The 144,179-nt window shown below is 31.8% G+C and overlaps 4 protein-coding genes and 1 pseudogene across 5 annotated transcripts; 3 read left to right on the top strand and 2 right to left on the bottom strand.

Annotated features, from left to right (window-relative positions):
- Positions 1-3,466: 3,466 nt before the first annotated feature.
- LOC129316504 (zinc finger BED domain-containing protein RICESLEEPER 2-like) lies at positions 3,467-5,107 on the top strand. Its single transcript, XM_054960925.1, has 2 exons — positions 3,467-4,436; positions 4,761-5,107. The coding sequence occupies exons 1-2, from the start codon at positions 3,467-3,469 to the stop codon at positions 5,105-5,107; spliced, it is 1,317 nt and encodes a 438-aa protein (XP_054816900.1).
- Positions 5,108-34,799: 29,692 nt separating this feature from the next.
- LOC129316502 (uncharacterized) lies at positions 34,800-36,175 on the top strand (annotated as a pseudogene).
- A 2,227-nt stretch (positions 36,176-38,402) lies between these two features.
- Positions 38,403-73,371, top strand: LOC129316501 (ribonuclease MRP protein subunit POP4-like). Its single transcript, XM_054960924.1, has 14 exons — positions 38,403-38,712; positions 39,071-39,208; positions 44,360-44,466; positions 46,441-46,461; positions 64,758-64,996; positions 65,758-65,793; positions 66,171-66,247; positions 66,902-67,176; positions 67,634-67,702; positions 67,805-67,863; positions 68,089-68,095; positions 68,583-68,746; positions 71,032-71,143; positions 73,164-73,371. Exons 3-13 carry the CDS (start codon positions 44,450-44,452, stop codon positions 71,127-71,129), a joined length of 1,062 nt encoding a protein of 353 aa, XP_054816899.1. The 5' UTR covers positions 38,403-38,712; positions 39,071-39,208; positions 44,360-44,449; the 3' UTR covers positions 71,130-71,143; positions 73,164-73,371.
- A 2,219-nt stretch (positions 73,372-75,590) lies between these two features.
- LOC129315725 (putative pentatricopeptide repeat-containing protein At1g56570) lies at positions 75,591-82,587 on the bottom strand. 2 transcript variants are annotated; one of them, XM_054959705.1, is made up of 5 exons: positions 82,077-82,587; positions 79,256-81,133; positions 78,854-78,894; positions 78,256-78,300; positions 75,591-78,016 (listed from the first exon to the last, which is right to left on the bottom strand). In XM_054959705.1, exons 2-5 carry the CDS (start codon positions 79,447-79,449, stop codon positions 75,831-75,833), a joined length of 2,466 nt encoding a protein of 821 aa, XP_054815680.1. In that variant the 5' UTR covers positions 79,450-81,133; positions 82,077-82,587; the 3' UTR covers positions 75,591-75,830. The 2 variants fall into 2 exon arrangements, with proteins under 2 accessions (XP_054815680.1, XP_054815679.1); XM_054959704.1 differs by having other exon boundaries at positions 79,256-79,516.
- Positions 82,588-94,927: 12,340 nt separating this feature from the next.
- Positions 94,928-99,562, bottom strand: LOC129314868 (60S ribosomal protein L7-1). Its single transcript, XM_054958354.1, has 6 exons — positions 99,387-99,562; positions 97,575-97,762; positions 96,870-96,979; positions 96,566-96,703; positions 95,452-95,554; positions 94,928-95,361 (listed from the first exon to the last, which is right to left on the bottom strand). Exons 1-6 carry the CDS (start codon positions 99,529-99,531, stop codon positions 95,146-95,148), a joined length of 900 nt encoding a protein of 299 aa, XP_054814329.1. The 5' UTR covers positions 99,532-99,562; the 3' UTR covers positions 94,928-95,145.
- Positions 99,563-144,179: the final 44,617 nt, after the last annotated feature.

Below are 144,179 nucleotides of genomic sequence, written 5' to 3'. Positions count from 1 at the left end.
CACGTACAAGATAGAGCTGGAAAGCATAAAAGATGAGTTGGAAAACAAAAGAAAATCGACAAAACGTATAGGATTAAAAAAAGCTAAAAATGAAGTAAAGAATTAAAAAAAAGTAAAAGAAAACAAAGCTTTGTCACTTTCAAATTTCAATAAACGACTAAATATCAAACTCATTTTGAAAAAAAAATGGTGCTTCCAAAAAATGAAATGTTAGCATGCAATAAAATATAACGGTAAGAAAAGTTGGAGCAATTGAAAACTCTAAAGGCATATCATCTTGTAAAAGTTTCATCTATGATTTTTGTATTGACTTTTGAATAAAAGCAGCTATTGAAAAGCTATAAAATCAGTATTGTGAAATAAATTGTTTTAACAACAATGGAGTTGAAGTGAGTTCTTGTAAAATCATTTAAACCATTGTCATATTTAATAAATAAAAATAGGACCTAATAAGAAGCAGTTAGGAATCATAGTTGTGACAAAACTTCATCTCTATAATTCTTTATTTTTAAGATGAAAGTGGCGGAAGAAAATATGGAAAGAAAAATTAACCAATAACATACAAAATAGAGATGGAAATAATAAAAGTTGAGCTGCAAAAACAAAGAAAAATGGGGGAAACGTATAGGATTAAATAAAAGCTGACAATGGAGTAAAGAATTTGAAAAAAAAAGTAAATGTCAACAAATCTTTTTCACTTTCAAATTTCAATAAAGGAATAAATTTCAAGCTCATTTTGACATAAATTTGGAGTTTCTACAAAAAAAAAAATTAGCTAGAGAAAACATATCCGTGAAAAAAAAAAAAGATGTGCAATTTAAAACTCTACAGGCATAATATCTCGAAAATGTTTCATTTGAGATTTTATTTATTAACTCTTGAATAAAACAAGCCATTGAAAGAAAATGAGGAGCAATTGAGAAGTCTAAAGAAATACCATCTTGAAAAGCTTTCATCTGGGAATTTTTTGACTTACCTTTGAATAAAACTAGCTATTGAAAAAGGAGGAACAATTGAGAAGTCTAAAGAAATACCAGCTTGAAAAGTTTCGTCTGAGTTTTATTTTTACTTAATTTTGAATAAAATCAGCTATTGAAAGACTATGAAATTAGTATTGTGAATTAAAAAAACTTAATGGCAACAATGGGGTTGAAGTGAGTTCTTGCAAAATCATTTAAACCATTGTCATGTATAACAAATAAAAATAAAAGACAAATTTAAAAAAAGTCAGGAATCGTGGTTGTGACAAAACTTCATCTCTATAATTTTTATTTTCAAGATGGAAATGGCGAAAGAAAATTTAACCTTGAACGTACAAGATAGAGATGGAAAGAATAAAAGCTGAGTTGAAAGAACAAAAGAAAATAGGGGAAACATATAGGATTAAAACAAAAAAGTAAACCAAGCTTTGTCACTCTCAAATATCAACAAAGGACTATATTTCAAACTCATTTTGACAAAAATTTGGTGTTACCACAAAATGAAATATTAGCATGAGAAAACATAACTATAAAAAAGGGAGGTGGAATTCAAAATTCTACTGAAGTACCATCTCGAAAAGTTTCATTTGAGATTTTCTTTATTGACTCTTGAATAAAACAAGCTATCGAAAAAAGGAGGAGCCATTGAGAACTCTAAAGACATACATATGTCTTTTTTCTTTTTTTAATTAAAAAAACTTAGAATATGAAAGTCAGTATTCATCAGATTCTAGTATTGGTAATGATATTTTACTACATGGTTTAGGCCTAAATCACTATGGATGTGCGAGGGGATTGGGATTGGGTCCAATACCGATACAGGTATTCAGACGTTCTCGTTCAAGTCAAAGTATATCAAGCGCCTCTGCAAAAAATGAATTTGATCAAATGAGAGTAAGGATATCACAAGTTGAGGAGCAAAACAAAAAATTGCAAGAAGAGTTAGCTTTAGAAAGAGAAAGGATGGCTGTGAAAAGGAAAAGGAAAAAGGAAAGGGAAAGAGAATGGGAAAGAGTAGGAGTGTTCAAGATGTACTCGGCCCGACTGACCCATACCGGCCCATGCTCGTCTCGATCATATTGGGACGGGTCTATCCTGGCCCAAAAAAATTTAGGACGGAACTTTTATGGGACAAAGCCAAAATAGAGACGGGACGGGACTCGGCCCATCCATCGGGACGTCCCGTCCCGTCCCATTTATATTCAGTATATATATACATATTTTTTTAAAAAAAATTAACTATTATTTATTTATTTTAATTAAACTAATTTTTAATGTTATTTTTAGCTTTTTCGAAACAGACACGCGGCAGAGAGACCATTTTGAAGTTCATTTTTCCCTTTCCACTTTCTAGATCCAGACTTCGGTACTCGGTAGTTCGGTTTCCATCTTTCCCTTCCATTCCAAAGCCCTAACTCCAACTCCAATTCCAAAGATCCCTCTGCTACAGATCAGTCATCCAGCCACAGAGACAGAGCAGACCTTCGGTCCTTCGAAAGGACTCCTTCACCTAGGCAGTGAATCTCCTTTCTGAATCAGTGAATCTATTATTATTCCCTTCGTCATGACTCACGAAGTCTTTCTTTGTTCACGTCTTCCATATCTTTAGCGGCAAGCTTCCACATCTTTCTATGTCTAAGTTCCGAAGCACAAAGACGAGAGCTGACGCCTTTGCCTTCATGACCTAGATCACGCCTCTGTCTCCACCTCCACACCTCCATCTCGAGCTACAGTGCAAGGTATTTGTTGCCTCAACCCAGATCTCCACCCAAACCTCTGTCCCAGGCTCCCAGCATTGCCTCATATTTCTATAGCTATTATTCTCTTCAACCCAGATCTGGTGCTACCTCAAATCCATTGTTTTCCTCATCGTCCTCAAATCTGGTTCGTTTCATTATTGATTTGTTGTCTTGTTGAATGCTGAGAAATAAATTAATAGGGATGATTGAGCTTGTGCTTGGCATTTCGTGTTGATAAAGTAATACCCATGTATATCGTCTTCTGTGCTAATGCCTTTATCTAGTCCATAAAAAATATATATGCCTATGTATATCCTTTTCTGTGTGTGAGATTTTATAGTTTCATTGCTAAAGGCAAATACTATTTATATTTGAAATGTGGTGAATTGTAGATTGACAAAAGTAGATACTTCATTACAAATGTAGTATCTATATCCATGTTTTAATTAAGTTGATTATATTAATTTCCATGTTGGAATTCTATTTAACAAGAACAAGAAGTGGTGGTGCTTCTAACTGAACCTGTTACATACACAATTTTATTTGCCTCCTCTGGATTAAGTAAAGCAAATATGGATCATATAAATTATTTAAGTATGTGGTTACATGATTTAGATTATTTACATGTGTGGAAATTTAATGCCCTTGATTTTTATGCATGCCTATTTGAATATTTAATATGAGGTTTTAATCAGTTAAGGGTTGTTGTTGTTGCTACTGTTGGCCAAATCTACATTGTGAAGAAAAATGGCCACTACACCCACCCTTCAAGAAAATGTTGAAACAATAGAAAGAGATCCTGAAAGTGCTTTATCACCTGATACTGAAGAGGAAAATGAGGGAAATGAGTCAAAGAATGAAGGAGAAAGTGGAAGAAAGAGACGTAAATCAGTTGTTTGGGCACATTTTAAAAGGTTGCTATTGGACAAAACTAATGGAGAACCCTGTGCTAAGTGCAAGTATTGCCCAACAATAATTGGTTGTGACTCTACAAGACATGGGACAAATGGAATGAGAAAACATGTAAAAAAATGTCCCAAAAATCCGAACAAAGCAAACAAGTTGGCACAATCTTTGCTATTGGGCTCTCGATTAGGGTCATCTAAAACTTTGAGTCATCATCTATTTAATCAACTCGATTGTAGACAAGCCATTGCTATCTTTGTGATATTGGATGAGATGCCTTTTAATGTTATGGAAGGTGATGGTTTTAAAGAGATGATGAGAAGGTTAGAACCTCGCTTTAAAGTCCCTTCAAGAGCGACAGTTACTAGAGATTGCTACAAGCTGTACCTTGAAGAAGCTAGAAAGTTGAAAAGGTATTTTAAAAAATCTCAAATTCGTGTTTCACTCACTACTAATACTTGGACTTCCAATCAAAATGCCAATTATATGTGCTTAATTGCTCACTGGGTTGATGAGCATTGGACATATCAAAATCGAATCTTGAATTTTTGTGTAGTTGAAATTCATAAAGGAGAAACAATTACTCAAGAAATTGAGAAATGCTTGCTAATTGGGAGTATTGATAAGGTGTTTACAATCACAGTTGATAATGCTTATTCTAATGACATTGCTTTGGCATCTTTAAAGGGAGTCTTGAGGCATTGGAATGGTTTAGTTTGTGATGGGGAGTTCTTGCACTTGCGTTGTTGTACGCATATCTTAAATTTGATTGTTTCTAATCGTGTGAAGGATATGCACAAATGTATTGAAGGCATTCAAAATGCCATTAAATATGTGAGATCTTCTCCATCAAGGTTTCATAAATTCAAGGAGCTTGTGGAAAAAATGAAAATTGATTTAAAGAGGCTACTAAGCATAGATTGTCCAACTAGATAGAATTCAACTTACATCATGTTAGAGAGTACAATTAAATTTTGCAGTGTTTTTAAGAGGATGGAGCAGCAAGATAATGATTATAGAAACTTTTTCTTAGATAAAAATTTGATTGGTCCCCTTAATGATAATGATTGGAAGGATGCAAAAGATTTTGTGATCTTTTTGAAAGTGTTATATGATATTATTTTGTAATTTTCAGGATCACTTTATGTGACCTTAAATGTTTGCTTTCAACAGATAGTTGATGTCTTTGCAATTTTATATAAAAGTGAAAACAATCATGATTCCTTGCTTTGTGATATGGCTAAAAGCATGTTGACCAAGTATAATAAGTATTGGGGGAACTTAGAGAAACTTAATCTTTTGCTCGTGGTAGCAGTAGTACTTGACCCAAGGTATAAAATGAAATATTTGCAGTTTGCTTTTGAGGATATGTTTCCTGAGACTACACAACGTGAAGCTATGACAAAAAAGGTCTCAGATGTCTTGTATCGTTTATATAATCATTATTCAAGTGGGGTTGACACATCTCAAACTCAAAGCTAGAGTCAGAGTCAGACACAAGAAGTAAGTGAAAGTAGTTTGACTCAATCACTTGGATTAGAAAAGGCCTTTAACTTTCTTAAGTTCTAGGTCTAGGGCTTCATTTTAAAGGTTTCTTGCCCAAAAAGAGATTGAGGTTCAAGCAGATAAGTATGCAGATGTGGACAAGTATTTGCACGATGAGTTAGCTAAAGTACTTGATCCAAATTTTAACATTTTAACATGGTAAAAATTGAATTCGGCTAAATATAAAGTCCATTGATTGCATGTGATGTATTAGCCATGCCCGTTTCTACTGTGTCTTCAGAATCTGCATTTAGCACAAGAGGTCGTGTAATTGATGATTTTAAGAGCTCCCTATCTCTAAAGATGGTTGAGGCACTAATTTGTGCCCAAAAATGGCTATCTCCATCAACTGCGAAACTAAAAGGTGTTGATATTGATAATTTTAACGATACAGAGCAAGCTGTGGAAGGTAATATCATTTTTTATATTTGATTATTTATTTTAATATGATTTAACTTTTTGTTTATTTATATTTAATAATTTTTGTTTATATTGTGCTTATTGTTTTATTTTCAGAAGAATCATTAGCTTCAAATATCTTAGTTGAAGAGGAAGAGCAATGAGTTGAAGTTGTGCTTGGGGCTTAAATTGTTGATTCTTGACTTGTTGTTGCACTTATTACTTAGAAGTTACTTGTCTTTGTTAAGCTATATTTGTTAAATTGTTGTTGTTATTTGTCTTTTGAATGTTACTGCTGCCTGCTGAAATGTTCTTTGTAGACTTGATTTAATTTGATTTTCTGTTATTTCTTTTTTTCCTTTAGTGGGAAATCTTAGTATTTCTAAAAGCATTCTTTTTTTTTTAATTTTTTTCTACATGACTAAGCATATTCTTATGGGAAAAATGGTGGCATTGCTGGTTGAGACTACATTGTATGAAGAAGGTCGAGAAAAAGTGGCAGGTTTAATACCTTGACATAGTATAGCTTTGCTTACAAAGCATGCAGTCAATTTGTGTCCTCTAATTTGTTTCTTTCTTTGCCATAGCAATTTCTTTGCCATAGCAGTCAATTAGTACTATAAAAATTAGCATAACAAAATATATTTAATTATATAATGATTATGTTATTAGAGTAATTTATTCACAATCATTGTTGTTGTACAGTGTAAAATTAAATGATTTTTTAATTATTAAGACTAATTAATTTGTTAGAAATTAATTAATGAGTTAAAATTAATATTATAAACTTTATTAACTTAAAGTTACAATTAAACTACATAACAATAGTTAATAATGTAATAAATTTTTTGTTAGAACGATTAATTACTTTTAATTATTAATAAAAATATTTGATTTTGTTAGTGTAAAATAAAAAATAAAAAAATGAAATTAAATCATTTTTTAAAATTAATAAGCGGGGCAGCCACATCTTCGACGTGGGTGAAAAACGTGGCTTTGCTTAGCAAGCCACATTTTCTTACCCATGAAGCCATGTTTTTTTAAAAAACGTGGCTTTATCTGTTTTTTATATATACCTTCCTTTTGTCTTCATTTGTTGCTCGCTATATCTATCTTCTCAAAGTTATGATCCCCTCTGACTCTCATTTCTTTTCTTTATGTAAGTTATTCATGATTTCATTAATATTTTTCTTCATTTTGTTTCTTATTTTGTAAGTAAATTTCTTATTTTATCTGTATTTTTCTTACTATATCTGTCTTTTGTATTTTTTTAAATTTTCCAATTTTATTTTTTTTGTTTTATAAATTGGGAAATCTTGTATATTAATAAGATATTTAAAATATTGATTAAAAATATTTTATAAGTAAAAGCAGAAATATATACATCAACCAGTAACAAAAATAATTTAAATAATTTGTATTAATAATTTGATTAGAAAATAATTAAAATTTAATTATCAAAAACAATTTTAAAATTAAGTTGTGCGAAATAGTTTTTCCAAAATACTACAAAAAAATAATAATATAATATAATAATTTGTAGTATTTAAATAGCTCAAAAGCTTGTGGAAAGATTTAAATTTCCAAAAAAAAAAATATCAGGTCAGTAGCCACATTTTTTGAAAAACATGGCTTTAATATAATAATATGTAATATTTAAATTATTAGAAAACTTTTAAAATATATAAATTGCTGCAAAAAATGTTACTAATTTTTTTAAAATAAACTTAAGTGGCCACGTTTTTTCAAAAAATGTAACTGAAGTCTGACAAAATCCCAAGTTAGCAATAGCAACGTTTTTTTTTAGAAAGCATGGCTTTTGGCCATGTTTTTTTAAAACCGTGGCTAGATTCTTGTCACGATTAAAATGGCCACTTTTTTTTTAACCGTTGGTATGAAGCTTTGCCATGTTTATCATGGCTAAATATTGACTTAGTTGTAGTATACCATCTTGAAAAAGTTTCATTTGAGATTTTTTTTGACTGACTTTTGAATAAAATCAAGTATTGAAAGACTATGAAATCAGTATCATGACATAAAGTTTTTTAATAGCAACAACAGATTTAAAGTGAGTTCTTGAAAAATCATTGCCATATTTAATAAATAAAAATAAAATGATGGGGAAATTGTAATTTTCCTTATTGATTGATTGTGGAACAAAGGGCTTACAAGAATAAACAAAGGAAGGTAGGTGAGAATCAAGCCACCGTTTAGCCTCTAGATTATAATCCTAGATGTAATTGAATAATAACTAAGATAATGATAGCTGTAAAAATATCCCTTAATACTAGAAAAAGACGACAAACCTAGAGACTAGGTGAAATGGAAACAAGAGCTATGGAAATGGAAACATGAATGCTGCATTCACGTCTTAGAAATGTCCTAAGTTAATAACATTTTAAAATCAATTTGTAATGTGTGTGACCTTCATTTTAATCCTTTTATTTTCGTTCGCCCATGGCAGTATAAATAGGGCACAGGTTTCAATATAATAGAAGCTAATTTTTAGTGAATAAATAAAAGTTTCTTTTTCCATTCGGTTTCGAAACCATTTTGATATCAGAGCTAGTCTAAAGAACGAAAGAATGAGGTAGAGTTGATGAACTACATCAAAGAGGAAAGAAACTCAGAGGAAGAGTCCCTGACTTGCTCGAACCCTACATTCGAGCTGTTTCTTTAGAAACTAACATTACCATCATGCTTAAGAGGTCCAAAAATGTGGAACAGGATGTTCACTGTTGTTGTAAGACGCCGCACGCATCCTCACACACCACCACCAGAGACACAGGGGCCCTCAACATCATCCCACGTGCCGCACGCACCTGCTAGAGGTTGAAGATAATAACATCATTTGCCATGTCATCTGACACATCACACTTCTAATCATTTAAAGATAGGTCAGCCTAGTCAGGATCTGCCACTTGTCAACACAGCTATGTCATCCTGCACAGTCAGCCCTATTTTCCAAAATTATAGTTTAACCCCAAATCTTTTGATATTTCCAATTTGACCCTTAAACTTTATAAAATTCCATTTTAACCCTGAAGTTCTCAAAATTCCATTTTGGCTCCAAATCTTTTTAAAAATTACAATTTGACCCCTTAACTTTACATAAATTCCATTTTGACCTGATTTTTTAAAATTACATTTTGACCCCTATACTTTCCAAAATTTCCATTTTACCCTATACTTTTTGAAATCCCCGTTTTTCCCCTATACTTTCTAAAATTCTCATTTTGCCCCTATATTCTTTCAACATTTTCATTTTAATCCTAAATCTTTCCAATATTCCTATTTGCCCTCAAATTCATCAAAATTCTCATTTACCCTAATTTTTGTCAAAAATTCCTTATCCTAGCCTTAACTCCTAGCAAAATGTCTTCAAAACGTAGGAATGTGCATGAGGTTGAGATGAAAAAAATGAGACGTAGGATATGAGAGTTGAAAGTGTAACATCTCAATTTAATTTTAATAGTCTTTTTGAGCTAATTGAAACTTTGAAGAGATATTTAGAGGCAAGTAAATTAGTTAGAAAATGATTATTGAATTTAATTTAGGATATAATTTTGAATTAAGATTTTTAAAAAATAAATATATAATAAAATAAATAAATATCAATAAGGGTGAGAGAGTGACAAATGAATGTATATCATAAAAAATAGAGAAACAGGAGCCACAGTTTCGGGAAAGGTGTGGGAAGATATTAACACACACACACACATTAATTAAGGAGGTGAAGGGAGTGGGACCCACATGAATATTTTACTCCCACGTGGCCACACAAAATGTAATTTGACCCTCTACCCCTCTGGGAAGAGGGTCTCTCCACTTTTTTTTCCTCCACTTCCCTTCACTTCTCCCATCTCCACCACTCATTAATGTTATCATTTAAAAAATTTATTTAATAAAATAATTTGAATGGTGGGGATGGAGGAAGTGGAGGGAAAAAAATGGAGAGACCCATCTCCCCTCCCCCCCTCCTAGTTCGTTCCATTTCTTCCGCGTCGCTCAGAGTCGTGAATCACACAGGGAAGAGACTGGGTGTGAGAGAGAGCTTCATATTGGATATTTTAAGTGAGATTTCAAGTATTTTAAAATTAGATAAATATTTTAAACATTTTTTTCAATCATATTTTTTCATGAGTTTCAGATTTTTGGATTTTAAAAAATTTAGGATTTAAAAGAGGGATGAATTTTTGATGAATAAATTTAATTATTAAAGTTTTTGGTAGTATAATAAATATTTTAGAATATTATTTTGCTAATAGAATTTGAATTTAAGGCTTATGGGTTAAACCCTAAACCTTTTTGGGTAAATTTTTGGTTAAATCTAAAAATATAAATTAATTTGTTGATATTTAGATGATTATTTGGGATAAGAATAGATTATTATGGCTATAGAATGATGATTCTAGGCTTGAAACTAAATTTGCAATTTTTTGATATTTTTAGGTGCGATTTTTTTGAAATAAAAAGGAAAATTTTGATATAAGAAAAGTATTTGAAGGATGATTTTAGTCAAACTTAAATAAAACTATTGTGAAAGAAGCTATTGAACTAAGTGGATTAGTTCAAATATATGAAATTGAATTTTAGAACTCAAGAGGCTAAGACTAAGGTCTTTAAAGAAATGAAATGAAATAAAATAAATACCTAAGTGTTAGAATATGAGTGAAAATTATGTTAATAATATTATTGACACATTGGGATATGATTAATTGTAGATTAACTATTATTTGGCACCAATCAAGCTTTGAAAAGCTTTGAAAGTATTGTAATTTGAGCGGTAACCTTTGACCTCTCAAAGGTTAAGGTAACTGGTGAAAATTTATTTTATACATTTGTGTGTTAATTAATTATTTATATTTGTGAAACAAATGAATATATATATATATATATATATTCAAATCTTGAAATTGTTGTTCGTAATGCATATGAGGTTTTGTTGAGATTCTATAATTTGTGACCAAGTTAATTGTGACATAATTTGAGTAATGTGATGAGGGTTGATAATGATGTGCATACTTTTGATTATAAATTGTGGATTATGCATGGAGATGAATTGTAAATGAGCATATTGACTTTTTATGTGATGCTAATGTGATTTATGTGGTAATATAAAAATTGATGTATGAGGCATGATTGAAATATGATGATTCTTGATGTTTGTTAAGCAAGAAAGTTGATGAGCATGTGGGATAATTGTGAATTACATATATGAGAGTTATTGAAATGCATTTTTTTATGAGCATGATCATATGGTTGGAGTTCACCACAGTGAAGGAGCTAGCGGTTATGTAAAATTCACATGGTACTTGGCTATTAATTAATAATCCTAGGGGTTATAGCCACTACTTACCTTGTAGGGTACTGTAGCATTGTTTCTATTAAGGAACTTTACCTTACTAGCCTATTTGGAGTTTTTGATAGAGCTAGTCTTGGGTATGACACCTCATAGTGTGTGATTTGGAGAAACTGTGTTCATAAGTAAGGTAACCCTAGCCCGATAGCCCTTCATGATATGTTAAGGCCTTGGGTAGTCTCACTGCATGGACGATCCCTTCCAGTTATTAGTCCACGGATTTCATGTCAGAGAAAATAAAGGGTGATAGAAGGAAGAGATTGATCATGTATTTTATTATTATTATTATGCCATTTGAGTAATTGATGGCTATATTTGAAACTATGATTGTAATTGTGAAAATGAGAACACGTGGTAAATATGTGAATAATGTATATATGGCCACTTGTGCCAATTTTGTATGAATATTCAGTACTTGTAGGCAATCGTGCCAATTTTGTACTTGACTATATTTTTGAGATTATTCACATGAGTTAGATGTTAATGTGATTAGCATGATCTTGATATGATTGTTTACATGGTTATCTTGATGAATATATTAGACACTTGCATTCATAATTAATTATCATGTATTTGTATAACTTAGAGGTACATTGGTCATTGAGTGGTTGTATCCATCCCTCTCTTTTAACATATTATAGGAGCTAGCTCATCTGGGGAGAACAAAGCAAAGGAGCATTAGGCCAAGTGATAATAATCACTTTTATAGGCCTTTCTCTTTTTATTTTGATATGTGTATTTATTTTATGATATTGCCAACCAGGATAATATATTCTTAATCTACTTGTATTATGGGTTTTTTGTTGGGTGAAAATGTATTTTGGGCCCTTAAGAATGTGATTTGGTGCTTATGTTTATATTAGTGGCTAAAATATTTGTGTAAGTGAAAATAGTTATTATATGCATGATTTGCAAAATAACATATTGTTATGGTCTCCCCTTGTGTTTTGTTGTCCAAGGGTGAGTAATTGATATTAATCATATATGAATGAAAAGGGAAATTCATGCATTTGATGAACTATTGATGAATAGATGATATATAAAGTATGATGACTAGTTGATAATCATTGCAATAAATGTGATTGAGACCTTAGCCCCCTTCTACCAGTTATGAAAGGGTTTGAGTAACCAAGTATTATGTTAGTAAATATACATATATTATGTGGAGTAGGGCATAGAGAGAAAATAAGGGAGGAGTTTTTCTCCCATCTTGAGAAGTATGTCTTAACCATACTTCTGCACATGTTTAATTGAAAGATATCTTGAAATATTTTAAATACTTAGGATCCTTTTGTTTTATATAGTTTGTTAAAATACATGTTAAGGATTTCTTTAGGTTAATCCCTTATAAGACAATCATTTTGGATTAGTCATTGATTAACCATAGTTAGTGTGATAATCTGGGTCCTAATTTAGGGCACCTTTTACAGGAAGCTACTACGAAAATGAAATGAACTTTGTTAGACAATAATAGAGAAAAACCAAAAGGAGATTTAGGAAGCAACAGTTTATCATCCACTGACGACCACCACCATCCTCGATAATAACAATTCCGTCCTAATGACATTAAGGTAGACATTTCTGAATTTGAGGGAAGACTCCAGCCAGATGAGTTTGTAAACTGGCTTCAAACTATTGAACGAGTATTTGAATATAAGGAAGTTCCAAATGCATAAAAAGTCAAGATTGTTGCCCTCAAACTTAATAAACATGCTTTCATTTGGTGGGAAAACCTCAGACAGAAAGCAAGAACACGAGGGGAAGTGCAAGATTGAGACCTATGAAAAAATGAGATGCCAGCTCACCAGGAAATTTCTACTAGACCATTACTACTAGGATGACTTTCTCCAGCTGTAAAATCTTTGACAAAGGTCCTTGTCTATAGAAAAGTATACCAGAGAATTTGAACAACTCATGATAAAATGTGACATTCAAGATAAGGAGAAGTAGACAATAGCCCGAAACCTTACAAGCTTAAACACTGACATCAGCTGTCTAGTCTAACTTTAGTAGTATTGGACTTTGGATGATGTAATTTGTCTAGCCATGCAAGTTGAGAAGCAGATGCCCAAGAGAATATCTTTCCAGTCTTTTTCCTCTAGGGGTTATTCAGATGCCCACAAGATAGAGTTTCAGCAAATAAGCCCCTCAAGCAAGCCATAATCTAGAGCTATGTGCAAGCCACCACTAAATACCGCTAAAGAATCTAGCTCTAAAGCAATCAATTAATGCTATAAATGTTAAGGATTTGGCCATATTACTGCGGATTGTCCTACTAGTAGGGTTGTCACTATAAGGAAAGGGCATGTATTTGAAGCACCTGAAAAAGATAAGAAAGAGATCAAGTCTTATAAAAATGATCTAATATATGATGAAGAGGTCACACCTGCAGATCAAGGTGAAGCATTAGTGATTAGACAAAGTCTACATATAATGGTAGTTAAGGGAGCACCTTGGCTATGAAGCAATATTTTTCACACCCCTTGCATGGCTCAAGGAAAAGTTTGTAATGTCATTATTGATAATGGAAGTTGTGATAATGTAGTGTCAGGCTATATGGTAGAGAAATTGAAATTACCACTGCACAACCATCTGCATCCTTACAAGCTTCACTAGCTTAATAAGGGGAATGAGGTAAAAGTTTCTAAACAATGCCTTATGATTTTTTTCTATTGGGAATAGGCATTGTGATAAAGTTTTGTATGATGTTGTTCCCATGGATACATGCCACCTTGTTTTGGGGAGACCATGGCAATATGATCGACATGTTATGCATAATGGGCATACAAACGCCTATTCTTTTACAAAAGATGGTGTCAAGTTCATATTAGTACCTCTACTGCCCAGCAAGATCAGCCAATCTTTGAGGGAATCTAAACCATTGGTGTCTTTGATAACCAAGGAGGAATTTAAGGTGATAAAGTTTGAAACCCAAATGATAAGTTTCATTCTGGTGCTTGAGGTGAACTATGAGTCTACCAATCCACCAGGAGTCATGCCTTTACTATCTAAATTTTTAGATGTGATATTCGATGAGATACCACCAGGGTTACCACCCACAAACATACAGCATACCATTGACTTTATTCTAAGAGTAATCATTCTGAATAAGCTTGCTTACAGGATTAATCCCTAAGAACATGCTAAAGTCCAATGACAAGTTAAAGAGTTGTTAAAGAAAGGGTTGGTTCAACAAAGTGTTAGCCCTTGTGCTGTACCTGTTCTTCTAGTACCTAAGAAAGATGAGAGTTGGAGAATGGGTATTGATTGCCAAGCTATCAACAAGATCACTATCAAGTATCAATTTCTAATACCTCGGCTTGATGATATGCTAAACCAGTTGCATGGTGCAACTACCTTCTCCAAAATTAACCTTCATAGTGGATACCACCAAATTAGAATTTGGCTAAGAGATGAGTGAAAGACCACTTTCAAGACTAGAGATGGCTTGTATGAGTGAAATGTGATGCCTTTTAGGTTGATAAATGCCTCTAGCATGTTTATGCTCCTGATGAATCCGGTATTAAGACCTTATATTGGAAAATTTATTGTTTGTACTTTGATGACATTCTTATTTACAGCAAGAGTCAAGAAGAACATTTAGATCACTTACAACAAGTTTTGCAAGCCTTATGAGACTAGAAGCTTTATGCCAACCTTAAGAAATGTACCTTCCTCACCAATGAAGTTGTGTTCTTGGGTTACATCATTACTATAGAGGTGTTCGAGTTGATCAAAGTAAAGTTATAGCCATTGACAGTTGGCCAATTCTAAGATCTATTTAGGAAGTTTAAAGCTTCCACAAATTAGCTTTTTTCTTCAAGAGGTTCATCTGTAATTTTAGCTCTAGTGTTACACCACTTACAGATTTCACCAAAGAAGATAAATTTCAATGGATAGAGTAAGTTTAAAAAAAGTTTTAAGGAGCTTAAGAAGAAGTTGACCAAAGCTCCAATCCTAACTCTTTCCAATCTTAACTAAGTGTTTAAAGTTAGCTATGATGCTTGCAATATCGGCATTGGTGCTGTCTTAAGCTAGGAGGGCTATCCCATTGCCTTTTCTAATGAGAAGCTTAATGATGCTAAGCTTAGGTATTCTACCTATGACAAAAAATTTTATACCATTATTTGAGCTCTCCCACATTAGAGTCACTATCTCCTAAACAAGAGTTCATAGTCTTTTTTGATCATGAGGCTCTCAAGTATTTGAATTCTCAGCAGAAGATCAGCCACAAGTATGCCTATTGGAGTAAACTCTTACATTCTTATCCATTCCTTATTAAGCACAAGGCTGAGACTTTGAACTCCATAGGTGATGTGCTTAGCAGTAGACATGTGTTGCTCACAACAATGCAAGCTAAAGTTGTTGGGTTTGAACTTGTCAAAAAGCTGTACTAGAATAATCCTGATTTTTAAGGAGTGTGGAAAGAAACTACAAATCAATCTTTCCACTAATTTTATAAACATGACGAGTTTTTATTCTGAGGTAAAACCCTATGCATTCCACAGGGTTCCTTAAGAGAAGCCATTATTTTGGAAGGTCACAACGGAGGACTAGCTAGTCACTTCAGTAGAGACAAAACAATTGATCTGGTTAAAGAGAATTTCTATTGGCTGAGGCTTAAATGAGATGTCAATCAACATACACAGAGATGCAGAATATGTCATTTAGCTAAGGCTAAGAGTCAAAACACAGGATTATACATGTTGCTACCAGTTTCAAAAGTACTATGGGAAGATGTGAGTATAGATTTTGTTCTTAGTTTATCACGGACTCAAAGAAATAAAGATTTTGTTATGGTAGTCATGGATCAATTCTTAAAGATAGCCCATTTCATTCCATGCCAAAAGACTAATAATGCTGTTCAAGTAGCATATTTATATTCTAAAGAGATTGTTCGTCTTCATGGCATTCCCAAGACTATCACTTATGATCGTGATGTGAAGTTTCTTAGCCATTTTTAGTTAACAATATGGAAGAAGATGGAAACTAAGCTCCAATTTAGCTGTGTTAGTCATCTCCAGATAGATGGTCAAATTAAAGCTGTAAACAAGATCCTTGGTAATCTTCTTCGTAGTTTCGTGGGCAAGAATTTAAAGCAGTGGTATTCTTGCTCAAGTTGAATTTGCCTACAATAACTCTGTCAACCAAAAAATTAGAAAGTGTCCGTTTGGAGTTGTTTACAGCACTTGTACCCTTAGTCCGCTAGGCTTGACCCCTTCACTTAATAAGTAACAATATAGTTCTGATATTGACCAAAAGGTGAAGGAAATCAAGAAGTTGTATGAACAAATTCGTACATAAATATAGAAGCAGAACTTGAGATATAAGACTTAACGTGACAAGCATCGAAAGTATCAAACTTTTAAGGTGAAAGACTTGGTTTAGATACATCTATGAAAAGAAAGATTTCCTAAACAATCAAATGCTAAGCTATCCCTAAAAACTGATGGTCCATTCAAGATTGTGCAAAAGATCAACAACAATGCTTATAAGGTGGAATTACCTAGTTCTTATGGAGTGTTTGCTACCTTTAATGTTGCTGATCTATCCCCATACATTAACGATAATGCTGAATTTGACTTGAGGGAAAGTTCCATTAAACTCAGGGAGGATGAAATGAAAACAAGAATTGCAAAAATGAAAACATGAATGCTGTATTCACGTCTTAAAAATGTCCCAAGTTAATAACATTTTAAAATCCATTTATAACGTGTGTAACCTTTGTTTTAATCCTTCTATTTTCATTTGCCCATGGTAGTATAAATAAGGCATAGTTTTTAGTGTAATAGCAACTAATTTTCAGTGAATAAATAAAATTACCTTTTTTTCATTCGATTTCTGAACCACTAGGGTTTAACAAGCTATAATACATAATAATAGGGCAACTATGATAGGTCTAGACCCTTTCTTCAACACTTCCCCTCAAGCTGATAAATATATATTAAGCATTCCCAGCTTGCAAGTTAATTCATCAAATCTAATTCTTCCAAGAGATTTTGTAAGAATGTCAGCAACTTGAGCTTTAGAGTTGATAAAATTCATGTCAGTGAAGCCTTCTTCAATTTTTCCCTTATGAAGTGTCTTTCTATTTCCACATGTTTTGTTCTACCATGATGGACGGGGTTACTCACCATTTGCATTGCTGACTTGCTATCGCACCATAATTGAGTAGCTGGTAAGTGATAACCAACTTTCAATTCTTTAAGCACCCTCATTAGCCATATTCCTTCACATAATCCATTTGCTAATACTCTAGCTTCAACTTCTACACTACTTTGAGAAATATAATTTTTTTTTGCTAATGTGAGTTGCTCATCTTCCCCTAAACAGATTGATTAATATCATCTGTACCTACTAAATCATCTTCATTGTGATCATTATCTAGGGGTGCAACATCTAGGGTGTTTTGAAAGTGGTTTCTTGGTTCTTGTACAGCCATAGTGTTTTGTAAGGGTATTGTTATAGTTTTTGGTTCTGGCATAGAAGGATAAATAAAGGACCCAAGTGACATGAGTATTGTATTTTCAATATTTTCAATAACATTTTGACCTGTATCATAATCTAAAACATTCAATTCCCTATAAGTCTCCCCTTTGATTGAAGTTTTAGGGTAAAAGGAGATATTTTCAATAAAAGTAACATCCATAGACATAAACATTTTCTTTAAACTAGGAGAGTAGCACTTATACCCTTTCTGATTTGGTGAGTAGCCAAGAACAATGCATTTCAAAGATCTAGGATCACATTTACTACTATGGTAATTGTGAACATAAGCTACACATCTAAATACTTTCTAAGATATAGAGGAAACGAGCTGATGGTTAGGATAACATTAAGATAGTGCTTGCAATGGATTCTAGAAGTTTAAGATTTTTTATGGTAATTGTTGCTCTTGCACGGGCCTAACAAGTAATATAAAGTGAGTAGAGTATCATTCTCATAGAAATTTGTTTGAAAACAGTGATAAAGCAAAAGATTAAATAAATTCAATTAAGTTGAGCTAAATACAATTATAGGAGAAAGTTGATTTAGCAAACTAAATTAAAACTAGAAAATAAAGAAAAGAGAATGATTCACAAACTTCAAACACAAATTGAGACTTAGAATTATTTATCTCCATTGCATTTTTCTTAACTTTAAAATTACCTCCTCTCATAAATGCTCTTAATGAAAATAAGTGCTAACCTAGGATTCTAAAAATACTTGCACAAGCCTTCTCAAGTCATGAGCAAGTGTTTAGTTAAATTAATTGTCCAATCTCTTATTACAATTGATAAAACCCAATTTAAACTCCAACCTTAATATGGCTATGCAAGGCTAGCAAATATATTTCTATCTTACTAGCAAAATCATCTATTTAACATACAACTATCACGTTCTTACACTATTTTACCCAAGTTTCACACTTAACCTAGCCCTTTCAAGTATCAATTAAGTGAACCTAATATTTAAATGGTGCCCAAACACTTAGAAGCCTTAAGAAAAGAGTAAAATAAACACATATATTTCATTAATCATAAAAAGAGAGAAGGAACTTTGTGTTAATCCATATAAGGGTTTTAAATAATCTTAAAACAAAGAGTTTAGCTGCTCATAATCATCCACAAGCTACAAATACACAAAATACTTCGATCCATTTCAAATTACAAGAGAAAAAAGACAAGAGGAATAGAAAAATCAAAGAAAAGGAGCTCTAAATATCTTCAAAACTCTAATCCCTTGCTCCAAGCTCTTCAAATGCCCAAATCCTAGCACAATCAACATCATGTGTCTCAAAGTGAGTGGAATGCATTCTAGGTCAAGCTCTCAGGATATAAGTGTCCTACCCAACTAATTTTTGATAATAAAATATAGCATTTTTCTGACAGCGATAAAAGTCTCAAACAACGTCGTGACTTTGGGATGACTTTTAGCAGTTTTGCACTGTTTTCATAATTAGCAAAATTTATCCTTTTTGCACATGATTTCTTCTTCCAAAAGCATCACCAAATGTCCAGAAATATTTTCCACCAGACCTTAAACTAAAATAACACAAATTAAGCCCGAAAATATCAAAATAAAGCTAAGTATGCAAACCCAAAGCAAGATGCAAATTTTCCTAATTTGGACAATCAAAATATATATAATTTAGATAAAATATATCAAAATCTAAGGAAAATGAGATGAAATGATATAAAATTTTAGAGGTTAACAGTAACTTATTGGTGAGATAGGTAGCAGTTAAAACAGCTTCTCCATTATGGGTGAACAAAAGAGCTCTAGCTATTTCAAGAAACTGCCTATTTTTTCTTTCAGCTATCCCATTTTGTTAGGGGTATTGACACAACTTGTTTGATAAAGAATTCCATTTTCATTTAAATATTGGGTAAACGTAGAATTGAGGTACTCTCTCCCATTATCACTCCTAAGAATCTTTATGGATGTTTGGAATTGATTTTCTATCATTTGATGATAAGTTTTAAAAATTTCAACAGATCAAATTTATTTTTTATAAAAAACACCCATGTCAGCCGAATGTGACATCAATAAAGGTTACATACTAATGGGTTTTAGATAGAGTTGGGATTTTTGATGTTTCCCATATATCACTGTGGATTAGGTTGAAAGGACGAGAGGATTTATAAGTTAAAGGAGGATAAGAATTTCTAGTATGCTTGGCTAAATGACACACATCACAATGAAAAGAAACATCCCTTTTATTCATGTTGGAAACATTTTCAACATCTAACTGACATTAGGATGACCTAATCTATAATGCAGCAACATCCACTCATTATTAGAAATACTTGCAGTAAACACCTTGGTTCTTGACTTCTTGTTGCAATCCAAATAATATAGAACCTCGAATTCCTTAGCATTGCCAATCGTCCTCTGAAAATACAGTAAGTAGCAAACATATTAATGCTACACTTTCGTGTTTTGGTAATCTTAATCACAAACAACAAATTACATTTTAAACCTGGGGCATACAAAACATCAACTAAGACAATCTCATCTATAACATGTACAGTGCCAATGCCAATAACTCTAGTATAAGTACCATCTGCCGCTTTTATGTTTATCCTACTACAATCTCACTAAACAAGGCCAAATTATCTGTCATATGGTCAGTGGCACCTGAATCCACAATCTATGAGTTCTTTTTCATACTCAAAACCTTAAGAGCTTGAACATAGTTACCTCTTTGAGCAGCATTACCCATAGTTACAGTGCGTTTTCGCATGGGATTGCTGTGACTATGTTTTTCCAGCAACTTTCTTAAGCTTTCAATTTCTGCTGCGGTTAAATTCCCAGCACCAAAGTTATGTGGTTCTTCATTGCTCATAGAGTACCCTCAAGGCTCTAACCTTGGCTTAGTTTTGTGATTATTGGGTGGTCTTCCATGTATTTTCCAGCAGTTCTCTCGAGTATGTCCAGTTCTTTTACAGTGGTCACACTATCCTTTTCCTTAGATTTTACCTCCAGTATCAGATGGAGCTCCTCTTACAGTAAGTGCAGATGATTCAAGGTTTACTGGGAAGAGGTCTGGTTTCCATTATTTAGCCTCGAACATCTTCAAACTTTGAGTGTAAAGAGACATCCAAAGAAATGATGCCACAACATCACTGTCTGTAGCAGTAAGAAATGAAGGTTGGCCCGCCAAAAGGCAAAGGGTTAGGCAACAAATGCTGAAATTGTAATTCTCGAAATTCTTTTGGCCTTTCATTCTGTTATTAATTTTCTAAAAGCTACTTACTTGGATTAGTCCTCTAAGGCTTCAATGAATGGGGCCACTATTTCGGTCGGTATAGGGACACCCACCATGTATAAACCTGCAGTACATTTTGTTGGACCATTTTTTTTAATAAAATTTTTTTATAAAAAATTGTTTTATATTAATTAAAAAATGACAAAAATATCCTAAAATATGAAAATAATTATTAGATATGACATGTGCTAATTATTTTTTAATCACTGGAAACTTGCTTGACATTTTCATGCTTTTGTGAAATGACATATTTGCCTCTATTTTAAAATTTAAAATAAAGTAGTAACTAAAAAAATAAGGTATTAATTTCTTTTGAAAAATGATTATTTTTTCTAAAAAATATTGATTAGAACGGAATAACAAATTATAAGTTTCTTTGTGCAATATTTTTTCCAAAAGGTTTAAAAAGGTCTTTTCAAATTAAAAACTAATTGATAAAGAAGTTTCCAAAAATTAGAAAATAATTATCATATTTCACAATACCTAATTACCATTTACGTATTCTCGGGTATTTTTCTGTCATTTTCCCCTAAAAATTTAAATTGCTTAATAATCATAACTAGTAATCACATCATTTAAATTATTACATGATCTTTCAAACATCTGAAGAGGGGTTGTTTTATTAATTTTTTAAAAAAAGTAATAATAAATTTACAATATATTAATAGTATTTTGTGTCTACCATTTTTGAAAAATTCTAACTCAAAAGATATATAACTATGAATAATATAAATTATGGGTTTTTTAATGCCATGTCATTTGTCAGTATTGAACATAACTAATATTAATATAAAATTTGTTTAAATCACATCATTTATATCTTATATTATACAAAATATAATTATTCTTATGCATGCATGACCAAAAAAGACTTGCGAAGAAAGGAAAGGATCTCGATTACCTAGAGGAACAGTTGACTCCATTAGAGGAACCGTAAGCAAGGCTTTCCTCCCATACATGTTCAACAAGTTTCCTATTGACGGGGTCATCACCACGGCTCCAACTCTAGTCACCTTCCCCCACTTATTCATGAATTTATGGGAAGTTTTTTTAGTATATTGCATTTTTTATTTTTTATAAAATGTAAAATTTTCTCTTTCACAAAAAAAAAATCACATAAATTTACATATCCCAATTTTAGAATATTTAAGTCTTTAATTGTAGGGAGAATGACACATAGGTTTCAAGAGGACAAATTGATTCACTTTAGGTCCCAAGTGCCAAAACTCCAAGAATTTACAAGTTTCGCTAGCAATTTTGCAACTTCATAATGATGAATTTGTAACTTGTTTTCTAAATTTCAATATGGTTGAAGAATAAAAAAATTTATTTTCTCTATTAAAATTTGAAATACAAGTTGCAAATTCATAAAGTTGCAAAATTGAGAGTCGAACTTGTAAATTCATTCCTAGAGTTTGACATTTTGGATCTAAGTTGAATTAATTAGTTCTTTTGGGACTATCTGTCATTCTTACTTAATTGTAAACTCCAAAAAATTCAAACTGGCAAAATATATACGAAATATATCTTTTAAGATAATACTATTTTCACTTTTATTTTAATCTACACTAATTTTGAAGTTCAAAATAATACTAATTATGCATAGTCATAAAAAAGAGACAATATTAATTATTAAAATAAATTAAGCACATATCAAAAATTTTATTTAAAGACATATGCACGAGATGCACGAGAACCTTAAAGACATATGCATTGAAATCTTAACGGTCTAGATTTAATATTTTTTATTTTTTTTAATTTATATATTTAAAATAAAAATTATATAAATTTTAATAAATCTGTTTACTAGTATGGCTAATCTAGATTTAATATGAATAGTCCATATTTAATTCATAAAAATTATAAAAAATTTAATATTGAACCTATATTGTTCAAAATATATCTGAAAATTTAATTTATAAAATATTTGATATTAAATATAGATCATTTATATATTGTACAGATAGGTGAAAAAAGTTATTAAAATTTTTTATATTAAATATATCTAGAAAGTTAATTTATAAAATATTTGATATTAAATATGAATTATTTATATTAAATTTAGACTGTACAGACAAGTAATCAAATTTATTAAAATTTTTCAAAATTTATATAATTTTTTATTCAAAAAAATTTAAAATAAAAAATATTAAATTTGGACCGTACAGTAATCTAAATGGTCTAGATTCCGCACCTCTTCAGCGAAGGTGTGGAGGAGGGCTTCTTTAGAGGAGGGAAACCAACTCACGTAAAAGAAGGTAGTTTGCATGGACGTGAACTTATAATATATGCCACTTTCATTCTCATCACATAATAATAAATGATGTGGCTATCCAGCGATTTGATAGCATGGAATTGAGATCAGAGAAGTAAAAGTAGAATTGAAAATAGATTGTTTAGTATGATGAATCTCATTTCTCCACAGAATTTTATTCCATCAAAATTGGTAATGGAACTCACTTCCACTTTCATACCTAAAAATCCCGTTTCCTCTCTCACTTCATTAAAAAAACAAAAAAAAAATATTCACATAGGGGTGAAAATAAGGGATCAAGGGAGTCATAGCCCCCTAACTTTTTAATTTTCTCTTATTAAAATATAAGGGTTATATATTGTTGGCCTTCTAAGTAGGAACATATTATAGAAGCCTTGAGAAATTATATAAATTCTCACTTCAATTATATATGTAATCTTTTACACATATATAATGCAAATATTTTAGTGACTTAAAGATATACAATTATCATAGAATTTACTTATTTTTAACAAGATATTGCTATGCATGCTCTTAAAACATTAATGTTATTTAATTTTGTTTTTCATTTTATGTTTGATAAAAGAAATTATGAGAGCTATTACTAACAAACTTTATCAAGCATTGCAATAAAAAAATATAATTGAATGGATATTTTGTGACAATTGAGTATCATTATCATGTTAATATATTTATTTTCCATGATTATTAATTGAAAGAATTAAATAGCATATTCATCAAGCAAATAATAGAGCTTCTTAAATTGATGAAGAGAACTTTAGATTTCAATTATGCATTTAAATTATTTAATACTTATATGGAAGATGAAATTTTCATGAATTTAATAGTAATTTATATTAAGAAGGAAATTGTTAAGAAGTTATGGTAGATATGATAATTAATGATTTTTATGTCATAAAAAATATAGATGAGTAAAACTTAAAAAATGAAAGTATATATTTATTTTGATTATATATTTATAAAATTAAATATAAATATACACGTTAAATTTTATGTTATATCAGTGATATGTATAGATTTAACTTTTCTTTGATTATCGTATATGTTTTGTCATCTCAATCCCTCTAAAATAATTTTCTTGCTCAGTCCACAGCCACATCCATGTTTAAATTAAGATGATTATATTTTAAAACTTCATCAAAAACTCTTTCATGGTCCACCAAATCGTGAATTTGTCAACAGAAACAGTAATATCACTTAGGGAGAATTTCAATAAAGATTCGTTAATCACACTTATTTAAATTCAAAGTTTTTATATTTTTAAAATTTCACTGTAGTTTAGGCGTACTAATTTGATATTATACGTATGAGAGAAATGATAAAATTACCCCTTATTTAAATCAATATCATAACTTTTCTATTTCACTTATTTATTGTCCTACTTCACATGTTAATTTACTTATTGAATGTTGTTAGTTTCTCTATTTTACATGTTTATTGCTAGAATTTCACTTGATTTCATTCTAGGAAAATGAATAGATGAAGTAGGGCAATAAACAACATTCTATAAGTAAATAAACAAATGAAATAGGGCAATTAACAAGTAAAATAGGGCATTTCTAATATTAATTTAAATGAAGCATAATTTTATCATTTTTTTTTCAGAAATTTAATATCAAATCTTGAATTGCAGTAAAATTTCAAAAATTTAAGAATTTTGAATTTAAATAAATGTGGTTAAGAGATCTTTACTGAAATTCTCCCTATTAATTAAGTAAATGAATACCGTGAGGGTTTCTAGGCAAGTAGTGGTAAGAGGCTGGAGATTATGCATGCATATATATTGAATTTGTTATAAAACTGACGAGAGATTCATTGAGGAACAAACACATACATATGTGCATGTAAGGAAGAATAACAATTGGGTTTTGAAGTTTAGGTTTGGGATATATTCTGGGCAGACGAACTTCATTTAATTCCCAACTGAATCGTCAACCCTTCGCTCAAAAATATCATCAGTTTGAACATATTCAGATGGATGATTAATACAGAGAGAACATATGGTAATGGAATAGTGCCAAAAGACAGAATAGAACGCCATCGAGGGACTATAGTATACTTACGGCTTGCTGGAAACCGGAGAGCAAAATGGCGAGAGAGCAGTCAGGTTTGGAAAGGGCAGAGGGCGGAGATGGTGACGTCGGTGATTGCCGGAATGGCTACAAAACCGGCAAGCCCGGTGAAGAACACCGTCACTAAAAGATGACTCAACTCCTGCTGCTTTCTGTTGTCGCCATTGTTCACTTAGTGCACTGCATATATAACAAGCTAGTCTACTTGTGTGTAAGAGTGACGAGTGACACAAGAAACAAGATTCCATTCCATGTGTCTTTTCCGAGTTATTATCCTAAACTTAACAGGGAGAATGATAAATAAAGACCCTTGAGAAATATCAAGAGCCTTTAATAACTGAAACATTAGGAATTTATAATTGAAATTTTAAGAATTTACAATTCAAAAGTTTTTATTTTACATTAATTTTCTCTCGAAGTTTTCAATTGTCATTCTCCCAACATATAATATCAAACACCGAAAACAAATGAACCAGCTAGCCAGCACATAGAGAAGTTTTTTATAAGTTGCTCTTTATTTTAATCACTTTAAGTCCATAGACTTAAAAAAGGGAGTACGGATTGCTTATATTAAAGCCATATAAGATATGTATGAGGGGGGTAAAAACTAGTATAAGAACGCCTAGTGGTCAAATAAAGAATTTTTCTATAAAGATTGGACTACATTAGGGATTATCTCTGAGTTCTTATTTATTTAACTTGATCTTAAATGTTTTGACAAAACATATTCAAGGGGAAATTCCAAAATGTATGCTCTTCGCGGATGATATAATTCTTATAGTAGAGACAAGAGAAGAGGTTAATTGCAAACTTGAGTTATGGAGGAGGACATTGGAGTCGAAAGGTTTTCGTCTGAGTAGAAGTAAGACGGAATATTTATATTGTAAATTTGGTAAAGGACTATTCGACAATAATTTAGAAATGAAATTGGGAGACCAAATTATACCTCAAGTAGAAAAGTTTAGATATTTGGGAGCCATTATTCAAAATGATGGCGAAATCAGTGGAGATATTTCACATAGAATTCAAACTGGGTGGTTTAATTGGAGAAAAGCTAAAGGAGTTATTTGTGACCGTAAGGTGCCTAATAAACTTAAAGGAAAGTTTTATCGCACTGCTATCAGACCAGCAATGTTATATAGTAGTGAATGCTGGGCTCTAACGGGACAGCAAGAGCATAAAGTTGGAGTAGCAGAGATGAGAATGTTATGATGGATGTGCGGACATACACGTAAAGATAAAATTCGAAATGAGCACATACGCGAAAAAGTGAGGGTGGCACCTATTGAGAAAAAAATGGTAGAAAATCGATTGAGATGGTTTAGGCATGTACAAAGAAGACCAAGGGAGGCACTAGTGAGAAGAGTGGAACATATAACTTTGAGTCCGATTAAGAGAGGTAGAGGAAGGCCTAAGAGAACACTCTTGGAAGTTATTGAACACGATCTCTTAATTAATAATATTCCTAAAAGCTTGACAAACGATAGAGCACAATGGCGTCTTGCAATTCATATAGCCAACCCCACCTATTGGAATAAAGGCTTGTTGTTGTTTGTTTGTTTAAGTCCATAGACTCCCAAAATTGTATCATACGCGAAATCCTTTGTCAAATTATTATTTCATTTCCTTAGTTATTATTTACTTAAACTCAAATTATTATTTAATATATATCACTTGAGGCCACGGACTGTCGTATGCCTCGAGTCACTTCTGTTTAATTTGAATTATCCTGTCCTAGGGTCAGCATAAGACTTTTTTTGCAGAGCTTTTTCCAGACAAAGATGAGGCTGAGGAAGAGAGGAACACCTCCAAGACCCAAAACACAAGCGATGAAAAGAAAGTTATAACAACTATACAGCATACATGAATAGGAGTCGAATGTGGATTTGGATCCTCTCCATACTTTTTCAATAATACATCTTTCTATATCCATTCCCAACCATTCATTTAATTATTGTTTTGGTTTAATGGTATGAGATTTGCTAATTATGGTATTAAAATATTATTTACTATCATCACTTACATGCTTTTGAAAAATGATCAAAATGCTTATTAATGATAACCATTAAATGAATATTATATTTATTTTAATATCATAATTAGCAGTCTTACATCATTAAATCAAAACAATAGTTAATTGAATGGTTGAAATTGAGTATAGAGAAATGTAACGAAAGAGTGTATAGAGAGGATCCAAATTCGTTGAAATGTCATCCAGTTCTGCAATTTGAAAGAAAAGGTATATGACTTTGATTGCTTATTTTAGTTTTGTTTTTCACGTTGTAATGTTGCCTTAAGTTATTATATTTTAGTTGTAGATTTGTTGTTTTTTTGATATAATGTTTTATTGTAGATTTGTTGAACGGGGTCAAGATGAGGAAAATGGGGAAGATATCCATAATCACGTTGATGGATTTCCTCCTTTGTAAAAGAGAGGAGAGAAGAGACTACTATAAATCTAGACTTAAATTAAATTTAATAATTTTTTAAAATATATATTTAATTTAAACAATTTAGATTTGTAATGAAAAGGCAGTCAAGAGAAAAAGTAAAAGAGGGGAACCTGCCATTGCCCCTTTTATGTGATTTTGTTTTTTCCCCTCACGTGCCTCACCCTTCTTGTGAATCTAACTCACGCCGCTACCCTGCTGCCAAGACAACATCTCGGCCAATCTTGAGGAAGGGCATAAGGCTGATAGAGAATTTGTGGACAGTAAATTCAAAGAAACTATGAGTGTCATTCATCGGATAAAAAAAAATGTTAAAAATGTGGAAGGTCTGGCTGGGAATCCTAAAGGGCAAGGTAGGGATAAATTGAAGGGATTAATATAATGGAAAATGTTTCAATCCATAAACAGCCAAGGATTCCACCCACAGGTTCCATTGGAAATCATCAGTTTTTTGTAGGTCCTAGAGATAGGAATGCCAGAGTACTTCCTTGTAGACCAGTTCTAAAGTTGGAATTTTTAGAAGACCTTTGGGATGATCACGATTCAGTTTGACACCACCATAGGCAGTTTGAGAGAGCCCTTGGGAATGTTCAGGAGAAATGGGTTTAGATGTGACTACAATGACTCAAGTTACATCACTAAGATCATAAATTAGTTTGCATGGAGGATTATTTTTAGTGGTCTGACATGGGTGACATCTAATGTGTCCACTTTGCTAAAATGTAAAAATGAAGCTTGTCGCGTTTGCCATAAAATATTGGCGAATTATTCATTTACTTTTAGCACATCTTGCCTTGGACTTTTGAGAACATGTTCCTTTGGTCATTATTTCTTCCTATTGCATTAAGGCATTTGCTATTTAAAACATAAGCCTGAATGTAAGGAAGCCTGAACGTAACTCCTCATTGATAACCTTGAATGCCATAATTCTTTGTAACTCTCAAGCTAATAAACACTCATATAATAGCTGAATAAACAGTCATGTAATAGCTGAAACTCCTTCTTCAGCATTTAAGTCTTTGGGTCTAAGGTTTAGTATAAATAGCTATGTCATTTTCTTTGTAAAGGTATCAAATTAGAGAATAAACAGAGAACTTTGTTCAGAGAGTGGTTTTTGTGCCATTTTGGTATCAAAGTTGGTTCAGAGAGTGAAAGAGTGAGGTAGAGTTGAGGAACTACATCGGACGGGAGAGCAGCTCGAAGGAAGAGTCCTTGACTTGTTTGAATCCTACATTTTGGATGTTTTCTCCAGAAACTAACGTCACCATCGCGCTCAAGAGTTCTGAAAATGTGGAATAGGAGGTTCCCCATCACTGGTAACGTCTTCACGCACCGTTGCCTGAAGCCCACACGCCATCGCTGTATTCCCATGCGCTGCACACTCCAACCAAAGGTAGACGACGATGACGTCATCTGCCACATCATTGATCTGACCAATCAACGACAGTCAGTCCAATCATTGCGTGACACGTGTCGCGGTAGCCACGTCACCCTACCCAATTAGCCATATTTCTCAAAATTACATTTGTGCCCTAAATCTTTCCATAATTCCATATTGAACCCTTAAGTTTATGAAATTTCATATTGACCCCAAAAGTTTTCAAAATTCCATGTTGACCCCTAAACTTTCTTGAAATTACATTTTCCCCTTAATTTTACCTAAATTCCATTTTGACCCTTATATGTTCCATAAATTACAGTTTGACCCCATACTTCTAGAATCCCCATTTTTACCCCTAGACTGTCCAAAATTCCCATTTTGCCCCTATACTTTCCAAAAGTTTCATTCTACCCTTATATCCTTTCAATGTTTCCATTTTGCACCTTAATCCTTCTAATATCCCTAGCCTTGACACCTATCAAAATGCCTCCAAGATGCCGGCATGTGCACAAGGTTGAGATGGAAGAGATGAGACGTAGGATACGAGAGTTGGAAGCCACTGTGGAATTGTAGCAAACTCTGTTAAACAACAATAGAGAAAACTTAGATGGAGATTCGGGAATCAGCAGTTCGTCATCCATTGACAACCGCTGCCATCCACGACAACAACAGTTCTACCCTAATGACATCAAGGTAGACATTCCTAAATTCGAGGGAAGACTCCGGCTAGACGAGTTCGTAGATTGGCTGCAAACTGTTGAACGAGTATTTGAATATAAGGAGATTCCATATGCGTAGAAAGTCAAAATTGTCGCCCTCAAACTCAAGAAACATGCTTCTATTTAGTGGGAAAACCTCAGATGGAAGCGGGAATGTAAGGGAAAGTGCAAGATTGAGACCTGGAAGAAAATGAAATGCCAGCTCACCAGGAAATTTCTGCCAGATCATGACCACCAGGATAATTTTATCTAGCTGTAAAATCTTTGACAGAGATCTTTATCTGTAGAAGAATATACTAGAGAATTTGAGTGGCTCATGATGAAGTGTGACATTTAAGAGAAGGAGGAACAAATAATAGCTCGGTACCTTGTAGGCTTAAACACAAATATCAGTCATCCAGTCTAACTTTAATAGTATTAGACCCTAGATGATGTCATCCGACTAGCCATACTTGTTGAGAAGCAGATGCCCATGAGATCCACTTTCCAGCCTTCATCCTCTAGGGGTTATCCAGAAGGCCGTAAGGTAGAATTTCAGTAGACCAACTCCTCAAGCAAGCAGTAATCTACTGCTGTGCGCAAACCACCATCTAATGCTACCAAGGAATCTGGCTTTAAAGCAATTAAATGCTTTAAATACCAAGAATTTGGCCACATTGCTATGGACTGTCCTACTTGAAGGGTTGTCACCATTAGGGAAGGACCAGAGTATGAAGCACTTAAAGAAGATAAGGAGGACGCTGAGTTTTACAGCACTGATCTAGTATATGATGAGGAGGTCACACCTGCTAATCAAGGAGAAGCATTGGTGCTTAGACGAAGTCTGCATTCAACTGTAGTCAAAGAAGAACCTTAGCTACAATGCAACATTTTTCACACTCGTTGCACGGCCCAAGGAAAAGTATGTAATGTCATTATTGATAGTGGAAGCTGTGAAAATGTAGTATCTGACTATATAGTGGAGAAACTGAAGTTGCCAACACAAGATCATCCACAACCATACAAGCTTCACTGGCTCAATAAAGGGAATGAGGTAAAAGTTTCTAAACAATGCCTTGTAACCTTTTTTATTGGGAATCAATATTGTGATGAAGTTTTATGTGATGTTGTTCCCATGGATGCATGCCACCTTCTCTTGGGGAGACCATAGCAATATGACCAACGTGTTATGCACAATGAGCGAGTAAACACCTATTCTTTTATGAAAGATGGTGTCAAGTTCACACTAGCGCCTTTACTGCCTAGCGAGATTAGCCAATCTTCAAGGGAATCTAGTGCCTTTAAGCCATTAGTGTCTTTGATGACTAAGGAGGAATTTAAGGTGTCAAAGTCTGAAGCCCAAATGATGAGCTTTATTTTGGTGCTTGAGGTGAACAATAAGTTGGCCAATCCATCAGGAATCATTCCATTATTGTCAAAATTTTCAGATGTAATATCTAATAAGATACCACTAGGGTTGCCTCTTATATGAGACATACAGTATGCCATTGACTTTATTCTAGGAGCAGTCATTCCTAATAAGCCTGCTTACAGGATGAGTCCCTAGGAACATGCCGAAGTCTAATGGCAAGTTGAAGAGTTGTTGAAGAAAGGGTTGGTTTGAGAAAGTATCAGCCCTTGTGTTATACCTGTTCTTCTAGTACCTAAGAAGGATGGGAGTTGGAGAATGTACATTGATTGTCGAGCCATAAACAAGATCACTATTAAGTATCGATTTTTAATACCTCGACTTGATGATATGCTAGACCAGTTGCATGGCTACTACTTTCTCTAAAATTGACCTTCGTAGTGGGTACCATCAAATTAGAATTCAGCCAGGAGATGAGTAAAAGATCGCTTTCAAGACCAGAGATGACTTATATGAGTGGAATGTGATGCCTTTTGGGTTAACAAATGCCCCTAGCACATTTATGCACCTGATGAATTAGGTACTGAGACCCTTCATTGGCAAATTTATTATTGTGTACTTTGACGATATTCTTGTTTAAGTAAGAATCAACAAGAATATTTAGATCACTTGCGGCAAGTTTTGCAAGCCTTGCGTGAATATAAACTTTAAGAAAATCTTAAGAAGTGCACCTTCCTCACCAGTGAAGTTGTGTTCTTGGGTTACATCATTACAGCAAAGGGTGTTTACGTTGATCCAAGTAAAGTTGTAGCCATTAACAGCTGGCCAATTCCAAAATCTATCCAGGAGGTTCAAAGTTTTCATAGATTAGCTTCTTTCTACAGGAGGTTCATTCGTAATTTTAGCTCTATTGCTGTACCACTTACAGATTTCATAAAAAGAGAGAAATTTCAATGGACAGAGCAAGCTCAGAAAAGCTTTGAGGAGTTTAAGAAGAAGTTGACCGAAGCTCCAGTCCTAGCTCTTCCTAATTTTGACTAAGTATTTGAAGTTAGTTGTAATGCTTCTAAGGCCAGCATTGGTGCTGTCTTAAGCCAAGAGGGCCATCCCATTATCTTTTTTAGTGAGAAGCTCAATGATGCCAAGCTTAGATATTCTACCTATGACAAGGAATTCTATGCCATTGTTCAAGCTCTCCAACATTAGAGTCATTATCTCCTGAATAAAGAGTTCATAACTTTTTCTGATCATGAGGCTCTCAAGTATTTGAATTCCCAGCAGAAGATCAGCTGTAGACATGCTCGTTGGAATGAACTCTTATAGTTTTATCCATTCCTTATCAAACATAAGGTTGGAACTTTAAACTCTGTAGCTGATGCCCTTAGTCATCGCCATGTGCTACTTACAATACTGCAAAGCCCAAGTTGTTGGGTTTGACTATGTCAAAGAGTTGTATCAGGATGATCCTGATTTCTGAAGAGTGTGGGAAGCAACTGTAAATCAACCTTTTCACCAGTTCTAAAGACACAATAGTTTTTAATTTCGAGACAAAACCCTATGGATTCCATAAGGTTCCTTGAGAGAATCTATAATTTGGGAAGCATATGATGGTGGATTAGTTGGACATCTCGGATGAGATAAAATAGTTGACCTAGTGAAGGAGAACTTTTACTGGCCTCGACTTGAATGAGATGTCAACAGGCATATATAGAGATGCAAAATTTATCACTTAGCCAAATTCAAGGGTTAGAATACTAGATTATACATGCCTTTGTCAATTCTAAAAGCACCTTAGGAAGATGTAACTATGGATTTTGTTTTGGGTTTACCACGAACTCAAAGGCAAGAAGATTTTATCATGGTTGTTGTGGATCATTTCTCAAAAATGGCCTATTTCGTTCCATGCTAGAAGACTAATGATGCTGTTCAAGTAGCAAACTTATACTCTAAAGAGATTGTGCGTCTTCATGGCATTCCCAAGACTATCACTTCTGACCGTGATGTGAAGTTTCTCAGCCATTTTTGGCGGACACTATGGAAGAAGATGGGAACTAAGCTTCAGTTTAGCAGCGCCAGTCATCCCCAAACAGACGGTCAAACTGAAGCTATAAATAGGATTCTTGGTAATCTTCTTCGCAATATCATAGGGAAGAATTTAAATCAGGGGGATCTCATTCTTGCTCAAGTTGAATTTTCTTATAATAATTCTGTCAACCAAGCAATTGGAAAGTGTCCGTTTGAAGTTGTTTATGGCACTTGTCCCCTTAGTCCATTAGACTTGACCCCTTCACTTGATAAGCAACAATATAGCTCTGATGCTGACTAAAGGGCTAAGGAAATTAAGAAGTTGCATGAGCTAGTCCGCAAGCGAATCCAAAAGCAAACTTTGAGATACAAGGCTCAATTTGACAAGCATCAAAGATAACAGATTTTTAAGATAGGAGACTTGGTTTGGATACATCTACAAAAGGAACAATTTCCTAAACAGCCAAACGCCAAGTTGTCCCCAAGAGCTGATAGTTCGTTCAAGATAATGCAAAGGATCAACAACAATGCTTACAAGGTGGAATTACTTGGTTCTTATGATGTATCTACCACCTTCAATGTTGCTGATCTATCCCCTTACATTGACGATAATGCCGAATTTGACTTGAGGGCAAGTTCTGTCGAACACGGGGAAGATGAAACATAAGCCTGAATGTAAGGAAGCTTGAACATAACTCCTCATTGATAACCTTGAATGCCATAATTTTCTATAACTCTCCTAGGCTAATAAACACTCATGTAACAGCTGAAACTCCCTCTTCAGCATTTAAGTCTTTGGGTCTAAGGTTTAGTATAAATAGTTGTGTCATTTCCTTTGTAAAGGTATCAAATTAGAGAATAAACAGAGAACTTTGTTTAGAGAGTGGTTTTTGTGCCACTATTGCTTCATTTTGCTTTTCTAAATTGCATATGTTCAGTTCACAATGGAAGTTAATATTTAATGGTCAATACCTTAAGCAAGTTATTTTTTGTAAGCTTGCAAAGAGAGAAGGAAAAAAATCCAATCTTGTTTTTAATTATTTGTTTTCTCTTCGTCGTCAAGTTCTAAAATCTTCAAGTCCGACCAATGCATTAGATGCATGTTGCAAATCTAAAGTGTAAACTTTTAGTGAAATTGTATCCGCTATATTAGAGAACATTACGCATCTTGTTGTTAAAATTTCATCATGAAGTGCTTGCTTTGAAACTCAAATGCATTGGATGTATTTTGTTAGATTGGAATGACAAATCTGAATTTCACTGGACTTGTTTTATGCTATTTTTTCTGTTTTTCAGTCTCAAGTAATAAATAATGGGAATAATCTAGACTAGAGGAAAATGATTAAAAATTTAAAACCCAGATGCATTAATGTATCTATCAATTGTGGAGTTTATCAGAATTCAGACATAAATTGGTAATTGGATTATTTCCTGAGTTTGATGATAGCTTTAGCATAAGGCAAGCATTAGTTAATAATTTTAGTCTGATGAAATATTTGACTATTCCTCATGCACCATATTAGAAGGATATCGTTCCATATTCTCTTATTTTATGACATTTTGCCAGAGTAAAGCACAATCTTCTATGAACCGTACTGGTTCCATATAATAGTCTTTTGTTTCTTCGGCCCTCTATTTTATTTTTTTACTACTAAAAGTTCTTCCTTCTATTGCTTAATTTCAAAATATTTCTAGGTTTTGATTTACAAGTCCAAGTTTTGTAATTATTTCTCAATTCTCATAGTGACTTACAGACACAGAAAGGCAGAGCAATCCGAACAAATCAAAGTATTTGGAGAGTTAAAAGAAGCTTGAGGGTTGCAAACATTTTTTATTGCAGCTCGTCCATGGAGTTGGAGCAACCCAAGCAAGCTTGCCATCCATCTCAAGAACCTAATCCTAGTAGGCCAAAGCCTACACCAAAGCGTTTTATTAAAACCCAAATCCCAGCTTCGATTTTAATGACTCAGCTCTCAATGCTGCCATATCACTTCTCCCCTCAAACTACAATTTTGAGGTGCACAAATGTGTTTGGCATGTGAAGTCAACTGGAGCCAGGCAAATTGCCCGACAATTTCCTGAGGGCCTTCTCATGTACTCCCTTGTCCTATCTGATATCTTTACTACTTTTGCTAGTGCCTCTCAATGCTTTATTCTTGGCGATGTCACCTATGTAGCTTGTTGTGTAGATTACTTGTCTGCTAAAGCACTTAGTGCTGATCTCTTGATACATTATGGTCACAGCTGCCTTGTACCCATTGATTCCACTACAATTCCCTGCCTATACGTCTTAGTTGATATTAAAATCAATGTTGATCACATGATTGATACTATCAGACTAAATCTTCAATCTAGTGTCAAAATCCTCGTCCGTGCTTGTACAATACAGTTGGCCTCCGCAATCCGGGCAGCAAAACCTGAGTTAGGGAAATATGGGTTCAAGGTTTTGATTCCACAGTCCAAGCCACTGTCAACTGGCGAGGTTCATGGCTGCACAGCGCCCAAGGTTTCATCAAACTCATTCGGTGGCGAGAGTGAATCTGTGGGAGTGTTCGTAGCTGATGGAAGATTTCACCTCCAGGCATTTATGATAGCAAATCCCAGAATTAAGACTTTCAGATATGACCCATATTTTGGGAAATTGTTTCTAGAGGAATATGATCACTTGGGCATGAAACAATCAAGGAAGAGTGCAATTGCACAATCAAGGCAGGCTCAGAATTGGGGTGTAGTTCTGGGAACTTTAGGTCGACAATGGAATCCAAAGATTTTGGAGAGATTGGAAAAGAAGTTGAAGGAGAAGGGCTTCAATTATACAGTAATTTTAATGTCAGAGTTGAGTCCAGCTAGAATCTCTTTGTTTGAAGACTCTATAGATGCATGGATTCAAATCGCTTGTCCTCGATTATCGATCGAGTGGGGAGATGCTTTTGTGAAACCAGTTTTGACTCCTTTTGAGGCAGAAATTGCGCTAGGAATTATACCAGGTTGGTGGGAGAAAACTGTGGCGAAAAATCATGGTTGTGAAAATGATTCATCATGCAGTGACTGTAACTGTGTAGATGCAAATGAAGATTTTGGTGGAGATTATCCAATGGATTATTATGCTCAAGATGGTGGGGAATGGAATTCCTCTTATTTGAAAAAGTCCCCTCATCCTGCAAGAAGAATTATTTCTGTTAGGTCTAATTCTTGACAGTCTCTAATTTGCTAAATTCCACTGATTTTGTTTCTACTTGGCAGTGTTATTTGCTTATTAATTTGCTATCAAATTTGCCTAAGTTAGTTGTATGTTTATAAGAAAGCTATGCGTATGTAAAGAGAAGCTTTTACAGAACGTTGTTCACTATTTCGATGGATATAAACGTGATGAAATTGATTTAAGACAAGGAGGACCTATAGACTTAAAGTTTGAAAATATATTCGGGAAAAAAAAAATCATGTGAAAATGTACTGGTCCTTGGAAACAGACAAGCATAAGTTTGGTTTTAGGCCTATGCAAATAATTTGATTTCTTAATTAGATTGGTTTTAGGCCTATGCAAATAATTTGATTTCTTAATTAGATTGGTTTTAGGCCTATACAAATAACTAAGGCTTAGTTTGATTCACTGAAAGCATTTTGATAGAAAAGGAAACGGAAAGGGATTTGGAAAAGGAAAAGGAAATAGAAATAGGGTTAAAATAACATTTGGTATGATAGAAAAAGAAATAGGTAGAATTTAAAATGTAATTTTTGCTTGGTATACATGAATTAAGCCTAGAAAAGAAAAAAAAAACAGTAGGAGTTCCATTATGTCCCTCATATGTTCTTCTTTCATTCTTTAAACTTCATCTTCTGCTCTTCATAGGAGAATCCAGAAATCAATATGAACTCAAAAATCTAAAAATCAATCAAACAAAAATTGTGGAAGACAAATATAGAATTTGGTACACAAAAAAAAAAAAATAGAGCAACAATGTCATGGTAAATGTGTCAGAAAGTACTGCTTCTACTTTCTTGTGTTTTGTTTTCCCTATGTCCTTCTATGCTCCATATATTTCAACATGCTTTTAATTTCAACTCAAACTATCATTTTGAAGAGTTTTTAAAATCTCAAATGTTTTTAAGACTTTAGAAGTTCATAGCCCTTCTTGATTAAGGTAATTTATGAGGAATTTAATGATTCCTATTTACCATGATGTGTTTTGTTTTCTTGTAATTATTAATAATGTCAAAGTGAATATTACATAAACCATCATTAAGATGACAATGCAAGTTAATACTCATATGAAAACAGCAATCATATCAAATTAGAAAAACAAAGGGGCATGATGCATAATACCATATAAACACAAGACAATAAAGTAATGAGAACACAAATTTTCCTTAAACCAACGTTGTCTAGCCAAATAAGAGAGGAGAACTAAAATTAACCTAAAGTGCATCAACTGAAAGAAAGCAAACTTACTAACAAGATTGAAAATCCATCAGATTTGTATAGTATAGTTGATAATATTATCGTTAATAAGTAATTGATTGATAGTTGATAATTGATAACTAATGCCAATGATAATCAAAATTAAATATTTTTAACTAAACGCCACAAGCTGATTATAAAAAAAAAAATGTCTGTTTTAATAAACAATTAGTGAACAACCTACTCATATTTATATGTTACATTTTTTTATTCACGTGTTAAAGGACCTATGCTTCATGTACAAGTTAAAATATATTTAAAAAAGATTTTAACTTTGAATTAAAGAATAGAATTAATTGCAATAAAATTATTATCAAATCTGGTATCTATTAAAAATTAACCAATTAATTAATATTAATAATTAACATTAATTAATAATCAACCATCACGGTGAGTTTAATCACAGCATTTTATAAAGTAAATTTAAAAAAAAAAAAAGGCTCTCCCAGAATTTCAAATTTCAATTAACGTGGCTTAACACGCAACCTTGGAGGGTAAGCCGTTACTCGAATTAATGCAAGTAGGTCACAACCTCCGAAGAGACTTGGCAAGGAATCCATTCTCGCGAACAAACATAACATTCTAACCCTGTACAATGGGGACCACCTCAGCTCCTTCCTTGCAAACGCAGACGCCGCCTCAGTTCCCATTGAGATACCCGTTCGTTTTCGTTGTCAACCTCCATGAGTCCCTCCACCAACAAAGAAGTGCCTTCACTCAATCTCCTTTGATGCAAATCCCGCTGTTGTTCAAGAGCCATAGCCTTCACTCAAGCTCGAACATGTCCTTCCGTCGACCTTTATCAGTTGTCTCCGTCGATTCCCTCCGCCGTCGTTATCAAAGACCCATGTAGTCTATTTTCTCGCGGTTCACCTAAATGCCTTCCTTCCTTCTCAGTTTGACTCTCGCTCAGAAACCCACCTATCACAAACCCCATTCCTCCTCTGTTCCATTTGTCACTCAGAATATCTGTTCAACCTCACTTAATCTCTACAACTCATTCACCCTCTCATTCCCTCCACGAGTCCTTTAATGGCATTCGTCTCTTCCCCTCAGCGAGACTGCTGTCCTCGCCTTACAAATTTGACGTGGGTTCGATGTGGGTTCAGTCATTTGCAAATCCGGCTCTCTTAGCAGTGGCCAAGGACTTGGGTAACGATATCGGATTTGTGGCCGGCAAACTCAGTCAGATTGCGCCCATCTCTCAAGTTCTGATCGTCGGGGCTCTTCAGAATTTTGCTGGTTACTTCCTGCTCTGGCTTGACATCACTCGAAACATCCCTTCTCGGCCCTTCTGGGCGGTAAGTCACTTCACTTTCAAACTCTCTAGCTCGTTTCCTGCTATTGGGTATCTTTCCCATAACATTACAACCTGCAAAACCCAGGATCTGTACTCGTTTCTACTTTGCTCTCTCATTCCTTCTCTTCTGTGTTTTTAGAGTATTCGGTGGAAAATTCCCCCACTTTATGTAATGCTTCCTCGTTTGTGGAGGTTAAGATGACTGAATCTTTCCTGTGTGTTTTGCAGCACTCCTTTTGTCCTCCATTAATAATGGACAATATGATATATTAGCCTTTAATTGCTTTTTCAAAAGAAAAAATCTCGCTTATCATGCCTTGGCGTGTTTCCCTTTAATTACTTTTTAATTCCAATGACAGGACAGGACACTTCAAAAATCCAAGAGCACGCAAGATCTTTTCTTACGTAATAATCTTGAAAAATGCCAACGGACAGCTTGACTTGGCTTCAAGCGAATGAAAGCAAGCTTCTTCGCATGAATCGCCTTCACTCTCCAGGTTTGTTGATTTACTCTAACTTTATTGTGGGCTAAGACTTGACGGAAAAGAGAGAATCAAAAAGATATGTTTCAATTCCTGAATTTGTTTGTAGCATCAAAATTTCTTTATCAGTTTATCTGTGCTAATTTTTTGCATGTTTTCTAGTAGCCATTACAACAAATCTTGTGGGTTTGAACTTTGAACATACGCATTGAACTTGTGGTTAACATTGATCTTCTTTATCTTTAAAGCTGACATTTAACAGAAAACTAAAAAAAGAATGCATCTCTTTTTTACCTTGTGGTCGTCTTTGCAAAACTCTTCTCTCTAGGGTTGATACACATTGGACTTCCTATGTAAATGTCTGCAGTGCTAAAGCTCAAATGACATTGAAAGTACAGATTGGATAAATGAACCTTTTGCTTTTGAATATTTGATTTAATTTGATTGAAATATTTTTAATGTCTTAAAATCAATTTTTAATTGTTAAATTAAGCTAAATTAACATAAGTCATTTCAACACAGGCAAAGGAAAAAAATGCAAACAAGTATACATCTAGAAGACGTATTTTATTAGAAGGATATATATATTATATCTCAAAAGTTAGCATAATTATATTTTTTTTCTTTTAGATAAATTTTAGTACGTTATTATGAATTCAATTGTTGAAATAGTTGGGTGAAAAATAATGATTGTGGTAATAATCAGTATACATGAGTCTTTCCAATATTATTTCTTTTATCATCTGTTAATTTGTGTCATGCATATCAAGATAACTTTTTGCTCTTAGGATAATACACATTAGAGACTTTATCAAATATTTCAGTACGTTGCTACTATTTTTTGCTTGAAAATGAGACTTTGGTTAAGAATTTGCTCGCTAGTTTTGAGGTTGCTGGTTGAATATTCTGTAGTCAAAGAATAACTTCTCTGACTATGAAGTGACATCCCTTTGTTGGATATTATGGGTAATTTGGAAGCAGCGCAATGATATCAATTTTAACCATGCAGTACTGAATCCAAGTATGTCTCACTTTAATATGTTAAAATCATGAAGGAAAATCTGGATATGTTTTGGAGAGCATGTGGTTTTTTTCAAGTATTCTGCTATAGTTTTTCTTGAAAATGAGACTGTTAATATTGAAATTTTATGTTGTGATTTAATGGATGCTTTGGTTTAGAAGGAGTTAATATAGGTCAAGGTATTAACGTTCAAGAGTTGTTCTAGTTTTAAGTATTTTCTGTTCAATTATATTGTAATGACCCAAATATTTAAATTAAATGAATTTTTCTTTTCTATTGATATTTTATTTAATTATTTTAGTTATAGCACATGAGGAGTAAAGGTCTAATAGAATTTATATTAGTTACTTATATGGAGGTCTAGAATTTGAATCTTACTTAAGCCAAATATTAATTTTATTTTTATATGAAAATTATTAAAGTTTTCTTATATCTTTTATTATTAACAATATTATGATGAAAAAAATCTGTGGGGTATCGTTTTGAATTTTTTCCAAACAACATTAGGTCTTGTTTTGTGTTTTTCCCATGGTTCTTTGTCCAGAATTTTCTTTCCCTTTCAGTCATATATTACGCACAGAGAGGGATATAGAATTCATTTTCATTCCTTCGGCTCCTCTCCTTCTTCCGTCAAGTCTCTTTTCTTCTCGCCATCCACTTGTTCTTCTTCACACCGTGGGTCTGTTTCCAACCTTCACTAATCCATTGCTGTCGCTAGTTCGTTTTTGTTGCTGGTTCGTTTCCGTCGCTGGAAATTTTCCTCTACTGCTTCTCTGTTCTGCGCTGATGCTGGTGGGTGTAAGTTGACGTGCGCGAGCTAAATCATTTGAGTGGAGGTGCTGCACGTGGTTCCTTCTGCTTCTTGGTGTTGTTTTGTTCTTCTGCTATTGTTGTGTCGTGCCAAAAACTCTTCCCCTGTTCAGCCATAAACATCAACTTCTCCTTCTCTTATCTTCATCATTTGTGCCTTAAGGTGAGGAAGCTTCAAGCCTCTTCCCTCTTGCTCAGCATGTATGGTGTGAATGTTTAAATTATTTGTAATTTAATCTCCCTTGTGGTACTGTGCTTGTACAGGCAATGAAGAGAAATTTGGTTCTGATTGATATTTTAGTATTGTATGTTTGTTGAAGGTGGATAAATTCAATATTCCTTGAGTTTAAAATTTCGTATGTTGAATGCTTGTAATTGGAAGGTTGGATTACTTCAATATAGATTTTAGAAAAGTGTGGGAAAATAAAATTTGAAGAAAATATGTTTGATCAAAGCTTGAGAATTACTGCACGAAAGGTGTTTGACAAAACATTTGTTAGAAGAAATTGAACTTGATTTTTTTTTTTTAGAATTCATTGAATTCTTGACTGTGGATGAAATATAGTTATTCAAATATTGGTATTTGATATTATTGGGTAATTATTTGTGGCTGAAAGTAAACAGAGACACTTTGAGATATATAAATGGTAATGATTTTGGAAAAAGTTTATTTAAGGCTATGGGAAGTTTATTGAAATTTTATTATATTTGATAGGATCATTACAAGAAGAGAAAACTTAATTGAAACTATAAAGAGAGAATTTTGGAACTGGAAGATAAGCCAGATAAGTAAATAACATTTATCAATAAACAAAAGTAATGGTCTCTTTATTTATTTTATTTTATTTTATTTTATTTTATTTTTCTTCTATTCTAAACAAATTTTCTTAATGTACCTCATTGATTAAGTTGACATAATGTATATAGATATCTTATTCATTCTTTGAATTGGTTTATGTAGTTATTTTCATGGTATTTTATTTTCCTGTGGATTGGATGAATTACTAATGAAAGGATTATTTGTACTTTACAAATTAAAATACAATTTGAACTATAAGGATTTTTAGATTCCATGCATGTCGGAAATGTTTTATAAGACCAAATACAAAATGTTGGTTGCTAATGATAGTTTTGTTAGCCCTCGGTGCGTCATGACACACCCAACCAGCAAGGTATATTAGAGGTGCTAGCCCCGTGTGTCGGCCACCACATGTGGAAGGGAGGATGGAATTTTGTGAATTTAATCCACTCTTGTTATTCGTGAACTTTATGCTTGCACCTGTTTTTCATGATTTCTAGCCACGCCGGATGTTACTTACCTTCATGGACTGTGTGTCCACACCTGTTATTCGTTCTATTCAGTCTTAATAGAAAACAAGTTTTTTTTTCAAGTTATTTTTCACTCTTAAGAACTATATTTTTATGATTTGTTTTATACAAAAGATATATTTTTAATTTATTGTTTATGACTACCATTATTTATTTACTTATTATTTGGGGATGTTATTTACTAAAAAAAAATTTATATTTAGATAGTAGATGTGAACCTGCATTTTAGTAAATCTCGTGGGACTCCTTGAGACAAGAAGTATTGTGTTGCTTCAATTATAATGGATTAATGTAAATATTTAAACATTCTATTTTTGTTTTAGAATCACTCCACAAATCATATAGGCAGGATCTTCAGTTAAATTATTTTGGTTTGTATATATTGTATTGGAGTAGAATTCTGAATGTGCTTGGATGTGCCTTTTGGCAGGTTGTAGAGATTTCGAGAAGTCCAACTTACAGCAGAGACTCTACTGAAATTTCTATAGCTAGCTTAAGTATTTTGTTCCCATTAATAATTGCTTAATATAGATGATGACTGTATGAAAAAATTTAAATTAATATGTTAGACTTGTTAAGGTTTTAGACTTATGGAATATGAGCTTTCTTATATTCCAGCCGATCACACTTTAAAAATTCGGGAAGTGACATACTATGGTAGGAACTTTTAAGACCATTTGTTGTAGAAAATTATTGTACATTGAGGTATAGGTGTAGACATGATCATGCTATTTGAATCTCTTCTTTTACTATAAAGTATGTTATATTTTTAACATAAACTAAATTTCAACGCCCAAACATTGTGGAATTGATTCTGCTGCTGGAATTAAAATGGATTAAAAAAAAAGGTAAGATCATTATTATGAAAGTATTTGGATTGTGAAATGTGTATGTTCTTGTTTTTTTTTTATGGCATTTAGGAGTAAATGGCCTCAAATTAGTACAAACTAGAACAAAAAGGGCACGATATTTGTTGAAAAGTGGGATGTTGAAGATGATTCATAGCTCAAAGTGTATGTTGGAATGTTGTCATGTTTAAAGCCATCCTTGATCTATTCTTATCTTTTGGATGCTAAGATTTTTGTTTTTATTAATCATGTGGCACTCAAGTGCTTGATGAGGAAGTCGGTGTCTTAATTGAGGCCACGTGTGTGTGCTTGTGTCAAGTATAAAGATGATTGAGGCCTTTCCTTTATGTTCTAGTGAAGCCAATAGTTGTGCTAGTAATTTATTTCTTTTAAGGTTTCTTTCATTTTTCATCTCTTCTTTCTTTTCTACTCCTAAGCCAGGCCAGCCTTTTCTTCCGTTTATTCTTTATTCAATTTGTATCAGTTTGTTTTTTATTATGTTATTGACTAATAAATGTTATTGGCTACTCTTCACTTCATGGTATTTATGCTGCATTTATTAAAGCTTGCAGGTAATAGTGTTTCAATTGTCTCATGTCGCATTTTGTCATCTATTTAATATGTTCTTCTAAGTATAGATTATTTTGATTGCTCCGTATAAATGTCTACTTTATAGTAATTTGCTTACTTGGTTGAATGTTTGTGGTTGTAAGGTGCAATTCTCCATTGCATGAAGATGATATGGAGTCTTCTCTCTTCTTCTCTAAACTTGAGTAGGCTAGCGTGTGTTTTAAAACACCTCTTTTATTTCTTTTACTTAATTAATTTTTAGGATTAATTTGCTTGTTTGTTAGTTATTTAGACAATTATTTATTTGTATATTTATTGATTTATTCCATTTTCTTGCATTTACTTATGATTGTGCTCTTGTTAACTGAACCTTTAGATGAAGCTGCGTTACATCTTTTGATCCATGAATCCTAGCCACAATTTTTTTTATTGTGAAAAAGTGACCTACTATTTGAGAGAATATTATTATTATTATTATTATTATTATTATTATTATTTTCTTTGATCTAGATGTTAGTTATATATCAATTATTTATTTTTTTAATTTGCTAATTAGTTGCATCTGTTATTATTATTATTTGTTTTGAGACACATAACCTCTTCTTGGAGCTTCTACATGTGCCATACAATCAACATTTGAAGTTGCCAACATTATTTCTCCACCTCAGCCTCTCCTTGATGATCCTCCATGATAGGTTTATCTCTTCCATTTCTTACTTTTCATGCCTTTCCATTATGCTTGTTGATTGATATTGATTAGTGGATAGAGTTGATTGCAAGTATGAGGGAGATTTTCTAGTAGAAAAAGTTATATTTTCATGTTTTAGTTTTTGTTCTATTTTGAGAAAAACAAATTTTTTTCTAGAATTGTTTTTCATAATTTTTCAGATTTTTTAAAAACTTCTTTTCCTCTCACTTTCTCATTGGTACTTTCATGATTTCCTTGGATTTTTCCTTAGTTTGGGTTTGCATTGAGGACAATGCAATATTTATGTGTGGGGAAGGTACTGATAAGAGTTTTGATTTGTGTTGGTTCTTTGAAAAATGTTTTGGAACATAAAAAAATTTTGTTTTGTTTTCTTTTTAGTTTGAAGTTGCATTACTTGGATTGACCTTGACCTAGACTCTTGATTCTTGAAAAGAGATTACCACTTTGCATTGTGTTTAAGGAAGTGATCTATTTTTTAGCTTGAAGTAAATTGAATGGGATAGCATTGCCTATGTTGGAAGTATACTTTGAGCCTCTATAATTCCTTTCTAGTGTGCAATTGTCCACTTATTCTAACTCATCCTCTAGAACTTGTCTATATTCTTTTTCAAGACTACATTTGCTTTTGCATTGTGAGGATGATTAAGGCATTCACATAAAATAACTAGCTTAGCCAAAAGGCCAACCTTAATGATGATTGAATCCCTTGCTAGCCCTTTTGAGCCTACTAGTCTATATTTTTTCTTTCATCATACATGATACCCTTAATTTCTCTAAGAAGGCATGATGTCTCGTATTGTATTGCTTGGGATCCATTGGCATATCTAGGATTCAAGTTGTGAAATTCTTGTTATATGTTTATGGATGTGGTAAAGGTGCAAGTGTGAAGGCAAAGAGTTGTATGCAACAACAATGCAAAAGAAAACCAAAAGAGAAAAAAGAAAAAAAAACAACAAAGCAAAAGAAGTACAAAAGAAAAGAAAAGAAATCCAAATTGAGGGAAAGAAAAACAAGAAGGGAGAAAACATGCAATGTGAAAAAGAAAGAAAGAAAAAAAGGAAGAAAGAAAATTGAAGTCAATAAAAAATAGAATAAAAAAAAGTTGTTGCTTGAGTATTAAAATCACCTTGCTACCATGTGTTATTGTATTGTATGAGTTCACTCCTTGAGACTTGCTTATGCCTTTGGAATCCATTTGTCTTGATTGGTATAAATATATTTCCCATTCCTTTCTACATGCATTCTTACTCCCTCTTTCATACCTACATTACAACCTTGGAAAAGACCTTTTGATTCACATGTGCATTTGCTACTAGATAGTGGAGATTTAGAACATTGACAAGCCTATAGAGTGATTAGATAAGTGGACTTGAGTGAAATGATCCTATACACTTGTGAGATGAGTGTAAACACTATCCCTTGTGTGGCTATTTGGTTTGATTCATTCTTGCTAAAGGCTTGCATCATGGACTTAACCTCTTTGCTTCTTGGTAATCAAATGGATAGTTGATTGATGAAAGGTCCACGTCATTTGAGCTTGCAACTTCTACTACTTTGTTTTCTAATTGTCATTCTTTCCTTTGTCTTTTGATTCTATTTTTGAAATGATTTTGATCGAAGTGTAAAAGTAGAAGTGTGGGGGGAATTAATAAGAGTCATATTTTATCTCCAAAAGATTTTTCTTGGTGTGCAAATATATATATATATTCTGATGCAAATATTTTTCTTTGTATTAACTTTCATATTTAAATGAGTAGTTATTTTAATTCAATATTTTACTAATTTTATTTAATTAGAATTATTATCCAATTTTTGAATAAAATTATTATTGTTCAGCTTCAGGAATATTCCATTCTACCTATTTGATTGACTATCTGTTATTTTAACTCTTGTTTTTTTTTTCTTTTTGGGCTCATTCTCACTCATACTGATTTGTAAAAGCTTGAATTTGATAATGCAGATTGAAACACGAAACACCTCTGTAAGTTACTTGTGTAAGTTATGTAACATTCATTTACATATTATGCAATATGTTGTCATTTCATATGCCATTTCTTTTTATTTGTGTAATTATTGATTATTCACTAATTTCATGTAGCTTTCATATGCAATGTCTTGTCAGTAATTTGCATGTTAGTTATGTAAACAATTTCATTTTGAATGTTTAATTCAATTTTTATCTTCAATTCCTTAGTGGTAACACTATTTCTTCTATTTAAATCTTGATTTATTTTATAAAAGTTGATTGATTTAATTAACTTGTTTTAATTTTTTTGGCTGATTTTGAAATTTATTTTATTATTTTTCTCCTCCTCCTTTATTTTCATCTAATACTTTTGCCCTGTTTTATTTTGGTGCTTCTCCTTTGCCATTTACTAAATATATTTTTCTAAAAAATTAATTATTTTATTTTTTATTATCCTACCTTATTGATGAAAAAATTTGAATATTTTTTTTTGCCAACATCTTTTTATTTATGTAATTATTGATTATTGATCATCGAATCTCATTTATTTATTTTCATGTTAATTATTTAATAAATTTGCAATCATCCTGCAACTTATGCTTGTCATAGGAAGCGCGCTTTTTGGAGTGGGTTTTGGAAATATGACTCTGTTTACTTTCTTTTCTAACCGCTGTTGCAGGATGGCCAATGGTTAATTTTTCTGCGGCTTGTTTGTTATGTTTGCTGGTTTTTTTTTTTTTTTGTTTGGTATGTTTTCTGTTGTTTTGTTTCCCAGATATAGGCTGCTTTGTTTTCAGTTAATAGAACTATTTGTTTTCAACCAATAAAAAAAGTTAAGAAGGTGCTCATTTCGACCCTGAGTTAATTTTTAATAGTTGTTTTGGTTTTTAGCAGTTTGATGTGTCCAATTATGTTTTGTGACTGTTATGGAGATTTCTTAGCAAACTACGGGTGAAATTCTATGTTGGTTGGAGTCTCTTTTGCTATAGATAAGTCTTGATCATTTTGGCTGGCTTGGATTGAATTTTATTATTTTGGTCCTTTTATTTTGCTAGAAAGTGCGCCTTATTCTTGTTTATATCACCTTTGAGAGATCTTTACTTCTCCGATTGCGTTGCATGGCCTAAACAGATATTTGTAACAAATGAAGTGGTCTAATTCATGAAGGAAGAGACATATTGATGCAATACTTTTTTCATAATTGCTGTAGATAATCTTTCTGTGTTATTTGGGCATTGTTTGTTCTGGTTTGTGAAACAAGAAATTAAGATTAACCTTTTAAATTGGTATAAACTTGTGTTGTTCTATGTTAAAATCTCATTAATATATTTTCAAATATAAAAATCATGACGGTTGCTATTCTTCCATCAAAAAGAGGATTTGACAGTTGGAGGGTGGGGTATAGGAAATTCATTCCTGGGAACTATTTTGAATGCAGCCTTTTCAACTTTTTTTTTTTAGAATTTCAACTATGTGTTTCTTTTTAATATAAAAATAATTAAAGGGCCATTGAGATCCTTAGAGCATAATTAAATAATTTTTCATAATTAAATTTTATCATTTGAAATCCAAACACACTCATGAAGGAAAATATGGATATGTTTTGGAGAGCATGTGGTTTTTTCAAGTATGCTGCTATGTTTTTCTTGAAAATAAAACTATTAACAAAATTAAAAATTTATGTTGCAATTTAATGGATGCTTTGGTTTAGAAGGAGTTAATATAGATCAAGGTATTAACGTGATGTTTAAAAGTTGTTCTAGTTTTAGGCTATATGATGTTCAGTTATGTACTATGGTAGGAACTTTTAAGACTATTTGCTGTAGAAAACTTTTAACACTATATAGGTGCAGACATGATCATGCTGTTTGTCTTTCATTAGAAAGTATGTTATATTTTTGACATAAACTAAATTTTGATGCCCTGGCATTGTGAAATTGATTCTGCTAGAATTCAAATTGATCATTATTATGGAAGTACTTTGTGAAATGCGTGTACTTTTGTTTTTTAATATTTTGATGGCATTTAGGAGTAAATGGCCTCAAATTAGTAAAAAAAGAGCATGATATTCATTGAAAAATAGGATGTTGAAGATGATTTATAGCTCAAAGTGTATGTTGAAATGTTGTATTCATTCTTCCTATTTTGTTTTCATTAAACATGGTACTCAAGTAATGAGGAAGCTGGTGTCTTAATTGAGGCTGCATGTATGCTTGTGTCAAGTATAAAGATGATTTAGACATTCGATTTCATTTATGTTCTACTGAAGGCAATAATAGTGCTAGTAATTTATTTCTTTTAAAGTTTCTTTCAATTTTTCTTTTCTCCTTTCTTTTCTACTCCTAAGCCAGGCTTCCCTTTCCTTCCGTTTATTTTTTATTCAATTTTTTTTAATTATGTGAGTGACTAGTATACTTTATTGGCTACTCTTCACTTCATGATATTTATGTTGCATTTATAAAAGCCTACAAGTAATAGTGTTCCAATTGTCTCATGTTGCATTTTGTCATAAAAGTATAGATTATTGTGATGGGGATTATTTTGATTGCTCAGCATATATGTCTACTTTATAGTAATTTGCTTACTTGGTTGAATGTTTGTGGTTGTAGGGTGCAATTCTCCATTGTATGAAGGTGATATTGAGTCTTCTCTGTTCTCCTCTAAACTTGAGTAGGCTAGCTTGTGTTTTAAGCGCCTCTTTTATTTTTTCATCTTTTTGCTAACATTATTTTACTTATGATTTGATTGTCTTGTTTATTTATTTGCATGTTAATTATTTAATGGTATGTTTTTATTTTCCCTCCTCCTTTATCGTTTTAATAAATTTATTATTTACATAATTAATTATTATGGTTTTTATCGTTTCATCTTTATGCATTAAAGTTCGACTATATTTTGCTAACATCCTTTTATTTAAGTAATTATTTATTATTGACTGTCTTATTTATTTATTTTCATGTTGTATTAATTGTTTGATTCAATTTGTTATTTATTTTTCTTAGTGATAGATAACTATATTTTTTTTTATCTTTATATTATTTATTTATTTATTTTATAATAATTGGTTAATTAAATGTCTTATTTGTGACTCGATTTCTTCTTTTTTTTTCTTGGTTTGTTTATTTTATAATTCTTACTTGATTAAATTAATTGTAGTTTTTTCTTTCCTATCCAAATTTCTCTTGCGATTCTTGCTTCTCTTTCATGTTATTAAAATGATGTAAATGATTTTTAATATTTATTTAGAATTTTCTTCCTCCTTGGGTAAAAGCTTGGCTTTGATTTGCAACTGAGACAGATTGTTTTAATGGGAAAAATGACAGTTAAACTTAAAACAGTAAATTAATATTAGTGAAGTCCCGACAATTTTTGAAAATAAGTTGAAAATATTAATTTAAATAAATTATGAATCCAGGAATTTTAATTATAGATAAGTATTAATTTTCTTTTCCTCTCATCGAACAAATTCTCATGGTGATATTTTTATTTCCCGCTCCTCCTTTGCCATTTTATTATTTACATAATTAATTATTTTGTGTTTTTTTTGTTGTTTCTTTTGAATATTTATTTTGCTAACATCATTTTATTTATGTAGTTAATGATTATTGATTGTCTTGTTTATTTGCATGTTAATTATTTAAAAAAATTTTGGTATGTTTTCCCACTCCTCGTTATTATTTACATAATTAATTATGGTTTTTGTTGTTTCATCTGTATGCATTAATTGAATATTTATTTTGCGAACATGCTTTTATTTAAGTAATTATTTATTATTGAATGTCTTATTATATATTTTCCTGTTATAGTTATTTATTTTTCTTAATGCTAACTATATTTTTTCTATCTTTGTATTTATTTATTTAGGTTTCTATTATTTTTATCTTGGTTTGTTTATTTTATAATACTTAATTGATTAGTTTTTTGTGTAGTTGTTTTTTTCTATCCAAGTTTCTCTCATAAATTTACAATACTTAAATTTCAGTAAATCAAAAGGATAGTTGTAATTAGTTGTTTATTATTAATAAATCGCTAATGGAAGGGGATTTTCCTCTAGAAAATGAATGGTCTAGGAGATAATGTCCACTTACTAATACATGGTGCCTATACTCCTTTAAGGATAAAAATGCATTTTAACTCTAAAAAATAATTGGCATGTCCTCTTACATTAATTAACACATTAATTTTCATCTAACAAACCCTCTTGTTGATTGTTTTATTTCTTGCTCCTCCTTTTCCATTCTTTTTTCCTATTTTGTTGACTATCTATCATTTTTTGGGGTTTTCTTTGGATTACCGTGTAACTTCATCCAACACAATCAAAGAAACATATCCTCGGGATGATTTTTTTTTTTTCCCCACTCCTCCTTTTTCCATTTTGTGAAATTATTATTTACATAATTAATTATTATAGTTTTTGTTGTTCCATCTAAAAAAATTATTTCGCTAACATCCTTTTACTTATGTAATTATTAATTATCGAATGTCTTATTTATTTATTTGCATGTTTATTATTTCAAAATTTTAGAGCTGATTGTTTAATTCACCTTTATCCGGTTACTCTATTTTAATTTATCTTCATTTATGATAATTGAAATAATTGGTTTATTAAATTAAATTAATTTTATGATAATTGATCATAAAATTAGACCGGCGGGACCATATGTGTCTCATTTTTTCTTTGCTGATGATCTAATCCTATTTGGTGAAGCTTTAAATGACCAGATTGAGGAGATGCGACAAATTATACTACAATTTTGCAATTTCTCTAGTCACAAACAAAGAATATTCATTTTAACAGGGCAATGGAAATGAGTGTAAAATTGGGCATTGGAATTATCGCAAGTCTAGGAAAGTACTTGGATGTGCCACTCATCCACTCTAGTACTATCTTTCAACCTAATGGTTCAAAGAATCAAGAAGAGATTGTCATCCTGAAAGGGTAAATTCCTTAGTAAAGGAAGTAGAATGGTTCTCATTAAATCTGTGTTGTTTGCTCTACCAGCCTATCAAATGCAGTCAACTCTTCTTCCTAACTAGAGCAATAGTAGGCACTTCTTTTGGAGTCAGGATGAGTTTTAATAACATGCATTTCATAGCAATAAAAATAAAATGCTATTAACTAAATATATATTTTTCTAATAAATATGATAATCATTTTTTTAATTTATATTGTACACCACCTCTCTACATTTATATAGTAATATGTAAATATTATTTATATATTTAAATATAATTTTTACTAATATTTAGTATCTATTTTGTTATAATTATTTACTGATATAAGTAATTATTAGTAACAATACCTGTAATAATCAATATTTTTTATTACTTGAATTTTTAATTTTTAATAATTATTTTTTTAATTTTTATTCAGAAAGGTGGCGTACTCTCTACATCATTTATTAAAAAATAATATATTATATAGTAATATGTAAATATTATTTATATATTTAATTAATTTTTACTAATATTTAGTATATGTTTTGTTATAATTATTAAGTGATATAGGTAATTATTAGTAGCAATACCTGTAATAATATTTTATAAGACTTTTTAAATATTTTGAAATTTGTGGTGTCCCTAACTTTAACTTATACTGAATCAGCTTTATTCTCCATTTTTACATCGTGATCTTCAGCTTGTGTGGTCCCAACATTGTTTCCTTAACACTGACAGATTGATCTTCGTAGTTTCTTCAGCTCCCTGGTACGCTTTGCATTTTTGAAAAAAAAAATTGTTTTAGTTATATCATTAGATATGGATTAATTTAAGATAAATTTTAAAATATTATATTTGTTATCCTGAAATTTTCAGTTTTCTCCTAAATGATAAAGAAAAAAAATAATTTTTACAGTAAGCAAAAAAATATTTAATTTATATTTTAATTAGCTGTGAGTTAAAATTATATTTGCATTTATTGATTTATTTTTATTTGATTATTAATTTGGTTATTGGTTAGAATATGTTGAATTAATTATTTTAGATATTTGTAAGTGTTGAATAGAGGGTTTAATACCCAGAAAATTTTTAATTTTAAGCTGTTATATTGTTGAAATTTTTTAAATTATTGAATTAATATAAAATTTGTCAAACTTTTATTTTTAAATCGTTATGTTATTGATATAAACAATATATTAAAAAAGAAATTATTAGTAGAGTATGCATGTGTGACACAAATGCCACCAAGTCATACCTGACACTTTCCTATAATAGGTAGTGAGTATGGATCGAAAGTGGATATTTGCTAATCGATTGTCAAGAGAATATAGGGACGGTGTGAAAGAGTTTAAACAAAATTTTATGTCATTGCTTAGCTTGTTGCTATGGAAAGAGAATTACTCCAACTGAATTGTTAGATCATTTAATATATCATGGAATTGATCAAAGTTATACACGCTGGACAAGGCATGCGGAGAGGAATGATTTATTTAGTGAATAGGGTGATAACACTAGGTCTTTTGAGAGATAAGATGCGTGTCATGATGTTGGTAGCAATGCGTGTGAGACTGATTGTCTTAATGAAATGCTAAACGCAATAGAGGATGATTTTCGTGATTTTCCTAAAATGTTTGAAAAGTTAATTGGTGATTCAAATCCTGGTTGTACTAAATACACCAGATTATCAACAGTTCTAGTATTGTACAATTTGAAAGCTGCATGTGGATGGACTGATAAGATTTTCACTCTGCTGCTTGATGCTTTGAAAGATATGTTTCTCGCTGATAATGAACTTCCTACTAAGACATATGAGGCTAAACAAATGCTCTGTTCAATTGGTTTAGGCTATGAAAAAATACATGCATGTCCTAACAATTGCATCTTATTTCGCAATAAGTATGCCTCGTTAGAGAAGTGCCCTAAATGTGAAGAATCATGATATGAAAAGAAATCAAGTCCTACAAAGGTACTATGGTATTTTTCCCATTATACCAAGATTTAGGCGCATGTATGGAAATGCAAAATTTGCCAACATGTTAACGTGGCATAAGAATGAAAGGATTAAAGATGGCAAGCTCAGGCATCCTGCAGATTCCCCTTAATGGAAAAAAAAATTTGATTTTGAGTACCTTCGTTTTGGAGAGAAAGAAAGGAATCTTCATCTTGCACTGTCAATTAATGAAATCAATCCACATAGTGTTCAGAGTAGCACTCACAGCACATGGCCAGTGATATTAATAATTTATAACTTACCTCTATGGTTATGCATGAAACGTAAATTTATGTTATCATCTATGTTAATTTCTAGGCCTAAACAACCAAAAAATGATATAGATATATATTTGGCCCATTTAATAGAGGATTTGAAATTAATATGGGACACCGGCGTGGAGGTTTAAATCTATGTTATTTGGCACAATTAATGACTTCCCTGTTTATGGGAATTTGTCAGGATACAGTATCGAAGGGCATGGTGCGTGTCCTATATGTGAAGAAGACACTTATTCAATATGGTTGAATCACTGTAGAAAAATGTTTACATGGGACACTGTAGATTCTTGCCTTCGACACATCATTGGAGAAAGTGGAGAAAAGCTTTCAATGGTGAATTCAAAGAAGAGAAATTGCCTAGGCTAAAGACAGGCGTGAATGTGTTTGAAAAGGTGAAAAATCTTGACAATCATTTTGGTAAACCCTTTGCAATAAATGTTGCAACAAGTGGATAGAAGAAATAATCTTTTTTTATCTACCATATTTGAAGTCCTTACATATAAGACACTTTCTTGATGTGATGCATATTAAAAAAAAAGTGTATGATAGTGTGATTGGAACATTGCTCCAGTTGCCAAGAAAAAGCAAGGATAGTTTCAAATAAAGGTTGGATTTAGTTTATATGGGAATAAGGGAAGAGTTGGCTCCAGTGGAGAAAGGAAATTGCACATATCTACCACCAGCAGCTTACACCTTGTTAAACAAAGAGAAAAAATGTTTTCTTGAATTCCTTCATACTGTTAAAGTGTTAGAGGGATACTCTTCAAATGTAAATAATCTTGTGTCAATGAAAGACTTGAAGTTACAAGGGCTTAAATCTCATGATTCTCATGTACTCCTTTAAAATTTCTTACCAATTGGCATTAGATCTATTTTGCCAAAAAAAGTGCGACGCATCATCGCTAATTTATACTTATTTTTCAAGATGATTTGTAATAAAGTGGTTGACCCTGCAAATTTGCCAACCCTACAAAGGCAAATCGTTTTGACCTTATGTGAACTTGAAATGTATTTCCTGCCTTCATTCTTTAATATCATGGTTCATTTGACTATCCACTTAGTCAAAGAAGTTCAAATGTGCAGGCTAGCATATTTAAGATAGATGTACCTGATTGAGCGTTGCATGAAAATATTAAAAGGCTATGTAAAGAATAAATATCGACCCGAGGGGTGTATTGTTGAACGGTACATAGTTGAAGAAGTAGTTGAATTATGTATAAATTATCTATCCAACATTGATGTTATAGGGATTTCAAAGTCTCGTCATGATGGACAAAGATCAGGAAAAAGAATAATTGGAAATAGAGTTGTTAGCATCTCAGCAGTTGAATGTGAACAAGCTCATCTATATGTTCTGCACAACAATGAAGAAGTTAAGCCGTTTGTGGAAGAATACAAGGATATTCTTAGAGACATGTTTGGTTTTAAAAATGAGAATCTTACAACGAAAGAACACAATCGACGATTTATGAAGTGGTTTAGAAGTTGCATTCTTGAGGAGTTGGAGAGAGATCCTAATAATGTTTCTGAAAAATTGAGATGGCTGGCCAAAGGGCCGAGTTTACAAGTTTTATCTTACACTGGTTATGTAATCAATGTTATACTTTCTATACCAAAGAACAAGATGATCAAAGTATAATGTAGAATAGTGGAGTAATGCTTATTGCTAGTGGTCTACACGTATCCAATTCAAAAGATACCAACCTTGTCTATGTAGAAATGTCATACTTTGGTGTCATTGAACGTTTATAGGAGTTGGATTACTCTATGTTTAGGGTGCCAGTCTTTGGATGTAGGTGGGTTAACAATTATAGTGGATTCTGAATTGATGATTTTAGATTTATTCAAGTAGATCTCTCTAAGATTTTGTATAGAGATGACCCTTTTATTTTAGCTTTGCAAGCTCAACAAGTGTTTTTCGTTCCTAATCCTATAAAAAAGAATTGGTCTATTATACTTTTGTCAAACAAAAAACATGACGATGATGATGAAGCTCATGGTAATGAAGATATGAATATTGAAGATGATCCTTTCTATGGGACAATTCAATCTTTTGACAATGATTTAATTGAATATGAGTACTTGTACATGAGAAATGATCATAGAGATGGGATATGGGTTGACCTGTCAAGTCTAAATCAAATAAAGAAAAAATGAAAAAGTAATCTTATTTTTCATTTTTACTTCTTTCAAAATTAATTTACCTTGTTTGTTCTACTTATGCATATGTTAATGTATCGTTTTTAACTTGAAGGATAATGAGTTCTCATAACGATAACGAACCTCATACCAATTCAAATGATGAAGATCCTCAAGTAGCAAAGAAGAAAATGTTTCAAGATGTTCATCGTGGTATAACTATGATGGCCAAGTTGATCAGAAATAGAAGCATGGGAATAAAGCTATAAGTTGGTTGAAATATCAAGGGTCAACCAATAAAACAAATAAAGAAAAATTAGTCAGTTATATTGGAGCTGTAGCTCGAGACCATGTGCCTATTACATTTACTGATTGGAAAAAAGTTCTGAATAAGTACAAGAGATTCATATGGGAACAAGTTGAGGTAAAAAAAAGAAGTCATTTAAATTTTATCTTTTTTGATTATTTTTTCCTACACATTTAGTGATCTAAATTATTTTTAATCTTTCTTTCAGTCTTGTTTTGAGCTTGATAAGATTCATATAACATATGTCCTCAAAAAAGATGGGGTTCTTTTTAGGAAATTTCATGCAAATATTTGCAAGTGGTATTTAATAGATAATAATCAAAATATCATTGAACATCCAGTAAAATTTTATGATGGAATCATATCTCAAGAAGATTGGGATGAATTTGTTCTAATGCACACAATAGAAAAATTTAAGGTAATTAATGCTAGATTTGGCCAATTAAATATAGTTTTGTTTATATAAAATTAACATGAATTCAATTTTCATTTCAACAGTTGAAAAGAGAGCGATACCGTCAATTAGCAGAAAGCCAAAAATATCACTTTAGAAGGGGATGAAAAGGATACGCATTCATTGAACAAGATAAAGTATATATCTTATATTTAATACTTATTACATGCATCTATTTTATATGTTTGAGTTATTTATGAATTTAGTTAATTATTTTAATATGTAGATAAAAAAAGACAATTTAAATTGTGAACAACTTTCAAGACATGAAGTGTTGGTTGAAGGACAACTAAATTCAAAAGATGAAATTGAAGATGACAATGTGAGGCAAGTTTGGCAGACTTGTGTAAGTATTAATATTTAATTCTTGTTTAAATATAATATTTTATGTCGGAAACTAAATCTCATTTTTTATATAATAGCAAAATTTGTCACAAGAAAGGTCAGAAGAAGCACAATAATTTAGTCATGACGATACCCTTAGCAAGGCATTAAATGTTTCAGAAGTCTTGGGTCGTGTCAAAGGGGTTGGTTTTGGTGTTAATCAAACCACTTATTTTGGTGGCAGGAGATGCTCAAACAAGAGTGTAATTGCTGAGTTGAAAGAAAAAATGAATGCATTTTGACAACAAATGCTGGAACAAAATATGCGCGAGTAGCATTATGAAGAACATTCTTAATTTTATAATATAAATTATTAAAAAAGATTTGTTCCTAAAGGGAATCAAAATGAAAATTGTACCCAGAAATTCTCTTTAAAAATGCAGTTGCTGTGGGTACTATTTATAATTTTGCTGAAGACACTTTACATATAATACTATTATACCCTGGCACATTACGAGTTTCTATAGATATTTTCACTAATGATGATGCCAAGTTACCAATAACTCTTAATGAAGATATTGTATTGGTTAAAGATGCAGGGGGGATCGTTATTGTGTGGCCTCTATATCTCATTGAATCATTTGACAAGCTAATTATATAATTCAGACTTCTTTATAATTTGCTACATATACTTATAATTTGATGACTTAGTTTTTTTATATTATTTTTATAGACTCAATCAAAATTAAAGTAAGAAAATAATTGAATCGCATGGTAATATATCTAAGGAATCAAATACCATGCATAAGCAAAAAAGTGTATCTTATGGATCTTAAAAAATGAAAAGGGCTAATAATTGTCGTGAAGCTCTTCGGTCTCTTTTGTCAAAGCTTACTGCTAATGGCCACACAATTTAAATAAGATTTGAGGAAGAAATCTATTGTAAAGATAGTTGGGAATATCTTGATAGAAATACTATCATGGAAATACTTAATCGAGAATGGACGATTGCTTCTGCTATCAACTTGGATAAGGTACTTGTTTTTTAATATCCTTTGATATTGATGTTTTTATCATTTGTTATGATTGGTTTTAATACAAATTTTTGGTATTTATTAAGGTATTTGTACATTTCTTTTCTGAAAGACATGGAGAAAATGAATAGATTTGCATTTATTAGTCCTCATGATATTAGTCATGGGTCGACATTAGGTCCATTTAAGCAAGTAAATCTTGTAAAAGAAATGTTCACAGAGAAGGCAGAAGTTGAAAAACATATGTTATTTTTAATTCCTTACAATATAGGGTAAGTAATTTTTTGATTATCTTTTTCTTTTGTGTATGATACCTCAATTTTATTAAGACTAACAAAAGTTTAAAATTTTCAAGAAACATTGGATTTTAATTTTTATCAATCCTGTGGCTGTTTCTTTGCCTTTAATTTATTATTTGGATCCTCTATCTAAAGGTATGCCAATGGATCGGCCTCATATGTTGAGGTTATTCAATAAGTAAGTATTTATACTTATAAGAATTATTTTACACATTTTTATATATATTTGCATCAATTAGTATTGATTAATTTTTTTTATTTTGTTAGAGCATTGAACAGTTTTCGAGATCACAAAGAGCTCCCCTTTTCCAGAAATAAAGAATTCCCTAAAAGTTATCAATGGATAAAAATCATGGTATAGATTATACTTTAGAGAATTATTAAATTATTGACTATATTTATTTTGTTCATAAATTTACATTATATTTTGGTGAATTTTTTAGTGCCGTTTTCAACCAAATAACAATAATTGTGGTTATTATATTATGAAATTCATGAAAGATGTCATCACTCATGATTAAACTTCTATCCCATTTGAGGTATGAAATTTAACTCAATTTGAATTTTATCATTTTTAGTTGCTTATGAAATTATTTTTAATATATTTTGTAGTACTATGAGGATACAAGGTGCTTGGAATATAGTGATGGGCAAATTTATGATCAAATTGAAAAATGGTCATCTTTTGTTTTAACTTTAGGACGCCAGAACATAGGTAACTGTTAAATTGTTTATTAATGTAGAAACTTTTGGATATTTTCATTATATGTTTTCAACCTCTTAGAGAACTTAGTTATATTAATGTAGTTATAGACTTCTTGTTGGTATCAAAAAGCTGTTTCTTTTTATTGTAAAATTGAACTATTTGTAAATTGTTAGACTAGTTGATATATATTATTTAATTTTTTATATTGATTCAAAAGTTGAGTTAATTAATTTATGAAATTTTATTTTAAAAAAACAACATTAGGTGGTGTTTCTTCCATGAAGAAACGCCACCTAATGTAATTTAAAAAAAAAAACCAACGAGGTGGTGTTTCTTCCTTGAAGAAACCTCACCTTTGTAGTCAAATAGGTGACATTTCTACCCACTAGAAACGCCATCTATTTGACTTTAAATTTTTTTTAAATATCTAGAGTTATTAGCCATAAAAAAATTCACAATTGTGTTATGAAAAAAAAGTAATATAACAAATAGGTGGCATTTTTTTAAAGAAGAAATGCCACCTTTGTTAATTCGATGTATGAGAGAGGTGGCATTTGTTTTAGAAAGAAACGCCACCTCTGTTGAGCTGAGTTTAAGAAAGATAGCTTTTTTTCTCGAACAAACGTCACCTTTGTTAATTTGAGGTATGAGAGAGGTGGCATTTGTTCTAAGAAGAAATGCCACCTCTCTAATTTTAAAAAACAAATTTGATAGAGATGGCATTTGGAAAATTGAACATCCTCGCTCTCACGTCAGTCTTGTGGCGTTTTATTAATTAATGAAATGCCACAAAATACCTATTATAACTTTAAAATTTACAGCGTTTATTAAATACCACAAAATTAAAATTTGAAACATCACAAAAGCCTATTTTTGTAATAATGCTTGGATTATGGGTTTTAAGAAAAACTTGGGATGCCTAGGTTCTACTGTAGCTGAGCTTTTAGCTGTTAAAACTAGATTGGAATTAAGCAAAATGCTAGGACTATCCAAGATTCAACTCCACACATATTCACTCAATATGGTCAACCTCTTACTAAGGGATAGCTCTCCTGACCATCCATTTAGGGAAGAGGAGAGGTTCTTTATGACCAATGGGAAGCTAGGATTGTTTTTTCACCTAGAATAGCAATTCGGTGTGCTGATTATCTAGCTTGTGAAGTAGCTTACGCCATCAATTTTGATATGGAGTTGGTGAAGGTGGTATCACTGAGATGTGTTCATATTTTTTAAGAAAACAGGCAACACTTGCCACTTTTTTTTTTTAAAGTTCATTTGATTTAAGAGAAGAAAAAAGGAGGAGAGAGGAGGGGGAGGGTCCCTCCCCTTGTTTGGTTAGGTGGAGGGGGAGGAGAAATTTTAAAATTTTTCCTTCCCTTCCTTCCAACCCGACAATGCCTATAGTTTAAGAGTTGTACTAGTTTATATTTCAGTGTTATTTTTCTCAGGCTAATCTTGCCTTTTAATTGCAAAAAAAAAAAATGTAATTTTAATTTTTTAGATTTTTTTATTTTTTCCTTTCACTTCTTTTTCTTTATGAATATTATATTTTATCTGAACATTTTTAAATATAATAATAATAAATTTTATCAAAAAATAAAAGTTTAATAATATAAATAAAATGAAAAGATTAAAAAATTTTAAATAGAAATTGACTTTATTTTAACTTAAATAATCGGTCAGGATTTCTTTTAGTTGGTTGAAACCAAAAAATATAAAATATAACAAATGAAATATTAATGCCTTTTAAGAATTATATTTCGAAAGAATAAATAAATAACTATAAAAAAAATAAAAATTGAGTAATTTCCCAAACCTGAATACTGATGCTATCGCCTGATCCCCTCTCAGCCTCTCGCGCTCGCAGTCTCACTCTCTCTTGCTCTTGCCGTCTTGCGACTTCCGGCAGACGAGAACGGCAACGGCAGAACCCGAGCTCACTCATCTTCTTCGCGTTCCTCTCACCGTCTTCCTTAATCAGGCATTCATCTTGTCTCTCTGTCTCAGTCCTCCCCCCGACCTCTCCACTGCTTGTCTCGTCTTCATTAATCTCTTCGGCGGTTCGGCATCTTCGTGCTAGAGCTCGACCAGGGATTCCTCTGTTCCAGATTCCAGTTTGAGCTTGTTGATTTCTTCCAGTTCGACTGCTCGCGAGTTCGATTGTTGTCGTGCTATTCGAGTTTCTTGATTTCTTCCACTTCCAGCCTGTGCATCTCGTCTGCGATCTTCATTAACAGGTTAGAGCTCCTGCTCTTGATTTTGGGAAATTTAATTTAAAAGATCTGTATGGCAATTGAATGGTGTAGTTTTTCAGTTGAATCTGGACTATTGGATTGTATGAAAATGTTAGGCTGTGGTGTTGTGTTGTGCGTGGCCATGGATGATTTTGAAGTTTGAATGTGGATGTTTCCTATTTTCTCACTATCAATGTGTACTTGGATTTGTGTTGGTGAGATTATTACTTTATTAGTAATAAGATTTTTTTAGTTTATCACTTTTCCTATAATTTTTTATGTATAATATTTGAAATATATTAATTTAATTATAAATTGTTCCTGACATTTGAACCATGCACATCTTGACTGGTTCAATGTCTGGTCCAATTCTAATAGCATTAGTTAAAATATCTAGTAGGGGGGATTTAATATAGTGGCAAGATATATGTGATGATTATATTGTTAGTTAAACAACAACAACAAGCCTTATCCCACTAGATGGGGTCGGCTTCATAAATTATATAATGTCATTGTACTCTGTCATTTATGAAACTTTTAAAAATATTATTAATGTTAATTAAAAGATCTCGATCAACAACCTCCGAACATGTTCTCTTTAATCTTCGTCTGCCCTTTTTGACTAGATTTAAAGTCATGTGTTCCACTTTTCTCAAGGTGCCTCCCGTGGTTTTCTTCATACATGTTCAAATCACCTCAAATGATTTTATACTATTTTTTCTTCAATAGGTGCACTGCTTGCTTTTTCCCGTATTCGCTCATTTCAAATTTTGTCTTTATGTGTTTATCCGTATATCCATCTCAACATTCTCATTTCTAATACTCTAACTTTATACTCTTGCTGTCTCGAATTGTTGTTAGTTAAACATATATTAGAAAATAATCATATATTCTCTGAAGTTAAGATTAGAGTTAGATTTTTTTTCAAATGGTGTTTTGATTGGAAATTATATGTAACAATGGAATTATTTGGACACTAGGATTTACAGATCAATCACTGTTGCAAGAGGACAAGTTAGAAGTAAAATATTTATTGAATAGCGTCCCAATGACTCGTTGGCAAATTCATTTTGATAAAAATATTGGTTTGGCATATTCATGTGCTCTCTCTTTTATTTACATAACCATTTTTATTCCGCAAGAACAAATGATAGAGTACTTCAATTTATTAATTTATGTACTAATTAATTAATTTATTTTTATGGTTTATAATCTTAATTTTATTATCAATTGTCATATATGGAAATGTTTTCATTATACTATACTTTATTATGTTATATTTTATAGAAATAGTTGGATTTATCTTTTAATTAAATATCTGAAAGTATCTGCTGTATTGGAAATGTTGATTTTATGTTTAAGGAACGATTAACTATCATGATTCATGCACGAGATATACATACAGATGAATTCATTTATGCTAGGTATGATGAGAAATGTTGAAAAAAGATAATATATTGATTTTATCGACCCATGCATATTTGATTTAAAATGTGTGATTGAATTAGAACATTGGTTGCTTACGGCAATACCATTCGCTTTTGGCACACCTTGATACACCTAGTTAGCAAGGTGGCTTAGGAGGTGCTAGTCTTGTGCGACGACTAACGCACGTGGAACAGAGGGATGGTAATTCATAAGTATTGTACTCACGCTTATTTTGGTAGGCCTTATGATGCACTTGTTTTGTTGCTTCTAGCCATGCAAGATTATTTTGTAGTCTTTAAGTCACACTTAGTTACTTACCTTCGTGGATTGTATGTCCACGTTTGTTGGTTATTTACCCTTGTAGATTTTGTGTCCATACTTGTTAATTGTTTTGATAATGTCCCGCTGAAATGTGAATTTTTATAAACTTATTGTTTTTATTTTTTATTTAAATAAATTGTTATTTGATCATATATGATTTTATAAGGTGAAATTGTATAACTCAAGTGTACAATAAAGATTATAAGTTGAAAATTTCTTTATTACCTTTAATCAACTATGTATCTATTTGGTTTACATATTTATATAAGACTGTTTACATTGCGCAACGTGTTTTCATTACGATAATGGTTATTATTGTGGAATTCATAATTGTTTTATAAATATTTCCTCCCTTTACTTTACTGAAATTTAAATTGGGATGTTATTCACATTTTGCTCTCAGATTCATTCGCCAATGCTAAACCTCATGCTGACATTTGAGGGAAGTATCGCTGTGTTGAGAGGAAATTTGTTTGAAATTCTCTCCTTTTTGATGTAATAAAAACTTCTGAATTTTATCTTTGAAAAGTACGGTTACTTGCTCCACATATGCTATAGTTAGAGTCTTTAATTTTGTTATATACTCTGTCCGCTGGTTAGAAGGAGCTGAGCTCCTGATTGTTATCTTATTTTGTTTAAATATTGTGTTGTAGAATTTTTCGAAGGCTCTACTTATAGGGGAGATTTTGCCGAAATTTTTACAAATAGAGTGAAGCTTGTGTTAATATGAAAACTATTAAGGACATTATAATTTTAGTGTAAATATAACTGCGCTTTGAGAATAGAAATTTTTTTGATTTAAGACTTAAAGGATATGTGATATGGTTCATGCTTCATGCCAGTCACTCTTTTTTTTTTTCGGGGCATGACAATAAAAATGTTGGATTGTAGCCTTCTCTAGTATTTTGAAGAGTATACTACTGGTGTTTAGTACTTTTTGAATGTTTCATTCTTTAGAGGAAATTTTGAAGGAGAAGAAATTTTGTGCCCTTGTGGTGTATGTTGAAATGATTGTTAGGGAAGAAGTGTTGTTTAATCATTTGATTAGCTAGGGATTAGTAGAAGGCTACAAAGATTGGATTTACCACGGTAAAAGAGATAACTCATGTGGATTTTGATGTTGATATTCATGGTAATGTTTCATCTCATGAAATTGCGTTATTGTTTTGAGACATTTAAGGACATGTCTCAATCACTCACACAAATTTGTCTTATATGAAAGAGAATAATGACATATAGGTTCCTGGATAAAAGATAATGATAGATAGGTCCCTCAAATTTGCAAAATGACACACAAGTCTCAAGTTCTTTAATTGTAAAAAATGGAAAAAAAAAAAACTGATGGATGAAAATTCCTTTACTTGGTTAGTAACATAACACATTTATTAATCCTAGAAGATGAATTATAAATATTGAACAATTGATTTGTTAATTTTAGAAGATGAATATTATCACTTTGTCCCAACAACCTTGCCAATAAATCTTTGACTGTTGAAATTTCAGCCTGCTACATGACTCCACCCTCTTAACTCCTTGCTCTTTTGTTCATATCACTTTTCCTCTGTTTCTATTTACTTAATGGGATTTCATGGCCTCCTGCTTTGTGCTTTTCTCTATTGATGGGTAATTCTTTTATCATGTGTACAAAAATTGGAACGAGTTTATTGGGGATTTCTTCCTTTTGTGTTATAGTGTATGTCTAGATGACTTCGCATTCTCACTGTGTTTGGAGTTTGATAGTCCAATCCCACATTTTTCATGCTTGATGCATTTTTGTTTAATGACATGTTGCTCCTTGACTGCTTCAAGTGTATTTTGATTGCATATTAATGTTGGTCTTATTCTTATTCATATAGCAAGAAGGTGTCCATGGCTGCAGAGTCAGCCACTCAAGATTCAAGGAAACGGACATTGGAGGCATTGGAGAGAAGATTAGCTGTTGCCAAAGCTGAGCTTCTCACACAACAAAAGAGAGATAAAAAGAGTATAAAAGAATATGGGAAACAACATACTGCAAGTATTACCTCCACTGATTCCTCATCACTTTTATGTGGTCCACCAGGCACGCCGCCTTTGGTCACATCTTCTAAGAAAGGTAATTCAACTTTCAATTTTTATGTCCTTGTGTTTTCCTCCTTTTACATTGTTCCACTTTTAAAAAATAAAAATAAAAAAAGCATTATGAATATAATCTTGGTGCCCACTTTTTAATTTTTATATCAGCCTCACTTAATTAATTTTGAGTGAAAAATTTGACTTTTCCTCTTGAGTGTGTGCTGATTCCTTGCTTAAATGCAGAAGTTAATGTTCTTTGGTCATTTTTAGCTGTATGCCTAAAACAGAAGTTAAATGTTCTTTGCTTATAACAAAGCTATGTGCCTAGATCTATAATCAATTGCTTTTTTTTTTTTAAATTGGCCTATCCATTTATTTGTCATTTAAAAATTGAGGGTGATGTTGTTTTATATCCAAAGTCAAGAAAAGTCCATATACTGTTTAAGTATTTATAGGATTAGTTGAAGTATCCAAGAGATCTGTAATGTATGACTTGCCCTGTTGGACAAAAGATGCCATTATAGAATGTCAGATATTTATTCATTGGCTTTATGATGAATTTAACATTGTGATATTAAAATCCATTAATTTCATAGTACCCAATGGGTTTTCATTGCGTATAGTTTGAGTTTGTTGGGAAGAGTTTTATCCTCACTTTGTTTTTCATGTGATGCATGTGCATCTTGTTTGGTGGCAAAAGGTTTGGGATTTGTTGTTCATTTAATTATTTGCATAAGAGAAGTTTGGAAGCATCTTGACTGGTTTGGTTTTTGACTTATTCTCCTAATCTTGGTCTTTTAGGGAATTTCACTTTCTCTGGCCAGGCTACTTTGCAAGGTATTGGACAATCCATGCAATACTACCTTTACACACACACACGTGTTTATATATGCTATTATACATACATGCATGTGCATGCTTGTGTACATGTGTATGCATTTATGCATGTAAGTGTAAATGCGTACATTTGTACCTACTGATACATATACATATACATATATCTATCTATCTATCTATCTATCTATGTACATATATGCATATGAATGTATTTAAATATACATGCGTAATTACGTATGCCTGTGCACACATACATGCACATGCATTTATATATACATATACATATATACGCATACATGTCTATATACATTATCTATATATGTAATCTGAAATTTTTTGACTTGCATGGACAGCAAATAACTTGTGGTTTTCTGTAGACAGTGAAGAAGGTGGTACAACTTATGCGCAGCTCTCTCAGACTGTACATGAAAATCTGCTGGCTACTAATGAGGAGGTATTCCTTTTTCTTGGAACCCATGTGTCAAGGTTAAGAAAAGTGACTAAGACAATTCATAACAAAACTTTCATTCTGCCAAAAAAGGGGGAAATTCAAACCTCCTCTATGTAACATCATGAAGTTAACTTTCATCTTTTCTGTCATAAGTCCCTTTTGAAAACACTTTTAGTGTGAAATTCAAGGGCTCTGACTAAAGCAGGGATGTTGAAGTTTCTCTATGTTCTTTGGGAATTGGGAGTAATTAGGGAATTAGGATAAGGGCAGGTAGGGAATTGAGACAAAAGAGAAATTAGGGTATTTGACAAATATATGATACCATTTGATACATGGACATGGTAGAAGCCTCAAAACCTTAATGGCGAAATTCTTGATTCATTTTCCGCCAAGTCAATACACAGATTCCCTATTTTTAATGAAAATATTAGCCAAATACCCTAATGCCCCTTTCGGCAAATTCTCTAACTACCCTTATCTTGATTCCCACATGACACTATATCTTTATATTTCAAAGTTGATATATATTATCCCTACTCATGAAAAATGATCATATATTTTCCTACTACTAGTTATAAATTTCTAAATTTTCTTGCATTTGTATTTCAAAGATGAACCCAAAAAAAAAAAAAAATTCCCCCTCTCACTCTGACTTAGATCATGCAGTTTTCTGCTGGGAGAAAAAGTTCAATAAATAGTATATTACATGAGCTTCTTCAGAAGGGAGATTCGGCTCCAAAGTACCTGCAAGGCTCAAGAAGCATGAAAATTGATAACTGGATCCATCTTGATAATCTTGTACAAAGATGTGGAGCATCTAGTGGTTCTCACATCAGGGCTTTGCGAGTAAATTCAAAACGATCGAAGAAAAACATGTCTATGAAACAACATAAAAAGCATGGAACATTGGACCTTCCTCAAAAGTTCCACAAGTAAGTTTATGTGTTCTAAACTGCACATTTAGACAATTCTTTAGCCCATTTAGTTTTTAGTATTTCCTTAGAGCTGTAGTTGTGGAGTGGTACTGTCTCTATGGTGTTTCAAAGAGATTTTATTGGAAAAAACTTGTATACTCAGGTTTACAGCCTTAAAGTGCTAGTTTCCAATTAAATCAAAACATGTGGATCTTTTATGAATTGTTTATCCCATAACAAACGCTTGTTATTAATATTATTGACACTTTAAGATCCACCTGTTTTGAGTTGATTGCACAAAAATGCATGAAGTGTACAAGCATAAGTACCTAAGCCTTTTCCTTTACTATTTTCTGTTTTGTTGCTCTTAGTTTTTTGTCAAGTGTGACTAATCATTTTTCCAAAACTCATTGTTATAATCTATTTTGTAATGATGACATTCTTGTTCTTTAATTATTGTCGACTTGAATTACAGATTTGATACTTTCAGGCCAACGCATGAATTATGGAAAGGTTACATGCAGCAACTTCTTACTGCAGCTGGGTAGTTATTTCCATTTTCATCGTTAACTGATTTCATATGCATGATTCCTAAAATTTATACTTGCTCTCTCTGATGATTTTATGAATGTGGTCAATTTTTCAGGAAGAATCAATTAGCTCAATGTCTTGTTGATGCAGATCTACATGGTGCCATCATTCTAGGTTTGAGAACAGTTGATTTTGTCATGCTTATTTTTTTTTTGCATTGGGTTATTACTTTTAATTAGACATACATGGGTGTGTTCGTTAGAAATGAAAAATATGTTTCAATACATGGTCCTGCTTATCTGACATTTAACCATTTCAATATCTTTCTAAGTTTATTATGTTGCTATATTAATGCGAAGTTTTGTTGTTCCTGATTGAACACAATTTTCATTCTGCCAGAAGCTACTTAGGTGTTAGTAGATGCATATGTCATCTATTTGCAGCAGAAGACAGGTTAAAATTGCTTTTGCTGAATGAGTAAGATTTATCAAGATCTATTGTGTAAGTTTACTGTGTAAGTTTAAAGGCAAAGAAAATCTTTATGCTGTTTAGGCTACAGACCAGGAGCTGGCCCTTCCTTTCTAAGGAGGGAATCTCTGATTTAAACCCTCCTTGCCTTGACCTTGCTCAGGAATCAAGATTGCCTTAAACATGCAGGCAATTTCATAGTTTGTACCCCCTAATTTTTTTTTAAATAGTTGTTAGAACTGATGCTGAATGTGTTTTACACCTTTAAGGTTATTTTGTGATCTAAATCATAAAATTTCATCTCTCTCTCTCTCTCTCTCTCTCTCTCTCGGTTGCTAAAGCTATTGCTTGGTGGATCAACTATTTAATCTTGTTAGTTTACCAAAAAGAGACTTGCATTCAAGATTCCTACAATAAATATTGAGCAATGTCATCTTAGCCTTATCCACAATGGCTGTATTTTTATCTTTTGAATTTCACTTTTTGCAGTTATGGTGTAAAGTAATTTCTTTTACTGGAGTTTGTGGCATTGTGATTCGTGAAACAGCAGAAACGTTTGGGATAATTTCTGAAGATAACAAATTTCAAGGTAATCCTTCTATCATTTTAAGCTCCCTCTTGAACTCAATTGTTGCAATTGCATGCTTATATGAATGCGTGTAATACAAGTCGTTTGATTTTTTTTTCCTTATTTAGTTATATAAATTCCACATTGGTTGTATGTCAAGTTATATAACCTTCACTCTGTGATGAATATATATATATATATATATATGCATATGATACAAGCCTTTCATTTCTAGGCTTTCTGAAGCTCTCGCTTTCTATGTTTTCTTCTTTGCATCGTATTATAACACTTAGGGAGAGATGAAAGAGAGCCAACAATGGTTATGTTGCTTGGTTGGGGCCTTGCTAACTTAGCCCCTATTTCTTGCAACTCTCTGTTCCAGCACATAACAGCCACCATCTCCAGTGGTCATATAATATAACAACTTTCTGAGATTCTCTGGCCTTTTCCCCCATATGAAGCTATGTTTTGTCTGACCATTTTCCTTAGCAATGCCCTAATTACTTTTCTAATAATCCTCTAGCCACATGTGTTGGTAGTTCTTTGTCTATTTTCTGTTGTGCCTAATTGTATCCATTTTTCTTTGGCTGCATGTTGTTCCAGCAACTCTTCTCATCATGCAGCATGATGGTGGCACTTTTCTCTGACTATGTTACTCCAACTATTCTTTCTACTTTGCATCATCCCAATCTTGCTTTCCTGATTTTGTGCCTGTTTGGATCGAGGGATTAATCGATTTTAGGGGCAAAAAAGTCGATTAATCCATAATTTACCCAAACACCAACACTTTTCCAAAAAATTGATTTTTTCCCAAAGCTCCAACTTTCAGCTTCTCGGCTTCTGCGTGTTTTTGTTACAAAGTTATATGAAAAAATTACATAAAAGGTCCAAGGAAAAAATCACAAAAAAGGCACAAAATTTAATGAAACTAAAACAAAACTTTTTTCTCTTGTTTTTCTTAGTAAAATTTGGATCTTTAAAAAAATTACTAATATAAGTATCCAAACAGGTTGTGTTATAATATAATCAATTATGATTAAAATCTACCATTTAATCAATTATTTTCATAATCTATTATACCCAATTGAAATCCAAATGGGCACTTTCTCTAACTGTGTCTCTACTACTAATGTGTTTACCTACTTTTGGCAAGGCTCTTAACCTGATATTGTAGCATTGTTTGATCAAGCTTTTAGCAGTGTTGTTTTTAGGTCTCCTTGGTGATGTTTCCAAATGGCATAGTAACCTTTTTTCCCCCCTTTACTTTCTTCTTTTTTGGTGGCCCAACCATTTTGAGACCTTTTTTTCTATGTAGGTCCAACTCTTACTGCTGCCTCTTGTAAAAAAGCCAACATTTCGATTATATTTTGCCATAGGAGTAGTGTTGGCTAATTAATATTTTCAGCTAGTTTTTATCATTAAACTTTTCTTGGGCTGTTTTCCTCTTCTATTACGTTTTGTTGGAATTCTTTCAATCTCAAGGCAAATTCTAGAATATTAATGGTTTATCTTCGTAAATCAACTACACTATATACACGTTGGTTCCATCTCAAACCAAACAACTTTCACAATTGGGAACAAATCTCCCATTAGAGGCTTTTCATAGCATTTCTGATGGAAACCTTGCTACTGTATTGTTTTCAGCTGTCAAAATACTGAATAACAGACAAAGTTACTGATTAAACACAATCTCTGGGAGATTGAAAATCTTAAATTGTGCTATGTTTCTACATCAATACTCAGATATTTTATTTGACGATTTCTTTTTGGATACCCTTTGTGATTTTAGTTGAAAAGCCCCAAGAATTCCCAAACATAATAAATATTACTTATGATATATTTCCTCTGATCCTTGTTATAGGACACTTTCAACCGTTTCACGCATATTAAGAAAGGTTATTTTTTAATCGGTATCATGTTTACTTTTGGCTTTAAGTAATAATACATCTACATTAAATGCCTTCATGCTAATCAAGAAAGAGTAAAATTGAAAAAGTGGTTTAATTATTACAAAATGTCCTATATTTTGGACCAAAAATTACTTTTAAAAGGTCTCTTATAAATAGGACCGGAGAAAGTATAATATTATATTCTGCAATGTTGAGCCCCAAGGGGATTGAAGAGTGACTGAAGAAAAAGGGGAGAAAATTACTGAAAAGGGTTAGAGATTGGATTATAGTTTACTATATTTGGAACAAGCGAAAACTTTGCAACATGAAAAACAAAGAACGTGGGATTAAAGTATGATACAATTTAGCTTATTAAATACATTTCTAACATTACCCTTTCTTTCTGTTTACTTGCAGTTGTTCCAAAAAAGATTTCTGTATTTGTTTTCCATGTTGATTGCTGGAAAGTCACTCTGCATGGGGACAAACTCACTTCAAGAAAATTGGGATTATGATATTTTGATTTCAGGTAATATATTGATGCTAGATGGTGTCTTTTATTTATCTGCTTTGGTAGTTGTCACATCATCTTCATATCAAGCATGCCTTATTATTCTCTTTGATTTTGATTTTTTTGGTTGCCTTGCTGAGATTTATACAATTGCTGTTAGTGGTTAGTATAAACAGATTCATATGGGGTAAATAGTCTGTAAGCTCCATGTGTGAATATGAAACAAGTAATGCTATGTTGACATAATGGATCTAAGTGGCTGATGCACTTTGAAACTATACGTTTTTAGACACTGCTATGTCAACCTTCGGAAAATTTAATTTTTAAAGAACTGCTTGTAATCCTGGAAACATGTTTGTAACTTCAGAATTTAGAAAAATATTGTTATAAGTAATTCAAAGAGACTTTGAATTATGTATGGGATTTTAATTTTAGTTTTGTCATGTACAAAACCAAGGGAAAAGTGATCGTACACAATATTAATATTTCTAAGAAATTCTAAATCATTGGTCTTAATTTTGTGGCAGGATATAAAACAAATTTCAACTTTAATATTCATCTAGATCTGCAAATGAGAAGATTGAACATTTCTAAATGCATAGGAGTTCCTCTCTTTCCATATCTGGTAGGCCATTGCAGCAGTAAAAGCATCCAGGACGTGTTCTTCATCTTGTTCTGCTTGAGCGAATTCAAAAGTGCCTGTTCCCAGCTACTGTTTCTTCTACTCACTGATTTAGCATTAATCCAATTCATGACATTCTTAAATAGCACCGTGGACTGGCATAAATCTGGCACCCTATCCTTTCAATCACTTGTACTCATTAGCAACTGTGTAATTGCCATATGGGTCTAGGTGCCATTTTGAAATCCCTGCTCAAATTTGCTGCTCAGTTTCATTATCTTGCTCCATCACCAACTCACCTCATTAGGAATAGTACGAGTCTCAGTTTTTGAGGGGTGTTTTTTGGGTTAGGATTGTAGGGAATATTTGCACATAGCTCTTGATTCGGGAGATTATTTCAATTCTTTCTTTTTCCCCTGATTCTTTTATCAAATGGCTTGACAAGAAAATGGAGCTGGTCTGCTACTCCTGATTTTTATGCTTTATGAACAACTGTAAACATACAAGTCATATGGTATGCAAAATGAAATGGAATGGGCTTTGTGAAAAGCGTTTTTTTTTTTTTTAAGACCAGAAATGTTCATTACTTTGAATTAAAAAAAGTACAATTACCTTTTAAGTTTCATTTGAACCCATGTCCCCAGTTTTGTTGTTCCAAACTACATTTGTTTGTTACTTTTTTTTTCACATAAAATATACAAAACCACCTTGAACTTTGATACAATTGCATAGAATTCCCCCAACCATTAAACATTCAGAATTAACTTCCTTGACCTTTTTTTATTCAAAGTCCCCTTGCCTTCAACTCTGTCATCTTATTAACAGAATTTGTCATGTCAGATTAATTAAATATACATGACATCAGACACGGGAAAAAAATATTTTAATTATTTTTAACACAACTTGAGGAGGAATCATATATGGATAAAATGTTTATAAATTTATTGCAAGCTTGTATACGATATTACATAAGCAGCTACTTAATCAGACATGGCAACTTCTATTAGTAAGATAACTAAGAAATAATGGTAATGCAATTTGTGGTAAAATAAAAAAATGAAAGATTAGAGAGGTTAATTTTAAACTTTTAAAACTAAGGGATTATATGCAATTGTTTCAAAATTTTGGAAAGTTTTTTTTATATTTTAGCCTATTTTTTTAATTGCGCTCATTAGGGCTTGTTTATGATTGTATTGACATTGTATTGGTCAGGTGGTCACACCATGAAATGCATGTTTTTCCCCTCTTTGAAACGAAGCTACTTGTATTATTGGAATCAATCAGTTGATCTATGCTGACGAGTTTTAAATGAAAAAGTAGGAGCTAATAAAACTGACTCGTTGGCAAAAAATAAACAACTAAATAAAACTGACTCGGATATGCTATTATGTTCTTATCTCTTTTGTTGGCTGGTAGGCTAGCAATTGTACAGGTGCAGCTGAAGAGAGAAAAGTTGAAGAATTTGCAATCAAATGTTTGAAGCTGTTTGGCCTCACGTTTCTCAATTTTTCAATTTCACAAGGCGGAGTCATCCTCATCCTCTAAATGTACTCCTTTAATTCTATTTGTGGTAAAAAGACTAATGTTAGTCCTATTTATAAGGTGCCTCATTATTTTCTATGCATATCCTTATCTTTCTGCCCTTATTAAATTATAGGAAAATTATTAAAAATGATTTTTCTCGTCCTTGTTGGAAATAGAGGTGGAAAATTTTAAGATGAAATTAGTGAAAATTAAGGTTTTCTACTTATAAATAAAATTTGAGAGTGTTGGTGAAGATGCAAAAATAGCTAGAAAATTTATCTTTAGGAGTTTTTGATATTTTTAAATTAATAATGGTGTATGGGTATCGATTAGTTTGATAAAATAGACTAACTTTTCACTACTTATTAAAATAGCATGATGTTGATTAAGTTTTTAGGATTTAGAATTTAATGAATTGGATTCTTTTATGACATTAATGAGTATCCATGTATTATTGTTGATTTGTGAATATCAGAAACTCTTCAAAATTTTTGCACACTTTTTTTGGGTAAAATGATACGTAAAAACTCTACAAGTCTACACTACAAGGACCAAAAAAAAAAAATAAAGGATCAAACAGGAGCGCTGAAGAAGTTAGGCATTTTGTTTATTCAAATGAAAAAACGTCATGCAATCCTCCCAATCTCCTGCAGGTTTCGTGAAGATTGCCAAGTGAACGTCACTGTCCTGAGTAGATTAGAATTTTAATGTTTGATAATGAAGGCAGCATTTTTACTTTTTGGCTTGGTTAATGGAAGATATAAATGAATATTTTGAATATCAATTGGGTTAGATTTTGTAAAATGAAATAGTCATAAATTAAAGTTTGAATTTTTATCGTGATTATTTTAGTATTTTAGTTGTATACTGAACATGATTGCATGATATATCACAATTATTAAACTCTCGACTTCAAAATTCTCACACCCTTAGCTACGGGCTGGGAACTCTAGTAGGAGAAGCTATATCCATTGCTAAAAGGTAAGCTTGTTTAACAAAGAACAAATCTTTTGTTTATTTATTTATTTTTTTAACACAACAACAGATGACTTTTTTTAATGGAAAATGATACATTTATAAAAGACTAAAGCATAAGAGTGCAAACAAAGCCTAAAAAAGATCTTCCATCAACCACGTACCTCTAAATGAAAGATGATTTTTATTTAAAAAAAAAATACAAAACTCTTTGACTAGTTCATGACTTCTCCTAGCTAAACTATTTGTAGATGTAATTGGAATGTTTAGATGTAAAGCTAATGAAGACATTACTTTTCTTTTCTTTTTGTTTTTTTTTATGCAAGGGCACGGGAAAATCATGCTGGGAAGAACAGAAATCAAGTCATGTCAGAATTCATGAGGGATCTATAATCTAAAAGCGGATGATTAAAAATAACAATATCTAAATTACCTTGAGGGGCTTAATGAGTAAGCATGTTAATGCATCTGCCTGCTTCTTTAAATATGTGATTGAAAGTAACAATACAATTTGAAAGAGGATAATTATTAGAGATATTGCATTAAATAAGACTAATGGAGACATTTCAATAGATCATGTTAATGTTTTCTTCCATTCAATCTTGAAATGGATGACTTGTGCTTGAAATCTGAGTTATTATCATTAGTCATTGGCTGCCATCACTATCAATACTTTTTTTAACTTTAAACTTATTTTCAAATTAACATAACAAATTTTAAAAAGTTATTTTATAGAACAGTTTTTAAAAATAAAAAAATGAGAACAAAATTGAAGAAATCCTGAATTTATCTTCTCTTGATGTTGCATTACCCTCATACATCATTAAAAGGTTCTTTTATATAAATTATGAAGCATAGAAACTATAGAAAAGGAGTCAAAAACAGTATTTCATTTGTCAAAGACAAGTGAGTAATTATCACGAACAGCAAAATTCTATTTATAATAAAAAAAAAAAGCTAAAAACTAAAATGCAACTAGCACATCAGAGCTGCAAAACCCTTGGCAAGCTTCAGGCAAATAAAGCGTTAGAATGCGACTCTACATGACATGACACGTTACTTGGCACAATTACCTTCAACTGCTACACATTAATCCTGGCCATAAATGCTTCCATTCATACAGCAGGCTTACATTCACCAGAGAATTAGAATAGTTATTGAACCAATTAAAAAACTAGTTCAAATATTAATAATCAAAATCATAGTCATGTTCAAATTAGTCACACAAAAAATATTTTAATAAACTAGCCAAAATATTGATTTAACAATTTAACAATCTAACCACGTAAGTTGAATCAAATTTCCATACTACACTGCAACCTATAGAAATAAAGCCAAATAGGTGCAAAATGGCACTCATAAAAACCAATGCATTCTTTTTTTAAATACTAAAATTCTAACTACATCATACTGGGCAAAATTGATTTGGTTTACAAGTTGGTTGAATAAATTAACAAATTTACATAAGCAAATGGCCACATCTGGCTAAATTTCAACCATCCAAGTCATTCTCTTCCATCATCACCTTCTCTTTTCCTAGTCGCTTACCCATTAACAACATAATCATTAATTTCGATTAGCATGTTATGATAATAAACTGAAATCCATTTCAAAATGGATGGACTTGATATTCGTCATCAACTTGTCTAACATGGCGCAAATTTCATCCTTCCGTGGATGCTGTTCATCTCCAGCATGAAACTTATGGACCATGCCTCTCACAAAAATCCAACTATAACCTGGTTCCTTTTTCACGCCCCGTTCTTTCATTACATGTCTCAAGCTAACCCCATCTTCATATAGACCTGATTCCATATATGTATTGGACAGAAAAACATAAGCAGCAGGATACACTGGCTTAGTGGACAGAATATTTTGAGCAGCAATCCCCCCAAGCTCCGCATTTCTATGGACCCTACAAGCTCCTAACAATGTCTGCCAAATCATCTCATTGGGCTTAATTGGCATCATTCCTATGAACTCCATTGCCTCATTTAACTGGCCAACACGACCTAAGAGATCAACAACACATGCATAGTGTTCCATTTCTGGTACCACACCATAGATCTCCTCCATTTGATGGAAAAAGTTCAGACCTTCCTCGACCATTCCTCCATGACTACAAGCAAAAATAACACATAATAATGTAACAGCATTTGGCTTGGCACCACATTGCACCATCTTCCTAAAGAACTGAAGGGCACCTTTAACAAGACCATGTTGAGCATAAGCTGATATTATGGCAGTCCATGTGACTGTGTCAGGATTAGATACCCTTTCAAATACCTTCTTTGCATCAACTAGGTTACCGCATTTGGCATACATGTCAATGAGAGCACTTTCAATGCATGCTTCAATAACCAGGCTGGCCTTGCATATCAATCCATGAATTTGCTGACCAAATTCTAATAAACAAATACCAGCACATGCAGTGATCACAATAGAAAATGTGAAATCATTGGGGACATAGCCTTCTCTGCGCATCTGTGAGAAGATGATCAAGGCTTTCTCCCACTCAGAAAATTGACAATATGCAGTCACTAAAGTAGTCCAGGACACTATATCTTTCTCTTCCATTCTATCAAAGAGCGTCTCTACAACTTCAAGCGACTCACATTTGGCATATGCATCAGTGAGGGCATTCAATGTACTAATTTTCATCACATCATGTCCAGATTTCCAAGCCACAGCATGAGTCTCCCTTAAGAATTTCATATCCTTCAAAGCAACAATGGAGTTGAACACACTACAGAATGTGTAAATATCTGATTTGACATCATTTTGACGCATTCTTGTGAACAAGTCCAAAGCTTCATGGTGAGAACCAGATTGTGAATAACCTGCTAACATTGCATTCCAAGGTGTACTAATTTGACAAAATCTGAACTTGGAGTCAAAAAGAAACTGAGCATCAGTTAAAGACCCACACTTAGCGTACATATCAATCAGAGCAGTTCCAACTACAGTAGTGGAATCCAATCCCCATTTAGATGCAAATCTATGAATTTCATGACACTTGGTAACATCGCCTAACTGCCCAACAGCCTTGGAAACACTAATGAAGGTCAAGTTATTTGGTGTAATCCTTGAATCAACCATGTCAGTGAAGCAATCAAAGGCTTCTGCATGCATACCATTAGAGGTATATCCTGAAATCATAGCATTCCAAGTAACAACATTAAGTTCTGCCATGGTTTGAAACACCTTAGATGAACTCTCAATCTTCCCTAACTTTGCATACGAGTTGAGAAGCGATGTACTAACAACCGTATGAGTTAGAAAACCTCTTATAACAACATGGGCATGCACCATCTCAACCAACTCAATGAAGCCTAAGCCAGTGCATGACTGTGAAACAGCTGAAAAGGCAAACCCATCAGGCAAGACTCCTTGTTCCAGCATCATAGAAAAGAGCACTATTCCATCAAAATAATAACCATGTTCATTTGATGCAACTATCATGACTGTCCAAGAGAATACATTTCTCTTAGACATACCATCAAACACCTTACGAGCAGCATCATAATCCATGCAATTTGAGTACACATGCATTACATGATTTGACAACACTAAGCAATCTTGGTCTGAGAATTTCGACTTTAAGACATACCCATGAATAGACTTAGCCTCTTGGAGTAACCCCCATTCCTTACAAACTTTCAAAAGATCAACAAGTGATGTCCGTTGATGAGTTTCAAATGTGCAACTGATGTCATTAACTTCATCGATCTTTAGACTAGAATTGTTGGAGTTGCAGAGTAATTTCAAATCTGCAACACGAGATGAAAAGTCAAATACAAAACATTAAAACAATTGTGATACCGTTTTCAACCAAACAAGTCTAAAAGGTGATTCCTTATCTGGACTAAATCTTTGAAAGCACTAATAAGAGGATGCAATGACAGTTTCTAGGTATTTATGGATTTTGGGTTGGTTCTGGAGACATACACCTAAAAGGCATTGATGCATTGACACATGAAACTAGAAGTTTTGAAGAATAAAAGCATACTCTTAGAGTCATTGCAAGATGCTTCTTTACCTGCTACTGTAGAACCTACATGCAGTCACAGAGACACAGATCATAAATAAAGGTTATTACTCAGGCTCAGTAAAAAGTGCATAATGGAAATTATTTAAAAAGGAAAAAAAAAAGCTTCAATAAACACCCTAGAAAACGACTAGGGTGGAAAATGACAAGCTCCAACTACATATTCAAATGTTAAAGATGATAAAAGCTTGTCATTCACAAGAGTTGCATGCATTATATACTTGATCCCAACATAGTTATAATCCCAGCAAGTTGTTCCACAAAAACTAAACGAAGAAGAGCCATGTCCTTCCTAGTTAGAACATCCAAATTTTTATTAGAATTTTCGGCCATTTAGAGTTAAAATTCTATTTCAAGGCTCCAATTTAATTCATAACTAGGGAAACAGCAGAAGGGAGGGTAACTTCTTACTAGATGGCCCTAAAGCATTTATTCTGATCCAACTATTAAGATTGATTTCAAACGGACATAAAATATTTTATCAAATAAAGAATGTCCTTTTTTCTGCTGATAATTACTAGAGAAAAGGAAATATGAAAAATCACAACTAAAATGCCACCTGCTTTTGCAGCACGTGCAGCATCCAACGCCACTTTTGCACTATACGTCAGTGAAAAACAAAAAATGAGCCGATAACAGTTTTGAAATTTATCTCTTTATTGACATTCTAATAAAAGTCAAACTCTATAAATAAATATTGTCATCAGGACAAGAGAAACAAACATAGTAAGAACCCAGCAGGGATATGCTTCTTTACAAAGCAAAAAGCGGATGCCAAAATGAGCAACCTACCTAAGTATCAAAAATCAAACTACAAGACAAAAAAATGCAAATAAATCAATCAACAGCCATACAAGTTAAAGGTCAGCCAAAAATACTCATCATAATTCTGCAAAAAAACAAAACAAAAACAAAACTCATAAAAACGTAGAAAATATGAGGACAGAAGTATGATAGATACCTGTTGGCCCAGAGGCAAGATATGGCACTAGAATTCTGGATCTGGCCAAGGGTTTTGTTGAATGAGGATAGAAAAATTTGAGGCTGACGTAGTGGGCATGAAACTAGAGCAGGATGAAATGGCGAAGGAGGCAAAGATAATGAAGAGCATACTATGCCTAAAGAATGAGAAGAAGGCCATCCACAAGCTCCCATTTCCACTGCTTTCTCAGCCTCTCCACAGAACAAAGCAAGAACAGCCACGTAGGGAACAAATTCAAATCTAAATTCAAAACCAGATTGAACAAATCAATCTCACATGATTTTCAAACCTTCTTCCTTGGCTTCCAAAGAAAAACCACACAAGGCTGACAACAGTTGTCACACCCCAAAAAGTAGATATGACCAGCACAGAATATATGCAAAAACATATATCCCTTAATCTTTAATTAAGAAATCTCTAATTTAATATCTTGATTTATTTGAAATACGATTAGAAATCATTGCCACATTTTCATGTGAATGAAAAAAAAAAAAAAAACTTCCTAAACTTCTAGTAGAAATTTAGCAAAAGCTCCCCTATAAATAAAGCTTCTTGTAATCTCAACAAGTGCCTTATCTAGCCCAAATCAGAAATGCAGAACAGAAAGGCAAACAAATTACAGATGATAATCTTATCTATAGTTAGCGTAGAGCAATTAATCATAAATTTAAAATATAACACATACTTAAATGTTTACATCAAATCTTAGAAGATCTTCTAATCAATCCAACAATATGCCCTTCAAAGGTCAATAGGGGATACAACATCATTTATTCTATCTGAGACCAAACAAATGCTTTTTAGTGAATAACGTCCCAATGTCCATAAAATTTAAAAGGATAAAATGAACAAATAACAATGATTATATAAATTAAAGAGACAACAAATTCATATAAAAGATTTTATAAAATTTGAATTTAAAGGATTCTATATAGCCTTAAATAAAATCTAAAAAATTATTAAATTCATAATATCAAATATCCTTATCACTTAATCTCAAGAAGACAAATATACAAAATAGATAAATGTAGTTATTTATTAATTTAAACCAATGGAGTATGAAATCACCAAATAATTAAAATCATATTTCTAGGAACTTGTCAGAATTATTAACAAACATGGACACAGTCCATGGAGATAACTGAATGCCACTTATGCCATGAAAACAAACGTAGACAAACAGTCCACGAATGTAAGTAACCAGACATAGTCGAAACCACGAAACAGATATGAACACACAATCCATGAAGAGAACTAATCACATGTGGCTGAAGTCACAAAACAAATGCAGGCATGAAACCCACAGATATTAGATGTGAGAATAGAGCTCACGAAAATCAAACTAGCTAGTCATTGACCATGACGTGCCAAAGGTGAAGCTACTGCTAGCAACCAGTGTTTTGTATATAGTCCCTTTTTAAATTCACTTTCAGACATGCGAGAAAATTATCACTTTCAAAATATAATTTCTCTTTTCAGTATCAAACTCGCATGAAACATATAAAAACATCATTCTTTTCAAATATGACAATTCATAACTAATATTTCATAAATTATTCACCAATTTTCATAATTGGCTTTATCAAATAAAGGACTACTAAAATTTGTAAAAGCATTTTCGTCAATCTAAAAACTATAAATCATGACTTCAAGAATTAAAACAATTTAATTAACAAAAGTAATTAATGCAAGAGAAATATATCTAAATATCTGTAAATTGTTAAAAACAATATTTTGATAAAAGAAAATTTTCTAATATATAAATTGATTGGGATGTTATATACTTATCTGATAAGCACCCAAGATAATAGCTTGTTTCTTATAGACCTCTCAATTATCCTTAAGCTACTCTATAACCTAGACAAGAATAACAAATAAATTTCTTTAGCAATAACCATACCACACAGATCTACATCAATCATTCAGCAACCCGATTTTTTACCTAAGACATGATAAAATTTAATTTGTCCCTAAACCACCAACCATATTTAAAATCTACATTCTTATATTTCCATCAAACCTACCATAAGCTTTTAAGCAAACTCCTTGATGATTTTCCAAGCTTTAGTATATGAAATAATTAACTGTCATATTATCATGTAATCTATGATACCTTCATTGCACTTGGTTATCTCAATAGATTGAAAAGTCATCTCTTGCTCAAATATTTCCAAGCACCAACACATAAATTTACCATGCTTCCCAATAAATCAATTTCTCATTAAAAACCAATTTAAGCTCAAAGAAAACCAAACCTAAATCTCTTTAGTCCTTTAAATACTTCACATGCTCACTTCTATATCCAATCACACAGCTCTCAAGGATTCATCTAATAACACACAACCTCCATAATTGACAAAATCTCCCGCAATGTTCAAATTAAACTCACAAATAATTAGTATCCAAACAAAAAATGGTTTATGAGTTATTGAAATTTCATAAAGTGGATAAACAAACAAGACTTCCCCTAACAAACATTTTATCAAACTTATTATAGGCATTAATATTATAATTTTAATACTAAGCTCTTCTCTTCAAATCACATCCTAACAACTCTACAATATCTATATTTGAATTAACCCAGCTTCTCAAATTTCATTCCTTCAACAGAATCAATATAAATTCAAAGCCATATTACTTCATCTTATTCAATTGACTAAAAAGTTTCAGCTTGCTCAAGCCCCTCCTTTCTTATTCAAACATACACAGCAACAGAGCAAGGGGAAAAGAATCACAATCGCCCCCATTTCAGCACACACAACAAAATAACAAAGAGATCATGGAGTTCGAAGGTCCTCACCTTTAATCAGCACAACGAAAGGGAGAAAATTTCAGATTCCTCCCTAAAGCTAGATCAGCGACAGCAATATATGGGAGAAGAATAGTGACGACATGAAGCACTGAAGGAAGAAGCTGGGTGTCCTATGAGGCTCCTATAGCAGTGAACGACAGCGACGCAACGCAGGGGAGTAGAAGATTTTGCCACACCCCTGCAGCTGCTCGAACGGAAGAGAAGCGAGGCAGCAGGGGAAATAGAAGAAGATGCGAGGTTAAGAAGGAGGAGAGAAAAAAGGGTGTCCGCGTACTCCCACAGCCACACCAGAATGGCGACGCACCGGAACTTGCTGTTGCTCGGAAAGAGTAGAGAACGCCAATGGCCGAATACGGAAGGAGGAAGCTCAACGATGACGGCCGAAGCTTTTGCACGCTCCAACGTCGGCTATGGCACATATAGAGAAGGAAGAAGATGGAGGAGTGAACAACAGGGGAAGGGTTGCTGATCGAAATGCCCTCCCACTCAGTCTCTCCCTCGGTCGATTGGAACTAGAGTAATAATCCAAGTGGATCGGGCTTATTCAGATCAACTCAATTTGGATCGAGCTTATTCGGATGAGTTTAAAGAATCTTACTTTTTTTAAAAAGTTTATATAGTTAAACCCAGCCCTAATACCTTTGGGCTTATTCGGGCTGGCCCGAAAACCCGAAACTTTTTTAAAAATATTTTTTTAATCAATTTTAATTTTTAAATAATTTTATTAAGCATAAAATATTTTTTAACTTAAAAGAAATAAAAAATAATAACTTATTAACTTTGTAATTAAGTACTTTAGTAGCTCTGTTACTATTTTGTTATATTATGTACAATTTATTCATGAATGTTTCCTTTACTTATAAATTGATGTCTTATTTATTTAAATATTTCCCTTATAATAGTTATATAAAAATATTTATATATTTTAATTGAATCATATTATTTTAATTATGATTAAGTTAATTTCAATTCAACTACGGTTAAATCACTAATTTAAAATCATTGTCCTAATTAGTTCAAAGTTTTTAACAACTATTAGATAAACTGTACTTTTTATTTTTAAAAATATGAAAAAATAGCCATCATCATATTATATAAAATAAAATCATTTAAATATGGGTAAAATACTATTTTTTTAATTTTTTTTAATCTTTTATATTGTTTAAGTCATATATACAAAGGGTATTTATTTTAATTCATTCTTAATTTTTAACTAAGTCTGACGTAGATGATAATCAAATAATTATCTAAAAATATTATTTTATTTATTATATTTATTTAGTAGTAGAGCCAAAATTTGTACATGCTCAAAATTTATTTTTAAAATTATTTTAAATTTAAAATTAATTATCTTATTTTATAAAAAATATAAAATATAATTTTTTAGACAAGAAAATGGTGTATAAGACTAAATTTTTTTTAAAAAAAGATTGAGTCTTAAAGTATAAAAATTAATATAAAAATATATTTTAATTATTATTTTGAGATATTTCATTTGATTAAAATTTATAAAAATAGGAAAATATAATATTTTTATTTTTTTAAAATAACTATAGTAATACACTCAAATATATAGTATTTTAAAATAAAATGATATAAAACTTAAGAAATAATTAATATTTATTATATTATATATATTTTAAAAAATGTAAATTTTTTTTATTCGGGTATTCGGGCCAAGCCCGAACCCGATCGGGCTTAGCCCAATTTTTCTCGGGCCTATTCGGGCGGCCCAAATAGGTCCAAACAATAAAAAATTATTATTTTATTTTGGCTCGGGCTTAAATTTTTTGGGCGAATTCGGGTTAACCCGTTGTACTTGGCCCAAATTACCGGCTCTAATTAGAACCAGGATAATGGGGAAGGAAGCTTCCCCATATATACATATAATTTTAAATGCAAAGGGGCAAAATGGTAAATTCACCAATGACTGGAAGGAAAGAAATAGAACTTCTCCCTGACTCGAACCTGTGATTTGCCAACACAACGGCCATTATGCCAGTATTCGCTTTTGTTATGCCTACAGTATGAAGATTAATAAAAATACAATCAAAATACCTTAATAAAAATTTAATATATCAATTTGTTTTATTAAAATTTTGGAGTTATTACAACAGTGGACAGTGTAGGGGTGAGTATTTGATTGATTCAGTTTCAATTTTTTTAAAATTGATCAATTAAATTATATAAAAAATTTGAATTAAATTGAATCGAAATACATAACCAAATTGAATTATAATGGTTTGAATCGATCAATCTATTTGGTTCATGAGCTTTGATTTGGATCTATAAAATCTAATTGTTTATATATTTTTCTATCCAATTTTTTCTTTTGATATTGAAGGCCCAATAAAAAGAATAACAATCTTATACCATAATTTATAAGAAAATTAAGAAAACTTAATGCTATTGCACTAAAAACTAAATTATAAAAATAAAAAATTAAAACATTACATTCAACAAAAAAATATTACTACAATAAGTAATAGAAAAATATTTTTTACTCATTTAAATAAAATTTTATTCACATTTTTTAAAATATGGGATGCTTGTTCATCAATGAAGAGAACAGGGACCACTTCTCACAAGAATGGGTTTTATCGGGGTTATAATTAATACTAGGAAGGATTTGGTATACACGTCCAAAATTAATTAACTACTCTAAATAATAAACTTTATTTTATTAATTTATACTTAGCTCTGTAATATTAAAAAATTCTTTTATATGAAATAATATTTTTACCGGAATTTTTATAAAACTCTTGGATAAATTAAAAATAATTAATAGTGTAAATTTAAAACCTTAAATCAAATATGTGTGTGGTTGAGAGATATTTTATTGAGCTTAAATATTGTTTATTATGGTATTTATTAATTAATAATATTATTCAAATTATTCAGACAAAGATAATTAGAACCCAGTATCCTCAAACTTAAAAAAATGAATAAATGTTAGTTTATCTTAAAATTTTAACTTTTAAATGTCCCTCAAATCACTCCGTATAATATACACACACCGTCTCCTTCTCAAGAGAAGCGTGACGAGAGAACTAAGATTTACTACTCTTGCTCTCTTTCTTTCTTTCTTTTGTTACATTTTTCAATATTGAAACTTTAATCGTTTTAGTTTGCGAATAGAGCATCATTATTTTTCTAACTCTTCCTCAAAAAATCATAGTGACACATTATCACCCTCACGTGATTCTTTATCTTCACTTCAACTTGATGATGCTTCTAAGTCAAAACCTACCTATGGTACGATTCTTGCTACACCATTGCCATTGGCACTGGTGACTGTGGTTGAAGCTAAACATTCGTCAACTGTTGCTCCTTCTCTATCGATGAATGATTCTAAGAACCTCATGAAGGAGAGTCTGAAACTGTCATCAGAGTTATCCAATAATTTGGCCAATGGATCATCATCGTCTTTGCTTCTAATTCAGGTTTGTTTTATTTTCATTTCTTGTATCTTTATCATGTATAATTCTAGGAGCTACCGATTTTTAATATATTTTTTTCTAATGTCTTTTGTAATGTTCCAATTTTTTATGTATAATATTATAATATCTATTATTGTATATAAAAGACAATGATTCAAAAAAAAAATGAAATTGGGAAATTTGAGACATTACAAAGGACACTAGATAAGAATATAGTTAAGACCCCTAACTCATAATATTAGAATAAATTTAAAAATATTTTAATACTTTAATTCCCAATTATATATAGGGACCTCAAAGTCACAATAATACCCAAAGGTTTGCTAATAACATTCTTTCACAGCATAATGGGATCAACAGCGTAATGGGATCAATCAAAGTAGGAACACTCATAGGAGTTTTCATGGAAGAGGTATGCATATGCCAAATAGAGGCCCTGTAATATTTGGAGGGTCACCTCCACCACCTTTACTACCATTGCCATCGTGGCTACCATTACTAATATTTAGGGGTGAGTATCTATTGATTCAGTTCGATTTCAAAATATACAAAATTGATCAGCCAAATAACACTGACAATGAAAACCGAATTGAATCAAACCGAACAAAGACCGAACCGAAATGTGATAATTCGATTTAGTCAGTTAATTCAGTTTTTTTGGTTTTATATTAAGCTATTGAAATTGAGCCTCTTTTTTTAAATATTAAAACAAACAATACTATAAAATTGGGCCTTTTTTATCCGTTTTTTTCAATATGAGCTCATTTTAATTTCACGCATATGACATAAAGCTCAAATATTATAAATGCATGAATAATCAAATAAACAATTTATAAAAAATAGGGTTAAGAGTGATTGACCGAAATAGGATTTTAAGTGATGTTATTATTTTTTATTCTTTATTAAAATAAAAAATAAAATAAAATAATTTATAAATTAAATATAATTTATAAATTAATAAATTATATGTAATTCAGTTGGTTCGGTCTATTCGATTTTAAATTTTACTAATCGAATCAAACCAAACCGATCAACTGAAATATTTAAAATAAAAAAGCCAAATCGAATCGAAAAATCAAATAAACTGAATCAAATAGACAAAATTCGATTCGATTCGGTTTGATTTTTGATTTTGATTTGACTTTGTTCACCCCTACTGACATCTTATTCTTACTCTTAGTATTCTACTCAATCATCAGTGCTGCCTCCGATGCCACCATATTATAAAGGCCCTTACGGGTTCCTACAAGTATGCAGTCTCTTTCTAGCAATATTTGAGTGTCCTAGAGTGTTTTATATTGATGGAATTGTAAATATTCTTTCTAGTCTTAAATATAGAAGCTAGTTAAAATCAAATTATACATTTTTAGTTTTCTTGTTATCAAAATTATAATTTTGCATGATAATTGCTGACTATATGTTATTTATTTACAGAATTGGGTCCTCCTTTTCCATACAGTGTCCCTCCATTACCTCATCCTGAACCATTTATTCGCATTGCTTATGTTCCATCAACGTCGTCGCATTATCCAATGAACGACGTTGTAGCTTCCAATCCTAACTTACATGCTGAGATTGTAAACCAAGTTGATTACTATTTCAGTTATGCATGCCTTTAATTAATGCATTTACCCAATGTTAGTTTTTTATTTTTCGATTATTTTTGTTGTTTTAACTATTCTAACTATCATCTAACATACTTTGTGATCTTTAGCAGTTTTAATAATTTAATTAAGGATACTTATCTGCGGAAGCATATGGATCATCAGGGTTGGGTACCCATAAGACTATTAGCATCTTTTTTTTTTCCCCCCAAGGTAGCACACACACACACATATTACTTTTTCCAATTTTCCATATGAAGAATGTTATCTGATTCACAGTATTGAATTGGATCTTAAAACTTAATTGGATAGTTTTTTCTAGCATTAATTTATATAAATTTAACTAAATATTTGAGGCTTTATTTTTTGAGATAACGTTATATTTTTTTTATTATGGGGGAAATCTTAAATTTATATTTAAATTTAAAATAAACTAAATATTAGATAATATATGGATAAAGGATATATTTTATGAATCCTAATTTAACAGAAAATAAGAATATCCTAATAAAATTAACCTATTTAAATCATATAAATAAGAATAATCATGTTTTCTTTGTGTCCTATAAATATTGGACTTAGTTTCTCTCCTTTGAAGCCTCCTTCCACTACCCCTCCTTTGCACCACCATATGACTAGATCTGGATAGTGTTTTAATTTAATATTAAACATGGTTATAGTTTTTATAAATTGATTATCTAAATATACTATAGTAATGTAGATTTAATATTAAAAAGTTTTAATATTATATTAAATTTGGATCATTTATATTAAATTTGAACTATCCAGATTAGTGATCCATTAGATTTATTAATTTTTTGAATAACTTTTATAAATTTCTATTTTAATAAATAAAAAATAAAAATAAAAAGAATTTAAAATTTGGACATTCCAGATTAAAATTGTACAGTTCAAATTTTGTCATGGTGCAAAGGAGGGGTACCGTTGCCTCAGAGGAGAGAAGCTGGCCCATAAATATTTCATGTATTTTTGTAGCGTTTACTAAGTGATGATATTTTTAGAAAAAAAAAAAAAAACTGTCTCAGGTTAGAAGATTGACGAGCAATATCCACATTATAGCATATGCACTTAAAGCTTCTTCAGTAATTGAAATTTTGGTATTTTTCTGGCACTTAATTTAGTAGCGTTATACCTATATTATAATTGTGTTTATATAATTAGTACTTCTAGAATTTATGTGTGATTAAAAATGAATTTTAATCATTATACCTATACCCCTTTTGTTCAAAAATGTAAGGCATTTTTTAAGAAGTTGGATGTTCAAAAATATAAAATATTGTTATTCTTTCGACGTGTAATTATTATTTTTTTTAAAGTATCCCTATTAATGAATAACTTTATATTTATTATAAGTTGTTCAATAAAAATAAATATAAAAAAATAAGATTATTTTAAAAGTAAGTAACTACTTTATTAAAAAATAAGATTCAGTTAAAAATACTTCATATTTTTGAACTGAGAAAGTATTATGATTTATAATTTTGTTAATTAACAAATTATTTTCTCATCTCAGGATGACAAAATCAGGCCATGTTTGAACCAGCAAAGATGGATCTTGCCTCACTCATTTCAACTTCCCTAGTCTTCCAAAGTATTCATTTGCACCAAAACAAAATTGCTGATTTATCAGAGGCTCAGATCATCACTCTACTTCAGAATATGTAAGAATTAGTTGAAGATGTGCTTTATTAGTTCATTATTATTTTTAAAATATTCTATGGCATCCTTTTTAGGAAAAATTAAAAAAAAAATTCCATTGAGGTTTTTACAGCACAATTAAATATCACGACATCCATTGACAACTCAACATACCAAAATAACAAGTAATACTTTTAATCATCATTTTGCTTGCTAAGTTGTCAATGGATGCCTTGTGGCATTTAGTTGTGTCGTGCGGGACTTACGTGTAATGTTTTGAAAGGGGAAAAAAAAAAAAAAGGGAACAACTCAACTGCCTAGAAATAACAGTGTTGAAATGATTTTGTTTTTTGTTGAGAATTTCATATATAATAGATGGCTTCAGCCATATTGTAATTAAATTTAGAATTAAAATCCTTTCTTATTTAGGAAAAAAAAATTTGGTTGCTGAGTGATGAAAGGTAACTAAGCTGTTTTTGTTTATTTTCTTGTAATCTTTTTATATTATAGTAAAGCGTCATTTTTCATTTTTTTTTAAAAAAACTTCGGTTCTTTGTTGCAAGATATATTAATTGAAGGAGAAATTTGTATCTGATAATTTGTAGATCATTCCTTGAAGCACTAACTTTAAGTATTACTTGAATCAATTCCTTGCTTTATGAGCATATTGACGAAACATTATATTGGTCACAATTTTTTTGAGTTGTAAATATATGCTTTAACTATATATTATAAGGTTCTCTCAATCTCTGTTATATTCACTATTATTTTCTTGTGAAAATATGTCCCTTAACATCACAAACACACCAATGATCCGCCACTTTTAGAATAGATGAGTTAATGATGAACTACGCATTTTTATTGCGGCGCATTGCGTAGGGCAGTTAAGTTAGTTAAAATAATAGATAATGATAATTAAAATTAGAAAAAAAAAACAATTTTGGTCCCAATGCTTGTAGCTTGTTTTTGTCTTGGCCTTTTATATATATATATATATATATATTTTAATTTTTTCAAGTCTCTCAAATTTCATCAATTTGTAATATTAGTCTTTATTATCATTATAAACATTATATTTTGTTCAGATATTTTTTTAACAAAAATAAAAATGAATAACTAAAAAAATATAAAAATACAAAAATAAAATTTAATCTTTTTTAGAATTATATTTTCAAAATAAAAAATTTAATTTAATTGATAGGGCTTAATTTTATTTTAGATAATTTTTTTGTTAGGATTTTATTTCTTTTAGTTCATTAAAATAATCAAAAAAATATAAAAATATAAAAATAAAATTTAACCCTTTTTAGGATTAAATTTTAACAAAATCAAAAAAATCTTATTTAAGTCTTTTAAAATCTCTCCCAAATCATTTCAACCATTCAAAAAATATTGAGAATCAATTTTTGAGGATTAAATATTTTTAAATTTCTCTCTTTAAATCTAATATTTTTATTTAAAATATATATATTTTTTAAAATTAGATTTTTTCCCCTCTCCCTTACTTTTTGATTGACAAAAAAAGGAGCATTAAAATCAAAAAAATAGAAATGGGGCACTCAGCTCGAGATTGCTTTCGGCTAACAGAGAAAACGCATGCACCCCATTCTTTTCTTCTCCTCCTTCTAAAACTCAAATGTTCAAAGAGTCAAGGAGATCAAACTTCTCTCTCCTCATTTTTTCGGCATTCATCCCGGTTACTGTCAACGACGTGGGCAGTGTTGGAGCTTCTTCCATCCTTTTAGGAATCCAGCTCGTGAGTGCTTCCTCTCCCTATTTCACGTCATAGACTGCTCAATATCGTTAACGTCTAGCTTGTTCATCCGATGCCATCACCGCTAAAGTCACCATTCGTTGCCATTGCCAATAGTTTTGAAGGGAGAGAAACAAAAATGCAAAAAAAAAACAAGAAGAAGAAGAGGGACAGAGGAGAGTTGAAAACCCAGACCCACGAGTGAAAAAAAACAAAAAATAAAGGGGAGAGTGAAGACGCATGCACGTTGCAGAAAAAGCAAAGGAAGCAAAGCAAAAATGCATGCAAGTAGCAAAAGAAAAGAAAAGAAACAGAGCCAGAGATGCATGAGCAAAAAAGAGAGCAGAGAGCAAACGCAAGCACAGCAAATGCAGAATAAAAAGAAATAGAGCCAGACATGCACGAAGACAACAGACGGAACAATAGAGAAAGTAGACGAAATAGCAGAGAAAAAGTGAGAAAAACATAGTAGAAAGGCGACACACTTGAAGAGCTACACGCAAGCTCTGAAAAAAAAAAATTCTTCTTTAAAAGGAAAACTAAGAACACAGAAGAAGGGCGGATCCACAAAACCGAGAAAAACAGAACTGAGAGGAAAACTGAGAGGAAAACTGAGGCACAGAGAAAGAGAAGAAAAAAGCTGGAGAAAGGACTAGAAGGAGAAAGAATAGTGACCGAATGTAGGAGATGGGAGAAGCTTGAACAGAGGCGAAGAAGAGAAGAGAGCGGGGACGAGAAAATGAAAAACAGAGCATGAAAAAGGAGCAGAAAAAAGGGAAGAAAAAGGAGAAGAAAAAACCAGAGAAAAGAAGACGAAGAAAGCCGGACGAGAAACAAGGGAGAAAACTGAGAAGGAGACCGAGAGAACACGAAGAAAGCTGGATGAGAAAAATGAAAAAAAAAAAAAAGAGCTCTACCTCTGGCCTCTCTCCAAGCCCCAATCCTCTTCCACATTCGCGTCGGCCTCCTCTATTCCTCCACTGTCCTCTCCAAAGTCCAAATGGATCAGCACGTATTCGGCATATGAGGACTGCCTGGAGCTCCTTGAGGATTTCGTCGATGTGCTCCTTCTCTCCCTCATTTCAGTCATGCCATCCCCACTCAAAGGCTCCAATGGGTCTACCAATGATGTGTTGACATGTCTTAGTGTCGCCTTCTAGGATCAAGACAGAGGTAGTGAAGGTTATGCGGGGAGATAACGGTTGAAAGCTAAAGACTTGCTTGAATAATATTGTTCTCTTTTCTCCTTTGCTTTCTAACATCGTATGAAGGGTATAAGTTTGCATGAGTTCTTGACTAGTCATTTATAAAATATTTTGTATAATTTTATATCTCTTAATAGTTTAAAGATATAGTTCTATTCAAGTTTTGAGATTCTTGATACTTGAAAATTAATCACCAAGTTTATCTACTAATTTTAAAAATTTGACAAGTTCTTTATCTTGTGATGTTAGTGTTGCAAAATAGATTTGTGATGGTTTGTATTATAAGATATCCAAAGGGTCTAATTTAGGTACATTTAGTTTTGCATGTTTGATTCTCAAATTGCCTTTCAATCTTTTAATTATTATATTTTAAAAAAATATAACGTGTGATGGCATGGATTAATCCTTATATTAATCTTTGTTCATTAGTGGAAATTTATTCACGCGTAATACTTCATGGTGTTTTCTATTTCCATATGTTGTCATGATTTCCTTATAAGAGGCTAAAGTATAAAAAGAAAAAGAGAGAGAGAGGGATATATATATATATATATATATTTATGGTTTATTTGCTGTGTGAGATTTTAAGAATCTCCATAGACATTTAGAAGATTTCGTACCGTGTAAATTAATAAGACTTAGCAGGTATGAAGATCAATCTTGTATGTATTTATATGAGTTTCAAAGGCCCATTATTGAAATTAATTATCTCTTTATAATAAATATTTAAGTCTTATGTGAAATTTCAAAAATTTTCGTAGAGACTTAAATTAATCACCTCATCGTGTAGAATAATAAATCCTTACAGATATTCACAATTTATATGGTAAATAAATAAATAAATTTTTGTAAATAAAATAATAAAATTTTTTATAATATTAATTAATTAAGTTAATAATTATGTTGTCTAATTAGATCTTTTAGTCATGTAAGATTTTAAAAACTCCGTAGACCTTTAAGATAATTGTATTACCATGTGAGTCAATAAGGCTTCGCAGGTATAACGATTAAGATTTTTATATTAAAAAATATGTGTTATATAATTACACATTAAATATATTCAAAGTGAATATTATTTAATCTTTTTTATCATGTGAGACTTCGAATCTCCACAGGTATTGAGGATAATCTCGTATCGTGTGAATCAATAAGATTTTGCAAATATGAGAGCAAAACTTATTTATTAAAATTAACTCTCCTTTTATAATCCAAATTAATAATTTATTTAAGTCTCATGCGAGATTTCAAGAATCTTTATGGAAATTTAAATTAATCACATTATCGTGTGAGATAATAAGTCCTCGCAGATATAGTAATTCTCAATCTCTATAGTGAATAAGTGATTTTTATAAATAATCATATAATACACAATTTAAGAAAATTAATTAATGAAATTAATGTAGTTAAATGGTGACCACATTTACTGATTATATCTCTTAGTCATGTGAGATTTTTGAATCTCCGTAGGCTTCTAAGATCATCGTATTATCGTATGAGTCAATAAGACTCTGCAAATATGACGATTAAGTTTTTAAAATATATATATATATATATATATTATAGTTAATTAAATTAAATCAATTAAATAAATTTAATTCCTTTATCGTGTGAGATTTTGGAATCTCTACAGATATTTAGGATAATCATAATACTGTATAAGTCAATAAAGCTTTGCAGGTATGATGATTACGTTAAAAATTATTATTAATACTTAAAAAATATACATAAGAATATATATAAATAAATTAAATTACTAAATTCTTTTATCGTGTGAGATTTCGGAATCTATTTAGAACAACTGCATTACCGTATGAGCCAATAAGGCTCTGCAGATATAGCAGTTAAAATTTACTTTCATAAAACATAAAGAAAAATAATTTTAAACTCTTTTCTTTCTTTATTCCAAAAATTCAAAAATTGAGGAAATAATTAAAATTAAATTACTTTTTGCAATTTAAAACACACATACCAAAATTTTATAAATTGTTTTATTTGCAAAATGGTGAATTACTTCTAATTAATTTCTCTTCAAAAAAAATATATTTTCACCAACAACTTTTAAGCCGTGGACTTTGATTCCCATCACAGGATTTGTAGGTCTCAAAGTTAGATTTTGAGTCAAGTCCATCCTCTCTCGTAAATAAATAAATATTTCTCCTTGATTCTTATCATTTTTATATCAAACACATGAATATAAAAGAGATAATTAAAATAATTTGAAAACCATATTAATAGAGCACAACAAACTTCAGATAACTGTTCTAATGAACGGGTGTTGTGGAGTGCCTAACACCTTCCCCATACTCAATTGGCTCCTGAACCTATTCTCTGATTTTGCAGACCACCCTTATCCTCCGTTTAATCAGTTTCCCAAGATTTCCCTCAAAATCTCGATGGCAACTTCTCATTCGATCCGGTTCTCGCCACAAAGGCCGAGACCTCCGCTTATACGTCGTCTGTGTCGCATTTTTCGGGTGCGACAATCAACAAAAAATTTAAATTTAAATATGTTGCATACATTACTAATTCTATTGATGAGATGATAAACTTATTGTAAGCTGGACATTATAAGGAACAAAAGACCATTAGCATGTCAACACTAATTGTTGTGTCTTATATCCATTGTATGTTTAAATATTTTGATTTAATATCCTTTTTTTTTTTTGGTTCCTTACATATATTTATTTTTTATATAACTCAGCATAATTTTAACAAAGCAACATAAGAAATAACAATGTTTATTTGTATACACATAAGCTACTATTAAATCCTTATAATCATATTTAAAAATATTTTAACATTCCATACATATGTTACTTAAGTAACTTGGAATATTGGGAGAAAAAAGTATAGAAGGTAATACCAAAACATTCTAAATATATAAGAACTAGCAATTACATTTTCCCTTAAAATTAATACAAAATATCTTTCACAATTTCTGCTTTCATCACACACATTCCCCTCTCCACTCCTTTCTCCCATATAGTAAGATGCTGGATGAAAACTTGATTCAATTCTCAGGCACAAGCAAGCTAGTTGTGTGCATCATTGGGATGAACATTAAAATGCAATGCTATATTGGCAGTTAGTGATGACAAGAGTGACATTCACCGTAGCCACTTCATTCTACAAATTTCAAGCCAGAAAATTCTCATTGCTTACGGCTGAGAATCTGAGATACCAAAAAGTGAAAGGCTCATAATTTATAACAAAGTAGCCTTGTCTGAGTTTGAACACGTCTAACAGCTCTAATCATTCTACCTGTTACAATACTTGGAGCGGAAGAACAAGCAAGACCTATACCAGATACTCCAATATGTCTATTAAATCAGCAAAATCTTTGAAATGAAATGGTGCCAAGACAAGATAAAAATTTCTCCACAAGTGTGACATGATTTAATTCATTTTGTCGATTAGTTCATTGATGAGATCTTCCCGGTTCCCAGTGTCTCCACCATCCTTGTACAAAGTTTTTGATCCTCGCAAACCATCAGCTGGTTTGCTGAGTTCAAAGGGCCACAAAAAACTGGCAACTTCTTCAAAGTGTGGACCAACATTAACAATTTCATGGACCATATCTTCCATGCACACAATTCCATACTTTCCTAATGCCTGTGGGATGAATTCAAGAGAAGTTAGTGATTAAAAAAGAGGGGGCCGTTAGAGGCGAACTGGCCAAGGTATCGTCAAGTTGTACTTTACCTGTTCAATAATGTTATTGTCCGTCAGAGGAACTTTCTGATTGTCTAATTTTGCAAATCCCTTCTTGTAGATCAGTTCCTTTATGCTTTTAATATTAGGATACCTTCAAAAGAAGCAAAATATTCACAAAATTATGAGAAGGGGGTGGAGGAACACTTTACAAGGGATATTGTTTTTAGTCACGTTGAGAGGAGAATTTTGTTCTGGAAACAAGGAACATGAAGATACAACCAATTAGCAAAATATCAAGATGTTAAAATAAGTTCCAAACACCTACTGTAAATCTGAAAGTCAATAAATTGAAAATAAAAAGTTCATAACAATTCAGTCCAAGAATGGAAAACAATAAGCAGTTTAAACTTCCCAAAAGGAATTTTTTAATGGTGTGTTTAGATTAATGGGGATTTGAATTTGGATTTATATCCTCTCATTGGGATAAAATTCTAAGAATCCAAATCCATCTATTATTACATTTCCTTTATAATTTCAAAATCCATATATACCCTAGTCCATTTGAAATTTCAATTACTTCAAACACCTCATTCTTTTCACGCTTTTACCATTGATGTCTTTATGACTCTTATATCTTTTCTTATCTCTCATTGATCAAAAAACATAGGTAAACTTATGACTTCTGATTTTTTGTTTTCATTTTAAGTCTCAACTCATATCTCTTCTTCATTTGAAATTTTTTAAAATTACTCAACAAAGGATTTTGAATACATGAATTCTAAATGTGAGATTTAAAAGGCAAGATTTTAAATTCAAAATTCAAATCCAAATCCACCAATCTAAACGTTACCTAAAGATAATGAACAGGTTAAACAATGTGACACGGATTTTGGGTCATGCAAAAGGCATCACTGCAATTGAACACCAAAGCATGCACCAAAATGGATGACATGCGATATCTTATCAGAAAGCAATAGTACCGTTGAAGTGGTTTAGATTATTGCAATGTACACAAACCATTTTAAATTCAACTAAACCACTTGTTTCCCATAACATAATTCTCCATTCTCGAGTCATACAGTATCATTATATGACATGCAAATATATGGAAGTTCAGAAATGTTTCTTTTAACAAATATAAAATCAAGAAAAACATCCTTACCCATAGGTGACATATGGTTCGACCCTCTGCAGCTTTGCCATAATTCCCACACTTGCCTTCACAAAAACAGCATTGAATACTCTTTTCAAATTCAATTTGTCTAAGACCTTGCGGGTTTTTGGATGCATGTCATTTTTTCTAGAAAGAATAAAAACAGAGAATTGTCACAATTTTTCAAATGATAACTTCAGAAGTGTTATTTTGTTGTCAACATCATTGATAGACCATAGAGGTTACAAGTAAAGTCAGGAGCAGAGACAGATGACACAGAGAAGATCATGTTCTCAATGCATAAAAAGCATACCCTTGAATCCGAATGATTAATAATAACTTTGAATTTGAATTTGGCATCAACAACTCTGGTTGTTTCTTGATTCTCTTGACTCGTCGTTTCATTCTAACAAGGTCAAGCTCCTAAATAAACAAACATAGAAGATCGAAATAAAAAAACTAACTCATAAAAGTCAATTGGTAAATTAACATGCAACATTACATCTATTAATTGGGAAGTGTTCTTCAAATGACCCAAGACAATTAATACACAAATAACAATAAAAATCACAGACAACATCACTGGAAGGAAACTAAAGCCATTCTTCATATAGGAAGTCTTCAAAACATAGACATCAATATATTGTGGCTAGCTTTTGACTATGCTCAGCATATATTAGTTCAATGATTCCAGTTCATTTCAATTCAATATGGAATGCTTAGATGAAGCTCAGCCATTGAACCAGAACTGGAAAATTTCCAGAACATTAATACATGAAGAATGCTTCTTATTCTTATAGAAAGCAGGGACATTTGTAAGATATTGAACTCCCACACCACACTGCAGTTGAACAAGGATTCCTTTGAATACAGATAAAACCAATGGGTAACAAGTAACAACAAGCACAAAATCATTTCACATCAGTAATAACGCAGAAAAAGACACATGTATAGATACGCACGTGCGCGTGCACGTGCGCACACACACATGTACAGAGAGAGAGAGAGAGAGAGAGACCTTGTTTCGATACTCAATGATGAAATCCTCAGGTTTTTTGACATAATCCTTGGAATTCTTTGTTTGGAACTTCTTCTGCTGAAGTTGATCCCTTTTCCTCAAGGCCAACGCTTCGCTGCTTTTTCGTTTCTTCAAGATAGTCTCGGGAATATAGTTCAAGGGCTTGGGCTCCTCTTCTGCCATGGTTTCTGCAATAAAGAGAAAATATCATGAATAAGCCACTTCTTTTTGTTTGATACATTGCTTTGTACTTTTTATCATCTTTCCAAAAGATAACATGAAAGACAAAAATTATACAGAGTATTTGTTTTAAGAGATTATTAAAATACTAACTTGTTCATTTTTCTATCATTTTGAAACAAGGTAAAATTAAAAAGAGGTCATTGAGAACCCCTTTTATTTGTGAAATTCCTAACACAACTTGAGCAGTGTTGCACAAAACCTGATGACAAAAACAGGTTCACAAGGTAACTCTAAAAGCTAAATTCAAAATATAAAACAGGAAAGATACATACATGCTTGCAATATTTTATAATTGGATTGTGACCGTGTTATCATATAGCATGTTATTCCAAACATATTACACACATGGTAAATGGATGATACAGCATAAACCATGAAAAGTTCATCCAAAGCATGCCTGTGATTCCAAATAGTAAAGAGCAAACAGCCCATATTGCCCAAAAGCAGAAAAGAGGAAGTAGCTCAGTATAACATGAGGTCATAAAAATCCAGAAAGACTGAAAGAACACGTTCATTTTTCATCACTATTCTGGCTGTACATAGGCAGGGTCGGGCCGGCCAGCCAGGTAGAGTAGCTACCCATTTCCCAACCCTAAACCCACTTCTATCATAAAATTCAGCCCAATGCCCAACCATGGCCAAAAAATTCCCGTGGCTGGACAGGGCGGGGATACCCAGGTTGAAGTGCCTAATTAAGCCTGAAAAGATTTTTCCTGAAATTATCAAGGACAGTGGAATCTAAAAAAAGTAACAAGAAAATAAACCTGGAAATCCGCTTGTCTAGCATTAAAAAATGCAAATAACACAAAACATGACAATTTCACAAACATAATGCGCGGAACCAGTAGGAGTTGGCGTTACTGCAGAATTACTATGATCATCCATTTCAAACTCCTAAACAATAAATATAACAAACACAACAATTGCAAGATTGTAAATAATACAAAAACAATAAAAAGATATTCTATTAATGACAGATTCTCATCAGAGAGATCCTACTGCACAATGCATAACTGCATATAGTCGAGAGGTAGTGTTAACAAAAAATACAATGTGGAGCCAAAATTATCATATTCAGTAAGCTTGCTTTTTCATTACTTAAAAGAATTTCTTTCTCCACTATGAATAAAGCTACAATCACATACAAGGATTCAACGGGTCAGGAGAAGGCATTCACAATAAAAAATAAAAATAAAAATAAAAAAATAAGAATGAACGGCAGCAATAAACGTAAGAGAACGAACAGAAGCAAGCACGAAAAGCAATCACAAAGTCGAACAGCAGACAGGAATTCAAACAATGAACGACGAACACAAGCGAACAACCACTCAAATAGTCAGACGAACTCAACGAAGACGGTGCGAACGCGAATCAAAGCCGAAGGGGAAGGTGAGGAAGTGAAGGTCTAATTCAGTTCAATGAACATGCGGCTAGGTTAGGGAATTTTGATGACTGAATTGAGGTTAAGGTCGGGTTGTTCGGCCACTTGGGCCACGCGTTCAAGCAGAGATGAAACAGATTTGGAAATTTTAACCAAAAAAAATACGAGGTAAGGGAAGACAACGGAACCTGGGATGAATACAGTGAAGCCGGTGGCAGCGATTGGAAATGCACTGGACGACGGTGGCGACGACCAAGCACAGAGGCAACGACCCCGACGAAGCAGAGAGGCGAGAGGCGAGAGGAAGCAGAGAGCATATAGGGTTTTAGTCATGGGTAGTTTTGGGATATTAAAAAGTTGTGAGGTTATTTCAGTCGGCGTATGACCAAATCATAATCATAACTTCTTCTTCTTCTTTTTTTTTTGGTTAAAATTATATTTTAAATTTTAAATTTTAAAAATATCACAGTTCAAGATAAGCCAAGTTAATCCTAAATTCTTAATCCTCCCTCCGTTTTTTATTATATCACTTTTTATTATTTTTTATATAAATAAAATCATCCTTTTAAATAAATATTCATTATATATTTTTTAAATTACTCTTTATAATTTATATTGATAAAAAATAATTAATACATGCATGTTAATTAATATAGAGCATTTTATTTTAATTTTTTTTGTTTTCAAACGTATTATATTTAACTAACTTTTTAAATTATATGATATAAGTTTTTTTTTTTAAATATAAATAGAGGAAGTGCTTTATAAAACAAATTTAGAGACAATCACACTAAGGGCCCTCAAAATATAGATAATTACACTTTGTGCCTAGTTGTCTGGACATATTTTATATTTAATAAAAATAATAATAAATTTAATCAAAAAATATAAAAATAAAATTTAATCATTTTTAAGATTATGTTTTTAAAATAAAAAAATCTTTAATTAATAGGTTTAATTTTAACATAGATAATCTTTTATTGATTAGGATCTTATTTTTTTTATTTTATTAAAAAAATAACCAAAAATTATAAAAATATAAAAATGAAATTTAATCCTTTTTAGGATTATATTTTTAAAAAATAATGATCTAACAAAATTAAAAAAATAATCTTGTTTAAATTTTTAAAAATCTCTTCCAAATTATTTTAACCATTCAAAATATTGGAAATTAACTTTTGAGAGTTAATTTTTTTTTTCTTTCCTTAAATCTTGTTGTTTTTCCAAAAAAAGAGAGAGAAATATTCTTGTTTAACTCAAAATTAATTTTTTTTTCTGTTCTTCCTCTCAATCTAATTCTTAAAGTTAATAAACATAAAAAAAAAAAAGGAGCAGGATGTGCATTGTGCATGAGATTGAGGGAAAAAACATAGAAGAGTAGACGCATGGACGAAGAGAAGAAAAGCGAGAGCAAATTCGCGTGCACAGAAAGCAGTTGCAAAAGAACAAAAACAAAACACACAAACACAACAACGTATAGAGAGAGCAGACTCAACCACACGTAAAGCATAGAACGGAAGAAAAGCAGATGAAAACACAGAGGAAGGCAATAAAAAAGCTTCACTTTGCAAAGGAAACACATGCATGTTGCAGAAGGAAAGAAAAACAGAGCAGAAATGCAACACATACATAGTACTCACATACACTTACATGGTGCTTTCCTTAGCATAAAGGTTTAAAGCACAAGTAAGCATAAGTTACGACACTTGCTTATTTAACCCTTGTTTATAGATAACAAGTAAAAATGATATTCGAAAATCCTCCCAATTCGGTCACAAACCCTACATCTCTGAGTGAGATTCAAAATTCTTTCAATCGGTCCCCTACACTAACACAAAGTTGTAAATAAATAAATTGATCATTTTTTTAAAATATAATACCATACTTTCAAAATAAATAAATCTTTCCATCCTGACCCTCTACTTGATTCCACAATAATCATCCATTAAAGTAAGGTCATATATGGCAAACAAATGCATTTGCATCTATGCATTTTCATATCACATGTCATGATAAAAAGACTTTAAAATTTTGAAATATTGAATTTTTTTGGGTCCTTTACATGGGAAGGTCAAGGTCTCCCACCTTACTTGCCGCAATACCAGTCATTCTATCACTCCTTGCCTATTGTTATTATCTCATCCATTCAAAACACATCAACATTTCAAAATATACTTTCATACCCTTGCCTTGACCATTAAAAATGATATGGTAGATGTGGATGTTAGCATTCAGTTGAGCCACATAGTTTTTTTGATCAAGTTGTGAGGTTAAAAAAATAATAATAAAGAGGGGGGATAAAGGAATTAAACTCAAATGTCACATTCATCAATAAGATCATCTACCATTAAAGAGAGAATTCAGAGATGTTATTTCTAACGTGTCTTATTTTGGTTACATAATGATTGTATGGTCAAACACTATCACTGAAAATGATCTTGTTTAACTTTATCAATGTTGTAATCATACTTTTTCATTTGACACTCTCGTTTGCTTATTTTACCCCTTGACCATAAAACTTCCCTTATCCTATGTATTACTCCCTTAATGTTTGGTATTCTCAATGAAAAAATTCACAATGGATATGAAAAAGATCAATTTGAGAAAAAAAGCCCCTATTTCATGAAAATATAAAAACAACAAAAAAAGGGGAAAAGAAGAATGAGTGCAAAGAGAAAAAGAAAAGGAAAAAGAGAATGATTAGAGAGATAAGATAACATATGCCATTAGTAAATTAAATTAAGGATATGAGGCATTTTTTTTTTTTCTTTCCTAAATCTTGAAGGAGTTCACCCAGTCATCCATATTGAGCTAGGAGTAGTATTTCTTTCATTCACCTATTTACAAATATTACCGAGGTAGAGTACTCGAACATATGTTTATACTGAATTTTCAAATTTCAAGAAAGGATCAATACTTTCTTTCACCCAATTGAAGTCTTTTTTTTTTAACCCTCCAGATTTATCCATTCAAATAATTTCTTCCCATTTTCAAGCTCATGAAAGCAAAGCTCAAGAGCTAACAATAAATACCAAAAAAAGAAAAAAAAAGCACTCCTACTGATGAAAAATAAAAAAAGAGGATTATTCCTCCACTAGTATTCACTCATTAAATGGGACATGAAGAAGAAAATTGAGAAGGGAAGGAAGGAAAACAAAAGAAGAAGAAAAAGAAATAGAGAATGAGTTTTTTTTTTCCTTTCTCAATAATAACTCTATAGAAGTGGCAAGTCTTGCAAGATCACATGTCAAAAAAAAAAATCCATTGTGATTTCACATGCATGTTTAGACCATTACACCCTTTCCATTCTCAACCCGCAATTTTATCTTATTCTACTACATCACAATCCCTAAATATCCTCTTTTGTTAAGTTAATTCTAGTATAATTTTATGTTAGAGTAGGAGAAGCAAAAGTTTGAAGGAAGAATTTACATATAGGCATGAGACTTTTGAGCCAAATATCCTTTTATTTTATGAGCCCATTTACCCAGGCCACATTACAAACCTCATAAGTCATCATTGAGATTTGACTTATTTGAATATAATTGGAGCAATTTTCTTATTGGAGATAATTTCAAGGTTCAGATTGTTGAAATTAAGGCAAGCTTATAACTCAACATAAGATCTTTTACTTACAAAAATTGTGTCATTTTCAAAGGGACATACAAAACAAAGAGGGGACCCTCCTTTCAATTTTTATATTCATTTCCTTTCATCTCTATACTATCCAAAGACACATCAAACAAAATTTGGGTATTTTTCAATTTTACAATTCCATCATTTTTCACTTCACACTTTGTCTTATTCACATGATGCCTATTCTTCATACATTTCTTGTACCCAAATGGGGATGTCTCTATAACTCGTCTTCTTGCTCACACTGCCAGTAGGACCCATGAATGAAGAAAAACGACCCTGACCATCTCTCTTCTTATCATCTACTGATTTGCTTCTTCTAACAATGGCCCGAAACTTATTACACATCACTTCAAAGGAAGTGATCTCAAAGGCTGCCAATTGCCTACTATACTTAGGTTGCATCTTGTTTAAGAACTGCTCGACCTTCCACTCCTCATCATCATGGTGTCTCAAATAGGTTGAATACTTTGAAAATTCCTTGAACTTGGCAATGAACTGAATTGAGACTGTATATGTATGTGTATACGAGTTGCCATAGTTGCATGCATGTATTGAATTGAGTTTTGTGAAGTCTAGCCCGATTGATTGTATATGTGTTGAAATGAAACAAAAAGAGGCTATGACTTAGAGTATATATGTGAAATGGTTGTTTGTGTTAATAAATCTTAAGCCAGGGGATAAATTATGAGAAATGAGTAATTTGTGAGCTAAAATTGTATTATGAATATGATTGCATATGTTTGAGTTGAGAAATAGCCAAGTGGGCTATGTTATGCCAAGAAATGGCAAAGTATGTTAAGTTAGTGAATTGTGAAAATTGGCCATAAAAGGGTCAAATTTCAATACATGAGTATGATTGTAATTAATTATGGTCAATCAGGTGTATTAGATCCTTTTGGACTTGGTTCAAGGCCTAATATGGTCTAATGAGAGAAAGGGATCGAATAGAGCGCTTGGGTGCGCAAAATTTTCAAAAAAAGTGACTTTTTGCACCCGGGTGTCTAAATTTTGATTGGACTGTTGGATCGTGTCCAAACTTATCTCATTAGCTAATATACGAGCTAAGCTTCATGTGGGCGCTTGAATCAATCCAATTAGATGTCATATGAGAAATTGGCGCACGCTAGAAGTTCATCATTTTTGCTGTCAACATGACAACAGAAATTTAGACAGGCGTGCTGCGGCACATGATGACATATGCCGTGGTGCACTGACCGTTTGTTGTGGCTCACAAACCAAAATTTAGTTTTAGTTGTGTGTCGAATTGCATGCAATTGGAATAGAAATGTTGGTGGGTTATGTCCACTATGTAATTGAGGTGCATATGGTTTACTTTGGCTATTTTTTTTCTTTGATTGTGTTGTGAACTGATCAATTTTGTAAAATAAGTCTTCAACCGAAACTTTTGAAATGAAATTTGATTATTGTGAATGATGTGAGAGCATGGTAACACCATAATCTTCTTCTATATTGAATGGATATAGGAGGAGGTTACAAACGGCAGGCACCCTCAAAGCCCAGTAACGGCCAGCACGGTTCTTTTAAACCCTGTAATAGCAGGCACCCTCAAAGCCCAGTAATGGCTTGCACGATTCTTTAAAGCCCTGTAATAGTAGGCGCCCTCAAAGCCTAGTAATGGCTAGCATGATTCTTTAAAGACTTGTAACGACAGGCACTCTCAAAGCCCAATAACAATTGGCATGATTCTTTAAAGCCTTGTAGCGGCAGGCACCCTCAAAGCCCAGTAACGGCTGACACAATTCTTTAAAGCCCTATAGTGGCAAGCACCTTTAAAGCCCAATAACAGCTGGCATGATTCTTTAAAGCCCTGTAAGGGCAGGCACCCTTAAAGCCTTGTAAAGGTGGGCATCCACCAGGTCCTTTAGAACATAGGCAATTCATGTCCATTGAGGTTTTGTTTTGTTTATTTCTTAAATAAGTTGAGGACTTGAAGGGAAGAAGTTAGAGAAAGAGAGAAATCGAGAAGGAGAGACCAATGATAGACATATTGCTAACGTCCACGCATATGTTGTTACTACACGTTGAGTTAAACCAGTGATCGAGAAGGTTTGACACAGTGAAGATGTTTGAAGCTACTATATTGAACTATGTGAATAGGTACGCATGCATTCCTCTCTATAGAATGGTATCTCAATACAATAAGGTGTGGACATGAAAGAGAAGGCTCGGGGAATTTACTGAACATGGTGGGGAAGGAAGTGAGAATGGAGGGTTTTATGGTTCTATCTCTTCTGCATCGTTTCAGAGAGTTTGTTGCAGCAATGGAAGGATACATGAAACAAGGAAAGGTGAAGTCCAAGAATAAAATTAACCTCGAGATCGAGATCTTCTTAGAGAGCCTGGCCTCTATATTCTCAAGCTTTAATCATGGCAAACTGGTTATTTAGAATCATCGGCAAATGAATGGAGAAAGGTAAGGATCCAATTTCAATTGTTTGTTTTAAGGTGGAGCCATGAGAATTGAAATTGTGTTGTTAATGAAATGAGGCCTAACACAAATTGGTTCTAAATGGCTTTGAACATAAGGCGTGCATTAAAGTATTTTATTTTATAGCTATCATATATTAGCTTGGTCTTCATGTTACTCATACCACTTCATCAATCTAGAGTTGCTTCCAAAAATAAGCCATTTTTGTATAGGCATGAAATTTCAAATTTATATGTTATGCACATTTGGTAGAGCTTAATGTGATCATATTAATGTTAGAGTTTGTATTTACTCTTCACACTACTCTTTCAAAATTTCACCTTGTGAGATTTTAAGAATCTCCACAAGCATTTTAAATGATCTCATATTGTGTAAATCAATAAGGTTTCACAGGTATAGGGATCAAACTTGTATATATTAATGGTGTTCCAATGGCCCATCATTTAAATTAATTCTTTTTCTTTTTAAATTTTAAAAATTAATAAAATATTTAAGTCTCATGTGAGATTTTAAGAATCTTCATAGAGAATTAAATTAAGTGCATTATTGTGTGAGATAATAAATCCTATATCACGATTCTCAATTTTCATAGTAGCAAATGTCACACTCAAAAAATGCGATGCGGACGGTGCACAAGAGGAGGTTTCAACCTTCGAGGCGAGAATCAAATGGAACTGGAGTCGCAACTAAAATTTTGAGGAAAATTTTGAGAAACCGTTTAAAGGAGAACAAGGATGATTTGCGAAAATAGAAAATAAGTTCAGGAGTCGATTGAGTGTGCAGAAGGTGTTAGGCACCCTACAACACCTATTTGTCAGAACGGTTACCTAAAGTTTGTTGTACTATATTAATATGATTTTAAAATTATTTTAATTATGTCTTTTTATATTCATGTATTTAATATAAAAATGATAAAAATTAAGTGAGAAATATTTATTTATTTATTTATGAAGGAGGACTTGACTCAAAATCTGACTCTAAGGCCTACATATCCTATGATGGAGATCAAAGTCCACATAGTTCAGGCTTGAAAATTGTTGGTGAAAATATTTTTTGAAGAGAATTAATTAAAAATAATTCACCATTTTACAAATAAAATAATTTCTAAAAATTTGATATGTGTGTTTTAAATTGCAAAAAGTAATTTAATTTTAATTATTTTCTCAATTTTTGAATTTTTGGAATGAGGAAAGAAAAGAGTTTAGGTATTATTTTTTATTTTATGATCCAAAATTTAACTGCTATACTTGCAGAGCCTTATTGGTTCATAAGATAATGCAATCGTTCTAAATATCTGTGGAAATTTTAAAATCTTACATGATAAAAGAGTTAAATTTATTTATGTTTTTGAGTGTTAGTAATAATTTGTTTAAGCATGTATATATATGTTTTTAGAGAATCTTAATCATCATACCTACAAAGCCTTATTAACTTATATGGTAATATGATTATCCTAAATATCTGTGGAGATTCTAAAATCTCACATGATAAAAAAAACTAAATTTATTCAATTACATTTTTAATTTTATTAATTTAATATATAATTTATATGTATATTTTTTTTTAAAAAAACTTAATTGTTATATCTTTAGAGTCTTATTAACTTATAGGATAATATGATTCTCTTAGAAGTCTATGGAGATTAAAAAATCTCACATGACTAAAAGATATAATCGATAAATGTGATTACAACTTAAATACATTAATTTGATTAATTAATTTTTCTAAATTTTTTTATTATATGTTTATTTACAAAAATTATTTATTTATTATAAAAATTGAGAATCACTATATCTGTGAGGACTTATTATCCCACAAGATGATGTGATTGGTTTAAGTCTCTATGAAGATTCTTAAAATTTCACATGGAACTTAAATAAGTTATTAATTTGGATTATAAAAGGAGAGTTAATTTTAATGATGGACCTTTGAAACCTATATTAATATATAAGTTTTACTATCATATCTATGAAACCTTTTTAATTTACACGATACAAGATTATCTTAAATATCTGTAGAGATTCAAAGTTTCACATAATAAAAGCATTAAATAATATTTACCTCAAATATATTTTAATACGTAATTATATAACACATATTTTTAAATATAGAAATCTTAATCATTATGCCTGCGAAGCCTTATTGACTCACGCGGTAGTACGATTATCTTAAAGGTCTACGGAGTTTTAAAAATCTCACATGATCAAAAGATCTAACTAGAAAATGTGATTATAATTCAAATTTATTAATTTAATTAATTAAAATTATAAAAACATTTATTATTTTATCTACAAAATTCATTTATTTATTTACCATATAAATTGCAAATCATGATATCTGTGAAGATTTATTATCCTATATGATAAGGCAATTAATTTAAGCATCTATGAAGATTCTTTAAATCTCACATGATACTGTTAAGTATTTTATTGATTTAAATTATAAAAAGAGAGTTAATTTTAATGGTAAGCCATTAGAACCCATCTTAAATATACAAGTTGGATCTTCATACCTGCAAAATCTTATTAATTTATATAGTATGAAATCATTTTGAATGCCTACGGAGATTCTTAAAATCTCACTTGACAAATAAATAATTTAAATATTTGCATTTACAATCGGTGCATGATATTATAGTTGGCTAAACAATTTATGCAATAAAGGCAATGGAAAGAATAGAGAAATAAACTATTTTGATAGTTCACTAGTCTTTTGACTTGAGAATATATTCTTAAAAAAAAATTCAGATTTGGCATAAACTTTTAGCAAGATCGTAACCATAATAGATACGGCTTTAAACCACAACCAATCTCACAAATTATCAACAATATTTTCACAGGCTTTTTTTTTGTCAAACACCTCTCAAGTATGTTCTAAATTCTGCCTAAAAATATTTGATCCTTAAATCTTTAATGTCTAAACATATATCCAGATCAATCCACATCCTCAATATCTATCAAGATATATATATATATATATATATTATGTGTGTGTCACACACACATATAATATATATGTTCATCAACAAATTTGGATTAAGGGAGATGACATGATTTAAATATTACTTGATTTAATTATCAATGACCACGTCCTTGAGTTATAGCAGCCTATGATCCCAGATATGCATTCTTCTTCCTCTCAAGACAATGCTTTCATCACCTCTGTCTCTTTCTCCTTCTTTAGGTCCTTCTCTCCACTTCTCTCTCTCTCTTTCTCATTCATTTGTTCTCACTAACTCTCCCTCTTTGTCTCTCTCTCTCTCATCCATGCTCTCTGCTTCCAATCTCTCTCTCTCATTTTTTTCCTATCGTGCTCCCTTCATGCTACGTCTGTGCTCCTTTTTCTTTTCTTAGTTTTCTACTCTCCTTCTCAGTGCTCTCTCCTTCGGTGTTTCTTTTTTCTTGAGCTTCCTCTTGTGTGCATGTTACGTCTGTGTGTTCTACTTCTCCTTTGCTGGTCTTTTCACCATCTTCTTCTCTCTCTCATCCTCTGTCTCTGCTTTCTCGTTCTCTTATTTATGCTCTCGGTCTCTCCCTTTGTGCTCTATTTTTCTTCTCTTTCTGTAACGTCTCTCTCACTTTGTAAAGTGAAGTTTTCCTCTATGTGTTCGTTTGCTACATGCATTCATGTATCTCTAGTTCTGTTTCTTTTCTTCTACTGGCCGAAAGTGTGTGTAAGTGTTCTGGTTGCTTGCTGCTCCTCCTGCTTTGTTTTGATTCTTTCTACAGTTTGTGTTTTTGTGTTTTTGTTGCTCTCTTTGTGTTTCCATCTGCTATATGAGTGCTGCATTTCTCTGTGCATGTGTTTCATGTCTGCTGCTCTGCATGGCCAAAAGTTCCTTTTTTTCTGCATTTTTCTCTGTGTGTTTTTGTGTTTCTGTTTTGGCTTCTTCTGCTTTCTTCTTTGTGTAGGTGACCTACATGACACACGAATGAAGGACCAAATTGAGTTTATATACTTTAATTTTAATAACTCTTTTTTTAATTATGTTTATTAATTTTTGAAATTGGATGAAGGGAATTAAAAATCTGATTTTGGATTAACCAAATATTTTTTAAAAATATAATCCTAAAAAGGATTAAATTTGTTTTCATATTTTTATATTTTTTTGTTTTTTTCCTTTTGAACTAAAAGAACTAAAATCCCAACCAACAAAAAAATTATCTATAATAAAATTAAACCCTATTAATTAAATATTTTTTATTTATAAAATATAATCCTAAAAAGGATTAAATTTTATTTTTTTATTTTTATATTTTTTGGTTGAATTTATTTTTATTTTTGTTAAAAAAATGTCCAGACAAAATATGGTGTTCACAGTAAATAAATAAATTTTGTAAATAAAATAATAACATTTTTTAATTAATAATAACCATTAAATATTTTAGTCATTTGAGATTTTTGAATCTCTGTAGGCCTTTAAAATAATTATCTCATCATGTAAGTCAATAAGGATTTGCAGGTATATTAATTAAGATTTCTATGTTTGAAAATATACATTGTATAATTACTCATTAAAATATATTTAAAGTAAATATTATTTAATCCTTTTATTATGTGAGCCTTTGAATTTCTACAGATATTTAGGATAATCTCGTGTTGTATAAAACAATTAGGTTTCGTAGATATGAGAGTAAAACTTATATGTTAATATGGGTTTCAAAAGCCCATCATTAAAATTAACTCTCTTTTTGTAATCCAAATTAATAATTTATTTGAGTCCCATGTGACATTTTAAGAATCTTCGTAGAGACTTAAATTAATCACATCATCATATGGGATAATAAGTCCTCACAAATGTAGTGATTCTCAATTTTTACAATATATAAATAATTTTTGTAAATAATAATTATAATACACAATTTGAAAAAATTAATTAAGCAAATTAATGTATTTAAATTGTAATCATATTTACCGATTATATCTTTTAGTCATGTGAGATTTTTGAATCTCTATAGACTTCTAAGATAATCGTATTATTGTATGAGTCAATAAGACTCTAAAGATATAATGATTAAGTTTTTAAAATATATATATAAATTATATATTAAATCAATTAAATTAAAAAGGTACTTAAGTATATATTATTTAATCTTTTATCATGTGAGATTTTAGAATCTCCGCAAATATTTAGGATAATCATATTACCATATAAGTCAATAAGGCTTTGTAGGTATGATGATTAAGATTTTTTTGAAAAAAAGTGTATATGTACATACATGCTTAAAAGATTATTATTAATACTTAAAAATGTACATAAAAATATAAATACATAAATTAAGTTGCTAAATTCTTTTATTGTGTGAGATTTCGGAACCTCTGCAGATATTTAGAACAACTGCATTACCATATGAATCAATAAGATTCTGCAGGTATAGCGGTTAAATTCCCAATCATAAACCATAAAAATAATAATTTTAAACCCTTTTCTTTTTTTTATTTCAGAATTTTAAAATTGAGAAAATAATTAAAATTAAATTACTTTTTGCAATATAAAACGCATATATCAAATTTCAGAAAATTGTTTTATTTAAAAATGGTGAATTATTTTTAATTAATTTTTCTTCAAAAAAATATTTTCACCAACAACTTTGAAGCTCGAACTACGTGGACTTTGATCCCTATCGTAGGGTATGTAGGCCTTAGAGTCTGATTCTAAGTCAAGTCCTTCTTCAGAAATAAATAAATATTTTTCATTTTATTATTATCTTTTTTAAAACACGTGAATAAGAAAGGGCTAAGTAAAATAATTGCAAAGCCATATTAATTTAGTACAACAAATTTCAAGTAAGCATTCTCATGAACGGGTGTTGTGGGGTGTCTAAAATCTTTCCCATACTCAATCGACTCTCAAATTTATTTTCTGTTTTCGTAGACCATCTTTATTCTCCTTTAATTGGTTTGCCAAGATTTCCCTCAAAATTTTGATGGCGACTCCCGTTTTAGCCGATTCCCGTCCCGAAGGCCGAAACCTTTGCTTGCGCGCCGTTCGTGTCGCGTTTTTGAGTGCGAAACCAGTAGATTCTAATAATGCACTACAGGCCAAGAGCCCTTGTTGCAGTTTTTATTGAGAATGAAAGTATAATTTTACTCATTTGATTTCAAAACACAGAATGTGCTTGAAACCCTCATCCATGAAGCAACAATCGTTTCTTTCATCCTCACCATAAAGGTTAAACTTAGGTTGACCTATTCTTGACCTTAACAAACTCATTTTTAGTGTTTGGAAGGTGATTTGTCTTGCAATTAAGGAGGGGCCGCCTTGTGAAAAGAAGAAGGAAGGTGACAAAAATCTATTCTTTCTTTTACTTCCACACATTCTTGTTAGGGAAGAAGGCTAACTATAAAGTCCTGCAATTCACCTTAAACTTTACATTCTCTAATCACATTCAATTCGACACACCACTACAAACTTAAACATAAATTATTTGAAAATGTGAAATCCGATTTTATTTTTAGAATACTTAAACATGCTAACCATATTTGATTAAAAAGGGATTACAAAACCAGAGGCAATATACCAATCGAACTGAATTTAAATAATCATTTTCCCTAAAAATGTGCCATGTGTCATGACATGTATCACAGTATCACAGCATGTGGTATAGAGCCATGAAATCCTGCTCTATGCTAGGTGCCACAGCTTGCCACCTTATGCTATGGTGCAAGTATTAGATTTTGCTGCATTGACAGCAATCTGAGATGAATTTTGTCATGCGCCATTTCCACATCCAGTATTAGATCAAAGTGATTCAATTGCCCATATGAAATTTATGAGACAAGCTATCTAATGAGATAAGTTTGAACATGATCCAATAGTCCAATCACAAATTGGATAGTCAGGTGTAAAAAGTCTCTTTTATTTCAAAAACATGCACCATAAATGTTCAATTTCCACACTTTGCCTCATTAAACCACTTTGGGTCTTAAACCAAGTCCAAAAAGACTAAATATACTTGATTGGCACATAATATCACACAAAACACACATCCAGCACAATTTAACCTCTTAATGCCACTTTATACACTTATCGTCTTGTATGAAGCACCACATACAATCACATATTCAATATCACACCTGTTCCACTTTCATACTTCTGATACATATGGGGTTAAGCCTTATCATATAGTCATGATTCACAAAACACACTTGATTTACACAAATAGGGCCAAGCCTTACCATTTAGTCAAATTCCATACACATACATAACTTTCACCTAAAATTCACATATATTAATAATGGAACAAGTTAAACAAGATATATTTACGAACTTATTTAAATAGCATCTATGTCTACCCATGTATTCACCATTGTGATACCCTCAGCAAGATGCCCTATAAGTTATACAAGTAAGTCACCAAAATAATACAAACACACATATACACATATGCATCCTAGTTGGAAACCTTAATACATAGTAGAATTATACATTCAATTCATTTCTAAGGTAGCTATACTACTACCAGAAATAAAGCAACTCCTTCCATGCTTCATTTCCTGTCCTTTAAGAACTCTCTTCACTTGTACACAAGAAGTAATGAAGTGAGACATATGTTCTAATAACTTGGATAAATCTCAAATATTGATTAGCTAGTAAAATCAAATATAAAAAATAAAGCAACATTATTTTTCAATAAAAATTAAAATAAATATACACGTGTTGTAAAACGTAGCTAAACATAATGAATATCACTCCCTGGTCCTACTAGTGAAGAATACTCAATGTTCGAACCAGGACTTCCTAGCCCTACATAAAGTAGAGTCACCAACCAGTACCTTAAACTAGGGTATCACATATGGGTGGCTATATTCCTCTTGTGTCCCCACTAGTGAATCAAAATCAGTAGTCGAATGACTAGGAATTCCTAGCCTTACGTAGAATAAGGCCACGGCCCCTTACTTTAGTCTAAGGTACACTCATGGATGCATATGTACATGTACTGCCACAGACATTTAAAGCATCTCTGCTGACACATACATGCACTGCTTTTCATAGAAATGCTATTCTATCATTTTATAAAACATGGCACATATATATGTATAAAAACCTTGTAAATCATTTTATAGGATAATAAATAAAAGGCTTAATCTAGTTACCTTTCACCCTTATTACCAAGGGTTATAGTTTACATTGTTAAAATTAGAGAGCATAGATTTCCACAAGCACTCCTTCAAATGCTCAAGTTACATAATCAAGTGTCCTTAGTTAGTTTCTAAGCTCAAAACCAAACACTGAATCCATCTAAATCTCGTTACTTAGCACTTACAACAGTTTAACTAGTACTCTTTAGGTTCACTTAACACATCCATCCTACTAGAATACTCTTATGCCTTTAAAATAACCAAAACATCCCTTTTTCTCACTTAATCAACACTTTTGCCCTCATTAACTTAACCATTTAAATCAATTTAAGCTTATATCCCTAAGACTCAATCACAAAACCTTAAACCAATCACAAAACCTTAGTTTCACACACTTAAAATCCCTTTTTCAACCTTTTCCTCAAATTTTAATCCCTAAAACTCCCTGATTCAATTTCTCTATCAACTAAACTAAGGAAAATTAGGGTAGAAATGTAGCACAGGGTGGTACAAAACCTACTTAATAACTCACTGGTCAGATCTAACTCCCAAACCTTCAAAAATGGTTACCCTAGTAGAGAAGCCATCTCTTCTCCCTCTTATGCATCCATTCCCCTTCTTTTTATTCTAACTCATGAACTGATTCACATCAAATTTATCCAAATTTTGTACCATGCATTGTGGCGCATGTAGCACATGCTGGCTTGTGGCACAGTGAGGCAATTCTCACTGTTGCTTATGCACATCATCCTGAACTAACTTTCTACTACTTGATCTTTCAAACACACTGGCCAATCACACCACATAACAACCCGTCATCCAAAACTATAATTAATCCACTAATTACTAATTTACCCCTATTTAGCGATTAGTTTTTCATATTAAAGTTCATGATGTTACACTAAGCCATTTCTTCTCCCTACCAAATGACTTGCTACAAAAGGTATACTATCCTCCTTGCTTAAATGTTGTAAATGTTTTGGCTTTTCATCTATTAGCATTTTGGCTCAATTTTTTTATGGATTTTGTGCTTTTCTTCTCATTTTGTTCATATTTGATGGAGTTTAACTTGTGAATTGATTACCCTATGGTTATGAATATTTGAATATCAAGTTGCAATTTAGTGAACTTGTTTTACATGTATTTTAACTCTGAACATAGTTTCCAATACTACTGGACTTCAATTTGTTAATTTGTCAAGCTAAAATTGTGAAATTTTGAAGTTGTAGTTGTAAAATTCAAAACTTCTTGTCACCGAACATTTTGATTATATAAAATTAGAAAATCTAAAGTTTTACTTGTGAATCTATGAACTTGTAGTTGTGAATATATAAACCTTAAGTTATAAATTTTTGATTTTAGCCAATAACTTGTCATCTCTAAACAAGAATTTCACTACAATAGACATTTACTTGTTGATATGTAAACCCAACATTGTGAAACTATGAATTTCTTGTTGTAAAATTCAAAACTTCTTGTCATTGAACATTTTTACTGATTATTTGAATTTAGAAATTTTAGACTTTTAGTTGTGAATCTAATAACATATAGTTGTGAATAAGTGAACTTTAAGTTGTAAATTTGTGAAGATAGCCAACAACTTGTCAACTTTCAATAAGAATTTCTTTACCAATAGACGTTTACTTGTTAATATGTGAAAACCATGTTATGAAATTGTGAACTTATAGTTGTAAAATTTGAAAGTTATACTTGCTGTGACTAAACGTTATTTCTGATTCTCCACAGTCACAAATATTAGACTTTTACTCATCAATCTATGAACCTATACTTGAAAAATTGTGAACTTATAGTTGTAAAAAATGAAAGTTTTACTTGTTGTCAATGAACCTTAGTTTTGAAAATATGAAGTCAAAAATTGTGGACTTTTACTTTTGAAAGGATGAACCTAAAGTTATGAATATTCAAAGTTTAAGTTGTAAATTTTTTAACTTTATCGATACTTGAACTTGTCAACTCTGAACTTTTGGATTGCTAATTTGTGCAGGTGCATATCATAAAACAGCTTTAAACAAACTAAAACAGTTATTCCCAATTACAAGATGGTATGATTTTATAAGAGAATTCTTGGAGAATAATAAACAAAAATACAAAAGAGTATGTGACTCAAATGAAGCTTAAGCTAAAATGTAAAAAAATGAGTGAAGAGGAGAGGGAGCCATATAGATTAAGGCCATTGAACATAGAGAGTTGAGAAAGCATAAAAATATCAAATTCCTTTTAACACTTGATGTTCTCTGGCGAAATTTAAAGAAATTGCAAACTTTATAAAAGAGAAGGTTGAGGTAGCTGAGTTTTCTAAATTGTTGGATGTCAAAAGTGTGATATTTTGTATTGGCTAGTGGCTTATCCCAATAATGTCATAGGTGAACAACCACTTGCACTTATGGAAACAAGCACAGGAAAAGAAAAATGATATAATTATGGAATTAGGTTTTTCTTGTTGGATTATGTATATATTTTAAGATGCTTAGTTTAATTTGGAATTGGTTTTCAGTTTTTAGTTAGAATTATGTATAGATTTCAATGAAATTAAAATGAAATTAGAGTGTCTAGGTATTTAATAACAATGTCGTTGCATACATAGCACAATTTCCATGATGCACAATATGATATTTATAGATTCTCAACATAATATCCATGCATGTTTAGTTGATCTGTAGGTTAATTAAAATGTACAAGTTACACAAGACGTGTATAATACAATGGCCATGGGTGCACAACACAATATTCATGAATTTTTAATACAATGTCTATGCATATCCAGTTGATTTATACATTAATTTAAAAAGTTATATAGAGCATATACAACACAAAGTTCATGGATGCATAGCACGATGTTCAAGAATTTTCAATATGATGTCCATGTGTGTCTAGTTGATCTGTAGGTTAATTTAAAATGTACAAGTTACACATACCATAATGAGCAACAAACTTTCATTGAAATAAGAAGAACAATTATATTAGATATGGATAATTTCATGTTGGTACCGGTCTAGCTACTAAAACAAGTACTTACATGAAATTTTATATCATATTTCAAATCTGATATATATATATATATATATATAAAGTTAGCAACTATATCCAAAACATATAAGAGTTGCTTGTCTATATACAAACAAAATATATATATCATTCTCAATTGCCAAAAAAGTATTATATGGGAAAGCTTCCATATATATAAGTGTTGTTTGCCTATATACAAACAAAAAATATATATCATTCCTAATTGCCAAAAAATATTATATAAGAATGCTTCCATATATATAATTATAGTTTCTTTTATACACTAAAAAGTAGAATATGAGTACTTCTCATTTTCTGGACTAGGATTCTTGCATGTCTTGCAACTACGTTCAACCTCCTTGCATCTTAAACAATTATAAATCTTCTTATCTTCCATATACATAGATTTTTTCTTGCAAATTTTATTTTACACAACTCAACGTCTAACATAAAAAACTCAAAGTTCATGTTTGCACAATAGATATTCTAACATTTCTGATAGCATATTTTTTCATATTGAGCTTCATATTTTATTCAATTTAAATGTCAAAGTCCAAGATAAACAAGTTAATCATCATTATTATACAACAACTAATCTGTAAAATCCTGATTTTTCTAATCTTGTGATTAGTTGTTAATTAGAGGTAAATTGATAATTGTGAAGTGAGTAAGGTTTTGAGTGATAATGTGATGATTTGACTCATTGAGATGTTAAATAAACAAATGTGGGTGAGAGGATTGCATTTTAAGTCAAAGCAAGTGCACGTGGTGAGAATTCTTTTCATTATGCTACATGTAGTGGATAGTGCTGTATGTGCCATGGTGCATGGACTAGAAAGTGACTTTGTAAGTCACAAAATTTCATAATTTTCATAAGGGAAAAATCAAAAAATATGAAAGGGAGAAGAGGAGAAGGGCTTGGCTACCAGGGCAAGAGATTTCGAAGCATTAAAAGGGACCACTGATTAGTAACTTATTGAGTAAGCTATGTATAATCTTTACCTTCCATTCTACCCAAATTTTTTTGAATATGAGTTATAGAGAAATTGAATTAGGAAAATTTAAAGGGTTTGATTCTTACCCAATGGTAATAAAAAGGTTCTTAAAAGTTAAATTAAGACTTTGTGACTGGTTTAGAGCTGAACATAGAGCTTTGAACTTGTAGGCTCCATTAATTTAATGGAAAATAAGGGTGAAAATCATGTTTAAGTGAGATAAGATTAGTTGAGGTAATGTAAAGTGGTAATTGAGTAGTAATGGACCAAGAACAAATAAATAAAAAAGAATAGATGACTAAATGTAGCTATAAGTAGTAATTAAGTAGTTTTGGTCAATTTAGACCAAATGACTGATTATGCCAATTGTGTTTAGATTGGCATATCGTGTGTTTGAGTTGAGAAAGAAAGCTTGTGATGAGCTATAGTGGTATTTGAAATCTACGGGTAACCTTTCTAATGATGGAAGTGTTGAGGCAGTTGAATAACTTCCTTTGTTTGACTATGTATTGTAACTATGTGTTAGTATGTTATGTAGTGCATGAAATTGATTTAAATTGAGCATGTTTTGTAGCATTGAATGTTTATTTCATAAAAAGGGATTTTGGTTAAATGAGTAATGAAATTGTGTAATTTGATATAAAAATATGTATATGTATATATATAGGTAAAGTGGTGATTGGGAACCTATGATTGGTTCGGAAAGCATGATCATAGGGTGTGAGAGTTCACCCATGTGGAATGTAATGAAAGACCATATGGCATATTCTCCTTAGTGCTCGATAGGGTGCGATATTAGAGAATTATATCTTCTTAGTGTCTTTTTGAGGTACGGTGTTAGAGATTATCTCCTTAATGCCTGTTGAGGTGTAATGTTGGAGAACTAAACTCCTCAGTGTCTATGTGATACGGTGTTGGAGTCAACGACACCCTATTGTGTGTATTGGGAGAAACCATAATCTGAAAGTAAGATAGAACACCTTTGGTTAGGTGATTCTACCATTGAAGATGAGCTTACGGTAATGAGAGTGTTTATTGGTCTAAGGCAAGCCTGTGGTCACTGAGATTTTTATCTCATCGCCATGGTTACATTTTTACGAGACAAAGCAGTGATCAGGGTAAGGGAAAAGAGTCTAGATTGGCATAGTGGTGCTGTGGTTGTGTGAAAGCTTTGAATTTGTGTAATGAACTAGTTTAATGTGAATTTTGTATAATGAGTTTTCATAGGAGATTGCATGCATGTTTGAGTTATGTCTTGTGGAAAATATAGTGATTTTGTAAAATCTTAGCCCATATGTGTACATATGTGGTGAAATGATTAATTGGGCTAAGATTGTAGTAGTATATATGTGGTGAAATTGTAGTGAAAATGGCCAAAAGAGTGCTTTTATACCAAGTGGTGAATAGTTAAGAAACATGGAAATGGGCCATAAAGTGGTCAAATTTTGGTATATGTGTATATATATGATGAAATGTGGTAAATCAGGTGTGTTAGGTCCTTTTGGACTTACTTCAAGGCCTTATATGGTCCAATGAGACAATGAGGTCGATTTGAGCACTTAGCTACATGAAATTTTTAGAAAAAGTAACTTTTTATAGTTAGGTGTCTAAATTTTGGTAGATTGGGTTAAACTTATCTCATTAGCTAACTTATGATATAAGTTTCGTGTGGACGCTTGAATCACTTCGATTGGACGTCGTATGTGAAAACAACGCACGCTGAAAGTTTGTCATTTCTACTGTCAAATGACAGTAAGAAATTTGGACTTGTGTGCCTTGGTGCATGGCATCTCATGCCACGACTCATGACACAGAGGAAAATTAGACATGTGGCTCTATGCCACATACTGCAGTGCATGTGCTGTCCACTGCAGCGCGTTGCCCATAACTTGACTTGATTTTGCAACATTTAAAGCATGCAATAGTTTATATGAATGCATGTGACTTGCTTCCATTGTGTAATTCTCTAACGCGTTGTGATTTTAATGATTTTACAAAATGAGTCTTGAGCTTAAGCTTTTCAAACAAAGGATTTGATTACTGTTTGCTCTGATTAGTTTGGTGATTTAGTTAATCTTCTCTTGTATTTGGTGGATATGAGAGAGGGTTACATAATCTACTTTAAAACTTCCACAATTAACATACACAATTTAGTAACCCTCAGCTTATATCATCAGTGGAATAATAAATAAAATTCCAATTTCAACAACATCACAGTGCAATTTGTACAAAAAAAGTTCATCTTATATGCACACTACTACCCCATGTAAAACCCTCCATTAAACTTAGTTCACCAAGATAATAATTAGATTTACCTTGTGTACACAAAAGAATTACTTAGCTTACCAAGCTCTTCATCCAACTTTCAGCTCTTTTCTATTCCAGCATAAAAATAGTGGATGGCAACCTTAGTCAATGTTCAAAACAAAAATTTTAAACCCAAACACTAGTTAGGATGGACAGATTTTAAAATCTACATGCCTCACAAGTTACTCCTTAATATCGGAGTTGAGAGACCTATAACTTTTAGAGCTCAAAAACCTTCCCACATTTGTCTTTACTCCTTTAACTTTTAGATCATTTCTTTTATCTTGATTAAGGGCAAAATTGAACTTTTTCTCCCAATAAAAATTACAACAAGGGCCTTTGGACCTGCAATGCATTATCAAAATCTATTAGGCCCAAAGTGTAATTATCTGTGTTTGAGGGACCTTAGTGTGATTCTCCTAAAAATTTAATCCTACTATAGTTACTTTTTCCCCTTCAACTATCTCCATGATTAGTAGTATTTTTTAGAAAAATTTAAGTGCCATTTAAAGGATTATTTTCTTCCAAACAGTCTTTTTTCATATATGTATATAGGAATCGAATATTGAAATGATTTTCTTCTAAACAATGTTTTTCTATACATACCTCTAGGAATCAACCTCTAAAATAATGCTACTATGTTTGGTTAGATGGGAATTTGGAGGGGTAGGGAGAGAGGAGGAAAAATGTATAGTATTATCATAAATGATATACCTACTTGATTAATACAGACACTTGTGGACCCACCAATACAAAGCCTGAGTACTCCTCTCAGAATGGATCAACCATCCTAATATAAGGTAGAGGTGCCCAAACCGAATAGGCTTGAACCTAAATATACCCAACTTCTTGGAAAGCCCAAATAACCAAGTCCAGCTCAAATTCCCTCAGTCTTTGAGTGGCTTGAATAGCCAATTTTTTTAATTAAATTTTTTATTTTAAAATTAATTATTTTATTTATAAAAAATATATAAATATATAGGACTCATATTATTTTTTGGATACTTAGTGATGTATAGGACTCAAATATATGGTATTTTAGTATAAAATGACCTGAAACTTAAAGAATTAATTAATAGTTATTATATTTTATATATTTTTTAAATGTATATATTTTTATTCGGGTATTCGGACTAACCTGATTGGGCTTGGCCCAAATTTTTTTAGGCCTATTTAGGGTAGGCCAAAATCATATTTTTTTAGGCTTGGCCTAAATTTTTTCAGGTCTATTCAGGTAGGCCAAAATCATATTTTTCCTAAGCTCAGCCATAAACTTTTTTTAGGTCGGTTCAGACTTAGTTCGAATTACCGGCTCTAAACTATAAGGTCAAAATTAGCCCAATATGTTTAAAAAAAAAAGAAAGGAAAGGCTTTTGTCAAGGAAAAAAAAAAGCTGTAGTAATAGTCCAACAAAAAGAATGACAAAATTCATTGCAAAACCAATATCAAGAAACTATGGGTGTCTTTGATTTATATTTTTAAAAAATTGTTTTCATTTTTTAAAAAATGAAAAAAATTATTTTGATATGTTTTATTTCTAAGTCTTTTCAAAATTATTTTATTTTTTGGTTAGATTATATGCAATCCACCAGGTTGCTTGCGATTAAAGGTTTGCCCAATTATATTTAACTTAATTAAATGATTTGAGGTTTTTTTTTGCCTCATAATTATTCACTTAGAAATATTTAATATCCTAAACTTTCGTGTGATATAATTTACTCCTTTAATATTTGAAAATTTTATATTGAGCATTATAGTATTAAAAAAGTTAACTTTGTCTATTAGTTAATTTACAACAAAATAAAGACAACAAAAATTATAAAAAAAATTATAAAATTATGCATACGTATCTTATAAAAAATTAGGGATTAAGACGTGAAGAGACAGAAGGTGTGATTCCCATCATCTTCAAGCCTTCAATGTAAATTTGCATTGTTTCCTAGTTTGTTTTAAGTTTGAATTTCAAGTCTTGATTAGTTTCCATTTTCATTTTCAACTTTAATCCTATTTCTTTTTCATGATTGTGGCTTATTGGTTGATTTAATTTAAGGATTAAGACTTTAGTTATTAGGAAAGTTTTTGAATTCTTCCATTTAGTCTTTTTTGCTAAATCTCCATGAATTAGGAAACCTTCTTAATTGATTAGAGAGGAGGCTCTACTTGTTGAAGAGTCTTCTAGTGTGAGGGTTTCATTTATATTTTCTATCCATTGTCTATAAATAGGCCTCCTTATATACTCTTAGAAAGAATGTAATAAATGATAATTGTTTATTGAGTTTGGTAAACTTTTTTGTGCAAGTTGTACTTGCTTGTGGGAATTTTAAGGTGAAAACTTATGTGAGTCAGAGTCTGATTAATTCTTATGGTGTCTCGAAGGCTAAGGTTGCTAGAAGTAGGTGTTCTAGTTATCATTTTTCTTGATCTTTATCTTTCTTTATCATTTTGTTTATCCTTGCTTTTGTCCCTTATTATATCTTTATCTTTGTATTTCTTTGTTTCATTTTTATTTTTTATTCGTGTTCTGGGTGTTGTTTTGAACTAGCACAATCCCACTTCTGCCCCATATCAAGATTCCTATGGGATCTTCTTTTAATGAAGATAATATATGCTTGAATGTTATTATTTAACATTATTTATTTGTTTGCTAGAAACATTATTTCAAGTATTTTTTATCAACATTATTTTAATTATTATCGAATGAAGTTTTAAACATTATTTTGAATGATTTTTATATCAAAAATTAAAGTAAATGATGTTGTTTCATTCTTTAGAGAGCATGTTTCTATAATCAAATTTTATTAAGGCAACTTAAAGATATCTATGTTCTCTCATTTTCTATCTTAACAATTAAATGTCCCTTGCAATTTATTTTCTTTCACAATAATCATTATCATTAATATATATTAACAAATCTTGCAAAAGTCTTTTGATTAGCCAAAATTCTTCCATGTCATTTGTAGCAATTTGAATTTCAATCTAGGAAACTAGCTGCTAATTAAGGGTGAATTAGTAATTAGTGGATTGATTATGGTTTTGGATGATGGATTGATGTTTTGTGTTGTTTGATTGGTATGTTAATAGGATTGAATGGTGAAATGATAAATTAGAATTGAACGCATGAGCAATAGTGAGAGTTGTCTCACTGTGCCATGCATTATGGCATGTGCTGCATGCGCTGCAACGTATGGCATAGAATTTGTATAAAGTTGACGTGCTCAGCTAGTGAAATCAGAAGAGAAAGGAAGGAAAAAATGCAACTGAGGGGTGAGAAGGATCCATCTTTGCTAGGGCATAAATTATTGGAAGTTTAGGAGTTTGCTCCAACCAGTGACTTGTCGAGTAAGTTTCATACTAACCTATGCTACATTTCTACCCTAATACCTCTAAGTTTGATTAGTAGAGAAGTTAAATTAGAAAGTGATAAGGGGTTAAAATTGGAGGGAAAGATTTTGAAAGGGTTTTTGGGTGCAAAACCAAGGTTTTACAACTAGTATAAAGTTTAATGGTTAGATCTTAAGGATATAGGCTTAAATTAACCTAAGTTATTAGGTTGAAAATGGGAAAATTGATAAAAAAATGAGAAAGAGGAATGTTTTGGTCATTTGGGTAGCCTAAGGGGTAAATTGTAACATCCCAAATTTCTAATCCTACGTTAATGACTGATTGGGGATTGAATTAGTGATTTAATGTGGGATTAGGGTTATGGATAGTGAGATATTATATTGACTTATTGAGATATTATTTGAATAGATATGAGTGGCAGAATGAGGTCTCGAATTAGAGAATGTAGGCCTAGTGAGGATTTCCCTCATTGTGCCATGAGTTGTGGCGGAGGGTAGATGCACTGTGGCGCATGGTGCAGAATGCTGATAAGTAAGAATGTATCTAGCTTATGAAAATAGAAGAAGAAGTAAAGAAAAAAGAGTTAGGTGTAAGGGAGAGAAGAACATCTGCTAGGGCTTTAGTTTTCAAAAGCAAGAGCGATGTTTCCAACCTGTTACTTATCAAGTAAGTCTCGTACTAACTTAACCTCTGATTCTACCCTATTTTCTCTTAGTTTAAATTGTTGAGAAATTGAATTTGAAAGTTTTAAGGAGCTAATTTCTTACCTTATAGTAATGGAAAGGTTCTCCAGAACTAAACTAATACTTTGTGACTAATTTGAGTTAGAATGATAAAGCTTTAAAGCTATAGGCACAATTTGCCTAATCTAGAGAGAGATTAGTGAGAGAGGAGATGTGTGTGAACAAGATAATGGTTGTAGTGAGTGATAGTTAAGTTGTATACATGTAACCGAGTGTGAATTGTGGAAGTGATAACAAGTAGGTGCTTAATTGTGATAATTGACACTTTTTGTCAATGGTGAAATTGACTCTAGTTGCCTAATTTGTGTAAATTTTGGTGTGTGATACGTGAATTTTGAAGAGGAGCTTGAATAGGGTTTTTGATTACACAAGTAACCCTTTTTAGTAAATAGAAGGGTTGAGGTAACTGTATAATTTGTTATGTTCATTAACCATTATAACTGTGTAGAAGTAATTGCATAACTATGGTTCAGTTAGATTATGCATGATTTAGTATTAAAAACAGGGTTACCATGAAATGAATTTATGAAAATAAAGTTTAAGGATTTTTAGCTTCAAATATATATATATATATATGAATGTATGCTATGAGTAAAAGTATATGGTGTACAATTATGAAAAAGTATTGAACTATAAAAAAGTATAATCATAGGGGGTAAAAGTTCACCAGGATATATGAGGATATGTGTGTGTGAAGATGTGAGTGAAAAATTTATATAGTCAAGCTAGCACTATGGGACATTTGGTGCAGCATATTATATGCTGGTACCATAAGTAATCCAGTACAACATATTATAGGACTGTTATCATGGGACATCTAAGCAGTTTGGCAACTTCGTGGTACTCATTAGGGTGTGATTAGGAGTTAATGACACCTCTATCATAAGTATGTGAAGAGGGAAACCATAGTCCATATGCGGGTTAGATTACCTTTAGCCAGGTGTTTCTACCACTGAAAGTGTGCTCAAATCAATGAGTGATTGATCTATAAGAGCCTATAGTTTGGTATCAAGGAGTATTAGAGGTTTAGTGGCTAAACGATCATGCTAGTATGTATTTATGTGGAAATACTTTAAAAAGATGAAATTTCTTCATACTTTGATATATATTTGATATTACCATAGTTTTGTTACTTTGGCATAGTTATTTATGAGAATAGACATTTAACGAACTATATTAGTTACTAAAATTTTTATCTCACCCATAGTTATTTATATTTTTCATGTTTTGACATTAGTGGTTGAAAGGGGAAAGACATTGGCTAAGGAGATATATCTCATTAAAGCCTTTGAAAGATTTGATATAATGAACTTGCATTTATTGGTTACAAATGTGTATAAGTTGCTGTAAGATTCAAAACATGTGCATAATGTAGTGAATATTGTGTTTTATTCATTTTGGAGTCTCTTGCCCTTTGTATATGTGTGAATGGTGAAATAATTGGCCTAGTGGATGAATGTGTATATGTGTGGATATGAGGTGTACTCAACATGTATGTTCATAGATGGCCTTGTATGAGATTGGGAAGAAGAAATGTAAATTTTGCCCAAAAGTGTGATATGGGTAGTTTACAGGTCAAATGTGTGTATGTGTGTTATATTGTATATATAACTGGTTAATCAGGTATGTATTGTTCATTTGAACGTGGTCAAAGCCTAAAAAATAGCTAATGGCATATGGTTTCGAATTGAGATGTTTGAATGGTAAAATTTGACTTAAAATGGTCAAAATGCACTTGGGTGTCTAACTTTTAAAAGAAATATCAGATTGAAACAAAACTAGTGTCATTAGTTAGATCATGAAACAAGTTTTGTGTGGGCAGTTGAACTACCCCAATCGGACATCAGATGTGGAAATGGTGTGTATCTGAAGTTCACATCAGAATCTGTAATATAAAAGCAAATTTAGGTATGTGCGCTGTAGTGCATGTATTTGCATACTATGGTACATGGCATAAAGAGTCATGTTGTGGTTACATGTCGCAGTGCATATGGCACAAGCTGCGGTGCATACTCTTATTTAAGCTCAATTTAATTGTAATACACGTGTTTTCTTGGTCTTTGATGCACTTATGCCTATTGCTTCCACTATGTGTAGGGTTTTATAACTTAGGTAATTTATGAAATGTTTTGAAAATATTTTACTTGGGATCCTAAAGTTTTCAAATTAAATAATTTTAGATTGATTAGTAATATAAGCAGTGGAGCATATGGTAATATCAGTAAGGGCATTATAAAATGACTATAGAGAATGGGCTGCGTAGACTCAAAATGGGTTAGTTAAACTAATTCATGTGTTGAAGGATTTGGCTTAGCCAAATTAATGCCCTAGGTGAATGTTGGAAATTAAGTAAGGGATATTTGTTATGTAGATTGAGCATCTGAGGATTGCTCATGGAAGTTGATACAAATTAAGAAGTTCAACAAGAATGGTAACCCTTGGTAATAATAGTAAAATATAACTTGGTAATCCTTTTATATATTAATTTGTAAAATTATTTACAAGTACTTTATAAGAATTATGTGCATTGTGTTTTATGAACTGATAGAGTAGCAACATTATGAAAGAAATATGCATGTATGTGTGAGTGGTGCTTGAAATGTATGTAAAGAGGCATGTGCATTTGCATCTATGAGTATACCTTAGACTATGGTAGGGGATCATGGCCTTATTATGTATAAGGCTAGGAAGTCTTGAAGGTCTTAAGTGTAGATCTTGCTTTACCAGGAAAGACCTAGGAGAATATCCACGAGTGTACCATTGATTAGGATAGGGGCTCATGGCCTTACTTATGGAAGGCTAGGAAGTCTTGATAGTCTGAATGTTGAGTGTGCTCCGCTAGTAAGGACTCAGGAGACCATTTATACATATGATACCTAATTTGAGGCAATAGTTTGATGGGCCTCATTTTGTATAAGGCTGGGAGTCTTGGTTTGAGCGTTGAGCTTGCTCACTAGTAAGAACCAGGAATGTATGAGCATAGTGGATGATTGAATATAGTATTGTGTATATGCTTACCAATACTATTTTATTAAAAATAATGCTACTTTATCTCTTCCCTATGATTTTACTTACTAATCGATGTTTAGGGTTTATCCAAATTACTGGGACGTATGGCTCACTTTGTTACTATATATAGGTGATGAGAGCACAAGAAGGCTGGGAAAGGAAGCAAAGAAGGATTAGCTTCTTTTTGGTAGTGGTATGACTACCCTTAGTGTGATGAGTGTATCATAATGTTGCTAAATATTTAGGTTGCCAACTAGGATGCATAAGTATATATGAATGTGTATATGATTATTTTGTTTGAGAACTTGCTTGTATATTTGGTAACACATCTTGCCGAGTATATCATAGTAGTGAACATGTGGGTTGGCCTAGATGCTATTCAAGTAAGTATTTGTTATTGTGTAACTTGTTCCATTAGTAATGAATGTGAATTTGTTATGTGAAAATGTGTATATATGTGAAACTTGACTAAATGGCAAGGCTTAGCCCTATTTGTGTGTAAGTCAAGTGAATTGTGATTCTTGACTATATGGTAAGGCTTAGCCCTATATGGGGAAGTCGGGTGGTTGAAAATGGAACAAGTAAGTTTGTGTTTATGTGGTTATGTGTGTGCCTTATATAAGACCACAAGTGTATAATGTGGTATTGAGAGGTCAAATTGTGAATATGATGTAATATATGTGATATGATGTGTCACTCAAGTATATGTGGTCTTTTTGGACTTAGTTCATGGCCTAAAGTGGTCTAATGAGACAAGAGATGAGAATTGAACACTCAAGGTGCTAAATTTTAAAAGAAGAGTAGCTTTTTGCACCTGAATGTCTAATTTAAGATTAGATCATTGGATCATGTCCAAACTTATCTCATTAAATAGATTGTGTTATAAGCTTTATGTGGGTGCTTCAATCACTCAAATCAAATATCAAATGTGAAAATGACATGTGGCAGAAGTTTGTAGCAAAAATCTACCATAACAGTAAAATTTGATACATGCACTGTGATGCATGGTGTGTAAGTTTTAGTGCATGACATAGAACCAGTGTATGTTGCTCTGTACAACATACCATGACGTATGTGTAAGCCGCGGGCATGGCTTGTTTTTGGGAAAAATTAGTTATTGATTTTCTATTGAGTAGATATAAGTCTATGCTTCAGTTAGCCCTTTTATTTGAACATATTTTTTATGAAATCAAGATCCCACATTTTAAAAATAGACTAAGGGCTTATTTATGTTTCTTGCATTGTAATTGAACTATAATGTGTGTATGGATTGGTAAAGTTTGGATGAAATGAGGGACTTTACATCATTGGTCAATCTATTTTAGTATAATTTTAATTCTCCTCTACCATTAGTTCAATCAAGTTTTCATGTCTCTCTATCCCTGGTTTAAGTTTAGTTTCAATTTTCTCTGTCTTTTTTTTTTTGCACAAGAGCATTAACTCTAACCGTCTACTAGGGCTATGCATGGGCAGGGTCAGGTAGGGTAGCCTTTAACCCAATGCCTTGCCTTAAATGGATTCGGGCAAAAATACATGCCCAAAGCCTGACCTTACTCGAAAGATGCTCATTCTTGAAGGGGCTAGGCAGGTAAGGTCGAGTAGGGATCAGGCACCTCAAGCAAGGTCTCCAGTCCTCCCCTTTTTGTCCTTTTACAACGAAATGCATAATTCCTGATTATGTCATTAGAAAAATAACCATTTTTTCAAGCTATGTTGGCATACATTCATTCAATACAAGAGAAAATCACGAAAAAAGAAGTCACAATCATTAAGTAACTCCATTCCTCTAGTACAATCAAACCCATAACTAACAAAAAAATAGACATATTTTTAAATTTAATAATTATTCTTTAAAAGGCCAATGATTATTATTAACCATTGTAGACTTTTTTAAAAAAAGTAATTAGGCAGCTCAAATAAAGCCATGACTTCAAATGCATGACATAACCAATTACCATCATTCTTTGCCTAATTACTTATCTTTAACAACTAATGAAAATGAAATGATAGAGAATTATGATGAGCTCAAGTGTTGCAACCTTTTAATGATATTCCTCATGCAAAGACTCAACTTTTGCCTCATTGGATTTTCTCTATTCCACAAGCAATATTAATAAAGGAAGTAGGAAGTAGGAAATAGAAGAAAAGAAGAACATGATAAAATTTATATTACAAAAAAAATTAGCCAACCACTTTATAAGAACATGAAGGGATTTCTATAGAAAAAAAAATGAAAGAAAGGTGGCATGTGACAAGTAGGAAAAAGAAACATTACAACATGGTGTCCAGTCATTTATAAACAAAAATAGCCTTTTAAAAGGCCATAAATCCATCATCCATAAGCATTAAACATTATCATCATGGCATCAAGCCATTAATGCATCAACCTTCACCAAAATAAGTTTAAAAAATTCACAATTCAAATAGTTTAATAATTCAAATAGAAAGTTAATGCTAAAAAAAAACATTCAACATAAATTAGACAAATTTTAAGTTGCCAATGCCCATTTGGCCATTCCTCCTTCAAGGTTGAACCATCAACAACCTTAAGAATTAAATTACATGACATTTTATAATAGAGAAAATAACAAATTTATCATATTTAGCATTAAAGTGACAGTATTTGTCTCTCTTTCAACCATCTGCAGTCATGGTGTGATATTGTCCTTTCTCAATGACAGTAGTTACTTTAAAAAAAATTCAAATTGAAAATATGTCCAGCACTATGCAATAGCTAAAAACAATATTCATATAAAAAATACAAGAAAAAATAAAATTAAATTAAAAATATTACTAAATTGAACAACATGCAACTTATTAGCAAGTTTTGTGAGAGATGTTCTAGGGAGGAGCTAATTTTGAGCACAAATAAGTGCTTCAGTAATTCAAAGAGATAGTGAACTCTTATACTGATCAACTACTTGCCCTCCAGTACATCTTTAGCCATAAAAGAAAGATTTTTATATGTAGATGCAGTTCCCTTCCACCATGACAAGATATCAAAAGTTGCACTAGAAACAAAAATGATTTCAAGATTAGATTAAAGATATTTATCCAATTTTGTTTGATCATCATTTTAACTCCTTTTCTTTTATGACTCTGACCATAGAACACTAAGGTCATTATCATCAACTAAAGAGTTATCCTTTAATGAAGTCACCTCTAATGGTGCAGATGAAAAGAGGGCACTTGATTCTGAAGTTACTCTAGCTGGATACTCATTATATAAGTGAGATAAGCAATTTTTCACCCTCATTTTTATAGCTACACATACATCTAAATCAATGTAAAGTTACTTAAAGACATGATTCACATAAGTCAATTTGTATTGAGGGTTTAAATTACAACAATCATCAATAAAGGATTCATATTATTAGTTTAACCCTAATACTTCTCATATTTTGTTTGCATGCTAAGGTTCATGTCACTAAGGAGAGAATCAACATTCAATATATTTTTTTGCAATAAATTTTGTATATGTGCAATTTGATGGAAGCAAGGTAAGATGTCACATTCAATATGGAAGAGAACATTAATGTTATATCATAAAAAACCTTCAAAAACTTAAGAAAGACATGAGCTTTACTCCACTCCCTTTCCTTAAGATACTCATGTCTACACAAATGCTCATTTAGGTCATGCCTAGAGATATGCTCATCCTCCTCATTAATTTTAAAGTGAGCACGATATTCATCATCTTCATCATGCATTCTTTTAAACACTCTTTCAAAATTCAAAGAAAATTTAAGCATCAAATAATTAGAATTCCATTGTATGGAAACCTCCAAGCATACAAGGCTTTTAGTGCCTAATTTCTCTCCATTAACCCAACTATTAGATTTAAGAAACCTAGAACGAGAGGAACAAAAATGCCTCACAACATTTCTAAACATTTTTAATGGAATCAAAGGTTTCTTTTAACTCCTTCAAGCCTTCATTCACCACCAAATTGAGCACATGAGCATAACACCTTTGTTGTAAGCAATCACCATCACATACTAACCCTTTCCAAGCCTTAATCCTCCTCTTTAAGTATGCTAAAGCTATGTCATTAGCCATTGCATTATCCATGGTTATTGTTAATACTTGTCAATCCCCTAATCTAATAAACATTTCTCAATTGTCTTCCCTATTGTTTCACCTTTATTATTTTCAATCATGCAAAAATTTAGAATTCTCTTATCCAAGTCAATAAAATGTGCAGTTGCACACTTGTAGTTGAAGTTTTAATTTGATGTGTAGCAATCAGTAGTAATACAAACACGACAAGCACACTTCTTTAAGTCCTTTTTTAACATCTTCATTTCTCCAAGATATAATTGCCATTAATCATATATCATGATTGTTCTTGTATGAATTGGAAATATAGGTTCTAATTAATGAATTAATTTTCTAAATCCTTCCTTCTTAACAATCCTAAAAGGCTACTCATCTATAATTATGAATTCAACAAGTGCTCTTTAAAATCTCTTTCCATTATAAATATGAGGAATCAAGCCTCTTCCTTGTCCTTACAAGCTTTCCCCTCCTTATGAAATATAGTTCAACATTGATTGCTTATTATTTGTTGTGGCTTTATGTGGGTTCTTGGCACATTTAGTTTTATGCCTTTTGAAGGAATTTGTCCCATTCTTAATTGGGTCACAAGAATCTATTATGTGGCAATATTTACAAGCTGCCTCTATACTCCCTATTTGTCTCAATAACAATTTTAAAAAGAATTCCCAAACTTTTGATGATTTTGGTGTTCACTTTTTAGGTTTTAGAGGTGCTTTCCTCTTTTGACCCCTACATATTGCTTCTTAAGGGGCTTTTGTAGTGGTGATGATAGGAGGTAGATGAGGTAATGGAGAAGAAGGTATCGAAGGAGGTGTAACTAGATCAGGATTAATCCCAATTTGATCATAAGGAGAGGGTGTAGTCATAGGTGTGAATGGAGTAAGGTTATCATTAGGACTTGTGGAAGTTATTTCACCAGGATTGTTGTATGCTACATGCGGAGAAAGAGTAGAAGCAAAATTTTGTTTTTCCATTTTCTGGCTTAAGAGACAATTTCATTAACTAAGAAACAAAAGCAATACAAGTATACAACTTAAAGTAAGAGGAAATAACCTAACCAACAGCTATGAATAAATATTAACAAACCAGCAATAAAGTGACAACCACTTCAATTTTAAACAAACCAGCAATTGCAAATCACTTTAAATTTAACCAAAACAAAAAAAATAGAAATATAACAAAGAAAAGAAACAAACCAAAAACAAGGTCACTTAAGCTTCGATTAGAGAGAGTGAAAGAGAAGAAGAGATATGGAGCCTACTTACTTAAATGAGATGGAGGAAGTTCTAAACTTTGTAGTTGCTAGTCTACTGACATGCGAGATGGGTAACATCCTGATTTCTTAATCTTGAGATTAGCTATTAATTAAGGGTAAAGTAGTAATTAGTAAAGGATTATAGATTTAGATGATTAATTAATAATTTATGTCTTTAGGATGTTGATTAAATAGATACAGGTGGAAAGATCACATTTTAGATTGAAGCATGTGAGTATGGTAATAATTTCCCTTATTGTATTATGTGTTGTAGCTTAAGCTACATGCGCCATGGCACATGGACCAGGAAATGACTCCTTAAGTTGTGAAATTAAGGTGATTTCAAAAGAGGAAAATAAAAAAAACACATGAGAAAGAGAAGAGAGGAAGATAAGGTTAGCTAAGGTAAGCCTTTTTAGAGCATTGGAAGGCACTTTCGATTAGTAACTTATCGAGTAAGTTATATATAACCCTTATCTTTTCATTCTACCCAAATTTCTCTAAAATTTTTGGGGTTTGTTTCTTACCCAATAGTAATAAAAAGGTTCTTAGGAGTTAAATTAAAACTTTGTGACTGGTTTAGAGCTAAACGATATAGCTTTAAACTCGTAAGCTCAATTTAGCCCTAAATTAGAGAAGAATTATGGTGGGGGTGTAAAATCAAAATGAGATCATTTGAAATAATGTAAAGTAATAATTGAGTAGTGATTGACTTAGATTGGCTAAGTAGAAAGTAATGAATGGCTAGTTATAGCCATAGTTAATAATTAAGTATTTTTGGTTAATTTGAACTAATGGACTAGTTATGCCAATTTTGTGTAGATTGGCATATCTCATGAGTAAAGTGAGAAAAGGGGTTTGTAGTGGTATGTTAGTGGTGACTGAAATCCACAAGTAACCTTACTTGTGACGGAATGGTTAAGGCAACTGAATAACTTCCTCTATTTAACTATTTATTGTAACTATGTGTGAGTATGCTATCTAGTGTATGAAATTATTTTAAACTAAGCATGTTTTATGGCATTGTGTGAATGTTACATGAAATAGATTTTGATTAAATAAAGTGGGTTAAAACATGTGATTTCATAATTCATATATATATATATATATAAGCTAGGTGTTGTGGATGCATGTATGAATGGGAATATATGATTAGTTTAGAAAGCATGATCATAGGGGTGGTAGTTCACTTGTATAGAGAGGTAGAGAAAGACCATATGGCACCATTCTCATCAGTGCCCCACGGGGTGTGGTGTTAGAGAATTGTATCTCCTTAGTTCCTTTTGAGGTGTGACATTCAAGATTATCTCTTTAGTGCCTTTCGAGGTGTGGTGTTAGAGATTCAGACTCCTTAGTATCGATGTGATGCGGCGTTGGAGTCAATGACACCTTATTGTGTGTATTGGGGGAAACCATAGTCCAGAAGTGAAATAAAACACCTGTGGTCGGGTGCTTATACCACTAAAGGTGAGCTCAGGACTAATGAAAGTGTATATTGGTCTAAGGCAAGCCTATGGTTTCAAGTCGGGGTGATTTGGATGTTCGATTGGTAATGTTCATGCTATATGTGGAAAAGTGGTGAATATAGTGGTAAATGAAGTAAAATGATTTACAGTGAAGTGATTTGAAGTGAAATGCATCATATGCTATGTTGAAGATATATTATGCTATACTTTCATATAGTTGCATGTGATAGTTGATAGTAAAAATTTATTCTATTATTGAAATTATTATCTCACCTCTATGGTTACAATTTTACATGATAGAGCAGTGATTAAGGTAAGAGAAAAAAGTTTAGGCTGGCATAGTGATGCCGAGATTGTGAGAACCTCTAAGTTTTGTGTAATGAACTAAATTAATGTGAATATCAAGTATATAAGTTGCCATAGAAATTTCATGCATGTTTAAGTTGTGAATTACGGGAAAATTATAGTGATTTTGTAAATCTTAGCTCATGTGTGAAAATATGTGATGAAATACGTAATTGGGGCTAAGATTGAGTTGTGAATATATTGTGAATGTGTAAAGTGGATATTTGTAGTGAAAATGTGGTTAAAATGGCCAAGGGGAAGTTTTGAGCCAAGTTGTGCAAATTTACGTTTTATGGAAAATGGCCATTGGACAACCAAATTTTGATATACATATGTATATGATATGTATTATGGTCAATCAAGTGTGTTTGATCCTTTTGGACTTAGTTCAAGGCCTTGTGTGATCTGATGAGACAAAGAGATCGATTTGAGCATGTTAAATTTTTGTAAAAAGTGGCTTTTTGCACTAGGGTATTTAAATTTTGATCGGACTATTAGATCATGTTGAAACATATGGGTTATTTCCACTGTGCATTATTAAAATGTCCTATGATTTTTATGATTTTGCAAAATGAGTCTTGGGCCCAAGCTTTTCAAACTAATATTTGATTACTGAATGGCATTTATAGTGTGGTGATTTTGCTAATCTTTTCCTATCTCAAGTAGATATAGGAGAGGGTTACAAGATGGACGAAGCACAAAAAGATCAACCCTTATCGAAGACTAGAAGCAAGCTCAAGTGAGAGAGAATGGTGACCAAAGATGCGATCGAGAGAGAGAGAGAGAGAGAGAGCAGTAGAGGAAAGGTGTGAAGTCATGCTCATGCAGATTGAAAATATGAGTATGAGTATATCATATGAGATTTAGGGCTTTTAAGGTTTCAATATTTTAATTTTATATTTATGCCCCCATCAATATAACAGATGATGTCCTATATTAATATTTTTATATAAAAAATATTATGCCTTGAGTTGGGTAAAGTTAATTAGTTGTATAGCTTAAACCCTACCCAACCTAAAGATTAGGCATAGCTCGACCATACCTGTTAACCTTTAGAATTTCATGTCATTTCATTATATTTTTCTTAGATTCTAATCTATTTCAGCTCATTTGTATATATTTTTATTGCCTAAATTAGAAAAATGTGCATTTTGCTTTGAGTTTACATTTTTGGATTTAATTTAATACTTTTAGGCTAATTGTGCACTATTTTGGTTTAAAACTTGATTAGAAACATTTCTAGAGCTTTATTGATGTTTTGGGATGAAGAAATCAAGTATAAAGTGAATATTTTTTATTAATTACAAAAATAGTGCAAAACTGCCAAAGTCATCTTAAAGTCATGGATTTTGCTCACGACTTTTGCCACTGTTAGCAAAATGCTTTGTTTTTTTATTTGAAAATGTTTGGGTAGAATACATATATGTTATGAACTCGACCTAGAGTGAATTCTACTCACTTCAAACACATTTAGAGCTTTGTCGTGCTAGGGTTGGGTATTGGAAGAGTTAGGATCAAGATATTGAAGCTTTGAAGACATTTAAAACTCATTTTCTTCGGTTTTTCTATTCTTCTTCCCGTTCCTGTTTTGTAATTTGAAATAGGTCTAAATAATTTGTGTATTTGTGAAAGCTTATAAGTAACTAAACTCTTTGTTTTAGGATTATTTAGAACATCTGTATGGATTAATACTAAGTTCCTAATCTCTTTATTATTAATGATATATATGTGTTTATTTTGTTCTTTCCTTAATACTTCTAAGTGATTGGCCACCATTTAGATGTTGGGTTCACTTGATTGATGCTTGAAGGTTAGGTTGAGTGTAGAGGTAAAATAGTGCAAGAACTTGATATTTGCATATTGAATAGATGGTTTTGCTAGTAAAATAGAGATATATTTGCTAACCTTACATAGCCATATTAGGGTTGGTGTTTAAAATTGAGTTTTATTAATTGTAATAAGAGATTGTGCAATTAATTTAATTAAATACTTTTTCATGACTTGAGAGAGTTTATCCAAATATTTTTAAAACCCTAAGTTAGCACTTATTTTTATTAAAAGCATTTATGAGAGGAGTTAATTTTGGTGTTATGAAATGTAAGAGGAATAAATAATCCTAGGTCCCAATTTGTGTTTGAAGTATGTGAATCAATTACTTTTCTTTATTTTCTAGTGTTAGTTTAGTTTACAAAATCAACTTTTTCCTAATTGCATTTGGCCCAACTTGATCGAATTTGCTTAGTATTTTGCTTGATAATTGTTTTTAAATAAATCCTCAATGGAACGATATTTTACTCATCTTATATTACTTGGTACGACCTATGCACTTGCAAAGTGCAACAATGCCCAAACAGTATCAGGCAAGATTTTTGGAGTTAAGGTTAATCATATTTTACTTGGATCGGTTGGGCATATATGGGCATCTTACATAGGTATATCGTGTACCCATCTCTATTTATGTCCACTTCTTTTTATCATGTCTATTCTTTCTTCATTCCAATTGAGGCTTAGTTTCATGGCTCCATGGTCATTGGCTTCTCTGATCCATTGACTGCTCCTTCCCCATGCATTTCACCTCTCTTGACGGTTTAGATTCGATGCAAAGTGAGAAAGGGATCGAGAAAGATATCTTTATTCTTCTTCTTTGCGTGATAGCCAATAATAAAATGACCAATCCTTCAGGGGCATTAGAAGAGGATAAGAGCATGAGTAGCAAAGAAGGAGGTGACACTAGCAAAGATAGCAATGGGATTTCAAGGATTCCAATGGTATTGAGGAAGATGGTGCAAATAAAGCTGAAGAAGATTGTCTAAAATTTTCTTGAGCATGAGATCAATGAAGTTAATTGAATCCCATGCGTAGTCCCTAGCTCATCTTTATTCCTTTATTTATGTTTTAAAATCCCTGAATGTTGTTATCTTTTCTCTTATATGCAAAAGTTTCTTTAACTTCTAATTGGTGCATTGGTATGCTTTTTTTTTACCTTTATCCTAATAACAATATAATTCATTGCAATCTTCATTCTTCATTTACCTATCATTAGCTTGGGAAGGATTATAAAAGACCATTGTGAGTATAATTTTTTTTCATATGTGTTTTTTTGTTTGCATGTGTGGTAATGATTTTTTTTTACTTTGTACAACCTTTTCTCAATCTTTATGCTTTTTTTGTTTCCTTTCCTTAATATGTTATAATTCCTTTTTTATGTGGCTTCCTTTATATGTTGTAGTTCTTTTAGTTCATGTTGATTCACGCACACAAACATTGATAAGTTGGTCTTGCTTTCTTCTACTAGTTGTGACAAGCATGGGTAGACAAAAAAGAAAAAAAAGTAGACCCTATTGATTTGGTGAAATTGTACCAAAAAGACATGCAACTGCTAGAACATAATTGGATAAATAGAAAGTGTTGGAAATAAGGGGATAAGCAAGGGAGGATTTTGGTGAAGTTCATAATCCCTACTTTATGGAAGTTGATAGGTCCATTTAGTTCTTAGACTAACACCTTGATATTTCTTTAATATTTTAGTTGTTTAATGACAATCATATTCTTAGTTATATGAAAGTGAAAGTTAAGTTATTGTGAAAGTTGATCTACAATTAGAGATTAGGGATGATAGTCATTACACTTAGAAACACGTGAACTTTGACCCTGTAGGTTTCTATAAAAGCCATTAGACCTTTAAAGTAAGTCTAGCATTTTATTTTGTTTTAATATTTATTTGATGGCAACAAACTAACAATAATGATAATGATGTTGACGGAAAAAAGTACTTTAAGTTTTATGTTTCAATCTAGCACATGAATTTTTTTTGTTTGGATATTGGTTGAATAGATCAAAACTAATGCTTTAAGAAGACATACTAGACTTACTTCTTGGATTGAGACTATATCAAAGGTGTGCATCTTTTTGGATGGTAGAAAGAGGGGGGAAGAGCTGAAGATCACGGGGAAAGAGAAAGAAGACATTTTCATTCTCCTTTATGGGTGCCTATGGATTTTATTGAAATGAGCTCTAAAATGTTCTTAAATCCATTTAGGTATGATTTCTTGACTGGGTTTCAGAATAATTATGACCCTATTTATCACATAATTCAAATCTTAGTGATCTAAGTGTGTTGGCCCGCATGCTCTTATCATTTTGTTCTTCCCCAAATGCTAACTTGATTTATATGTGGCTTTAGTAGAAATATTTCATTATACCTAAAGACTCATGCCCCTTATGTGGTTGGAGGTAACTGGAAGGTAGTAATCAATTATTACTTCCTTTTCTCACATTTTCTTTTTTCATATTTTTTTGTAGAAATTAAAATCAACTATGGAATTAATATCTCCTATTCCTTATTGAATTTTATGTTTTATATGTGTAGACTTTTTACTCCAAAATCACTGAAGATATCGCTTGTTGCTCTCCTTGCTAATATTAAGAGGAGAGAAAAATGACTTTTTCATTAATATTAAATTTTATATCCAATTTCTATGCAGCTTCAGGTTAGAGGATGAAAAGGGATAGGATTAAGATGTTTGTTTCTGCAAATGTTCATATCAATAGAGCTCTTCAACTTAGTAGAGATCTGGGAGTTGGAATGACTGGAGACTTAGGCAAATACTTGGGTATTCCATTAATCCATAAAAGAGTTACTAACAATCTGTTTCTTCCTATCTTGACAAAAGCTAGGAAATGGCTGTCAAGGTGGAAGGGCAAATTCCTTACTGAGGCAGGGAGAACTACCTTGATTAAGTCAGTAAAATCAACCTTGCCAAGCTACTACATGTAGGCCATCTTGCTCCCAAATGGCATCTTGAATGATTTGGAAAAAGCTAGTCATGAATTTCTGTGGGGTGATATTGAAAATTCTAATGTGCATCTTTTGGCCTAGGATGTTCTTCAACAATATAAGGAAAATGGAGGTTTGGGAATTAGAAACCTAAAATATCATAATAAATCTTTCATTTGGAAACTTTATTAGGGATTAGTCTCCAATCCTTAAGCATGATGGTTTAGGTACTTAGATCTAAATATAAATGTGGAAAGGAAGCACGCCTAAGATTGTTAAGAGAGTGGGTGACTCTATTACCTAGAGGAGCATTTGTAAAGTTTTGAGATTCTTTTTAACAAGGCTTAGGAAAGCAGATCGTCTTTAAAAATCAGTCATCTTTTTAGTTCGAGAGATGGACGCCTACTAAAGACCCTCATAGTTTTCCAGTGAGTGCAGGGATAATAGAGAAGATGGAAAAGAGTTTTATATATTAGTTAACGGCTGATCGCATTATATGGATCACTTCAGCAACCATCTTAATAATTAATTAATTAAATAATAAAATCTCACATTATCCTTGACTCAATCAGTTAAGAGATAGGTAATAATTGACTGCTATAGGGTTATAAGTTAAGCCTCTGCTCATTGGGCTCACTTGTATAGTTTATCTATTATGGTCCATAGAAGATCATAAGGAATCTATTTGGGCTTAATATCTAATTAATGCAAATCTATAATATTATATATATATATATATATATATTTCATAAATATTCCACACAATCTCCTACTTGAATTTCATTAATTAAACAAGTTGTGTAAATAAGCCACAAACAAAATTCAAAATAAAAATTCACAAAATCACTAGAACATATGGGGAAATAAATGATATAATACCTCATAATCTAAATTGAACAAAATATGAAATTTTTATTCTAAACACAGTTTGGTAAGATAACAATATAAGATCATTGAGTCTTCTGAGAAAATAAATGACATGTATAGTATACCACAATAGAATCATTGAATTCTATGAGGATATAAATAATATAGATGTATTTAACTGAACGGAACATAACATGGGTCTTCTGACTACAACTCAATAAAGAGACAACACAAAGTCACTTAATCATATAGGGAAACAAGTAACATAAGGTGCTCTAACACAAATCATTGAATCCTATAAGGATATAAATGATATAAAGCACCATAACATCTCTGAACCTAGATTAAAACTTAGTAGAGAAACAATACAAGATCATTGAATCCCAAAAGGAAACAAGTGATACAAGATGCATAAACATGAATCATTAAATCCTATAGGGAAATGAGCACGATATAAAGCATCTCTTTGTTTCTGAAACAAAAAATTGAGCATAATAGAAAAATGGTTTTAAACTACCAAATGTCCTTAAAAGGACACAACTCAAACTCCCAGTAAACTAAGGCTATCTCTAAAAATCAATAAAAGCCACATGGGTAAACCTTTGGTCATACAAATGCAAACATACATTCACCACATACATGAACAAGATAAGTCTAAATGTATACAATCTTTTCCAAAAAATCTTTGAGAGAAGCTCAAAGTAGACAAAATATTGCCTTTATAGTTGGAGGAAACAACAAAATACATATCCAATAATAATTTCCTCAACTATATAACCTAATGAAAGGCTTTACAATAAGCGATATATATATATATATATATATATTGCATCCTAAATTGAGGATTTTTTTTTATAAGACAACTCCTTGTTGTATTATGGAATACATAGGATGTACATTCTAAATTCTTATAGTCATAAATTTAAAATAGGATCAAATTGTTAACAACTAACATTAGGTGTCACATACCCTTCAAAGTACAAAAATTTTCTAAAATGATCTCAGTGTTTACTTGCTAGGATTTTGCAAGTATTTACCAAGGGGTACATGAAGCAAACTCTAGATCAAAGACTAACGGATATTTTAGTATCTTTAGATTCATTCATAGTGAAAGCATACAAAATTATTTATATGTAAAATTGTCTTCTTCAACATTAATTTTGAGGATAGAGAAACCTAATGTCACACCCCAAAAATAGAGGGTGACCAGCACAGGATGTAAATGATATAATACATCCCTTAAGCCCTAAATTGAGAAATCTTTCAATTTTAAAACATAATTGAATTTGTATCAAAATTATAAAAAATTATTATAATAAAAGATTGAATATTTTCATAGAAATTTTGGCAGAACCTTCCCTGAAAATAGGATCTCTCGAAATTCCTACAACATAATATTTTACACAAAATATAGTTTTCATCAGGAGTTTAGCTCATTCCAGCCAGCAGATAACATATAACAAAATAGAAATATAGCTATAAGCTACGTGGAGAACCAAACCTCACTTTCCAAAATAAAATATGTGAATTTAAATATTTACATCAAAAGGGAAATAATGCTAGGCAAAATTCCACCCAGAATAATTGTGTGCCCTTCAGAAGTCAGTAGTAGGATTAATGTCAGCTGATGAGTCTGAGACCAAAATAAATTTCTAGTGAATAGCATCCTAATAATAAGTTATTAAATAAGTATAAAAGGAAGGTTTAAAATAATTATGTATGTCAGAGATGACTATTTTTACAAAGAAATATTTAATAAACTTCAACATAAAAGAACTCTATGTCAGTTTAAATAAAATCCTGATTCATGAAAGCCTCATATCAAATGTCATTATCATTTATTTTCAATAAAGCAAATAACTGCACTAAATAATTATAAATATGTCATTAATCAAAATCAATGAAAAACAGGTTCATCAAACAATTTAAAACTCATACTTATAGGGACTTATCAGAACAAGTAATAAACGTGGACACACGTCCACGAGAGTAAGTAACTAAACGCAGCCAAAGCCACGAAACAAATGTGGACACACAGTCCACGAGGGTAATACTAACCAAACGCAGCTCAAAGCCACAAAATCAAATGTGAGTACGATGCTCACGAATAACCATACCTCCGTTCCACGTGTGTTGACCATCGCATGGGTCTAGCACCTCCTATAAACACCCTGCTAGCTAGGTGTACCATGGCGCGCCAAGGGCTAACGAAACTACCGTTAGCAATGAGTGTTCTGAAATGCTCTCAAACACGTAAATTACTCCTAATCAGTTGGTTTTGTAATACTGTCCACTTCTTAATTCCCAAGAATTAAGGAATAAACAGCACAACTTGTAGTATCCCCACAGTAATTTGACGACGTCAGAAATGCTGTAATAGCAACCAACGCCAAAAATAAGAAAACCAAAGGATCGACGGCGAAGGAGAGTAACGGCAGTCACGACACCTATGCACAACCACGCTGGTGATGAACTACAAATCGAGGAGAACAGCAGAGGATAGAGGTTTGAAGCTTCTAGACACCTAAGGCTCTCTTGCTCTCTTAATAAAATCTAACGCACGATCTAAATTGAGGAAGGAAAGAGGAAAATAAATATCTAATGGTATTGGGCAAAAAGGTAATTTTGAAGGCTGGAGCAAAATGAAAGTAAGAAAAATAGCTATAAAGATTCGAACACTAGACCTTTAGATACACACTATTAATAGTTTCCACCAAGCTACCAACTTAACTTGTTAAGTTTACTCTAAGGATTAATAAAAATGTAATGATCCAAAAAAAATTACAATCTTTTATTATAATAATTTTTTTATAATTTCAGTATAAATTCAATCATGTTTTAAAATGGAAAGATTTCTTAATTTAGGGCTTAAGGGATGTATTATATCATTTACATCTTATGCCGGTCACCCTCTATTTTTGGGGTGTGACAGATTGGTATCAGAGCCAAGGTTTTATTTATAGTTATGTGGAGCAAGAACTTTTCAATGGGATCTCAATTATCATTATGAACCCGAGCATAATTATAATTGAGGCATCATTGAAGGTTCTGTAAAAATTTTTTGAACATTATTTGTTTCTTGTTATTGATTTCTTTTGCTATATAGAATTGTATTTTGAATTAAATATTTCTTTTATTTCTTTATAGAGTGAAATATGCTACCCAAATATTAAGTATTTACTAGGAGTTCGACTAGTAGTAAGGCTTATAGTAAAAATTCATTTGATAAATGATGTGCCTTTCAGAGGCAAGGGATGGCGTCGGAGTAAGATTAGGATGAAAGGTGGCCAAACCCTTAGGTCCTTCCAAGACATTCTTTTTGAGTTTAAACATTTAGAATCTCAATTTGAAGAACAGACTATTCTCTCTACACATGTTATGCAATGGGAACCACTTGTAAAAAGCAGAATTTATGAAGCTAAATCCCCTTCCTTTTTAGGAACCAACATATGGGAGGATCTGTTTGAATTTCTTGAAAGAATTAAGAAGAGATGTCGGGGCTTAAGATACCTTAATATTTAGTATGTTGAGTTTATAATGTTTCAATTGCAAGGAGTGGTAAGCACTTTGGCGAAAACAGTCCCAGATATGCATTCAACTAAGGTATATTCTTTGACATGGGAAGAGTTTGAAACTATATTTTTGAATCACTATCGATCTCAAAGTACTAGAGATGTAAAAGTTAAAGATTTTTTTTATTCTAGAAATGCAGTTAGGGAATGTTAATAGTAGAGTACGATCAGATATTTAGAAAATTATCTTCTTTTGCCTCCCATATAGTACCAATTAAAAGGGAATGGATTAGCAAGCTTGTTCATGGATTGTCAGTAGATATATACATATATATGAGATAATATGGCCCTATGTTGGGTCGCAATGTCACTTATGCTGAAATTGCTAATAGTGCTGTAAGAATTGAAATTCATTATAAGGTAGAAGAAGCAATTTCTAAGAAATGAAAAAGAGAGAAGAAAGAGAGAACAATGAGAGATTTTCAAGTTCTTCCTTTAAGGGTCATTGATTTCTAAGTCAATCTCACATTTGTACTATACAACTTGGACTTAAAACATATGGTTTACTATCAGCAAGCACTCATGTTGTTAGATCTAATTCTAGGAATGTTAGGCCCCTACTCAATCAATTCTAAATCAATTAGGTTATGCTAGAATTCCTTGTGCTAATTATGGGAAATACCATTCGAGATCATGCTGTAGAGTGTTTGGTGCATACTTTGAGTGTGAGTAGACGGGCCATTTGAGAAATAATTTTTCCATATATCCAATGAATGTCTAGTCATGGATTAATTCAACCTCCTTCCGACCTATATCTCCATTTTCACTTGCCAAGATTACTTCTACTTCAATTGGTAAGGATACATCTGAAAGGAAAAGAAAATGTAATGAGGACAGTCTTCTTTAGTGTAAGGTTAAGTGAGAGTTTACGCTATGACAAGGTAGGATATTAGAGCTTCGAATGTTGTTGTTATAGGAGAAACTCCTTTTGTATTACAATGGAGTTTTGTAGAAAGACCCTTATTTTGGCTTTGAAAACCCAACAATTATTGATGAAGGGTTGTCAAGGGTTCTTAGTTGTGGAAAAAGGACAGTGATAAGTCCACC

Source organism: Prosopis cineraria, unplaced genomic scaffold (assembly GCF_029017545.1).
Source record: "Prosopis cineraria cultivar Desert tree isolate PC_DT_omini unplaced genomic scaffold, ASM2901754v1 PC7, whole genome shotgun sequence".
NCBI lineage: Eukaryota > Viridiplantae > Streptophyta > Magnoliopsida > Fabales > Fabaceae > Prosopis > Prosopis cineraria.
The sequence above is the reverse complement of the archived record's forward strand: the minus strand, read 5'-3'. Positions and strand labels throughout refer to the sequence as shown.

Coding starts and splice junctions, on each gene's coding strand:
- LOC129315725 (XM_054959705.1), bottom strand. CDS start 79,449: ATGGGAGCTTGTGGATGGCCTTCTTCTCATTCTTTAGGCATAGTATGC. Junction 78,301..78,853: donor TGCACGTGCTGCAAAAGCAG/GTGGCATTTTAG, acceptor GACTGCATGTAG/GTTCTACAGTAGCAGGTAAA. Junction 78,017..78,255: donor ATCTTGCAATGACTCTAAGA/GTATGCTTTTAT, acceptor CTCGTGTTGCAG/ATTTGAAATTACTCTGCAAC.
- LOC129314868 (XM_054958354.1), bottom strand. CDS start 99,531: ATGACTAAAACCCTATATGCTCTCTGCTTCCTCTCGCCTCTCGCCTCT. Junction 97,763..99,386: donor CTTCACTGTATTCATCCCAG/GTTCCGTTGTCT, acceptor TCTTTATTGCAG/AAACCATGGCAGAAGAGGAG. Junction 95,555..96,565: donor GAACCATATGTCACCTATGG/GTAAGGATGTTT, acceptor CTTCTTTTGAAG/GTATCCTAATATTAAAAGCA.
- LOC129316504 (XM_054960925.1), top strand. CDS start 3,467: ATGGCCACTACACCCACCCTTCAAGAAAATGTTGAAACAATAGAAAGA. Junction 4,437..4,760: donor TATGCACAAATGTATTGAAG/GCATTCAAAATG, acceptor TGTAATTTTCAG/GATCACTTTATGTGACCTTA.
- LOC129316501 (XM_054960924.1), top strand. Junction 67,703..67,804: donor CAACTTCTTACTGCAGCTGG/GTAGTTATTTCC, acceptor TCAATTTTTCAG/GAAGAATCAATTAGCTCAAT. Junction 68,747..71,031: donor TGAAGATAACAAATTTCAAG/GTAATCCTTCTA, acceptor GTTTACTTGCAG/TTGTTCCAAAAAAGATTTCT.